Source organism: Phodopus roborovskii, unplaced genomic scaffold (genome assembly GCF_943737965.1).
Source record: "Phodopus roborovskii unplaced genomic scaffold, PHOROB, whole genome shotgun sequence".
Lineage (NCBI taxonomy): Eukaryota > Metazoa > Chordata > Mammalia > Rodentia > Cricetidae > Phodopus > Phodopus roborovskii.
The window spans coordinates 47,209,799-47,353,977 of record NW_026126407.1 but is presented as its reverse complement, the minus strand read 5'-3'; the positions used below and the strand labels follow the sequence as shown (position 1 = coordinate 47,353,977).

Below are 144,179 nucleotides of genomic sequence, written 5' to 3'. Positions count from 1 at the left end.
ATCCGATGCCAATGACAGATTCCATAAAACATGCTCAGCACCTACAACACACCCCTGGCCCCCATTTAGGACCATACCGAAGCACAAACGGCATCTTTGACCCACTCAGGTGCCTGGCCCCCCACGAAGGACCTCTAGAGGCACAACTGTCACCTGTGCCCTGGCTCCGTGAAGGACATGATCCCATGCTCAGGCGGAAACCACATGAGACTCTCCCAACCCCAACCTGTTCTCTTTCCTTCACTTTTGTATTTCCCTCATTTAATATTAAAGTCAATTTCCCTAGACCACATACTTATTAATTCTCTCTTCTCCCTTTTTAAGATTCTCAAGGAGCACAGGTGCCCTCCAGCTGGGGGCTCCCTGCCTCAGCTCCTGAGTGTTGTGATCATCGTAGGCTGTTTGATTGCATTTATCTCTTCAGGTTTCCATCCCACCTCTAGCTGGAGGTGGTTTAATTCCCTCTGTCTTTATTGCCCTCTCCTCTATTGTCTTTCCTCTTCTGATTTTTGTGTATGGCTATAATACTTGAAAGAAAAAAGATGTAAGACTTAAATGGCTGGAGGGAAATAAAAGAATGAAAACTCAGATCAGCCTAGCCAGACTTGAACTGGTCAGAAAGGTGGTACCCTGAGACCCTGCAGCACAGCATCCAAGGGTGCAGGAGGATGCAGGGCCTGCAGAGCCTGAGTGAGTGCATTCTTTGCAGGGCTAGGGATAGGGAGGGGGTGGCTTTGCCAGACCCATAAACTGTCGCTCTGGATAAATGTGTTTCTGTAACCTGTGGGTTTGGGGCTTGTGGATTTAGCTGTTTTCTGCAATTTCATGAGAGGCAGATTTCCTGGAACCTTGAGTTTGCTTCAGGATCCTGGTTTTGGGGAGGGGATGTTTTCCTTCCTTTCTATTCCTGCTGGAAATGATTAAACCTTAGTACTTGCCATACTTGCTCTTTTGTCCATCCCCAGTTAAGGAGTGTTGCATTTAATGACTGCCTTCGTGGTGACCTACCCCCTGGTTGCAAGTTTGAAGTGAATCTTCCATTCTAGGGACTGTGGTAGAGATCAAGGCTGCTGACCAGAGCATACATACTGAGGGTTTAGCTACAAGTCACACCCCATCCCAGTGGGGATAAACAACACTTCAACCCTGTTGCAACCAACTTCATACAAAAATTGCAGATCCTTCCACTGAAAGAACACAGGCAATTTAAAAGACCCAGTGGAGCCTGGACATTGTGCAAACCCAGGGAAGCCTACATATCCCAGAGCTTCAGTAAATGAAGCCTTGAGAATTAGTTTTGCAGAGCTGTTATCAAATTCCAAAAAAGGATGCCTTCAGGGAGAAAAGAGTTACCTTCCTTGGCTCATAGTTTTGGAGGGTCAATGGTTGCTTCACTCCATGCGCTCCAGCAGCATGTCTAGGTGGTCAAAGTACACATGAAGTAGAGAGTGCTGGAAAGAGGCTGAGGACAAGCCTCAGTCCCAAAGCCACGGCCCCAGGGAGCCAGTTCCTCTGCCTCCACACCACACCTTACTGAACAATGTCACTAGCTAGGGACCAAACGCCAGTCTGCACTATAGAGGAAGAGAGACACAGAGGGCACAAGGGCTTTTCTGTTCCCCAGGCTATGGCTACTACTCCATCTCATCCACATTGCACTGGCCAAGAAGGAGCTCATGTGTCTGCAAGGGCAGGAAGGAGGATGGCAATGATGGCAATGAACACTGGCAATGGCCACACCCAGGCCAAGGGCAACGGGTCAGTCAGAAGCCACAGATGGATGGGGTTTCAGCAGAGCAGCTAGGCTGTCATAGAGCATGCTCCAAGCACTTGTCTTTCTCTCCTCTGCCTCACCATCTTCCACCTCATGGTTAACCATCCTCCACCTCACTCCCTCTCCTCCCTCTGGCTTCCCTCACAGGGCCGGCTGTTTTGACTCCAAGCCTGTCAACCAGAAACCCAGGAGGGAAAGGCAGCTTCCCTTTATCTGCAGATGCCACACTTCTCATTCTGAAGCACCCCTTTCCCTGCTGGGAGTGTGGGGGAGGACACAAAGGCTAGAATTATCTCAAGAACTCAGGGATTAAAAAAAACAGGCTTAAGACTCCAAATGTTCTGCGTTGTTAGATTCTCAATTCAACAAGGCAGACACAGGAGGAAAAAAAGAGATAAATTCTTGCTTTGTGACAAAAGTTCAAAACAAGCGGATTCACAAAAGAGGTCTAGAAGATGGGAGATGGACAGACGAGAGACACACGTTCAGCTCTTGTCTGTCACTGTACAGTGTCCGGGGATGACTGAGCTGTTGAATACTGTCTCCCCAAGGGTGGTGTCCCCTTACACTCAGTTTCACTTCCATGGTTTCAATACCCATGGCTAACTTTGGTCCCAAAGTACTAGGATTTGCCTTGACTGTGGTCTAGAAAATGCAATCCAATAGCTTCTGCTACAGTGCATTGTTATAACTTAATCTCTTAACATATCTAATTTAGAAATTAAACTTTTTTTTTCTTCAAGACAGGGTTTCTCTGTAGCTTTGGAACCTGTCCTAAACTAGCTCTGTAGACCAGGCTGGTCTTAAACTCACAGACATCCACCTGTCTCTGCCTTCCAAGTGCTGGGATTAAAGGTGTGCACCACCACCGCCTGGTGAAATCAGACTTTATTATATATAGATGCGCACATTGGGAAACACAGTGACACGGGTTTGGTATTATGTGTGTTTCACACACATGCATCCCACTTGCCATAGACAAAATGGGACTATAAGGGGATGACACGTGCTCTACAGGATTTTAATCTTTTTAATTATTATTTTATGTGTGTGAGTGTTTTGCCTGCATATATGCCTGTGTACCACATGCATGCAGTGTCTGAGGAGGCCAGAGGGGGGCAGGATACCCTGGAACTGGAGGGTGTGGGTGGTTGTGAGCCTTCTATGGGAATTAGAAATCAAACCCAGCCAGTGTTCTTAACCACTGGGACATCTCTCCAGTCACATCCTACGGGGTTTTAAAGACGATCAGAGATCACAAGTGCGACTGCCTGGTACTTATTCTGCACTCTTTGGGGGCTGTTCCTGCCCTTTCATTCCTGCTCAGTCTGGTACCAGCCACATAAACTATGTGGCTGTGTGGTAGGGCCCCCCAAGAGCCACGCAGAAGAAAATAGAAAACAGCCACATGTCCTTGTGTATAGGGGCTGACCCACACAATACTCACGTCTTTCTTCCCTGTGCCTTCACATTCCAGCCATTGTTAGGATAGCCGTTGTTAGAACTATTGCCTAGTGGTTTAAAGTGCCAAATCAAACTGTATGTCTCCAGATGTGAGAGACAAAGAAGACAGAAAAGTGTGAAAGCCTCAGCCCTGCTGTATCTGTGGGCCCGACCTCTTGAAAAGATTCCATTTTTAACGTTGTCAGCACGAAGCCTCTGGGCCTGTTTCTTAATCCAGAGAGGCTATCACAGCTGTGTTTGTAAGGGACCAGTGGCTTGGGGGCTGGTACTTAAGACTTGGTGAAATAATGACTGAAGGATGACAGAGTTCTCTTTTGTCCTTGCATTTTTGTGTCACCTGGTCCCCTCAACTCACCCAAACAGCTGGGTTGAGTGTCCTGTGCCTATTGTCTCCAAGAAGCAATGCTAAGAGAGGGCTGGTTCTCAGCCTACAAAGAACACGTACAAAACCCCAGAGAATGTAATCTGTTTGGGAGAATACACACAGATGCAACAGGTCCTTACCACCAATGGCAGGTCTGGAGTTCCCTGGAGGAGTGGTTAGACGCTGTTGTGCCCCTTGGAAGGCTGCTGTCTTCTCTGTAGTCCAAGTCTGGGGTAGGGAAGAAGGTGGCATCTCCAAGTCTGGCAGCAGGGGATGCCACAGATGCTTTTCCAAGGCAAGCTGGGAGAGTAGAAGAAATCACAGGTTACACTCTTCAGAAGATTCCAGAAGCTTCTGGAGGAGTCAGGGAAGTAAGTCAAAGATGGATGAAACACCAATCAGGAACACTGGGTGGGTTCAAACTTCCTTATAGCTGCTCTGCAGTTTCTAAAAGTTAGGTCACTTCCTCCCAGAATCGCTAGTCTCTGGGAGCTTCCGTGGGACTCGTCCTACGGCTGAGACAGGGGTGCCGGAGCACACAGGAAGGCCATGGGGGTGGGGTTTGTCCTGTGGTGTGCAGAACTGGGCAGGGATCGTTGATAAAAGGAAATGTTGACCATCTCATACCGAAATCCGAGTTCCCAAAGCCAAAGTTTTGTGAGCACCAGCCGCATGGGTGCATAGGTGGGAAGCTCATCATGGAACCTTGGGCCATTCACAAAATTGCTTTAAAAAAACACTGAAAAGCTACCTTCAAGGGGCATTTGAAACATAAACTCACTTCCTGTTTACACTTGAGCCCCATGCCCAAGACACTTTATTCTACACATGCAAATATTCCAAAATCTGAAAAAGGAAACCCCAAACCCATGAGCTTCAGAAAGAGGACGTTCAGTCTGTTGTAGTGTCCGGTCCTGGGGTTCTCAGCTAGCAGGGCAGGGGCGGGGTTGAGGGCGGGGTAATGTTGGGGTGGGGTGCCTCGGCTGCATTGCTTTCTACAGTGTGTACCCCGAGGTGGTCGGCATCTCTCTCAGCTGTGTTGTTCCTGACTGAGAGACCCAAATGTTGCACTCAGCCTCCCTGAGGTTCTGTGCAACGTCAGACATTTAACTTTTTAACTTCAGCTGCTAGTCTGGATTTCATCATTTTCAAGGAAGCATGCAGGCAGCTCAACAACAGCAGTGACATGTGTGCTCAAGTGTGTGACACTGAGGGTCATCATCTGCTCCATCCACACTATCACAATTCACTCAGGACTTAGGAGCAATCACCCTCTAACACATCACAGAGGAGTCAAGGGGACAGTCGCTATTTAGATCACATCCAATAAAGCCATGCTTAGCCCTTGAGCTGGTGGCCTGAGGTTTATAGCCAGAAGAAATGTTTATAAAGGTCAACCAAGGCCAAAGATTTATAAATCTTCATCTTGTATTCTTAGAGGAGTGTCTACAAGAAAGAAGAAAATGTTAACAAGATGAGGAGAAACAGACCCCTTTGTGATAGTATTGAGAAATGTTGCAACCACCATAGAAAACAGCAGGCAGTTCCTAACGGATTAACAATGGAAAGCAGGGCATGATGAAGCCTGCCTGTAATTCTGGTACCTGGAGGCAGAGGCAGGGACCTACTGTAAGGATTCAGGCATTATGCTGGCCTGCCCCTGTGGCTTGGCAGAATCACTCAGGTCAGCTCGGGTTTCCATGGCTCAAAGGGACCCTTTAATAGAAAGACCCCCACCCACTTATGACCTCTTTCTTGCTGTTTCCCTGGGGCAGACAGGATTTTCCAGTCTCCTTCTTCTTCTGTCCTCTCTCTGTCTCTGTGTCTCTTTACATTATTATTATTATTATTAACCTCTCCCTCAATAAAACTTTCAATAGAAGTCACATCTACAGGTCTCTGTTTCCCCTTCCACCTGCCCGGGACTGCCATCCTCATGGCCCCAGCACTGGACCAGCACCCGGCACCTGAGGTCCCAACCCATTATTTATTCCTAACACTTACCAAAGAGAGGGGGAGAGGCTGGGGAGGGGGAGAAAGAGAGGAAGAGGAGGGATGGGGAAGGTGGGAAAAGCAAGGAAGAAACAGAAAACAAGAAAGGACGAAAGGAAGGAAGGAAGGAAGGAAGGAAGGAAGGAAGGAGAGCGGGACTCAGAAACCTGCAATTCCAGCATCCCAGCACAGGCAAGGGGGACACTTCCCAGGTGTAGGGCAGTGGTCAGTTAGCCTCATCCCAGAAAGCTCACGGGCTAGCTTGCTGGTTAACATGGCAGTGAGAAGATGCCCTCTCAAACAAAGCAGAGAGGCAAGGAACACCCAAAGACTGTCATGTCCGCGCGCATACATACCCATACTGGAGAGAGGAAGGGAAGGGGGAGAAACCAAAAGAATTAATTGTCGAATTGTCTAGTGATTCTAATTCTGAGAACATGTACCAAAGAATTGAAAGCAGGGACTCAAATGGATATTTAAATAGCCAAGTTATTTAACAGCTGCACTATTTGCAATACTAAAAGGTATCAATCAGGGTCTAAGTGTAGACATGAATTGTGTCCCATACATACTATAGAATATTATCCAACCCAAAAAGGGGGAATGGAATTCTGACACATGCTGCAACCCAGATAAACTGTTGGGACTTACATTAAGTGAGAGAAACAGATAAAGAACAAACACTGTATCATCTCACTTGTTTGCCGAACCTTGAGCAGTTGAGCTGAGACCAAGGTAGAAGGTCTGTGACTAGAGGCTGGGGTAGAGGAGGGACGTTATTCCTCAGTGGCGCTGGCTTTGGGAATATGAAACCTTTCAGCAATGTGTGAATGTGTGCTACTCCATCCGGTCAAACCCTCACTCAAGAGGCCACTCAAAATTGGCATTGAAGCCGGGTATTTGAAGGTTATAATATTTTATCATAACTACAATTTTCTCTTTCTTTGCTTCTACTCTTTGTTTCCCCCCCCCCCTTCCTTTTTCTCAGGCAGGCTCTTTCCATGTAGCTCTGGCTGACCTTAAACTTGCAAGCCCCCTGCCTCAGACTCCCAGGTGCTGGAATTAGAGGAGTGTCCTACCATGCTCAGATAGAAAACCAATTTCTTAGCCTTTCATGGAGATGTGCAAGCTAGAATCCCAGGATGTTCATATAGATTTGACATTTGACATCACCCTTGTTTCCGGAGGGGAGGAAGTGGCCTATCCCAGAGGCTTGGTCCGGGCTGTACTCCTGCTCTGTGTCCTCTGTAGTGTGACAAAGCACTCAGGCAGTAGACATATTGTCTCTTCCCTGTGTCAGGCTCCTTAATTCTCTTGCTGCTGGATAATTGGAAATGACCCACAGACTAAGCCAGAAATGGAGTCAGCTTGCTCTAGTCACCAATTCAATCTTTGTCTGATGGACAGGATGTGCTTGAACTTGGCCACTCTGCTGGACACTGGGGAAAAGGCAGCCATCAGAGCTCTGGTTTGGCTGTCTTTTGCCCTGACAGATGTTGGGTTCAAAGCTGACTGTCAATGTGGCAGTGTCAACAGGTGGCAGAGCTTTTGACAACTGGAGCCTGGTGTGAGGTCATTAGATGACTGACAGGCCAGTACCATGGGAGGAACTAATGTGAGTCTTGTGGAATGAGTTGTTTCTGATGAGAAATGTCTTTAAGTAGCAAGACTGCCCCTCTGTGGTTTCTGGCTTCAGTCTCATTCTGGGAGCTTGGTCCCCCTCAAGCATTCCCTCCATGATGCTAAAACCACCTTGGTGTAAAATAGCCAAGGGGGATCCTTACTGGATACTGAACAGGGGAGAATCATTATCTTAGATGTTCAGCCCCTAAATCCAAGCTAAATAAGATGCTTTTCTGTGCAAGTAGCCTGCTTCAGGTATTTGGTACCACAGCAGCAGCAGCACAGTGATGAGGGAAAATACATGACTACCCTCTACTGAGCTCTTAGTGTAGCTGTTCTTAACCTGTGGGTAGTGACCCCTTTAAAGGTCATATGACCCTTTCACAGGGATCACATATCAAATATCCTGCCTATCAGATATTTATATTATGATTCATAACAGTAGCAGAATTACGGTTATGAAGTAGCAATGAAGACAATTTTATGGTTGGGGTCACCACAACATGAACTGTATTAAATGGTCACAGCACAAGGATGATTGAGAACCATTGCTCTAGTCTGTGTTAAACTTCTATGTACACCGTGACCTCGGGTCCCCACAGATCTGTGAGATAGATGCTATCATTATGGCCACTTGGAATTATGGCGCGAGTCACCTGAAGTCCACTAGTTGGGTTTCTGTGAAATAATCCTTTTGTACACTAAAGATTTGCCACTTGAATTAGTTTAATAAAGAAGCTGACTGGCCAGTAGCTGAATGGGATAAAGTTAGGCAGGAGAGCCAAACTGAGAACAATGGGGTGAAGAAGGGTGGAGTTGGGAGTCACCAGCCAGATGGAGAACGAGTCAAACACACAAACAGGGATAGAAGTAAAAGTCACAAGCCTCAGAGCAGCAATAGAGTAATAGAAATGGGTGAGGTTCCGTTACTTAGTAACAAGCCTGAGCTATTGACTGAGTATTTATAATTTATATTATGTCTCTGTGTCAGTCACTTGGCAGAGGCTTGCAGGACAGAAACTTCTGCCTACAGTTGGTCCTGGGTAGGACCAGGACACTATGTTGGGGGGGGGGAGGGGTTGACTTTATGTCATGGTTCAAATGAGAGTGGCCTCCATAGGTTCATTTATTTGAACACTTGGCACCCAGTGGATGGAGTTATTTGGGAAGGATGAGGAGGCGTGGTCTGGTCTGGAGAGGCTTGTCACTTGGGGCAAGCTCTGAGGTTTCAAAAGGCTCAAACCATTCCCTCTGTCTGTCTGTCTGTCTGTCTGTCTGTCTGTCTGTCTCTGCCTTGTGTTTGTAGATCGAGATGTAAGCTCTCAGCTGTTTCTTCACTCTGCCATCGTGGACCCTCACCCTTTGGAACTGTAAAGCAAATTAAATGCTCTCTTTTATAATTAGTTGTGGTCATGATGGTTCCTACAGCAATAGAAGAGCTAAGACACCCAGCATCATGCCACTCTCAGAAGATGTTTGGAATCTGCTTGTTGAAGTGACCTCAACACTTTGGCCCTGAGGCACTTGAGAGAAGGATGGCCATTTCTTAACCTGCCCTTGTGTGATGGGATTCAGGGACAATTCCAGCAAGTGCAACGGCACAGGCAAATGATTGATTTGTTAAGATAGTCTGCGGTTTCTACCTCCCAAATGCTTCCTGGGGAAACTCTCTTTACAAAGAAGTAAAAGCATTAGGGAAGTTAACAGGCTCATTTGTCGGCATCGTCTGCAGAGAATGAACACATTTGTCTGTCTTTTTCAAAGCACACCACAAAATGCCAGAATTAAAGTATTGTTACCTATCATGGTACCAACACCTCTCCTCATTGAAAGGTCAGAAAAGAGAGGCCCAGGCAGGTTCAAGGGCCTACGATGAGTGACAGAAGTGGAGTGCCCATTCTGCTACATGACCTTGGCCTTGGGTGTATGAGACGCTGGGAAAATATCTCCTGGTGGCCAGAACCCAGGGCTTCTGGGTACACCAGGGAATCAGTGAGTGCCATTTCTATGTCTTGAAGAATCTGTAGGTGAACTGCAGGCATAGCCAGGTCTGTGGCAAATATGGTCATCACCCATTTTATGGATGAAGAAAAACCCGCCTTTGAGCTGAAGTCTTTTGTTCAGGACATTAGTCAGCCATTTCTGGGGGTGTATTGGTCAGCTCCTACTGCACTAACAAAGTTCCACTACCCGAGTGACTAAAATCGCTCACCCCATGATTCCAGAAAGCAGGGTTGCTGGCCTTGTAGATGATCCCCTCCCTCCTGGTGCCCCTCATGTGCCTTTCTCTTTATGCTCAGAGTCATGCATTTTAATACAGTTTTTGGATGAAAAGAACAAGAACATTATTTATGAGCCAATATATACAATCCATGGAGCAGAAAAAAAACAAATAAAACTGAGTACAAGCTAGTGTATTCTGTGTAAGAATCCAATATACATTTACATGTTTGTGAACAGCCTGGGAGGCTGGTCTTACAGATAAACTGGATGGGATGAGCAGGAAGCCAGTGGTAGGGGAGGGGAGGGAGTAGGAAACACAAGCTCTATCCTTTTACTGTAGGAATTGCCCATTTAAAATTTTACAATTACAAAGGCAATTTTTACCAGCAGGCTCTGGGCTTATTCTGCGGCTTATTCCTCCAGGCAAGACGAGCTTTTTAGCACGTTCACAAATAAATTCAGTTAATTCTTATTCTCATTAATGATCCCACATTAAATCCAGGCTAGCAAAGGAGGAAGGTGAAACCCACGGAGCAGCTGCAGAGCGCAAATGTCACTGCTGGCATTCCCTCCCTGGGCTCCTTGCCCACTCACCCACGGTTGGGGAGATGCGGGTAAGGGCTTATCTGCAGCTCCACCACTGTGAAGGATGGCTGAACCAAAGACAAAAGACAAAGAAGCAGAAAAAACTCTCTACTCAAAAGCAAGACATGTTTGTAAAGGTGCCTCTGTCCTGTCTACCAGCCATCTCTGGAGGCAAATGTGGGCCATCCTCAGTGTGGACAGTGGTGGAGGACCCACATAATAACTTCCATGAGGAGGAAGTACTCCCTGATTGGTCAACTTAAAGCCCTTGAGGGCATCTCCCACAGACTCTGCTGCACAGGCTTGCAATTCCAGGTGTTAATGACATGCATCAAGAGGGGAAGCTGAGCGGATCCCATGGCCAGTGAGAGGCAAATACACTACACAGGCAGAACTTATGTGGGAAGTTTACTGGGAGAAGGGAAGGGGGTGGAGAAAGGGAAGGAAGAGAAGGGAAACAGAAAGAGAGACAAAGAGAGAGAAGGAGAAAAAGAGAGGCAAAGACTTGCCTGCCTCTTCAGAGGAACAGTAGGAAAGAGGGCAGGAATAGGCAGAACCTGTCTCCAGTGCATGAATAGAGCCAGGATACTACTTGCCATGCAGGGTGATGCCAGGTTCCCAAGGGGTGGGGCTAAGGTGCGCCTGGGTGCTGACACCAGGGACTTGAGGAGGCTGAGGGAGGTTACAAAGTGAGACCCTGACTCAAACTGAGAAGAAAAATATAAAGAGGGTCAACCAATATAGTGCTCGCGCTGCACATGAAGACAGAGCACAGGCCTCTAACCTAGACAGACTCCTGTGGCATGCATTTGTGATCTCAGCACTGGGGGTGTGGGCACATGGGAAATCCCTGGGTTTGGCTATCTTAGCCTAACCAGGTGAGCTCCAGGCCAGGAGGAGACCCTGTCTCAAAAAACAATGTGGACAGTATCTGAGGAGGAACCAGACCTGAGACTGTTCTTTGGCTTATGCATGTATGTATACACATTGCATGTTAACCTTGGTGGCACCATTTTGAAGTCTCCTCATTTTGGTTAAACAATGGCAGTTTCTGGAAACCACAGACATCAGCATTGCTGACTTGGTTTCTTAGATTTCATGTCCTGCATTCTCTCTGATAATGGCTGGTCTGGAGAAATGCTTACCCATTCCCTGATGTTTGCTTACTCACCATCCTTTGGTTACTCCTACCAATGGGCTGTCTGGAACCAGGCAGCACAATTGCAACCTCCTTGCCCACCTCTCGCCTTCTGCCCTGTACTCAGACTGCAGGTCCTGTTTCTTACAGAGATGCTCTCTGTATTTTCTCTCAAATAAAAGCCTTCATTGTCTTAAGTCACCAGTTCCCCTGTCTGTCTTCCACTACAGATAAACATGCACAAAATAAACAAATAAACAAACAAACACATGAAGAGGAAAACCTCCAAGGCTCACCTGCACTTCTTCTCTGGAAGAGAAGTACCCCAACAGCTCCTAAAGCTCCCCCAATTGAGAAATTGCCTCAGTAAGATTGGACTATAGGCAAGCCCATAGGGCATTTTCTTAATTAGTGATCAATGCTCCAGGGTTCAGGTCTTGGTGGGTGGTGCCATCTCTGGGCTGGTGGTACTGGGTTCTATATAAAGCAGGCTGAGGAGATCATGAAGAGCATGCCAGTGAGCAGCACCTCTCTGTGCCGTTTATCTCAGCTCTTGACTCCAGGTTCCTGCCCTGCTTAAGTTCCAGCCCTCACTGCTTTTGATGATGACCTGTGATCTGGAACTGTGGGTGAAATAAACCCTTTCCTCCCCACATTGCTTTTGGTCATGGTGTTTCATCACAGCAATAGTAATCCTAACTAAGACATAATGTGACACCAAGGTTGGCATAATTGAGAGACCTTCTTCTAAAAATGTATTTAAATTCTCTCTCTCCTCCACTGTAGGTTTGATGCCAACTTTGTCTGATATAAGAATATCAACAGTGGCTCTTTTCTTATTCTATTTGCTTGGAATACCTTTTCCCACCCTTTACTATACACAGATGTCTGTCATTGATGATGAGACATTTTTTCTGGAAGGCAGCAGAAAAGATGGATTCTGTTTTCTAATCCAGTGTGCTAGTCTGTGTTCTTTTACTGCAGAATTGAGACCACTAATATTAAAATATGCATTTTAGTTTTTGTCATTTTGTTGTGTTTTCTTTGATTATTTATCTTGGTGTTTTTAAAAAATTTTTTCTCTGTGACCTCTTGGATATGTTTGCCCTTGCAGTATCCTCTATAGATCTAGGTTAGAAGCCATAAATTCCTTTGATCTGTTTTTATGAGAAGTTCTCATTTTTCCTTCAATTTTAATAGTTTTGTTGTTATAATATTCTGGGCTGAAGGTTGTGGTCTAACAGAACTTAGAGTATACTTTTCCAGGCTCTTTTGACTTTAACATTTCTGTTGAATAATCAGCAGTTATATTGATGGGTCTGCCGTCATAAGTGACTTGACTCCATTGCAGCTTTCTTTATTCTACATTTTTAATGTTTAACTATAACATGCTAAGTTTCTTTTTTGGTTCTGTCTATTTGGTGTTCTGTAAGCTCTTTAACCTGGATGGGGCATCTCTTTTTCTAGGGGTGAAACATTTTCTTCTGTGATTTTGTTGAAAATATTTTCTATGCCTTTGGTATGGCATGCTTCTTCTGTGCCTGCAAATAAAAAGCTATGTCTTTTCATGGTGCCCCACAACTCTGCCACGTACTAGTCACAGACTTTTACATTTTTTATTGACCTTTATTAAGTTATCCAATTCCTCTTACCTTGTCTTTCAGTCCAGAAACTATTTCCTACTCTTGGTGAGAGTTTTTTTTAATATTGGTTTTTATTGGCTCATTGAGTTTTTCATTTCCTTCTTCATTTCAGTTGGCTTTTCTTCAGTAATTCTATCTTTTTTGTTGGATTCTGTTTCATATCTTATATTAACATCCTTATTTCATTCAACTACTTGTTTTTTATTTTTTGAAGTATATTTATTATCTTCTTTGAGTTGTTTGAACATAGTTATAATAATTCTTTAAAATTCTCATTTTTTTTGATGTGTATGGGTGTTTTTCTTGCATATATATCTGGTGCTTGAGGAGGTAAAAAGGGCATCAGATCCCCTGAGTCTGGAGTTATAGATGCTTGTGAGCCACCATCCATCTAGGTCCTGGAAGTTGAACCTGGATCCTCTGGAAGAGCCAGTGCTCTTAGCTATGAGCTGTTTGCTTAGTCCTAATGATCCTTTGAACTCTTGGTATGGAAGTTCTTCCAGGTTGTTTTCATTAGAAGCTGTTGTTACAGGAAACATGCTGACTTGGACTTTCTGCACTGGGACCTGTGCACCTAGAGAAGTTAGGTGAGTCCCCCTCCCTCCTTCCCCTTCCCTCCCTACCTGGCTTCCTTCCTCCTTCCCTCCCTCCCTCCCTCTCCCTCCATCCCTCCTTTCTTCTTTTTTGTCTTTTTCTTTCAGTAGAAGCATTCACGATAATCAGGAGAGGACTTAGCAGGTTGAGACTTGGTTTTGCTCTGTGCCGCTGGTATGGAAATTTCCTTAGTGGCACAGGCAGCTCTAAACAGGGGTAGCCATGGGGCCCTACTGGGCCACTTTGAGGAGAGCCTAGCAGTCTAGGATTGCAGCCTGAGGTTTGGTGGAGGCATTGTGCTCTGAGCATTCATGGAGACAGGATTCCCCTTTTGGCCTGAGGTAGAGGTAAGAGCTACTGGCTGGCTGTTTGCTTTTCTGAACTTCAGCTTGAACCCTGCTATCTGTCTCTGGACTTTTATTATTCGTGTTACAGGGAGATAACTGAGCTATAGCTTCAATATTTACTCCAAATCTCCTGATGAAATTTAATTACCATTGTCACAGTATCAAGAGGTGAGGTCTTGGAACGGTGGTTGGCTGCTTCCGTGATGAAGGCTGTGATGAAGGCACTGGGTCACTTTTCTCTGGAATGGGCCCTGATAGGGAGACAGGGTTGCTCTCTTCTGCTCTCACTTTGTTGCCATTCCACATTCTGCCATGCGACCACACACCCTTAGCAGACACGGTCCCGCAGCCTGAACCGTAGTCCTCCCTGGCAGTCTGCTCATTATAAATGACCCTTCCTCAGGTGTTCTCTGGGAACAGCATGAGCACTCTCAGGCAGACGACAGAGCAGCCAGGGGAGCTGGGCAAACCCTCAGCTGTCAGGCAACAGGCTTCAGCTGGATTCTGCTGCTCTTGAACCATAGTATGAAGGCTCAGCCTCACCATCCAAATAGCCATGCAATTTGTCTTAATTTGTGAGTTCTGAGAGCTTCATTTGAATACCGGGAAGCAACAATATGAGATAATGACCAGGAGTGATCATGAAAGTCAAGTTCCTCAAGATGAAAGACACTAGGTGAAGGAGAAGGAAGGCGCCTCTATGCTAGGGTCACCCAGAGGGGACAAAAGATGTGTGCAGCGTGTGTGGTGGGTCTCAATGACTAGTCACAGTGGCATGATTCCTTTTCTATAGCAAGTGTCTCTTCTGGTATGATGTGACCTTGCCACATTCACAGTTAGGATAGATTCCTTAAGCGTAGGATGGATCATCAGAACATGAAATAAATATGCTTTGATCTTGACCTTCAAATTTCCAATGCCAGGACCCAACTACCAAAAAAAAAAAAAAAAAAAAAAAAAAAAAAAAAAGAGATGGCTTATCAGGGTTCATACTGCTGTCTGTGAGCATGCCGCAGAGGAGTAGGGAGACTAAGAGAGGTGACAAGTAATGACAGCAAAAGCAACAACAGGCTGAGACAGCAGACAGGAGGCAGAACTTAGAGCTCGATGGACTGGAAGACCACTGCCTGCATCCTCGGGAGAGCTGGCCTGGGACAGTCTCGATCCTGGGGCAATGCACCCGTTCACTAGCTGTGCTGAGGAGCTGACTTGCTTGCTGTTGTAGATGGCATCCAAGGGCACCTGTCACTGGCAGCACCCACAGCTGTCCTTATGGCCCCAGGTTTCCCAGTGCCTTAGCTGGGTGGACTGCCCCTCTTTAAGCCTTCAAGAGTGAAGCCATGCTGGATTGCAGGGAGGTTCTAAGGAGACCAGGAAGGCCCTACTTCTATGCATTGGTGGGATGAAACAGCCAGTCAAGCTTTTCCCTTTGAGCTTTGGTTTTATATTAAAAATGGAGCAAACAAACAAACAAACAAACAAAAACCAAAATGTGACTCTGAGGCCTGATTCAGAGCACAGAGGACAACTATGCATCTTTTAGCAGCTGTAGAATAACGCACACTACAGAAATAACAAGTTTTATTTAACGAGCTCCTCTGGATTTATAGTGCATCATTTCCAGGCCCATTATTATCAGATGCTGCTACAATGAATGCCCTGTGTGGGCACTGTGTATATATTTGAACCTTTGTAGTGTGAAATATTTATGCCAAGTTTTGATTATTTGCTTTATTTTAAAAAGTATCATTAAGGTGGGCAGTGGTGAGCACTCCTTTAATCCCAGCATTTAAGAGGCAGAGATGGATCTCTGAAAGTTTGAAGCCAGCCTGGTCTACAGAGAGTTACAGGACAGCTAGGACTGTTATCCAGAGAAACATTGTCTCAAAAAACAAAAACAAAACCCAAGCAAACAAAACAAACACAAAAACAAAACAAAAAACCCAACCAACCAACCAACCAAAAACAAAACAAAAAGTATTAGAGCCAGGCATGAGTCACACATCTTTAATCCCAGCACTGGGGAGGTAGAGGGAGGTAGATCTCTGTGAGTTTGAAACTATTTCCAGGCCAGCCAAGGCTACATAGTGAGACCCTGTCTCAAAAGAAAAAAAAAGTGTCATTAGCTGGGCATAGTGGTATATCTTTGTACCCTCAGCACCCAGGAGGTTGAGCCAGATGTGTAGAGTTCTAGGCTAGCCTGTGATCCATCTTTATGATAATCCCCATGCTGTAAGTGATTTTACCTGCACCTATAGGGAGAGGGGATTGTCCAAGGCTAGCTGATTTGTAAAGATTAGCTGAGACAGGATTTGAACCCAGGCCCTCCAGCTCCCAAAACTAATAAATGGGAGCACAGTGGTCTAGACTGGTAGCAGCTACTATTGCCATGGCAAAGAGGGCCTTCGAGGACTTTGGAGAAGTCAGACATGCAGTATGGGTGAGTTTATACCTTAAAGGCTTAGCCCTAGCCCAGTGTCACATCCTAGTGCCCACCACTGACTTGCTGAGAGCAACCTCTGCCCCAGGGGGCGGGAAATTTCTAGGGCAACAAGTCTGTCTCCAATGAGGGCTACCAAATAAAGCAGACGTGCAGCTGACAAACAGATGGCCGAGGCTGACTTTCTCCTTCAAGCCCCATTGCAGAGCTATCAGGGTGCAGCTGCAGAGCAGAAGCCACTCCACAGCTCTTGGCACACGATTCCTCAGTCAAGAACACAGTCCCCACCATGAACACTAATAGCTCAGCTTGCTCGGAAGCCCCCATTGAGAAGGAGAAAACCAAGGCTGATCTTGGGGATCTGTTCCATTTTTTCCCTCTGAGGTTGGGAAGTGGACTCTTTTCCTTGGGATAAGGGCAGTGTTTAAAGCAAGAGGGACAGAGATTGAGCATGAATCTGCATTAATTGGCCATCAGAGGGTGAATAATTATCTCCCTTCCACTGGGCAGGCCAGGCACACCGTCCTTCCCTGAACCGTTCATCCTCAGTGACTTCTGCCACAATTCCTCCTTCTTTACACGGGTGACAAGTGTTGCCCCTGAGTATTTCAGAAGGCCAGAAGCCATTATACATTCCTCCTAGGCCTTGGACCAGGTCAAAGGCTGAGTAGGTGTTCCTTCAATGGTTCAAGAATGGAGGCTGCAGTTGTTTACTGCTTTTGGGGATGTTTTGAAACAAGCTTCCATGTGATCCAGGCTGGCCACTAACTTGCCATGTCGTCAAGATGAAGTCTTGATTTTTCTGCCTCTAATTCAAAACAGGTATACACTACCATGCCTGGCTTCATTTATTGTTCTCATAATTATCCCATCACCACAATGCACTTCTAGACTCTAGATATTGTTTTGTTGAGACAGGGTTTTTCTGTGTAGTCCTGGCTGTACTGGAACGCACTGTGTAGACCAGGTTGGTCTCAGAGATCCTCCTGACTCTATCTTCCTAGTGCTAGGATTAAAGGTGTGTCCCACCACTGCCTGGCTTCTAGATAGGTCTTATTTGGTGGCTGCATCAGTCAGCTTTCTATAATTATAATAAACTATTTGAGATAAGCACCTTAAACTTGGGGTCACTGACCTTCACCCCTAACTGAGGATTTGGGACAGTTGATGGCTTCTGAGAGAGGGAGAACCAGTCTTCTTCAAGGGGTGTGACCCTTGCTAGGTCCATCATGCTCTGGTGGGCAGCCCCTCACCCAGGAGCACAAGGTCAGCACAAATTTGACTACATGGGTTATTAACAAAATAGAATACGTCAGGTGGTGGTGATGGCACACACCTTTAATCTCAGCACTTGGGAGGCAGAGACAGGTGGATCTCAATGAATTTGAGGCCAGCCTGGTCTACAGAGTGAGTTCAAGGGCAGCCAGGAATAATGGAGAAACCTTGTTTCAAAAACAAAATCAAATCAAATCAAAACAAAAAAGAAAGAAAGAAAGAAAGAAAAAGAAAAAAGAGGATATAAGTTGGGGGGGGGGGAGCCAGGTATTTGGAGATGAGTCTTTGAGGAATTAGAAGGAGGAATTAGGTTGACTGTGATTAAAATTCATTGTGTGAAATTTCTCAGGGCCAGGAGAGATGACTCAGGTTAAGAGCACTGGCTTCTTTCACAGAAGACATAGGTTCAGTTTCCAGTAACTTCATGGTGGCTCACAGCTGTCTGTAACTTCCAGGGGGTCCAGCACCCTCTTCTAGCCTCCAATAGCGCCTGCATACATATGGTGCACAAACATGCCCACACACACACACACACACACACACACACACACACACACACACATATATGTGTATATCATCCAGACCATTTTGGCCTCTGGTAAGCTTCTGGATGGCAGTAGACACATGGGGGAATATGCCTTCTTAGCTCATGGTCAGGAAGCAAAGAGAAAACATATGACAGGCAGGAGACCCACAATCCCCTTTGAGTGTGCATTCCAGTGACCTAAAGACCTCATACCAGGTCCTGTCTCTTAATGTCTACTGTATTAGGAAGCAAGACCTTTGGGAGGTGATGTGGCCATAAATATGACCTTCATAGACAGTCTTAGAGCCTTTCCACAGGAGGCCCAGGACTCCTTGTCTCCTTCACCACAAGTGGACACAGAGCAGATGGCCGCATGCAAGTCAGAATCAACTTCTTGTCAGGACCTCGTAGACACCCCAGGCTCTGGAACTTTGAGAAATAAATTGTGGTGACAGGGACCTGGTCTATGCCATTGTGTCATGGCAGTCTAACTGGGACAAGGCTGAAGGAGGTGTGTGATTGTCCCCCCTGGGAAGGCAAGAGCCAGGACTCTAAGTCCAGAGGTCCATTTAGATCATTCAGATCTGGGTTGACTCCCTAGTGGGGAACCTTGAGCTTGTCATGGCACCTCTCTGACATGCAGGTTTCTTGCCCTGGTGTGACAGGGAGGCCAGAAGCTCTAAGTGCAACATATGGCCTGGACACGTTGTGCATACCTGGCTTGGTCCTGCCTCATGTGAAGTCCTGGGGAACTGACAGCAGTTATTACACTCATTATACACCCTGGTGAATGTGGCCTTTCAGTTGGACACTGAAGGGTCCCTCAGGTCATGGGAGTTGTCTATCTGACTTACATCAGCTTCCAGCCATCATCTCCCTGATATCCAGCGTGATTCTCAGTCTGGTGAGGATGACAGACACATCCATTTCCAACCAATGTTTTTATGACTCTGAGCTACAAGAAGTCTTCCCTTGAATCTCTGTGCTTGAACAATGGGAGATGGTGGGGAGCTGAGTTGTTAGATGCAGAAAATTAGGGCTAGGGGCCCAGCAGGATGGTGAGCCCATGCACACAAAGGCGATGGAGGGAGGGAGAGAGAGACACAGAGAGACACACACAGAGAGATGAAGGCAGAGACCCAGAGAGAGTCAGAGAGACAAAGAGACAGAGACAGACAGAAACGACTCGATACTCAAATTATTCTTTATCAATAAAAAATCAGGAGTCAGATATTGGGGTCAGAGCCTGAAAAGACAGAGAAGCAGAGAGGCCACCAGTCCTCCACACCTGCTCCCTTCCTTCCTCCAATCAGAGAGCCGGATCCCTTTCTGCCCCACCTTACTGCTTCCTGTCCTCTCTGTCCTCAGTCTTCCAAAACCTCCTTAGTTAATCTTGGTCAGTCAGTGGCTAATTGCCCTCTGACTCCTAACAAGCTTAATTTGTCAGAACACAATCAAAATGTCCACACAACAGAGAGACAGAGACAGAACAGGGGTTAAATGTCCCCCTTCCTTCCTCCCATGACCCAGTTCTTCGTCATCTGGCAGGGGACACCTTCTCAGGGAAAACCCACTGGACTGGATTTTCCTTCTGGGCTGTTTCCTTTGGTTGGAGTTGATAGACCCGCTTAGATTCTTGGCCAGAATCGCAAGGCGGTCACCACTCATGGGCGTCCATGCTTGGCTTGCTCTTGAATCATTCTAACTGCCAAGTTATGAATCCCCTGCCTCCAGTTTTGCGCCTCCTGTGCTCTTTCAGCCCTCATTGAGCTCTGGCTTTAGGTCAGCTGGATTGTTACTAACCCAGTGTTTATGCAAGCCAGGTCCTTGGGCTGGAACAAGGACAGTTGAGCTGAGTTTCTGCTCTTGATAAGTGCAAGCCTGGTGCAGATTAGGCCTGGCCACTTTTGCTTTAGCTCCTATATGTATGACACTGCTTACACATGCATTATTGGCTCGCCAGACACAGCGGACCAGCCTCCTTGGCCTTGGAATACTACCATGAGTAAGGGCTGAACTTGTCTACAAATGTAATTAGTTAATATGTGGTCAACTTGGAGTGTGGGTTCTGAACCAATTGGATTGGTGACCTTATTGTAAGGAGGAATGAGAAATAGAAACACTCAGAGGGAGAGAATCACATGCATCCAGAAACACACAGATGAAGGCAGAAATCAGGCTAATACATCAATAGTTCAAGGATCTATGGAGGGGCAGGACCATCCTGTTCCTCCAAGACTCAGAAGGAGCCAACCCTGCCAACATCCTCATTGTGAGTCCTCAGAGCAGGAAGACAATGCATTTCTGTTGTCTTGGCCACTTAGTTCCCAGTGCTGTCTACTCAAGCAAACATACAAACCACATAACTGCTTTTGACCAAGACAATATGCCAGCTGCTGCTTGGGCGCAGGACACAACAGCCTGTCCCCTGTCCACTGACAGCGCTCCAGCTAACAGATTGCCAAGGGACAAGATTTCTCTTCTGGGAAAGTGAGCTGTATCAAAGAGGGTGTCGGTGGGCACATGCCTTGGTCCTCACTCTTCTGCCGCCTCTTCCTGGGAGTGCTGCGAACCTCTTCCTTCCTCTCAAAGGCATCGGAACAGACTCCTACTTCTGCCATATGGGCCCTGATTTTCTCTCTTCAAGCCCCCACCATACTGTCTGTCGCTAGTGCTGGGGTCTGAACTATCCTTAGCACCTTCACCGTGCTGTTGTCTATCTGTCTGTCCTCCCGACAATGCATCGTGTAGCCTCATTTGAGACCTTTCAATAAGTTTCAGGCAAGCAAACAGGTAAGTCTACTTTGCCAACCACCAGACGCCTAGAATGTTCTCCAGCGTGACCTGGATCTGCTCAGGACCCTAGATGTGGACACAGGCTACCAGGGGCTATGGAAGCCACCATTTCCTTCACTCCTGCTCCCCCATCACTCACTCAAAATTGGGTTCAGATGTGACTCAAAGGAGAACCCTTGGACAACAGCTCTGTTACCCACACACTGCCCAGCATCCCAGAAACCCCTTTGTTTCTCACTTAAGTCCCCCACCCCCACCCAGTTCCCTGCAAGTTCTTCTCCCTAAGCAGCAGGGGAATAAATCCACAGCCTTTAAGGGCTAGAATTCTCTTGATTCTTTCGGGCACCGGGTTTCCATGGCAACCCGAAGCTCTCCTTTGCCACCTTTGAGGATGTCATTAGGCTGCGAGGGAGAGGTGACAAAGCCATGTCGCATGCATGCAGGCTGCTGCAGGCACTTGGGGATGGCAGGACGCCGGGCAAAAGCCCTTTTGTGGCAGATTTTTTTTTTTTTTTTTTTTTTTAAATTTCCCCTGAAGGAGAACATACACAAACCATTGCCTTATGTCTGACCAAGGCTGTTCTCTCAGGGGAAAAAAACAAAACAAAACAAAACAAAGCAAAACAAAGCTAACAAGATGTACTGCCTGCCCAGGTGCCTGTGGGGGAGCCAAAGGATGCTGGAGGCCTTCTTGGCTGTTCTGTGTTGGCTTGCAGTGCTGATGTAAGGCTGGAGCAAGCCTAGGTGTCTTACCCCATTTCCCATTGCTATAACCAAATGACACAAACTAGGTATTTATTTATAAAGAATAGAGAGTCAATTGGCTCAAGCCCTGAAGCCGAGGAGCCCAAGAGCCCCATGGGTTCTGGTGTGGTCTCTGTGCCACATGCTGACAGAGTGACACAGAGCAAGCACTAGCCGGAGTCTTTTTCCTTTCTTACAAAGGCACTGGTGTTCGCAGGTGAACCCAGATGAATTCATCTTGTTGGATCCCTTGCACTGAGGAGACCCTTACTCGAATCACGGGAGAATCCCGGGATGTAAGGATCGGTCCACAAACCATGGAAATCGGCACTTGATGCAAAAACAGCAAGAGGCGTTTTATTCCAGCCGGCTGGGGCTCGACTCTACCACACAAAGGAGGAGAGAGTGAGCCCGGAGCCCAATTTTATAAGAGCTTATGAAGACAAAAACCACAAGCGGGGGTGGGGGGGGTCTGGGGTTAGGGGCTAGCAAGCTCCTGATTGGTTGGGCCCAGGTGGCCCATTGTTGGCTGGACTCATGCTCCTTATCTGGCACCTGCAACTGTTTTTCTAAGAAATGTTTTGCAAGCCCATCCCCAGGGATCCTTCCTGGTCAGGAGTGCATGTTCTCAGGCTATTCTGGGACCCAGGGCAACTGAGAAATTTCCATTTTAACAATCTCATCTGATAACTTCCCTGAAGCAGCATCTCAAAAACACCATCATTAGGCTGGTGTGGTGGTGCACACCTTTAATCCCAGAACTCGGGAGGCAGAGGCAGGTGATTTCTAAGTTTGAGGCCAGTCTGGCCGGTCAGGACTGCAGTTTGTAGGGCCTCAATTGGAACCAGCTGCTCAGCCCTGCTTTCTGTTCCTGAGTCAGGAAGTGTGGATGAGGGTGAAAGACCCCAAGAGTTCGGAGTCTGTCAGGGGGAGGCCCTTGCCCCCAGAAACGAGACCAGACCACTGGATGCAAGTGCAAGAGGCTGTTTAATGTTTACACACAGGTACCTGTGGATGATTCAGTCTTTCAGGAGACTGAGAGAGCGAGCATGTTTAAAGCATATGCAGTTTATATAGGGTTGGGGTGGCAAGAAGCAGGCTTATAGAAGCAGAAGCATGGTTACAGGGATTTCATTGTTTCATCTAAATGTAGCGATTGTAGTTAACCAAAGACAGTTGGTTATTCCGGTTGGGCACAAAGAATACAAAGAATTCAGTTATGACTATCTCAGCATCCCGGATACTGTCCTGCTGACCTTGCTTTAGTCCAAGCTGCAGACCACAGATATCTGGTTGACGTTGGATGAGAGCAGCACCTGGTTCCCTCCTGTACTTTTCCCATAACTTGACCTTGGCAAATTGGCAAGAGCAGTTCAAACAGGCAATATGCATAGTGGGGGTCTTTCAAGGGAAAGGCTAGCTAATAGAATTAAGAGACAGAAACCAGGATAGTAGACAGGAGAGCAGATTCAGTCCATGCTGAATGCCCTGTTTATGTCATACCTCCAAACTTAAGTAATCAACCAGAGGAGGGGTCAATGGTTAGAAGTCATCTGTATAAAGGGCAAATAGCAATTATTCCCCTAATCCTAAAGACGCTCCATAACTGAATATACACTCTGCCTGTCTGGCACTGAAATACCCGCACAGCGTGGACCTTCACGCTCCCACTCAGGAAAGGCGACACCCCAAATCACTAACGAGAAGCGGTCTTGATGTAAAAGCATGAGGTCTTTTATATTCCAAGTGCACTGGGGTCCACAGCCATGTGCCACATAGGGGTAGAAGACTGAGGACCCTGAGTACAGAATTGAGACAGTTTTTATAGGGTTACAACAAAGCCTGCACATCGTAAACCAATCATCTCATAGCATCCAGAGCCCACGCGGTGCAGACCAATTTAAACCATCCAAGCCCGAACTTTATAGACCAATCCGTTTTGTATAGCCCCGGAGGTCTGCATTTGCGAGGGCTCCTGGGTGGGGTGACAAAGCTCATGTACTCACAGGTCCTGTTGTAAACAGCAAAGAATGTGACCTTTTGCCTAGTTACTGCCAGGGGACTGGGTTTGGAATTTAAGGTATTTATGGCTTTTTTTTTTTTTTTTTTTTTTTTTTTTTAATTCTAGTTTTCTGTGGTCATGGGAGAGTTAGGCTGTATTTTTTCATCCTTTCAACATCAAGCCTATTGTTATTTAGACAGGAGCCATTCACCATCCGGGCATCCTGTAGCTGGTAAACTAAATGTGTTCAGGACAATGGAAAACACTTTGAGCTCTCGGAACTTCTGGCAAGATTCCATATATGGTCTGTATAAGGATTCAGACATTATACTGGCCTGTACCTGTCTCCTGGGAGAATGCACTCAGACAGTACTTTGGTCAGCCCAGGGTTCCATGAATACTAGTCAGCATGCAGGTGCAAAGGACCCTTTAAAAGACAGACCCTGCCCACTTAAGCTCTCTTTGCCCTTTGCTCTCTTGGCTCTCTTTCTGGCTCTTCTTTCTCTTTGCTTTCTCTCCCTCTTCTCTTCTGGTCCTCATGTCTCCATGTCTCTTCCCTTTCTAAATAAACTTCTCACTCAAGCTCTGTCTGCCTGGCATGTTATTCCCTCTGCCTGGGTCACCCTCTCCTGCTATGGACCCTGCTATGCTCTGCCATGTGGTCCCTTACTTTGGGACCCCACGTGGGACACCACACCATTCTCCAGCTTTATCCTATAACTGTAACAAAAGAACAACAGTCTACATAGCAAGTTCCAGGACAATGAGAGCTACATAGAGCAACCTTGTCCTAAAAACAAAACAAAACAAACAAGTTTGAGGATTAAGTTTCTGACAAGTGAACTTTTAAGGGCTACAGTCAAATTACAGTATGGACCCAGGTGTCTCTAGAATCGTTGTCACTCATTAACCTTCCTCTGCCTTGGTTCCTCATTCCCTAGGCTCCTTTCCCTGAGGCCAAGTCTTTCAAACAATTGGGCTTCAAGAGTTAGCATGTACTCAGGATTCAGGAAGGGATAGAAAAATCCAAACAGATAGATCAACACATATTGGCAGATTTAGGAAGGTCAGAATTCCTAATTAGAGAGGACTAGTCCTTAACAAAGAGTATGAAATCAGGAAGCGTATGGGATGATCATACAAAATTTCACAGGAAGATGCCTTCTGGACTACATATGTGTTAAACATAGAATAAGGTGAATTTACTTTGCTTTCAAATTAGAAAAATCTATTAATATAATTACTAGTTTAACAGAGTAGAGAAGAAAATGATGTGTGATTACTTCAATTCATGGCTAAAAGAAACCTTGAAAAAGGAATACTCATCTTGTCTTAAAATAAAACCAAAACCTAGTGGTTAATGATGCCCAACACCAGTTGTACTGAGAGATGTGGGAGCCTCACTCTCAGCGTCCTTTCTGCTCCGCTGCTACTCCTCCAAGACCCAGCAATGCAAGAAGGCAAAGAAACCAACCAATCAACCAACCAACCAACCAACCAACAACCAACCAACCAACCAACCAACCAACCAACCAAACAACCAAACAACCAACAACCAACCAACCAACCAACCAACCAACCAACCAAACAACCAAACAACCAACCAACCAACCAAACAAACAACCAAACAACCAAACAACCAACCAAACAAACAACCAAACAACCAACCAACCAACCAAACAACCAAACAACCAACCAACCAACCAACCAACCAACCAACCAACCAAACAACCAAACAACCAACCAACCAACCAACCAACCAAACAAACAACCAACCAACCAACCAAACAACCAACCAACCAAACAACCAACCAAACAACCAAACAACCAAACAACCAAACAACCAAAAACACAACCCCCAAAACCAAAACAAAAAAGAAACTAACGAAACAAAAGAAAAACTCCAAAACATGAGATTGAAGAAAGTACAATTTGAAACAAAGAAAACTGTCAGTATTTGTAGCCATATTATTATCCCCCTAGAAAACAAAATAACAAAACTAACTAGATAACAGAACTAAGAAGAGGTATCAGTAAATGGGAGCTGCATACATACACAGCATTGAAAATTTCTGCAGGTCTGAGTTTAGTGTGACCCTGTCCACAGTAGCCAAGGTATGGCGTCAGTTCAGGGGTCTGTCAGCAGATTAGTAGATAGGGCAACATGGTAGGGACACACACTGGTGTCTCATTCAGCCCCAGAAGAGAAGGAAATAACATCATTTGCAGGACAATGGGCAGAATTGGAGAATACTACAGTAGATGAAGTAAGCCAGATTCAGAAACACAAATGTCACTTACTTTCTCTGTGGACCCTAGATTTTACATACACACTTACATATGAGTATACATTTGACAAAAGGAGGGAGGCTTGGAGCAGGGAGGGGGCAGGAGAGGTAATGGGGAAGGAAAAGCTGGTCAAAGTTCCTGGTGTCTGCCAGTGAAAAGTAATTAAGGAAATTGTCAGTTTTTTTTTTTTTTTTTTAACTTTTAATGATGGAAACAAAAATATATCTAAAAGGGAAGCTTCTGGAAAAAACATTTCTTCTTCCCTGTGTTGTATTGTTCCTTAAATTTGACCTTGGCTTCCCACCTTGCCTTGTGTTTCAGGGTTGGGTCACTAAAGACAGCCTTGTTGACAACAGTTTTGTCCCAGAGGATGTCCACACCCACAGAGTACCTTGTGGGTGTGAGGTGATTGCAGTTATAAATTTTCACAAAGGGCAGCTGTCACTTTCTGGGGATAGCAGTCAATTCCAGCCACCAGGGCATGGGTGTAAGGTGATGACGTCTGTGCACCAGAGTAGTGTCCAGCCAGGACCAGCACCACTCTCTGGGTTTCATGAACTTGCCCATTTCAATAGCAAGCAGCTGGTCGCCAGCAGAAAATCAGAAACTGCTGATTTATTTTTATTTTTAAAGAGGAGAGCAGTGTCCACAGAGCAGAAAAGATTATGCAGGGAGAAGAAAAGCAGTTGCTTTTCTTAGGCGAGGCAGACTCCAGCCGAGCTCAATCTCCATGCCGGTAAAGTGAACATGGTCAGCCTTCCATAAGATTGCTGGAGTGTTACGCAATATCAGCATGGTCACAGACTTCAATAGTCATTCCTGTACCCTGTGGTGCTTTCCATATCATCTGGTAACTGACCCTTTACCAGGAGAACAGGCCTGGACCACAGTTATGATGACTTTTTTTTGGGGGGGGGGGAATATGTGTAAAGTTCCTCTAAAAGTCCAGTCTGAGCATAGCCCTTGTGTGCAGCATTGGGCCAAGGATGATAAGTAAGCCACTGTGAGCTTGAGGACTCACTTGCCAGGGTGTGCACTCAGTGAGACAGCTCTTTGATACAGCCCTGGGAGCCCACCACCGGTGTGTCATGTGAACAGTAACTGCCCGACAAAGTTCAATTCCATCTGTGGAACTGCATTTTCAATGTCACCTTCTGAGGATACTCTGACTTTAAGAACATAAAACATCGACATTGGTGAAACATTTAACATGCCTGCCTGTTGGAGAGTGGATGGATTTTTATAACCAAACAGACGAGATAATTAAATGCAACCTGCAGCTTCTGTATGGTGAACACGGCTCATGGATCAGAGCATGCCACATGGGGACTGCAGCTTGACTCTCAGCCACTTTCATAGTTGCCCTAAATTCCTCTCAGCCACAAGGCAGGGTGCAATCAAGTGCGTGTGCACACACGCTGGGAGCTACACACATTTAGATTCTAAACCTAGTTTCTGAAGTTGTCTGATCTTGTGCCCTAAGCTGGCAGCAGACTGCTGTGGTGTCAATACACTGCCTTCTAAGCTCATGGAGGCATTCAGTGACCAGAGCCTCATGCAAACTGATGTGTTAGTGAAGCAGGTTGGTGCATCTCCCTAACTACTGTTTTGGGGTGGAATCTTCGGAAGGTGACTAGGATTAGATGAATCAGTAGGGTAGGGTCCCCATGAATGGATCCTGGTGGCTCTGTAAGAAGAGAGACTGGTAACACACTACTTACTCTTACCTGCAATGTCTTGCACTGCCCCTGAACTCTGTCAGCAAGAAAGCTATTATTGGATGAGGCAGTGTTACGAGTAGTTTTCCCACCAGCCTGGCACCATAGCTGTGTTAGCCCCCAAATAACACACAGAGATGCTGAATTAGATATAAAGCTGTTGGCCAGTTACTAGTGTTTCTTATTGGCTAGCTCTGTCTTAAATATTAACCCATTTCTATTAATCTAAGTGTTTCCACATAGTCTTACTTACTGGAGAGAGGGTCCAGACCTCTTCCTCTCTCAAGTCTCTACATCTTGAATCTCCTTACCACATCTCCCAGAATCCTCCTTGACTCCTAGTCCCACCCATCTTGCTTTCCTACTTGCCAACAAGGCTTTATTCATTAGCCAATAAGAGAAACATATTTACAGAATGACATCTTCCATCAAGGCAGTTAGACTTTTTTTTAATCTCTAAAACTATGAGCCAAAGTAAATTTAATTTTCTCTTCTTTTCTTTCTTTTCTTTTCTCTCTCTCTTTTTCTCCCTCTCCTCTTCCCCCCTCTCTCCCTCCCTTCCTTCCTCCTTTCCTTCCTTCCTTTCTTAGAAAGTAGCCAGCCTTGGTATTTTGTTGTAGTATCAAGAAAGGAATTAACACACTGACCTCAACCCCTATATTTTCTTTGTCTGTCAGATGGCAATAACCATAGTTATTCTGTTACAGAGCTTTTGTGAGGATGGAACTGTTTAGAGTGCATGGCAAGAGAACACGGCCAGTTTAAACAGAAGTGAGCAAGGTAGAGTACTCATTTCTGATACCAGGAGCAAGTCATTCCTGTCTGTCTTTAAGGGTGGAGTTTCCTGGGGTGCTGGGGAGGATCAGGGAAGTGAATAATGGGGAGGAGGAAGCTGAGAGGTGAGTATCCATCACACATGTAGCACAAGGGACCCAAGATTGGGCATCAGCACCAGGCCAGGAAGAAAAGGAAGTAAAATGAGATCTTAGAATACCCTCAAGCCCTGGAAAGCTGGGCAGGTGGTCTTAAAGGTGTGACAATACAGGATATAGAAAATCTGGGCACAACCACAAGGCTGGACAGGAGAAGGACCCTCAGAGGGGTCCTAGTGTGAGAGCAAAGCTATTGCTCAGAGCAGTGGATCAACACACGGCAATTGCTTATAAAGGATGCTGGCCTGGCTCCTCCCTCCCTAGCCCTCAGTATCATGCCCTGCTTGTCACATTGCAAGGTTCTCTGGCAGTCAGTGAGACACACATGGACCACTAGGGAAAGACATAATGTTGGCACAGCTGCTGGCGCATCAGCTGACCTGAGGGGGCTCCAGGCAGAACCTCCAGATGGGAGGACAGAACAAGACAGGCCTGAGCCCCATCCACAGGCAAGGGGGGCAGAGAACCGCAGCAATCCAACAGGTTTACTCCACCATTTAAAGAGTCCATAAACTGTGCCGAGCAGCATAATTACGGTGCTGCCGGACATTCCTGCCATTTACTTCTGTGAAACGTTGATGGGTTTTTATCTTTTTATCCTCCCAGCAATCCCTTACGTTTGGCCTCATTGCCTTTTGGAAAGAGCAGGAACCCGAAGCTAAGGCTGCCAGGAAGAACAATTGGCTTCAGCAGGCTGTTGAGCTGAGCCTGGGCTTTCCCTTTTAATGTTCAAGAAGGAAGAAAGAGGAGCACGCCCCACAAGACCTTGGCAGAGAATGGGAGCAGGTTCCAGGGAGGTCCATGGCCAAGTTGTGGCAGTACCTCGAGACACTGTCGTCATCAAATACTTGTCTGTGGCACCTGGTGTATTTGGTGAGATCCAACCTAAAACAAAGCCTTGTCTAAGCCTTTTCATATTTCAGTTATGGGTCCTCAAAAGCAAAGACCCTTCCAGATGTAAAGGCACTGAACACATGCTCCATGTACTACAGCTTCCAGAGACAACGTTCACATCACAATCCCCCTGCTTTTGCTGACAGTTGGAAAGAACACATTTTCTCTACCTACAAAGCCTTCCCATCTCTGAGAGAACAGGGTGATTATAAGAACCTAATGATCAAATCTTCCGGGGTTGAGCTGCTTGGCCTGATGTGTGGTATTGGACTCAAGGCACCGAAACTGCGCAGTACTTTAACTCCATCATACTACCCCACTACAGTGGGGCTCACTTGCTGGAAGGAAACAGCGTTTTTGCAACGACAAGCAGAGAATCTGTGTCCTACAGGCTCACAATTGTAGGCGTCATTTCATCTTTTAGAGTCTCAAGAGCAGAGGTTCTCAGTCTGTGGGTCATGCCCCCCGAAAGGGGTGGAATACCAGATGTCCTAAAGATCAGATATTTACATTATGATTCATAAGAGTAGTACAATTATGGTTATGAAGTAGCAATGAAGTAATTTGATGGTTGAGGGTCAGTACAACATGAGGAACTATATTAAAGGGTCTCAGTATTAGGAAGGTTGAGAACCACTGCTCTATGGCTGTATGAGGCCAACACAATGACTCACCGGGGGCTGGAGAGGTGACTCAGAGCTAAGGGCATTTATTGTTCTTGCATGACAATTTGGGTGGCCTATGCTACCAGGCCCAAACTGCTGCTGAGGGCCATGTCTGGGTCTGTGGCTCTACTGAAGCCAAGGTCTTCGTCAATGTCCATGACTCCTGTTGTCATCCAAGGATGTATAGATGCCTGGGGTGTGGGCTTACACCTGAGGCAGTGTTGGTGTCTGAGGGTCAGGCTGCCTCCAAGACCACATAGATTGGGGTGGCCTGTACTACCACCCAGGATCATAGTGATGTCTGGGCAGGAGCTGAGGCTGGGGGAGGGGGAAGATGTCTGGGTCCATGGCCCTGTGGCAGCCAGGATTGGTGTTTTTTGCCTGTGACTCCTGTTACCATTGAAAACTGTGTGGTTGCCTGGGGTCTGGGCCACCACCAGGTGTCATGTTGGAGTCCAGGGACCATACTACTTCTGGGCCCATCCTGACATGAGAGGCCTTCACTGCCACCTGGGGCCATGGTGACAACTAGATCCAAGATGCTGCTCATGGCCATGTCTGGATCCATGGTTCAGACATAGCTAGGGTCTATGTTAATATCTGTTGCCCAGGCTACCACAGAGGTCCATGTGAACCATGTGTTGAATTATGAGGGCAGTGCTGAGCTGGCCCCACCCCTCACTGACTTGGGGAGAGCCAACTCTACCCCTTCACAGGAGAGCTGACTCTGTTTCTCCCCATCCACCCTTTGGTCTCACCCCTCATAGGAGAGCTGCTCCCTCCCTCTTGGGAGAGCTGGCTCCACCCCTCACCTGAGGGGTATGGTCTTAGCAACCAGAACTGACCAACTCACCTACCTACCACCCAGGCACACATCCAGGGCTTTGAGATGGCATTCCCCAACATTTACCTCATCTATGACCCGATGGAGGGCATGAAGAGACTGGTTCTTCGAAACCACAGCCACAGGATCTCAGTGACTCGGGGCAGCAGCAGGATATCAGAGAGGAGATTAGGTGAGGGTCCAGCGTTGATGATACAGTGGAAGCCAGAGTCCTTGAACCTGACCAACAACACACTACACAATGAACATTGGAAGTGAAGCTGTTTGGTCAGAAGAGTAAACTGCATGATCATGATACATAGCAGCTGCCAAAGCCACTAAGATGGATGGAGAAGAGATGGAGAGGCGGGAAAGGTGCAGGAGGGAAGTGGTTTTTTTCTTATTTGTCTTGTTTATTTATTTATTTATTTATTTGTTTGTTTTTAAATTAATAGTCTTATTTGTATTTTCATTATTTCTCTTAAGTTTTCCTGGGGTGGGTGGGGATTCCACAAAGGAGAAGGGCAGATACAGAGGGATTGGGGGATGGGTGGGATTGGGATGTTAGATGTGAAATCTCCAAAGAATCAATAAAAAACTTATGTAACTAAATTTAAAAAATTAAAAAAAAAAGACGGTGCCTCATGAGCCAGCCATCCTGAGTTTGCACGGTTAAGGAGCTCATTTCTGAGCATACTCAAGAAGGAAAGCTAGTAAATGAAATTTTGTTTATGCTTAGCAAAAGTCATAGAAGGCCTGTCTGAAAGGTCAAAAGGGCTGATGGGGACTTGTTACATGCAGTTTTTCTGCCTGCCTGGTCCCAGAGCCGTGCCAACCCCAAATAACACATAGAGACAATATATTAGATATAATGCTGTTGGCCTGTTACTAGTGTTTCTTATTGGCTAGTGCTGTCTTAAATATTAACTGATTTCTATTAATCTAAGTATTTCCACGTGGTCTTATCTTACCGGAGAGAGGGACCAGCATTCTTCTCTCTTGGTCCTAAAGTCTGGATCTCCTCCTACCTCTTCCCTGACTCCTCCTTGTCTCCTAGTCCCACCTATTTTGCTTTCCTATTGGGCCACAGTGCTTTATTCCTTAACCAATAAGAGAAACATATTTACAGAATGGCATCTCCCATCAGGGACTCCTCTGGGCATGCCCAGTTTTCTCTGAAAAGTTTTTTGACCTCTTTGAAGTCACTAAATGGATGAAGCTACAAGTTGTTCATATGTTTCCCACTTGCCAGGTGGTAGGCTAAACTACTGCCATAGTCCAGGCTTGGCTCAGGGAGAGTGTGGCTCTAAGGCTGGTGGTGGCTTGGAGGGGTGGGCCGTTTCTGTGCTATTGACTCCCAGGCCTCCTTCTCTCTCTTTCCAACTATCCTTTCTCCCCTTTCCTTTTCACCAGGGGCTCTCCCCCACAGGTACAGCCAGCCACACTGGGATGCAGTTACTAATCAAGGTGTCATATTTAAATGCTGGTTAGTTCAGGGGGAAAGCCCACCTGTGGAGGGATACCAAAACCAGCGAGACAAAATGTTCCTTAGGTCTAAAGCTTTCCCACAGCTGGGACTTGGCGTGTGCAGCACTCATCCTCAGAAAGTCTCCTCAGGCCTTGTTGAAGGTCAGGGATCAGTAACATTTTCTGGATATAACAAGGTAGTGCAAATTTGAGTCAGCAGCCACACGGCTTCTGTGTCACAACCCAAGGCTGATCTTGGGATTTAATGATATGTGAAGAATGAGGGTGGCCACACTTTATTTGGGATGTCAGGATGGCTATGGTCTAGTGACATTTTATCAATGTAAAAAAGATGTAGGCTGAAGTTTCCACCCAGCACAGAAGGAAGCTGCAATGGTGACCCATAGTTCTTTTATACTGGGTGCCTACTTTATGTCAAACATGTTACCTGAGCATCTCCACTCGTTTCCCTGACAGTCCTGGAGGCTGGTGTGGTTTATCAGAGTTTAAAGACTAACAGAAGCTGGGGTGTGTGTGGCAGAACTCACCTGCAGCGCGCAGGAGTGGCCGGGGGAGCTGGGACCTGAACAGGTGCAGTGTTCCAGAGCTTAGGCTCATAGGAGCTGCAGAGTAGAACTGTCCCCAGAAGTGATGTCACATAACGAGAGTGAAGCCTGAAAGTGAATGGACAAAATCACATGAAACAAATTGACACTCACAGGAAGGCAAACACCACATTTCCTTTAATTTGCAGTTCCTAGAGTTTAAATGGGTACGCACCATCAGGTACATATATGTGACATGAAAATAGACATGAAACTGTGTAGAAGGACAAAGGAGACGAAGGGACAGAGGAGAAAGGGAGCTCGTCTTAGTAGGTCTCCAATAATACCCCGTGGCCAGAAGCAGCCAGGAAGGAAAGGGTTATTCCATCTTACAGCTTAGATGTCCACCATGCTGGGAGGTCAGGGCAGGGGCTTAGGGCAGGAACTTGGAGCTGATGCAGAGGCCATGGAGGAGTGGTGCTTCCTGGGTTGATCTTCATGGCTTGTTCAGCCTGCTCTCTTATTCTGTCAAGGGCTGCCGGCCCAGGGTGACACTGCCCACAGCGAGCTGAGCCCACCCACTTCATCAACCAAGAAGATGTTCTTCAGGCCAATCTGGTGGAAGCATTCTCTCAGCTGAGGCTCTCTTTTCCCAAATGACTGTAGCTGTGTCAAGCTGACACAAACCAGCTAGTGCAGGGGTGGTAGGGTTATATGGGGGGTGAGGCAAAGCAGTCCATGCTCATTGCATACTTACAAAAATGTCCTTCTGTAACTCAGGCCCATGGTGAATACACACTGATATACACCAATGGGAAAAAAATAGCTGTCTCCAGGGAGTTTGGGGACTTGGGAGGATCTGAGAGCTTAACCAGAGAGTGAGGGTTAAGCTGCTACCCCAAATCCTTGCTGGAGTCCCCAGCATCAAGGAGACAGGAAAGCAGAGGCTGGGGAGAGCAGAGAAAGTCTGAGTGAGGACAGTCAGGGAAGCCCTTCCCTCAAGCCCTGGCCAAGACCAGCCCTGAGGGCAAACATCAGGCTTTGTCTCTTTGTCTTCCATGTGCCATGTGAGTGATAGGAGCCATCTGAGCTGTCAGCCGATTGCCTCACAGAAGGTATGGGATGAGACTGGGCATTGTCTCATTTGTGTTTGTTGTGACAAAATACCTAAGAAGAGCAATTTAAAGGAGGAAGGGTTTGAATTTGGGTGACAGTCTGAGGGCATAATCCATCATGGCCAGGAAGTCATGGTGGCATAAGTCCAGGCAGCTGCAAGGCTGCGTCTGCATTCAGGAAGCAGGGAGAGATGGACACTGGTGCTCCGTTTCTGATCTCTTTTTCCAGCCTAGGACACCAAGCCCATGGTGTCTTTGATTTCACTCCTTCCCAACTTCACACATTGATGGAGATAGACCAAAACGACCACCAAGTTTGTTTGTTTTTCCACCATTTCAAGTGAGTATAAATGGTCATCAAAGGTTGTGACCCATTAAAAATCAGTTTTACAAGTTACTTTAGCTGAGATCAAAAAGGCATGAATCAGGTAGAAGGAACTGGCTCTCGCTCTGGTTTTCTTTCTGCGTTCGTGCATCCTCGGGCATCCTGGGATCAAAATGCAGTGCCTGGCTCACATCTGAAGATTTCTGTTCCAGGGCTGCCCTGACTGTTTTCATAGACCTCGGCAATGAGCTGAGGGAGAGAGAGAGGAGGTGCCAAAGAGAACAAACAACTTTCTGTCATTGACAGAGAGCATGCTGCCAAGCCTTTTCTGCATAAATTCATGTGTGTGTGTCACAGAAATATGCAAAAGATCTTAGAGACAGGAAATGATGCCCCTTTGTTGACAGCATCTGAATTTCAGAAATAAGTTCTCGAACTTCATCTCCAGCAATGGGCCCAAACTGTGCCATTCTCCTTGAGAGATGCTTGCTGAAGGGCTGTGCATGGAAGTATGTATGTGGCAGGATTTGGCCTCCATTCGGAACCAGAAGCACCTGCTGCCTCAGTTCTCTGGTTGGGGAAGCAGGCTCTAGATTTCCAAGCCTCCAGGGCCTTGGGTTTGCTGCACTTTCTTTGTGCATTTGTTTCATCAAAGCCTGAGCTTGCCACATTGTTTCTATTTCACGACACTCACCTCTTTGTCTTGAGCACCCTGCTCATTATTTCTGCAAAAATAAGGAGCATCTTACCCTTTAGAACCCAGCTTAGGATTCTCCCCTAAATATGGGCAACATGCAAAACCAAACCAAACAAAAGGGAGGGGCATTGATGCTGCTAGATAACAATTAAAGCAGATGCGGAAGGAGAATCAAGGTGCAGAAGGGACCACATGCCAGGAGCCCCCTACTTCAGCAGCTTCAGACTGAGGATGAGCTGGGCTCTTAAAAGGGGAAACCAAAGAGAAAAGTCACTGTCTTCTTGAGGGACAGAACAGTGTCCAGAGAAGTCACAGAAGGAAAAGGGTGGGAGAGGAAGGAAAAAGGAGATCCAGGCCAGAGACCTGCACTCTGTGTGGAAACTTTGTTAGAGTACTTAGAAAATCCCTCAAACCATGCATACAGAGAGCAGAGTCAAACTAGCCGACAAGGGCTTAAACACTGAACTGAGCTATGCTGCACTATAGGCAAGCCAGGACTGATGGGAGATGTCATTCTGTAAATATGTTTCTCATACTGATTAATGAATAAAGCACTGTTGGCCAATAGGAAGGGAAGATAGGCGGGACTAGGAGACAAGGCGGATTCGAGGAAGTAGTAGGGAGGAGTCAACATGGAGAAACTGGGGAGAGCAGAACCATCTGCCCACTCTCCAGTAAGATGAGACCTTGTGGAAATACTTAGATTAATAGAAATGGGTTAATAATTAAGACAGAGATAGCCGATAAGAAATAAGTAACTGGCCAACAGAATTATATCAAATACAGAGTCTGTGTGTTTTTTGGGGTGGTGTGGCTGTGGCTGGTGGAAAACTACTCCTAACAATATGGTGCCACAACGTGGCTAATAAGAACTTCCACTTAAAACTAAGAAAAGCTAAAGAAATGGTTTTAGAAACAAAAGAACAAAGACAAGCAAGGCTTCTTGATAGCAGCATGTTTCTCAGTTGAACTCTGTTTTGCAGGGAGGTTTCCTGATTCAGCATAATCGGCAAAAAAAAAAAAAAAAAAAAAAAACCCAAAAAACAAAAAAACAAAACAAAACAAAAACAAAAAAAAAACCCAAAACAAAACAAACAGACAAACAAAAAAACGCAAAGCTTTTAAAGAGCTCTGCTAGCAACTGAATGTTGTGTACAAGAGCTGACAATGTCAGTGACCACATCTCCAAGCCGGCAACATGCTGCTGGATGGCAGCATAGATCAAGGCAGTGAGCACAGCTCTCAGTTCTGGTGGTAAAAGTACTCGCCACCATCTTAGACCACAGCTAACACAGCTAAGATTTTCATTTTAGCAATGTTGTTTACCAGATAAAGACTCGTGGCCAGAAAAAGATAAAGATTTACAGTAAAGACAGATTCACATTAAGAAAAAGCACTAAAGGTTTACAGTGTGTTCTAAAATATATGTAGGCTTGGGAGAGAAAAGGAATAAAATGGTTTTAAAAAGACAGGGAGGAGCTGGGTGTGGTGGCACACGTCTTTAATCCCAGCACTCCGGAGACAGAGGCAAGCAGATCTCAGTGATTTCAAAGTAAACCTGGTATGCAGAGTGAATTCCAGAACAGATAAGAGTTACACAGGGAAACCCTGTCTCAAAAAATGAACAAATAAAAAAGTAAAAGAAACAGAGTAATAAAAAAAGCCATTAAAGATGAAAAGCACAGAAAAACTGTGGATACTATGCGCTATTCTGTTGTCTTTAAATTGTTTGACTGCTGAGGAAATAACAACAACTGTTAAAGAAAATGCTGCTGGATCAATCCAATTTATATATTTTAAAAATGCTTTGACTTCAAAATTTAAGTCTAAGGTCAAGTTACTGGGGAAAAGGATTTCTATTTTTGTTTTCACAGAAAATGAAAAGCTGTGGATTCCTTCCAGACTAATGTGGTTTGATCAAGCCAGACCCCCTGAAACAGAGTCGCAGGTGATCCAACATTCAAAACAGTTGGGAGATAACAGCCTTGCAGACTACAGCCAGGATATCTGCATCTTTTTAGGATCCCCATGACAGCGCCCCCTACCAGCAGGAAGCAGTTTGGAAAGAACGACACCCAAATTCCCAAATATTGTTTATAAATGTTTGTTTTCATTTAAATGGGGTTGGTTATAAATGGTTAATGATCACAGCCAATTCTTTTTAAAGGTAAAAAGGGAATTATGGTATAGATATGAATACTTTGTTTTGGAATGGATTTTCATTTATTGATACAATTTAAGGTCAATTTTGTGATTAAGTATATTTCTCCTCTTGTTTAGGTATTGTGTTTATATAGCTCAGTTGTATAATTTAGTGCAGATTATAGATAGTTATCTATAATAGCCAAAACTTATAGTTAGGTGAGTTAGGACTTCTAGATATATAGAGATGTATTTGAGATGAATAGGCATTCTTCAAACCTTTCAAAGACCTACAGGATATGGCATTTAAGATGGTTTAGGATTTTTCTTAACAGTGCGGCACAACTGCTCCAGGCAATACCACCTGTGCCAGAAAGGAAGATGGACATCAAAGAAACACGTTATGAAGTTTGCTTTCAATATGGCAAGACATTGCTCTTGTCTGGACTGTTTGACTTTATGCTGTATAAACTGGACATGCAGTTTATACATGACTGCTGATTCAAGATGGACATTGCTACAGGGTTCCTGCTCCATGGATGAGTCTGCCAGACAGTCTGCAGGACACAGAAAAGTGACTCACAAACTGCCAATACAAGAAGACAGTTTAAAGTTTCCTGCTTTGCTGAGGAGTCTGCCAGACACACTATGGCCTATGGGCTGAAGATGGAACATTACAGAAGAACTTCAGGTGACTGACCAGGCAGTGAGTTGTCTCTGTCACTTCTAGAGTTTATATACTATCCTTCTGTGGTCTTTGAAGAAATTGAAGACAGATAGTTATGGTTATAGTTTTTCTTAGTTAGGATTAAAGAGAAGTTACATATAGGACTTTAGACTCACAAAGATAGGATAGATGATAGAATATTGTCTTTAAGTCTTACTAAATGTTAATGAACTAAATATTGTTAACTGTGACTCTTATTTGATAACTGTTTTGTTACATATTTTACTATGTTAAGGTTAAAACCCTTCTTTTTATTTTAGACAGAAAAGAGGAGATGATGGGAGATGTCATTCTGTAAATATGTTTCTCTTATTGGTTAATGAATAAAGTACTGCTGGCCAATAGGAAAGGAAGATAGAGGGGACGAGGAGACAAGGAGGATTCGAGGAAGTAGTAAGGAGGAGTCAAGATGGAAGACTGAGAGAGCAGAACGCCGGCTGCCTCTCTCTCGGGTAAGATAAGACCACATGGAAGTACTTAGATTAATAGAAATGGGTTAATATTTAAGACAGAGCTAGCTGATAAGAAACTAGTAACTAGTCAACAGAATTATACCTAATACAGCGTGTCTGTGTGTTATTTGGGGCAGGCATGGCCATGGGACTGGTGGTGGGGAAAAACTACTTGTAACATATGGCGCTGCACTGAGACCGGGCTGGCGGAAAACTTACTTGTAACACACGACCAGAACTTAAATGTGCTTAGGGTTGGGGTTAGTGTTATTAAATGTGCTTAGCTGTCCGCTAGGTCAGACAAAGCCCAGAACATGTATAAAAGCAATGCAACAGACGTTCAGTTTCTGAAGTGCCATAACGACAAATTTCAGAATAAAATGAAAGAAACACATGTATGAAGAACCAGGAAGAGTGCCCCATTTGCAAACTCAGTAGAGAAATAGTTAACTCCTGCCCCCACACCGTCGAGGGTGTGAAGAGGTTTTTGCAGATCTCAGTGCTGACAATGGACTTTATCCAGAATGCATTAATAACCCTCAGAGCTCAGTAATACAAACGCAATGTAGAAGAAATAGGCAAAAGATTGAATAGGATCAAAGAATGTGCAAGCCAGGTGTGGTGACGTGTGGTTGTAATTCCAGTTCTGGGAAGGCAGAGACAAATGGATCCCTGGGACTCACTGGTGAGCCAGCCAAGCCTTCATCTGAAGTTCCAGGCCCTGTTTCTGTCTCTTACACACAAAAGGTGGACAGCTGAGGAATGACACCCAAGGTTGGCTGGTAGCTTCCAAACACATGCATAGACAGATGTACACACATACACTCACACATATGCCCGAACACACACAAAGAAGATATACAACGTCCCTATCAAGGAAATACACTCAATGCCATCAATGCAAAGTAAAGAAAGGCACAGTGAGAAACTACCACTGAGCACTTACTAGAATAGATAACAGAGTGATTTTAAACTGGCAGCACAAACTGTTGGTGAAGTTAGGGGGCACCCAGGACATCCATGGACGATTGGCAGGAAAGTAAAATGGCATCATCCCTATGGAAAACGGGCTGGTGGTGTCTCATGGAGTTTATATTTGTCACACAACCCGGTAAATCATTCCCAGGTATCTGAGAAATGAAGTGAAATGCATAAGCAAGTGGTAATAGTTCTTTATCTGCAATAAACAGTCTAGAAATAGCTTGATGTTTTCTTCAGCAGGTAAATGGATGAATTAACTTTGGCATAGCCATAAAATGGGATACTGTGTAATATTAAAATGGAAATAAATGTTGCTATATTGCTAAGATGCAACAGGATGGGCAAGCCTCAAATTCATTGTGCTAAGGGAAAGAAATTGTAATTTCTTTCTACATGATACCCTAGAATACACTAAGCCGCCAGGACAGAGACTAGAGAATCATGCTGAGACCACTGAGAATGCTGATTGTAGCATCAGATTGACAGATGCGTTCGGTCTCAAGGGTCTTTAAATTCTATATTTTAAGTAGATGCCATTTTTACATAGATTTTTGTCTTGATGAAATGGAATTTTAAATCCTGTTTAAGTTTTGTCTCCTCCAAGATCTCTGGGGCATCATGCTTTCTTCCTCTAGACTCCACTGATGGATAGATGGATGGGTGGTTGACTTTCACCCTGTGGCATGTGGGTCTAAAATCCTTTGTTTTTCAAAGATTACTGTGTTTCATTATTCTTCAACACTAGACACAGAACCTGGAGGTCATTCGTCCAACAAATATGTACTGTGTGAACAGCTAGGCTTTCTTCAGAGTACAGTATAGTCAGAGGGAAAGCTACCACCTGGTAAATGAAAAAGAGAAACTCACCCAGCCCCAGTTCCCTCATCTATAAAACAGGCAGTAATAGTGTGAGTGGGGGAGGGAGGCCATGGGTTGATGTTAGGGAATGGATGGATGAGCAACAAATAGATGGCTGGAGATGGATGGATGGGTGGTGTGATGGGAGATGCCATTGGTGTGCTGGTTAGCTTTTGTCAGCTCTATACAAACTCAAGTCTCCTGGGAAGCGGGAATCTTAATTGAGAAAACACCCTTATTAGTCTGTGGGAAAGTCTGCAGTATGTTTTCTTGGTTAATGATTGATGTGGGAGGGTCCTGCCCAGTGTTCCTGGGCTGTCTAAGAAAGCCAGCTGAACAAGGGAGCAAGCCAGTAAGCAGTGTTCATTTATGGTCTCTACTTTAGTTCTTGCTTCCAGGTTCCTGTCTTGAGCTCTTGCCCTGGCTTCCCTTGATGGACTGTAACCTGTAAGCAGAATAAACCCCCTGTCCTCCAAGTTGCTTTTGGTCTTGGTGTTTATCACAGTAACAGGAACCAGCAGGACAGGCTGGATGGTAGAGAGTGGATGAGTAGAAAGAGCTTATGGATAGGAGGTAGATGGGTGGGTAGAGAGGGTGGTGTGAGAGGGAACAGGAGGATGGGTGGGGGATTTTATATGCTGTAAGCAATTGGTACTGAATGTTAAAGAAAGGAGTATTGTGTACATTTGTAAATCACTTATTATGTACACACTGCTAATGGTTTGTTTTGAGTTAATCTTTAACCTAGATGCTTCTTTAGAAGGAACACAGGGCCCAGAGGCCTTGGGAGAACACAAACAGTTCTCTGCAAACAGAGAGATGATAATGAGGGGAAGTGCAGAAGACAATGAACACCCACACCACAGATCTGAGATGGAGTGGGACACCTGACCAGAGGGACGAGACTAAACTTGGAGTGACTGACTGCCTTTGTTCTCATTCCCTATAAAATGTGAAAGTTGGAGACAAAGCAGATATTTAGGATGTCAGTTTGCATCTTCCCAGATTGCTGCCTCTCTGAAGAAGCACAACTTAAAGAGATTCATTTCCTGTCTCAGTTCATAGATACTTGTAGTGACAGACATTGTGAACACTGGTAATTCAGTTACAGATGGATGGAGGATGATGAGGGATGGATTAAAAAGTGGGTGATAGGTGCGTGGGTGAATGGATCGATGTGTGGATGGTGGATGGGTAGATGGGGGAATGAATGGTAAGGGGTGGATGGGTGGATATACATACATACAGATGGGTGACCACTCATGGAAAGCACACAGATGTGGACAGGAACCCTTTGTGCATGTTAGTAGTTGTGTAAACAGACGAGACAAATGGTGGACATGCACTGAGGTGTCATCATGGCGAAAGCTCTTTGTATAGGTTTGTTTTTTTGTTTTTCCAAGACAGGGTTTCTCTGTGGTTTTGGAGCCTGTCCTGGAACTAGCTTTTGTAGACCATGCTGGTCCTGAACTCACAGAGATCTGCCTGCCTCTGCCTCCCAAGTGCTGGGATTAAAGGCGTGAACTGCCACCATGCAGCTGTTTTTTTTTTTTTCCTATCATCTTTAATTAAGGCTCAGAAAGTTTAGACTATGCTTCACCACAAAGGCTTCTAATGGGTTGTAGATATCACCATATCTTGATAGCGAGATAGTTCAGAGTGGAAAGTTAGTTTGATCATTTTCTGCGTGTGCCTTGATGTGGGAAAAGGAGTGATGCATTAAGGCAGTTGACTTATTTGAAGTTCCCACTGCCCAGTAGGAGAACTGAGTGCTGAAAGGTCTATGGGAAAGTGTCCTTCTAGAAATATGGAGCAGCTTCCAGAACTTTCTGGGTCACTTGTTCAGCAGTCTCTTTGTAGACTTTGTAACTAGATCCTTATCCAGGCTACTGGTACAGTCCTACTGTGCTTGAATGCAAAACACAGGTGGGTGGGGGCATAGCCCAGTGAGAGAACATGTCCTGGTCTGTACAGGGTCCTGGGTTCCATCCCCCAGAACTGAAAAAAAAAACCCCACAAAGAATAAAAGAGAGAGGGAAGAGGCAGGGAAGTTAAAAAGAGGAGTAGGAAGAGAAGGCATTGCAGATGGCGTATGTTGTGTGATACCACATAGATATGGGAATTGCTACTGGCCTGTGTGGTTTACTTTGCTATACTTTGTACACTCATGTAAAGCAGCCTGTGGGCTGCATGTCGCCCAGGCTTGCTAGATGCTGCACACAAGAAAATTATAAACCTACTGAAAACATTGTATTTCTGTAATGTTTTTGGTAACTGGATTCCACAGACCTTTGGTTTAGAATTTGTAAATGACAATGTTGCAGTTTTACACAAAGTAAATCTATGTATATTGTCACTATTTGTACATATCAGTATCTTCAGTTCCACCACACAATGTATGACTTCCAGTGCTTTCTTCCAAAGGCAGAGTCAAGTGAAATGGCACCATCATATGTCCCATATTCTGGGGTAGCTTGCAAACAAAATACCATTGCCAAAAAGATGTCAGAAAACCACAGCAAATGAACCTAGGAAAGGTTCTTTTTTGATTGTCAAGAGTACGTCCACACACTTCATGCCCATGCTTTCTGACTAGCTTCTGCACCAACTCCCATCAGCAGCTGAGATGTGGAAAGACCCAACCTCACTTTCTGTTTTCCTGATGATTAATTATAAAAGTGTGCCTCCTTATCTATTATTGTTTTTAATTCCATTATGGCTTCTATAATGCCTCAAAAGAAAGAATTCTGGATAAAGGAGCATTACTCAGTGGAGAGTAAACAAATGACCACTTTTTTGGGGGGGGGTTGGGCAAGGCACACTGTTTAATTTGCAGGGAATTTTTGCAAGATTTCAAAGTCTGTGACATCAAAGTCATTATGTGTAAAATGTGCTGCCAAGTCTGGTGTGCATGACACAGTGTACACAGCACATGCTAAGGACAAGAGAGCAGCCCTGACAATGAGTCTGTCTTATCCAAAAAAGAAATGAATGAAGTGACACCTCAGGTGGACGATACTGTAAAAGAAAGCTGTTTATGTGGTAGTAAAAATATATAGAAACCATGTACTGAGTTTGTTGAGCAATCTATGCTGAGTCATGCTCTGAGAAATGGTGGAAGGTATTTTTTAATATCACCAGACTATGGCCAGGAGTGTGGAAGGAACTGTGGAATCTTTTGAAATATATTTGGTGTGTAGACCTGCTGATTTCAAATTCTGTGCTGTGATGGTGGAGGGTAATACTGATGTACAGGCAGAGGCATTGATAGGAACATGTCACTAAAGGACCATTAAAAGACACAACAAAATCAAGAGCTATATCTAAAACAGAAAAAAAAAAGGCTAAAAGTGATTTTCTTTTTCCATGTGAATATGTATTGTACAGTAAGTGATGGGATCTTGCCATGGTCAAAGAGAGACTTGTAAAATCAATAGAAGACAACGTAATTGTCACTCCAAACTCATGTTTAATGAAGTGTCATTGTGCAGCATGCCCAGAAACTCAGTGTACAAGGTCTTTAAAGAAGGTACCATCATGCACACTCCATCAAGACTGAACCTCACAGGGGCTAAGAGATTCATCTCCAACCCAGGCCTCCTTTGAAGGGTTTGCATTGATTACAGTGACATTTGCTTTCAGAGTTAGGATGGGTAAGTCAAGGCTCAATGTTGGAAAGATTTTAGGATTTATGACATGTTGGCAAGTCATTTATGGTATCAAAACCCAAATCTGTTCAGAAGTGGACAATGAAAACCAGCTTCCAGACTTGGCATTTACGAGTTTAACATTGGTCTTCAAGGTGAAAACCAACTTACCAACACGGTGTTCCAAATCATAGCAGATTCCCAAAGAAAATAAAATGATGGCAAGCTCAAATTAAATCAAAGGATTTTATGCATTTTGGCAAATTGTCTAAATCCTGAATAGCAAAAAATATGTAGCCCTGCCTCTTTATTTGATACAAGATTTTCAAAACATATTTGCAGATTTCTGGGTGAAGTATTCTTCCTGATATGTCTGCGACTACATAGTCTGTCAACTTAAGTGTCCACCTGACAGTTTTCAGATGACATTCATATAATCTGACGTTTGTCTTTTACTAGATTATCATAGGTCCTGGCACACTCCCCCAGACTTTATAGACATCCCATCTTCACATCATACTTTGTTCACGTCCACTTTGGGGCATATTTACATAAACTTAGAACCAGAATGTTTAAGTTTACTGAACGTTGCAACAACTTCCCTCAAACCAGACATTTATATACAGTATCTCCAGTATCACAGATCTCAAATACAATCTCACATATCCCACTAGGGTTTTTTTTTTTTTTGTGTGTGTGTATGTGTTTAATTTTAAACATTTTAATTTTTTTTTTGAGATGGGGGTCCTTTTATGTATCCCTGGTTGACAGGAACTTATTATGTAGACTGGATGGCCTCAAACTCATAGAGATCCTCCTGCCTCTCTGCCTTCTAAGTGCTAAGTGTGTGTCACCATGCCAGACTTTTTCACTGATCTTATATTATCTTTTCTTTAGCTTATATAAAATGACAAGAAATGATATTATGTTACTTAAGTCCATTTTAAATTTATTTTTATTTTATGTGTATGGGGTTTTTGCCTGTATGTATATCTAAGCACCACAAGTGTGTATTGTCTATGAAAGCCAGAAGAGGGTATTAGACCCCCTGGAACTGGAGTTACAGACGGTAGAGAGCTACCATGTGAGTGCTGGAAAGTAACCTTGGTCCTCTGCGAGAGCAGCCAGGCATCTTAACTGCTGAGCAGTCTCTCCAGCCTCAAGTTCATTTCCTTTGTTAGTGAGCATACACTTGGTGCTTAGTTCATGCTTCCAAATTCTCTGAATGAGGTGCGGCATTAAGATTACTAAGTGAGGATTTACTGGCTCATCTGTGCTGTTGGATATCACAAAAACTATACACAGACTTGACTATCAGTTTCCCTTAGTGTTTGTGTTTTAATGTGTGGTTCAAAACAGTTCTTCATTCAGTTTGTTTTTGGTATAGAGAGGCGGAAGTTTGGACACCACTGCTGTGGAGTTCCTGCTACAGTAGGAACAGGCCCACAGGAGACCAGAACCCTGTGGTGCCAACAGCAGCCGCACAGTCCTGGCCTCCCAGTGTTGTCTTCTCCTGTGCTTGGCGTACCCTCATGTTGTTTCATGCATCAAAGACCTGAGATCAATAGGCTTATGCCATGCATGTGTGTGTGCTGATACATGAGTGTGTATACATGCCACCTAGGTGTGTAGTAGGCGGTACCATCTATGATTGTGTAATCACACTTTATGATGTTTGTGCAGTGCTGAATTTGCCTAGTGAGGGGCCTCATTATTAAATGACACATGATTGCTGATGAACAAATGAGACCCTCTGGCATCTGGACAGTAAGTCTCTTGCAAACACTGCCTGAGATTCCGGAAGTCACAGACAGAGGAACTCACCCTTGCCTCGGGTGCTGTCATGTGCAGAGTTTCCTCTCACACTGCTGCCCACCTGCCTGCCTTCTGGGACACATTTCTCCAGGAGACACCTTGTGGGGAAAGCTCCTCTACCCAGGGAAGCTTTGCAGTCACAGGGGTCCCACCCAGCCCCTGGAGGCATGGGGCCACCAAGTTGGTGAGTTCCAGGGACAAAGGCAGAAGTGTCTGCAGAGCCACAAGGCTGGGCAGGGCCCTGCTTCCCCAGATCTCACCTGGCTGTTCTCCACATCCCTTGCTCCCCTGCCTGGCCTCCTTCTGCCTTTGCATTGATGATCAGTGTGGGTGTGCTCAAGTGCCACAGTTTTTATTTCTGTGCAGTTTCATTTCAAAGAGACCTGGAGCCTCATAGCAGAACTGAAGAGCCAGGAAACCTGGGCTTGCTTGTATCTCACAAGTTGGGCTGCCTTGGGTGAGCGGCTTCTTGTCTCTGGGCCTCAAGCGTCTCACCTACAAAATGGGGGACTCCCTTGTTCTAGTTCCCAGCATGCTGCCAGGCCCACAACAGAGGTAGGTCAAATATCAGCGAAGTGCTTCCTCAAAGTGTGGGATCAAAGCCCCCAGGAGCCTTTCATAAACTAAACACCCACTTCTCAGACATTCACTCTGGAAGCCACTACTGGGTTTTTCCTGTTTGCCAGGCCTGGGACAGTGACATATGCGGAACCAGTGTTGAATCTCAGCGTCTGGTACAGAGGAGTTAGTTGTGTGAATGGACAGGAAGAAACTCAAAGACTGGGAGATTTGCAGAGGGCTGCAGCAGTGGGGTGGGTGCTGGGGCTGCAGCCTGAAGGAGAGTGTGGGACTTCTAGACATAGAGGGAGGAGGTCTCACCTGGGTTGAGGCCAGCAGGAGCAGGACACTTAGAGAAAAGGAAGCAGATGCAGGATGAGGGAGAAGCAGTGTGAACAAGGAAAGTGTGCGCAGCCCTTTGCGGTCCTACAGCACTGAGTCCCACACCGGGCTGTCTAGTCCACCCACACATATGTCTGGGGTGGGCTGTGGCGGGAACATGTGGTCTGATTTATGTTTAATGTGTTGCAGTGGACAGTGAATGACACAGGGAGGAAATCAAAGGCCAGCTTCCCATCTTCTCTGAAATCAGATGCTTGTAGATTTATCCCTCAATGCCACCTGCAATCTAGGCACTCTTGCATAAGCCTCTTCGCTCTATAGCCTGGGTTTGTCATTGGTAAAATAGCAGTCATGCAGAGTGTCCATCTTGAGGCTGCTATAAAAATTGGAATGTGGGCCTCACCATCCCACCACACAAACCTATCCCCTTGCCCAACATATCCTGGTACAGATATCACCCCCTTCTCAGTTTTGCAGCCATTTCCAAGTCACTACTGTCAGCAGCTTCAGAGTGAGAAGGAAGTGAAGCCAAGGCCTCCTAGGATTAGTGCTATAGCTCAGTTGCCTAGCAACAACATCCACATCTGCATCACTGCAGAAGCAGGCTACATAGGCATTAGTCAAAACAAAGGCAGAAAGGAGTTACAGCCAGTCTTGGGGAGTGGGTTTCTCCTTCAGGCATGGATCAGATTTACCCAGCATCTATCTCTAGAGAGCCCCCTCCCCGCCCCCAGCTCCCCAGTGGGAATCATATTCCTCATAATTCCTTCAGGTTCAAGGAAGGTTGACTGACATGCATTAAGTACTCATAATTTAAAAAAATGGTGTTGATTTCCTATTTACAGCCAAGGCTGGTGAAGTTCAGAGAGATTAATATTCAGAGTTCAAATCTATCCACAGGTGACGAAGTAGACACTCAGAGGGCAAGAGCTGTGCCCAGGATGCCCTGGGATACACAGTGGAGACGACATAAACTAGCTCAACCTGATACAAAAGCCACTTCAAAGAGAGACTTCTGCAACAAACACCCACTCTTCCCTGCATCTCAGGCACATCTGTAAAGCAGGTGTTGGTTGTGGAGGGAAAAAGACATGTTCCCTGAAGGACAGGCACAGGCTTTTGGAGAAGATGAATTTCCTATCTGCATTTCAGAACCTTGGAGCCTTGGGGAAATTTCAAGAGGCCATGTTCTGCTCATGATGCTGACACCTACAGGGCAACCTCACTGATGCCAGCTCTATTGTCACTCCATAGCTCTGGAGTGATGGAAGACCCCTCAGTGTCACTTCCGAGTGACTCCAGGGCTTACCCTGGTGTGTCTCTAAGGTCCACGGTACAGGGAAGCAGACCTTCCTTAAATATAGCTGTTTCGCCAACACCAGCTTCACTCTCCACCCAGCAGCAGAGAGTGTCAGGTCAAGTGGTCACGTCAAGTGTGACCAGAGAAAGACTGGACATATGCTTGATGGTGTAAAGGCGGTATGTAGACAGAGGGCCTGCATAAGCTAGCTGGAAGGATCATTTTCCCATGACTTTATAAGGGCGAATCCAGAGCCTGAGTGGGGACTACAGAGCCTGCACCTGCTGCCTCCCAACCCATGTCCTCTCCTTGCTTCTCGAGTGGCATGTGCAACCTTTCTGGTGCATCTACTGACTGAGAGCTTGCCACCCCCGAGACAGCTTTTCCTGGTACCAGATTTTGGAATGGGAATCCAAATGTGCGGATGAACCCTGGCCAGCCCTTTCACTGCCATAGGTTCCAACTACCCTTTCCAGAGGCTGCTTCTGGTGTCACGAAACCACCATGGGGGTTCAAACGCAGCCTCACTGTCTACGGCTGTGCTTTTGATGGTGAGGGTTATTTTGTCATATCTGGTGTTGTTAGGGAGATGTCACACAATACTAATTGCTCAGGAGTTTTCCTTGATATAAAACCCACGTTCCCTCCTCACAAGTGCCTGCCTACACACTGCGTTGTCTCGCCACTCATGAGAGAATTGAGTTGGCTGTGGAAAGGATGCTAAGCATTCGTCAGCTTTGTTAAGACTTCAATCCAGTAAGAAAATGTCATCTGGAGATGGTGTGTCTCAAGGACAACACTCTTGAAGGCAGGGCAGGGCCTAACCTCTCTCCACTTGCTACCTCTTTCTGCTGAAGAAATTTTTACATGAGCCCAGACTTAGAGATATAAAAAAGTAGGCATAGGGCTGGAGAGATGGACCAGTGGTTAAGAGTATTGACTGCTCTTCCAGAGGACCTGGGTTCAATTCTAGCACCTGCATGGCAGCTCCCTACTGTCTGTAACTCTAGTTCCAGGGTCCCCAACACCCTCATACAGACATACACACAGGCAAAAACACCAAAGTACATAAAATAAATAAATAAATAAAAAAGAAGTTTAAAAAAGGTAGGTATAGAGCTGGAGTATTGGCTCAGTAGTTGATTGCTTTTACCAGAGGACAAAAGTTTGATTCCCAACATCCGTATTTGGCTCACAGTCATCTGTAACACCAGTCCTAGGGGATCCAACATCTCCTTCAGGGTACCAGACACGAATGTGCTGCACAAACATACAGGTAGGCAAAACAAACAAAAATAGAATTAATTAATGAAATAAAAATTCATTAATTTAAAATGTATAAAATAGTAATTTATACAACTATATAGATAAAATATAAATATATAATAGTAATTTATATTACATTTGCTGATGACATAGTATAGAAAAACTAGTTTTAAACACTTACTTGGCATACCTACAATCTTGCTCTTTGCTAAAATAAAAGCAAACTTGCCTATTAGTGAGATGGGTGTGTTTGCTTATTTTTACATGAAGAATTAAATCTGGGCCGAACATTTGACATTGCAGGACACATCACATCTTCAGCATCTTTCAGAGTTGACTGATTCTCTGCCCAACATGGTGTCCATGGCTACAATATAATATTGGATCCTTCAAAATCAAGAGAGTGCATCTCTTGTTAAGAATTCTGTCACAAAACAAGAAGAACAAATGAAAGCTGTTTTGCACAAAGAAATCACGAGAGGTGGGAGACATATTTGTTGCCTCGACAGATGGCCAAGTCCATATGCACCAATCCATGCACACTAATTACATGCAACCCCATGCAGATGACTGCAGCACAGGTACCTAGAACACCCCTTTCATCTGTAACAAGCTTTCTCTTTTGTTTTCAGGTGAGATGTCACAGGAAACTCCTGGTTCTCATATTAGTTACTGTTCATTCCTTTACTTCTCTGCACTCCGTACTCCCCCCGGGGTCCTGCCTACCTCAGGAGATGGACATGGGAGCCTAAAGCAGAGAAAGGGGAACCTGTGCCCAACTTTTCACTTCCAACTTCCGAAGTCCGGAATGTTTGGGAATCTGCTATAGCACAGTGGGAATGCTTAGGAGGGAACAGGAGCTATATGAACCATGATAGCACTATTCTGCAGCTTCAGACCCAGATCGGAGAGGTGGGGGACAGAGAGAGGTGGGGGAGCAGGGACAGAGAAAAAGAGGGGATCAAGATACTTCAGTCACATCTGATCTACACAGAAAGCATACAATATTAATAGCCCCCATGTTGTGGTTATTCACAGAAGACACAGGACCCCTGGGTCAGGCCAAGGGACATGGGCATTGTGCTTACCGTGGTTTCCTTTGTGCCATGTCCTGGTGAGTCATTTGGGAAGAGGGAACCTCAAAGGAAGACTTGCCTTGATTAGATTGACCTGTGAGTGCCTGTAGGTTATTTCCTTGATTGCCAATTGATGAGGGAGGGCTCAGCCCACTGTGGGCAGTACATCCCAAGGCCAGTGGCCCTGGGATGAGTAAGAAAGTCAGCTGAGCGCGAACCAGGGGACAAGTCAGTCAGCACCATTCCTCCATGGTTTCTGAGTACCTGCCTTGACTTCCTTAGCGGTGGGCCATGACCTGGAAATGCAAGCTAAATAAACCTCTCCCTCTAAGTTTCTTTTGGCCATAGTGTTTGTCACAGCATCAGAAAAGCAAACTCCCCAAGATGCTCCCCAAGCTCCACAGTGGCTATGCAAAGTGACCAAGAGACACCACACCATGGCTTAGCATGGCAGATGAGGAGGCTTTAGCTCTCTGCAATGTGGGGTAAATCTGGATGACTGTTGACTCAGAAAAGAGCATTGTCTTTACTATGTCAGACAGTGAGTGAATCTGTCCTCTGCTTCAGAAGTAGACACCATCTTCAACTGTCAGTGCCTCCTCTGACAAGACATGCAGAAATGATACAGCACCATGGAGCTCCCAGCCAAGCAGTGGCTCAAGGGCTCAGAATGTTTGCCTGTTATGTGTATTCATCACTCTTCTCCTGGTTCTTAGAACTTTCTCTATAGAACTAGAGGATGGGAAAGGGACTAAAACATCAGGCGGACAGTTCTTCATGGCCCTGCCCTACAGTGGTGTGCTCATATGCTCCTAGCTGAAATTCTATCACTAAGCCTTTTTGGTCATCAGGAGAATCGGAAAATGTGTTCTGTGTGCACAGTCACAACTGGATGCTTTGCCAAGCCACCAGCAAGACTCTGTGGAGATGCTTTAATTCTGCTCCAAGGATTTCTGGGAGTCTTCTGTGAGGTAGGAGTCAGTAGGAGGTGGAGATACTGAGGGGTGGGGATGAGAGAGGGAGGAGACCACACTTCTGAGTACATGGTAAAAATATTTACTTAACAAGAGAACAAAGTTTGAAAATTTACAGCCACTATTTTAAATTTCTGACTGTACTCTGCTGGGATGCCCATCATCTGCGACTGAAGCATTTCCTAGGATATGAAACGGTACTAGTTTTTCTGTTGCTATGAGGGCTGAGCAATACCAAGAAAGTAGGCTCTCTTGTGGCTCACAGTGTTAGGAGATTTAGAGGATGGTGCCTACACCTGCCAGTGTCATAAGAGTATTTGGCTAATGCTATCATGCAAGGAGTGCCCCCAAAAGGGACAGATCACATGATGAAAGGGAAGAGGAGGGTCAAGCTGTCTCCTTCACAACAACCTATTTATTCAGGAACTAACTAGGGTCCCTTGAAAACAGCATTAGTACCTTGCAAGGTTAACAATCCCATCACCTAGTCACCGTGCACAAGCCCCTGCTTAAGCTTCTATGCTCTCATCATCACCACCTGAGGACCAAACTACTAATGCTCAAACTCTTCATGGACACAGTCAACATATACACCACACCCAATTCAGTGTTGCTGCTGAATTGTCCCAGGCAGGCAGAGACAGCTGTTGTTTTAGTTACTCTTATAGAACTGTGACCAAATACTCAACAGAAGCAACCTCAGAGTGGAGAGGTTTGATTTGCTCACAGTTCAGGGATACACTCAACATGGCGAGGAAGGCAGGGGGACAGGTGCAGTCATCGTGGTGAGGAGGGCATGAGAACACGTGGCTCCCCTCTTGGTTGTGGAACATGTGGCTCAGATTGCTCACATCTTGGCACTCAGGAAGCAGAGAGCTCCATGGGAAGTGGGGTTGAGTGACAATCCTCTACAGTCACCTCTAAGCAGCCAACTTCCTCCCCTGAGGTCCCCAACCTGCCTTCCTTGGACTAAGAATTCAAATACAAAATGCACGGAGGGCATGCCACATTTAAACCATAACAGCTGGTCACACTGCTTCCAGGATACACAGCTTCAGTCTCGGGATATTACTTACAAAGTACGGCCTCACCACGCCCTCATTATTGGATAAACACCTGATGATGAACACGTCAAGATCATGTAAACATGGGAGGCACTCAATTTGTCTTATTTTATGAGAGTTTTAGAAGCAGAAAGGTGGGGTGGGGAACAGAGAGCGGTGGAGCTCAGCAGGGAAAGAGCTCAGAGAACTCACCCTTGAGCCAATATGTTTTATAACTCAAGAAACAGTTGTACACAGTGAGACTCTGGAAGGTTGATGCAGGTAGTGTATCCGAGGCCCTGCAAAGTCTGTGGCAGGACTAGTTTGGAAAATCAGTGGTGGCTTCGGCGCCCTTCCTCTATCTACCTCTTTCTTGGTTTTCTCACTCCTCGCTCCTAGTATCTCTATAACCTTTGTGGACTATAATGCATTATCTAAAGATGAGTGCCATTGACCTCTGAGTCTTCACGGACAAGTTGGTTCCCACCCAGCCCTCCATCTCTGGACTTGCCAGCTGCCACATGAATCAGAAGTTTGGGAAACAAGATTATTGTCACTGTCATGAATCATTTATTTGCATCCAAAAACTTTGGCATTGTATTATAAAGACCCTCCAGTCCTGCTAACTCATGCTGGAGTCAATGGGGAATAAAATATTGCCCTCAAATCCCACTTTATAATTTAGAGATTTAAAAGCAAATCTCAACATTTCTTTTTCAAATTCCAAATGGAAACCTCATATTTATTCTGGGCCTGCTGAAATCCTAACCTTCCCTGAGATATAAATATTATTTGCTTTCCTCTTAAGCCTGGAAATTAATTTTGTTGAATCATCTTAGCCATTTATTTATTTATTTACTTATTATATTCCAATTCTAGTTCCCCTTTCCTCCTTTCCTCCTGCTCCCCACACCTTTCCCTCATTCTACCTCCCTTCTGCTCTTCAGAGGGTAAGACCTCCCCTAGGAAGTCAACTTTGTCTGTACTATCACCTTGTTGAGGCAAGACCAAGGCCCTCCCCTGATCCTTTCCCCCATTGCCTAGGCTGAGCAAGGCATTTCTCCATAGAGAATGGGCTCCACAAAGTCAGTTTATGCATTGCAGTTAGATCTTGGTCCCACTTCCAGTGACCTCATATACTGCCCAACCCACACCATTGTCACCTATATTAAGGGAGTCTAGTTCAGTCTTATGTAGATTCCCCAGTTGTCAGTCCAGAGTCAGTGATCTCTCACTAGCTCAGGTCAGCTGATTCTGTGGGTTTCCCCATCATGGTCTTGACTCCTTTGTTCATATTATTTCTCCTCTCTCACTTTGATTGCACTTCAGGAGCTTGGTGCAAAGGTTAGTTGTGGATTTCTGCATCTGCTTTCATCTGTTTCTGGAAGAGTGTTCTAGCTTCTCTGGGGTTGTGGATTGTAGGCTTGTTATCCTTTGCTTTATGTCTGGTATCCACTTAAGAGTGAGTACATACTATACTTGTCTTTTGGGGTCTGGGTTACCTCATTCCAGATGTTTTTTTCTAGTTCTGTCCATTTGCCTGCAAATTTTAAGATGTCATTGTTTCTTCCTGCTGAGTAGTACTCCATTGTGTAAATGTGCCACATTTTCCTTTTCCATTCTTCAACTAAGGGGCATCTACACTCTTTCCAAGTTCTGGCTATTATGAATAATGTTATGAACATAGTTGAGCACATGTCCTTGTGGTATGTTTGTACCTCTTTTGTGTATATGCCCAAAAGTGGTATTGCAGGGTCTTAAGGTAAATTGATTTCCAGTTTTCTGAGAAAACTGCCATACTGACTTGTACAGCAGCTGTACAAGATGGCACTCCTACCAGAAATGGAGAAGTGTTCCCTTTACTCCACATTCTCTCCAGCGTAAGCTGTCATCAGTGTTTTTGATCTTGGCCATTCTGACAGGTATCTCAGAGTGGTTTTCATTTGCATTTTCCGGATGACTAAGGATGTTGAGCATTTCCTTAAGTGTCTTTCAGCCATTTGAATTGTTCCATTGAGAATTCTCTGTTTAGATCTTAGCCACAGTTTAAAGGCTGACACAGCAAAGCAGCATGTGTACTGTTACATAAGGAATGTGCCCCAGTTATTGTCTAGAGTTTATCTGCAATAAAGTCACTGCACACCTCATCATGGGCACACCAGGGATTAACTCCTGTTGTAACAAACAAAAGGGGGACACACCTTCATCCCAGCATTGCACTCCTCCAGGTTCAATGCAATGAACATGAAGTATTCTTGATGCTTCATACTCCTATTCAATCCATCACGTGTCCCAACATTTCTATTTTTCCCATGAATCCACTGACATCATTCCATCCTCATGGCTATTGACTGAGTCAACTCTTACCTTCAACCCAAGCTGTGCCAATAGCTCACCCCTCTCAGCATTGTGGTCAAACATTGTCTTACTGTTAGCCTGGCCACCATTTCCTTTCATTTACATTTCTTTTCGTCCTCTCTGGTCCTTTAATAACATTATCCCACTCCCTCCTTTGTACCCCCGGTACAGTGTCTCATGTATGGCCCCAGGAAGATATTCATCTTAACCAACTAAGTAGTGCATTTTTAATTAAAAAATGTACAGGACTATGCCATTAATTTCATTTGGCTACCCATTTCTCTCCCTCATTTTCATTACATGGAGATTTTTATACATGGCTATGTGTATTCATCCTCATTTAAGATTTCTGGCTCCTGCAGAGTGGTGCCCAGTGTTAGCACCATGTGGGCTATCCCCTTGTGATGGGCACCTGGGCCAATTTTGGTCTCCTCCTCCCTTGCACACAGGCCTGAGAGTGGCTGTCTGGTACCCATTCCTTTGCAGATGTTGAGTGCTAACTGGGTCACATTTGATGTGATTCATCTAATAACTTCTTTGAAGGAACTCTTCACTAAGAGAAAAACCTCCAGTTTAATGGCAAATGTTTGCTCTCTGGCTCCTCAAAACTTCTTGCATCTTACAAGTGACTTCTGATCTGAGCCTTGAGACAGAAAGTTACCTGTCTCCATGTCTGGGCAGGTAATCCTGGTCCCTGGAACATGAAATTGGAACTGAAGGCAAGGCAGTTAATTACTTCCCTCATGGCTGTAAAATTGGAAGCTGTTTCAAGCCACTTTCTGTTACAGTAAACTTGTCTGAGGGAGCTTCCAGAGAAGCAGAGATGGGGACAGGCTTTGTGGAGTCTTTGTTCTCTGCTTCCCAGGTCCTGGCTTCTTGGGATAGCTTGGCATCTTCCTGGCCTGTATTTCCCAACTGACTTTCTGAAAGGTGATGTTTTATCTTTGCCATACCATTCTATCACATCGATAATTTGCTTAATACTTTTCTTTAAATTGACCAAATATACTACTCAAAACTTTTATTTAAAGGTGAAATGTCATGGGGCTGGAGAGATGACTCAGTGGTTAAGAGCACCGTCTGCTCTTCCAGAGGACCTGGGTACAATTGCCAGGACCCACATGGCAACTCACAATTGTCTGTAACTCCAGTTCCTGGGGATTGGAGACCCTCATACAAACATACATGCAGGAAAAACATCAGTGCACATAAGATAAAAATAAATAAATCATTAAAGAAACATTAAGGAGGTGAAATGTCACATAAATTCATATCATTTAATCTGCCCCCAAAAATGATGAAAGTAAATATTGTTAAAACTGTCTAAACACAACTTAGGTAACATCACATGCTGAATGAAGCAAGGTATGCAGATATGCTTTGAGACAAGGTAGAGATAGATTTTTTTTTCCTTAATGTAACCAGAATGTATGGAAATTTAGGAAAAAGACTAATCTCTATGTGGTAGGATTCATGTTGTGAGAGAAGCAGTAAAGGATAATCAAGGAAAACTTCTTTGGCCAAGAGAAACATCTCTGGCCCGAGTGGAAACTTAACATTCTGTTTGGGCTGTGTCAATCATCTGGCCAAGGGACTAACTCTGGAAGGTGGGCTTACCTTAAGCCCTGCTAAAGAGATGGGCAGAATAATATTTCCTTTAATGAGATACTGTACTTTTCCTTCCCAGAATTACTGCCCGCCTGGTACAGGTTCTACCAGATCTACTCACCTTACTGAGTCTAAATCAGGCACAACTTCTCTTTTTTCTTCTGTTGTTTCTGTCTCTTTCTTTTGGAAGTTGGAACCTAAGTTTGTTTGTTTTCTCTTCCCCTTTTATCCTCTATTCTCCTCCTCCAGGCAGTTACTATGATTTACAACTTGTGTGCCCTGCAAATTTTTCTTTGAAATTCTAATAAAATTGTCTTCAAGCTTCCATTTGACTCAGTTCATAAATATTAATATGACTAATAACCCCTGAAGGGAACTCTGATTTCCCAATTATCATCTGGCAAAAATGAAGGACCCTCCTATTTCCTGATAAAAATGTTGTGTGTTGTTGTTTTTGTTTTCCTTTCCTTCCTCTTGGAAGCTCCTTCCTATCTCTCCAGCTGCTTAGGAATACCTCAAGAAGGTAATGTTTGAATACAAATCATGCCTTATGCCACCCAACAGACTTTATTTCCTATTTCTTAATCTGCTAGTGGATTTCTAATAATAACAAAACCGTAAACGTCATGATAAAGATAGACATCTAAAGTGACTTAGACCACATTTTCTAGTTTGTCCTTAAGACCCAGGCTGAATGAGGATCTGGAGAGATGGCACTGTGGTTAGGCATGTGTGCTGTTCTTTCAGAGGACACAAGCTTGATTCAGCAGCAGCTCCAGGGGACCCTGTGCCCTGGGGCCTGTAGGCATCTGCACTCACATACACAGGCACATAGACACATAATTAAAAATAAAAGTTAACTTTTTAAAAGAAAAGGCACATAATTAAGAACCAGGCCAATGGGAAAATACCATATTGTTGGGGAATTTAAATACTTGTCCCTTACAGCTCTCTTCCTCCCTACCCAGCTGTAGAACTCCCATGCTCTTAAGGTTGATCAAACAAGGTTGTTTTCATAACTTTCCGGTGTGCAGTGCCCATGCCTTGACCCAGGTGTGGTCATGATTTTCTCTTATGCTTAGCCCATCCTCTGGCTTGGGTATATAAGTTCATTACTCTCTGTAATAAACAGCAACAGCTTCCTCTTCACTTCTCGTGGTGGCCTGTTAAGTGTTTCAATCCCGACACCCTCTGCCAATATATACCCACCATATACTTCTTCCCATATTCTATTATTCAGAATTTAGGCATATGATCCTTCCTGTTATAGGTGCAAAGGAGGCTGGGAAATGTAGTCTAACATTCAAAACTTACTTCCTTGCAAAGACTCTATTCCATCAAAACATGGATATGACTACCATATAATATGTCTACTGTTAGCACAGCATGCCCACCCTGTCTAAAAGAGAAACAGAGCTCACACAAAGGTGATCCTACCAGTTGGGATCCATGCCTTTAATCCCAGCACTAGGGAGGTGGAGACAAGAGTGACGGCTTGGCAGGGAGGAATATAAGGCAGGAGGAGACAGGAGGATGACCCCTTTGGTCTGAGCATTGGTAGAGGTAAGAACTCTAGTGGCTGGCTGCTCTGCTTCTCTGATCCTTCAGCTTTCACTGATAACTGACTCTGAGTTTTTATTATTAAGACCAAAGAGAATTTGTGCTACACCTTCCTCTTCCTACACTATAACTAAATATAATAAAATTCAATAAAATAAAAGCCACATTGGATTAGGGCCTACCCTAATGACTGTTCATAAAGACCTAATTTCCTAAAGGAGTCACACATCCTAAGGACTTCAGCTAGTTGATTAATATACAATTCAACCCATAACAGTCATTGCTTTAAGGTCAAAATAATCATAGGAAAGGGACTGGAGAGATGGTTCAGTGATTAAGAGCACTGTGTGCTCTTCCAGAGGACCCAGGTTTGATTCTCAGCATCTACATCATTGTTCACAACTGTCTCCAATTCCAGTTCTTTTTGGGCATCAAACACTCACATGGTGCATAGACACATGGGCAGTCAAAAGACATACACATTTTAAAAATTAAAAACCATACATACCAAAAAATGGTAAAGGCACAGAAGTGGGGGCCATGCGAATGAGCAAAGTTCCCTGCACTGATGTCACCCAGCCTCTCTTGACTTCTCACCATCTGCAGCCAGAGAATGAGTTTCCGAGCTTGTTTCCCAGGATTTAAAATAGTTGTGAACTTCTACTAGGGTGAGCTTTGACCAGGGTGAAACAGTTAAAGTATATGTGCTGGAGGTGGGCTGCTGAGTTCAGATCTGAGCTTGCATCCAAATAGCTATGTGACTGTACACACATTATATGAGCTTTCCCTGAACCTCTGTCCGCTCATCTGTAACCAGGGGTGATTCATATCTCATGAGATTATTACCTCGACTCAATGAGCAACATGTCCGATAAGCAGCTTAAGCATGGAGGGTGTCAGTGAAGGAAAACTGCTTTTTAAGATAGTGCTGAGCATCTCTTAAGGTGGCCTTGCTTAAACAGTAGTCCACAGCACTAAGTACAGACAGCGCTGTATAGAGTGAGGAAGAAGGGCTGTTTAACGAATTGTGCAATGCACTGCCAGATGCCAGCCTCCTAGACAATTAACTCTCCTTTGCATCCCCTTTATCTCACATCTCTCCTGCCCTTCTCTTCCACCCACCCAACACTCCATCTTAATTTTTATGCATTTCTAAGTAATTTTCAAGTATTCACAGTTCTGTCTAAGCCTTGCCTTATGCACACAATTCACCACTGTCCACCATTTGTAGTGTTCAGAATTGTTCATAATTCTCTTTTATTTGAGATATTTTATACTGCATAAACATTTTAAAACTCATTGGTGGACTCCCCCCCTCAAATAGTTGCCCTGTGAAACATAAACACTCATCCTGCCCCTCTCTCTCAGTTAGCTTCACCCCCACCCACCCTCAGAGGCAGCCATTGCTGGCTTTCTGTTGTTTGCCTGTTGTAGAACTTTACAAAAGGAGAGTCAGACAGGCTGCACTCTTTGGAATCATGTTTCTTCATTGGTCATGTTTTTGGGATTCATCTGTGTCATTGCATATAGCTGCATGTGGTGGCTTGAATAAAAATGGCCTCCATAGGTCCACAGTGGCACAATTAGGAGGTGTAGCCTTGTTGGAAGAATGTGTCACTAGGGCCGAGCTTTGAGGTCTCAGATGATCAAACCACGCCCATGGGACAGTCTCTTCCTGCTGCCTGCAGAACGCTTAGAGAACTCTCAGCTCTTTCTCCAGAGCCATGTCTGCTTGCATGCCACCATGCTTCCCACCATGATGGTAATAGACTAAACCTCTGAAACTGTAAGTCAGCCCAATGAAATGTTTTCCTTTACAAGAGTTGCCTTGGTCGCGGTGTCTCTTCACAGCAATAGCAATGCTAACTAAGGCACCATGGCTTCATCTTTCTCTTGATCCATTATCTGTTTTACAGAAATATTCCCATTCATTTACTCATCTCCTACTGATGAACACTTGGGCTACTTCTGATGTTTTTGATTTTTGTGAAAAATGTCACTAGATAGTCTTGTGTGCAAATATGTATTTTCCTATTGCTTGAGAGTTCAATTGCTAGTCATAGAGCAGATAGATGCTTGGTTGTATTAGAAAGAGAGGGAGGAAGGGAAGATAGAGAGAGAGGGAGAGAGGGGGGAGGAAGAGGAAGAAAGAGAGAGAGAGGGAGAGAGAGAAGGGGAAGAGAGAGAGAACAGAGTTCTTTTCCCAAAGTACCTGTTATTCTAGACTCCCAGCAATAATTTCCCAAAATGAAAAACTATAACCCCTTTGTGAGGTAAACCAGAGCCCAGCCAGGAAGGTGCCATTTATGGAACTTTGGCAGTTGTCACGAGAGGAATGACGGTTTCACTGGCACCTCTGCAGTCACAGGGACCTTTCTCATCCTTTGAAGAGGTTTATAACACAGCTTGATTTTGCTCCCTGGGTGTGTTCCAAATAATCTGAAGCTGCGACCTGGACAAAGAAATGGTTTAGAGAGAAAAGACTATGTTTTTAACCTGGGCAATCATTTCACAGATAAAAATAGATCTGCAACTGTGGAATGTTTTAATAACGATTCTAATGTGTTCTTTTGTTAATTTGAACAGGTTTGACCTATTTAATACCAGTCTGAGCCCAGAGAGGAGGCATTTTTGTTCTCTCCCCGGGTTTTGCATCCTGATCCCAGTGGCAGCCACTGGGATCCTTAGCGTTTGGCCTTCTCTCAATTCCCCCTGCAGCGTGGTTCCGAGTGCTGTCCCAGAAAGCTAAGCCTTGTGTGGGAGGCTGTGAAACCCTTGGCATACTTCAGCTAATCACTTTTCCTTTTACACTGAGTGCCTTCAGTGTGGGGAAAGAGTCTTGGAGGGGAGACTGTGGTCTGAGTTTGTTTTAGGTGGTGGATGGCTGAAACTTCAGTTTTAGAAGCTCTGGATGGCTTCTGGGCCCTCTAAAAGCATCAGTAAGAGTCCCTTTCTCACCTCCCTGATATAAACACTGAAGGAAGGCTGGCCTCTCTCTCATCCAGCTTAGTGTTACTGGGATTGAATGTTTCTAGAAAGAACCAAACCACACCCCACACTGGCCCTTCTGCAAGGCTGAGGAACTCACTGGAACGTCACGGGGATGGACAGGTTGGAAAGTTGCAGAGTCTGTTGACAATTTCTCTTGGGCTGTAATTAGCCCCCTGGACAGTCATTTATTGCTGTCCTCTGAATGTTACCTGCTGTCTTAGTTCTGTTAGGTAAGTCCTTTGGAATGTACAAGGCACTAGTGTCCACCACCAAATGACCACCAGTGCAGCCAAAGAAGGTTCCAGCCTCCAGCTGAGGTGCTCCCCACTTTCTGGAGGCCGTCACCCCATGCTTCCATCAGTGTCCTTGAGAAAGTTCCCCGTTCATGACTTCCTTTGGTCTGCTCTGGCAGAAACTTCCTGAAACCATCACCATGCTGGAACCTGAACCTGAAGTGATCTGAGCCTGTGTTCCAGGGCCATGGTCACTCATGTTTAGATTCAGAACAAATCATCTCCTTGAGATGAGAACTATATTTGGGGGCTGACAAGACTGTTAGGAACTAGCAGCCAGCTGACCCCCGCCCCCAACGATGGGCGGGACGCTCATGGCCATGTCATCGTGGCTCAAGCTTTACCTGGCTGACAGAGGACTCAGTTAGGCATGCGCAAGCCCCCCTTTTAAAGCAAGCGCGCCAAGCGCGCCTCTCCCTTGCCCCCTCTTGCTCTCTCTCTCTGGCCTCCCTCTGCCCCCCCCTTGCTCTTTCTCTCTCTCTCCTGCTTTCGGTTGGCCACCAGCTACCCCCTCTTTCTCTCCCTTCTCTTAATAAACTCCACGTGGGCGCTGAGTCTCGTGTTTATGTTTTATAGGCATTAGTTGCATCAAAAGAACAACAAAGGCTGTCACATTTTGTTCCAGAGTACAAAGATCCCCTGGCCTGGTCAAGAGAAGACTGTCACAGTATGGAAGGAAAAGCACTTCTAAACTTTCCTGTAGGCTGCTCAGTCATACACAGCTCTGTCTGTCTGTCGTCTGTCTGTCTGTCAGACTTAGACCTAGAATCCAGAGAAGTGATATTTGTCTCAAGGTTCAGGTTTATCTGGACTAAGTAATGACATCAGATGTCTCAGACATACTGTTTTTTTTTTTTTTTAAAGAAACTTTTAATGTAGTAGAGTCCAGCCAGGCAACCATGGCCTACAACAATCTCTGGTATATTTAAAATAAGGAATATACAAAATTCCCAACTCATAAGTGGCCAGCATTTGAGAAGGCGGAAAGTCCTATCATTCCCTTCTGATGCTCACACATGGGTATGAGCATCATTATATGTATAAATACTATTGTTAGGTCTCAAATTGGGGACAAACGGCCAAAGTGTATATTTAACATATCAGGTTCTTGAAGCATCCCTCATCCCTACCTGTTATAGGGTATGACTGGCATACCCCACTGTTGTGCCCAGAGTCTGGACCCCCAAAACCACCAAGAGATCATATCTATGCAAAAGCAAAGAGCCGTTAATTATGAGTTAACTTGAGTCCTCTGTCCATCCAACACAGTGGGTGGAGTAGGAGGGACCCTAAGCCCAGGGCATTATTGGGGGTTGGGGATTCTCCCAGATGTCTCCATCTCTGGCTATGCTTTTCCTTTTATTCACAATAAACGTTTTCTTCCACAACAACTAGCAATAGTCATGTCCTTTCCTTTTTATTTTTATTTTCCATTCAATTGTGTCTCTATTATATCTGAAACAGCTAAGGGCAGCTCCCAGGCTTCAAAGCAAATATATTTAAAGCATAAACTTACATACATTAAATAATGTTATATCTTTTATAATTACTGAACTTGTGCCTTAAAAATGTGTATAATAGGGCTGGAGTGTTGACTTCATGGTTAAGAGAACCGGCTGCCATGTTTTGTTGATACTCATGGGAGACAGAAACAGAGGAGTGGATTGGGGGATGGGAACAGAGGGGGTGGGGAATTGGGAGGAGAGGCGGCAATGGAGACTGTAGATGGGATATAAAATTAAAAAAATAAAATAAAAAAAAAGCACTGGCCACTGTTTCAGAGAACTAGAGTTCAATTCCAAGCACCACATGGGCACTCACAGACCACATGGGTGTTCACAGATCATATGGATGCTCACAGACCACATGGATGCTCACAGACCACATGGGTGTTCACAGACCACATGGATGCTCACAGACCACATGGGTGTTCACAGACCACATGGATGCTCACAGACCACATGGGTGTTCACAGACCACATGGATGTTCACAGACCACATGGATGCTCACAGACCACATGGGTGTTCACAGACCACATGGATGCTCACAGACCACATGGGTGTTCACAGACCACATGGATGCTCACAGACCACATGGGTGTTCACAGACTTCTGTAACTCCTAGTTCTACATTATTTTCTGGTCTCCAAAGGGTACCAGATACATATTGTGGTGATCATACATACACACAGGAAAAGTACCTATCATATAAAATAAAATAATAATAATAAATTTTAAAAATGTATATGCTAGCTAAAACTATGTGACACAAACTTCATTTAAAAATAATCATTGTTTTAGGAAGACTTTGAGAGAAAATGTTTGACCTCCACTGGCACTCTTGAGGAGGGAAAATCCCAGGAAATGAATCCTTAGTTCCAGAAGAAACACTGCTAGTCCTTAAGTTTTGAGAAAGGAAATTCATCTGCAAGGACTCCAGCCCCAGCAGAGATGATGCCTGAATGAAAGGTCCACATTTCAGGGTGGAGGCCATGGATCTTCCAGGCCTCTAGAAGGTTTTCTTCCTGGACCTGCAGGTAACATCTATGCAGAAGGTGTTACCTCCCTCCTCCATACTTTAAAATGCAGACCTGAAGGGGACCTCACCCTATCAGGGAGGAGGCAGGCACCCAGCAGCTGGCTCTGCATCATGCTTAAAGTGGATTTGGGGCTGGCTTGAGCCCAGTGCGACCAGCTTTCATCTGTGCAGCTTTGAGAAGGGTCAAAGAACCGCTAATTAAAAACACCCCCTCCTGCTGCTACAGACATACAATAATGACTTTAAAAGGATTTTCCTCTTTAATTAAATGCCAACTACCTTTGCTGATTTCATGCCCAAAATTGCTAATGCTGTTTTATCTAACTCTCATGATTACAAAAGAAACTCCAAATGAAGTTTCATTCTTTCTTTGCTTTTCTCTGATAGCTAATAGTGGGTGTTAGGTTTGGGGCTAGGAGCTCATCAAGCCCTGCCCACTCATTGTAGCATCTTGATCAAAGAAATGGCAAGTGCCCCACAGAGAGACCTGGTCTGTGAATCTGAAACCCTCTAGCAGGCTTCCCAGGTACCCAGTGTCTTAGTCAGGGTTTCTATTGCCATGACCACGGCAACTCTTATAAAAGGAAAACATTTGACTGTGGTGGCAGTCTACAGTTTCAGAGTTTCAGTCCATTATCATTATGGTGGAGAGCATGGTGGTTGGGAATATGGTGACATGCAGGCAGATAGGTACTGGAGAATTCTATCTCCTGATCCAAAGGCAACAGGAAGTTAACTGAACACTGGGAGTGGCTTGAACATATTTGCAACCTCAAAGCCCTCCTCCACACACTTCCTCCATACCCACTGCAACAAAGACACACCTCCTAATAGTGCCACTCTGGAACTCTGGGGGGGGGCAATTACATTTAAACTACCACACCCAGACTCCAATAAATAAATGCTAGACCCCAGACCAGGACTTGCCCATCTATAGCCCTTTCTATCTCTACTCTCACAGTTGATTCTACATTTCCACTGCTCCAGAGAGAAGCACACCTTACTGATAACCTTGTAAGACTCCTCAGGCACCCCTTTGTGGAATATTGTTTAACTATGTAAAGGCGTATTTCATACCCCCCCATGCTGCTTTTGTTAACGATGCAAAGATGTGTTACATTCATTTGATTAAATAAAATTAACCTGGGGTTAGGAGGTTGAGTCAGCAAGTAGCTGACAGGAAGTGGTTCATTATCTTTCTTTGGTCCTCCTTGGGCTTTTTGTTGCCCTGTGTCCTATCTCATGAATTTCTACCTGAGAGCTTTACAAGGTCAGTAGTTAATGTGCCTAAAGTTTACCTCTTTTTGTAAACTCAAAAACTTCTTGTGAGCTCCAGGGAGTCAACTTGAATCCACCTTGAATAGGTCAGAAGCACTCCAGGTAAGTACTGTCAATCAACAGCCTAAGTTTCCCAACCTACTGCCTGCTCCTGAGAGTGGACTCTCCCCCACCTTTTCCTGGTCTTTGGACTCTGCTCCCTCTATTACCAGGACCTAAGGGGAAAAAAAAAAACCCAAACTTAACTTTATCTTCTGCTATGTCAGCATCCTGCCTCTCAAAATCTGCATCAAAGTGGCTAGCCTCAAGGGGTACAACCTCCCAGACTGCTTCAACTAGACCTGTACTATCCTAGAGTCAGATGGTCCCACAGAGCCTGGACAGCATCCCAGCTTTCTCAGGTCCCCCAAAGACGCTGATGCCCCCCAGAAAGCAAGAATCAGTCTAGAGAACAGACACCCCCCATTCCCACCTTACCAGCTACCCCTTCCTATTTCCTTACCATTTAATAAAAAAAAAAAAAAAAAAAAAAGGAGGGATGTTAGCAGCCAGGCTTTTATACTGACCTGCTCCCAGGGACCAGGACATGTCATCAGCAGCAGTCAAGATGTGACACCGCAGCTGCTGCGGCCACCAAGTAGAGCTCTCTCCCCAAGGGCAGGCAGCTATATTCCCTTATAAAAGGCAAGCCCTTCCTGCTCCCTTCTCTCTCCCTTCTGCTCTCACTCAGAGGCCACCTCTGCATGCCCCCCCCCCCAGAACCTCCCGTGTGAGCTCTTTTGTAAGTGGTGGTGACCCTTGGCTCCGATCCAACAAAGTTTCCTTTCCACCACCCTTAAACTACCAGTCAGGTCTAGGTTCATTCCATCAGCTAATCCAGGAGGCGCTGAACAACTCTTTGGATGTTAGGAGGTGGTATAAGGCCTAAAGTTAATCTTCATTCCTGGACTGTTGGGAGTTGTTATTGTGAAATAGCAAGTCATGCAGGGTGGTGGTGGCACACGCCTTTAATCCCAGAACTTGGGAGACAGAGGCAGGCAGATCTCTGTGAGTTCAAGTCCAGCCTGGTTACAGAGCTAGCTCCAGGACAGTGAGGGCTGTTACCCAGAGAAACCCTGTCTTAAAAAACAAAACAACAACAAAAAAGAAATAAATCATGTGTTTCACTTCAATAAGCAAGGTTGGCTGTCCCAACTGAACAGGCTGTGCTTGATCACATGTAGCAGGCTATATGGAGACAGGACGTACATCAGAATGTATGCTTGTCCCCATTTGATGAAGAGGGGAAGTGCCATAGCTTTGGGGGGTTGGTCTTTATAGACATCTGGCCCATGTGGCTCACAGCCATTCTTTGGGAATCCCAGGTATGGATCTAGCCAGTGTCTACCTTACTGGCCAGTATTAAATAAAGCTTGCTCTGATTGGATAATTGTGGAACTGGTCTTTCTCCTAGAGACTTTTAAGTTTAACATTGGGAAGATGAGAGTATCTCTCCACAGCTGTGTTTGACCTCATCAGTGTTCATCTTTAAACTTTTATTTTATTGTTTTTGTGACCTGTAGGCAAGGTCACCTAGGCAGGTGACCCTATGTCGTATAAGAAAGTAGGCTGAGCAAACCATGGAGCAGTAAGCTACATCCTGCCTCCAGGTTCCAGCCTCCAGGTTCCGGCCTCCAGGTTCTGCTTTCAGGTCTGCCCTGATTTCACTCACTGACAGACTGGAATCAAGATATGAAAGCCTCCTAAGTAGCTTTTGGTTATGGTTTAGCACAATTGAAATTGAACTAAGACAGATAACAGAGATATTGTCCCAATGTCTGCCTTCTCAAGGGATGTAGGGATTTATCCCTTGTCTTTGTCTCTGTCTGTAACTGTCCTTTTTTTTTTTTTTTTTTTTTTTTTTTTAATGAGGATACCTATGAGGTTGTAACATGCTTGGTTGGGATGAGACATTTGTGTCCCCAGTTTTAGCTATCAGACTCTTGAAACAATCAACTCAAGAAATTGGAATTTCTCTAGGAATCTCCTGCTGGGAGAAGGGAAAGCCAGAAGCCTGGGCCAATGAGTGGGGAGCTTTTCTCCTGAAAAGAGATTTGTAACTTAACAGACCATCTTGCAGGAGTGTGGAGCCAAAGGAAGCAACATGAACCACACCTTGACCAGAACTGCTTAGATATGCCAAACTCTGTCCCTCTGCTTAATGATGTACGTGAGAGGTCGATGGACCAAATAATGGATTTGAGAGGTTGATGGATATTTGTATCTTTTATTCCAATGTAACCACATTAAATGAATCACCTTTTTTCCCCTTCTTTTGCCATTAATTAGGCTTTTTAAATTGACTTGTCAAAGACAGGTGCCAAACCTAGCTTGTTGGGGCACAAGTTGTGATCCTAAGTCTGATAACAATGCTAGATCTGAGCCCACCCTAATACAGCCTCATTTTTAGTTTAACTATCTATGTAAAGAGCCTGTCTCCAAATGAAGCCCCACTCTGAGATTCTGGGGACTAGTGCTTCAGCATATTTGTTTTCAGGAGACAGAATTTAACCCACAGAGGAACAGGGAGCCCTGCACTGAGGCATGACTCGGAGTTTCTAGCAGTGTAAAAATCTCTGTGAGGGGTTATTCTTCCCTTATTTTCAGAGGGTCTTTAAATCCCCAAAGCATCCCTGCAACAGTTCTATGAAACACAGTAATGAGCTTACTGAGGTTCAGGTAGGGATGGGCCAGCCTGAGGGCTCACAGCCAGAGAGCTATGAGGCTGGGATTCCAAGCTGCGTCTGTCTGCCTCCACTTCCAGGATTCTCTGCATGCTACCAATTTGCTAACAGCTTCTTCCTTTTCTCTTTCAGGAGATCACTCATCTGAATTGTGGGTTTTTTTTCTTTTTTAATTAATTGGGCAATTTACATAGAAGGGAATAAATTACTGACATAGAAAGGCACATTCTCCTAATCAAATGTGTTTATTTAAAGCTGCAGGAGAAAAGCTAGTAGGGAGAGAAGTCAGTGATGGTTGTTGGTTCTGGTGGGGGGGGTGGGGGTAGGGGGTAGGGGGATGGGCTTGTGAGGGAGGGCTCGGATGCTCGAAAGGAAGATGGAGAAGGAACAGGTGGCCAGACATGAGCTCCCCAGCAGGGTGCAGGGCACATGCCCAGGTACTGGAATAGCAGAGCAGGTTACCTACATCTTTGAACATCTGTGAACATCTGTGATGCGACATAACAATGCCATCGGGATGGAAGAGCACTTGCCTAGGGTGTATAAGGCCCCAGGGTCAGTCCCTAGCACTTCAAAACAATAATAATTAGAAACAACAATAACAATATTAAAACTGGCAGCTTGTAAAACCCAGTGATTGGTAATGTCGTTACCCAACTTAAGTGACACAGAAATAAAGCATATTTTTTTGAGGGGGGGTAGCATGAAGGTTTGGGGAAATGTTTTGAGCTTCAGGTAACAGATGAGAACTCCTTTAGAATAACCAGCAGAAAGAAGTGTCTGTGGTTGGGACTCTCATGAGAAGGAGCTAGGCTGCAGATAGACATTTAGGAATTATTGGCAGAACTATTTTTTTTAACCCATAGGTTCAACCATCCATTTTAGGAACTAACAGGCAAGCAACCCTTTGTCTAAAAATAGACTGTTAGAATTCTGTGACAAAGGGTTCCACAAGACTCGGGAGGATTACAACAAAAGATCTTACCTAGTTTTAAGGGACTAGGAAGAATTTCAGAAAATGAGCTCAAAGATGATTGGCAGATCCCACAGTTTGGAAACAGAGGAGCCTCTGGGAGAAATCTAACACAAGGGAAAGTGGAGCTGGGCCTTGTGAGCCAAGCCATTGTTGAATCAGTTCTGGATCAGAGCTAATGATGGAAAATAGGTTTCCACTGTATGTTGTCAAGGTAATTCTGCTATGGCAAGCATCTTACTAAGACTGTAAAGGTTATTTTTTGCTCAAGGAAGAGCTTCATGTGGACAGGTGGCTCTCTTCAACATGGGCAGTCAGGAATCTCTGTTCCCTCCATCCTGTAACTATCATCCATGAATGCCAGAGAGCCCCCAGCTTCATTCATGAGGAAGAGCAGAAAAGCCCACCTACTTGGAAGAGTTAACCTGGAAACAATGCATTCCACATCCACTCACATGTAGGCAGTGATGGCTGGCATGTATAGAATTGTGGACACAAGAGGCAGACCTGGTGGCATTTCCCAATATGAGAAGGGATCATGAAAGGTTCCAGGGACCTGACAAGCTCTGCCAGTATTAGCATCAATGGAGTAGCAGAGGGAGCACTGAGTATTGTAGAAGGAAAAGGTTAGACTGCAGAAGGGCTTAGTGGGCCTGGGCAATATGACTGATTTGCTGAATGGGTTCTGGGTGCAGACAGGAGCAGCTGGGGTAGGAAAGCCAGCTACCTACAAGCCAAGTATGACAGCTGTCACATAGGTTTATTTGGAGTGTGGCTCCCGTGCATTCATAAATGGGCCCCATGTGGTGCAAGACAGAGGTATGGGGTACAGTGAATAAAATGAAAGCAGGCAGGAATTATCTGATTAAAACCTTGCAGGAAGTGAAGATGAGAGTATTCCTGCATCAGGGCCCTCATAAATCAAAGGAGGCAGAGAGCCTCTCCAGCTACTCCCTGGAGCGGCTGCTGGAAACTGCAGGGATGCCAGGGCACTCGTGGTGCCTCACCAGAGTCTGAGAGCACAGGGCTAGTCACAGAGGTCAGCAGAGCTTAAGCATCACACGTTCACTCTCTAGCACATGGAAGATTCTATCCAGAGCTTCTGGAGATACTTAGAGGAAGCTGGCAGATAAGATTCTTATAAAGCAGCCAGGATCCTGCATAAGCTGATAGGGTTAGGCATCTATGTGTAAGTATTATTTATTTATTTATTTATTTGAGACAGGGTTTCTCCGTGTAGCCCTGGATTCCTGGAACTCACTTTGTAGAACAGGCTACCCTCAAACTCAGAGATTCCCCCTGCCTCTGCCTCCCAAGTGCTGGGATTAAAGGGCTATACCCACCATGCTTGGCTAAAGTATTATTTTTAATAAGAATTCATTATTATTCTTAATGGTAAGGCCTCAGGACACGCAGCTTACATTAAGCATCATCCTTTATCACCCCCCCCAAATGTTAGCCTTCCAGAAATAGAAAGTGGCTTTATATACAAGTCTTTACACTCAAAACACCACATCAGATGGTTCAACAAGTGCCTCTAATGACATAACGTCTTAAGAAATTCCAGTATCTGAAATAACTTACATATAAACTAGAAGTGAATGAATAAGTGTATTGTAGGTAAGACAGCATCATTTCCAACTGTCAGAAAACAAGATAAGCAAGCAGAGGAGGAATACTAGGGTGATCTCTGGTGTTTTTCACCAAGAGAGGTCAACACAAACTTGCATGTACTTGAGGCAGATGATAATAGATGAGTTAGATAGATAACAGATAATGGAAACACACTTATACACACCACACACACACCACACATACATCACGTATCACACACATACCTCACACATACCATACACCACACACACCGCACACACTACACAATACACACACCCACCACACCCACACCACACCCCCCACACCCACCCACCCACCACACACACATCCACATATCATACCCCTATACACATATACACACCCCTCAACACCTCCCCCCCACTCTATAGGTTATGCCAACAGGGGCTAAAAGCATCACAGCTCTGTACTGGTGAGCATGCTTACACCTAAATCTTGGCTTCTTTTTCTTTCTTTCCTTTTTTAAGGTCTTCATTTTTTTTTATTCCTTATGTACAAAGACTAGTATGATTTGTTTCACTAGGTAGACAGTCTTGAATAACCCATTCAAGGTTGCTCAGTCCAACTCAATGAAGCCTATGTCCTCCGTGTACTGACTGAAACACTGACAGCACGTGTACAGCCCACATTTCCAGATCAGACCGTGGCGGTAAGAGCAAGAGCGCTGGCCAAACTTCCATGGGTGACTCCAGTAGAGTTGCTGGTGACCCATCTTGACTTCAGCCAGCCAAAGAGGAAAAAGGAGTGAGCCCTAAATCTTGGTTTCTAAGTAGTTGCAATAGAAGTAACTAAGGCTTCTTGGAGACAAAACAGGTTCCAGGACTTGAAAAGGGAAAATATAAGATAAGCCTGGAGTAGGAATGAACTGAGATGAGTCCTGAAGGTGCTTCTCAGTGATAGAACACTCACCTGGCATGTGCAAGGCTATGGGTCTGTGCAACACACAACATACACACACACACACACACACACACATACATGGATGCATGCATATATACATGTATACACACAGTATATGTACATATCAATAGGCACACAAATACATGCATGCACACACATACATAAGCACACACATACACATTTATATGTGTTCACACATACATGATGCATATACACAGGTACAAATATAGACAAATGTATATATACATGCATGCACAAAATGCATACATGTATGCATATATACACTTATGAACACACACATATGCATATACATGTATAAATACATGCAAATATACACATACACATACATACATTCACATATATAATCACACATTCAAATGTATGTACATACATATATACACATATTCATATGTACATACATAAATGCCATGTGGGATTGCAGGTCATATCCTGCATCTGAAAAAGGATTTTAGTGGGAAATTTGGTGATATTTGAATGAAGTCTATACATTCATCTAAAAAATAATCTATGTGGGGCTGGAGAGATGGCTCAGAGGTTAAGAGCACTGGCTGCTCTCCCAGAGGGCCCAGGTTTAATTCCTAGCACCCACAAGTCAGCTTACAACTGTCTGTAACTCCAGTTCTAGGAGACCTGACACCTTCACACCAATGCACATAAAATAAATTTAAACAAATTACTAAAAAAATAATAATCTATGTGAAGAGTTTGCTCAACATTGTTTCAGGATTCATGACTATGGAATACTTTAATTGTACCATTAAAAGTCATATTTCCACACAACTCAGGAATTAAAACTGTCCATAGAGATGGGAAATGGGGCCACCCCTGGTTCTGGCAGGCTGTAAGTGGGACTAGGTAAGGGGCCACGGCTGTGAGTTTCCTAAATGCAGATAGGAAGGAAGCAGGTTTCTGATATAGGGCCTTGGAGGCAGTTAACATATTTAACCCACGGCAGCCCTGCTGGAGACCGAGGGGCTTATAAATAATTCCAGCCCACAAAGCAGGGAAACCCAGGCAGAGTGGGAGGCCTAACAATGGGAGTGACCAGCTGTATCTACTGCAGGTAAATCATTAAGTGTCATGTCGTGGGATTCTCACAAGATGAGGCGAAAGCAGTTGTGATCCCCACTTGAAAGTGAGACTGTTGCAGCGGAGAGAAGGGGGTGGTAGATGCAGGCTGCTCCCTGCCTTTCCCTCAGGGACACTGCGTTCCGCTTACCTGCTTACCTGGTCTGCTCCATCTCGTACACAGCCCGAAACCCAGCACAGCTCTCACCGGAACCTCAAATGAAACACAAATCCAGGGCATCCACACATTCTAGGCCAATCCCTCTGACTGAAGGCTGAGAAAGACAAAGACTGAGCCAGAGGAGACCGAAGCAGCAGGTTTCCAGAAGGCAACCTAGCCAGTGGAGGGCGACTGTGACCCACTGAGCTGCTTGTCCGAGTTCCTGGGGAGGGCGAGACCCTCTGATGAAAGGGCAGGAGAGGGTGGGGGGTAAACACCATGCTGTACTAGACTGAGTCTGACATTGATGTTGCCATGGAAACCAGCCTCTTCCTTCAACTGTTCAAGCTTGCTAATTTTTGGGGCTTCTTGGAAACATGATGAGGAATTTATCTCCTCTTTTACACAAGTCCCCAGTCAAATTAGAGCTGACCATGGGGGTGGCACGGGATAAACTGATCCATGCAAGTTCCAAGACGTGGTCTCTCAATTTTCCCCCCAAATAACACATCTTCCTAAAATAACTCTGCCCTCATCACCTGCTGGGATCCCTCCAGCACCACCATCTCTTCTCCCGACAGGACAGGCAGCAATTACCTACTCTCTTGTCTGGCTCCCTCTCCTCCAGCATCCACTGTGAGCTGGACAGCTTCCTTCTAGGTTGAGTTTTTGCACACAGCACTAGGCTAGGGGAGAGATGCCAGGAGCACCCATCAGTGAGCAGGGCTTCCCCACCTCCTCCACATCTTGAAGACACTGTTGCAGTGGCTTCGGAGGGTGCCTCCATAGAGCCTCCTCCCCCCGCAGTCTTCCTTCAAGCTGGAACCTGCTCTTCACAACCAGCTTCTCAGGCTGACACCCACACTGGGACATCTCCTGCTCCTAGAGAACTCATGTGTCACTGTTCCTGCACAGCAGTGGTCCCTCTCAGAAGAGTTCGAGGTTTTGATAAATAGATTGAAAAGTATGCAGACAGAGGCCACAAAGGGTTTTTTTTTTTTTTTTTTTTTTTTTGGATCATTGCTGGCTCAGCAGGGCCAGAAAAAGGAGATTTTCTTGACTGAACCTTTGTTAAATTCTTCTCACTGCTCTGGCACTCCTGCTTATCCAGGGTATTATGTGCCCTTTATTCTGATGAGAAAATTATAACTCCGCCAGGAATAGCATCAGGGTCACTCCTAGCAGTTGCCCCTCCTCTGTCCTTTCCTGTCACCATTATACACTGCACATGACCTGTCAAGGTGACAAAAAGATAACTTTGGTGGTTTCTTTTTCTTCTTTTTTTTCTTTTGGCAATAGAGTGGCCAATCGATTTATGACAGGATGTTGGAATGTGTGCTTATTAAGTCTTTAGTTGACTCTGTGTAGCTGAATAATGCATCTGGTGTTTAGGTGTTGGCTATGTGGATCAACAGACTCTGTAAGAGGGACGCCAGCTCACAGCCCCTGCCTGAGCCTACCAGGCTCACTGTTTTAAAAGACAGGCTGGCTATCCAGAGGTATGAGTAGGGTTGTCTCTGCCCTGGGCTTGGCGGCTTGTACAGCCCCCGAGGGCAAGGGCTATGCTGTCTTCCTTCTCCTAGCCAAGCATGGCTGGTCCCAGCCCCCAGTTCAACAATTAGCATAGTGTGCCTGCTTCCAGCTCTGTCTCATCAGTCCTGCCCTCCTCTTCCAACGGCCTGCCACTGGAGGCAGGAAGATGTGTGGGTACGAACCACAACCTCAGAGCACAACGGAGAGATGCGTGGCTGTTGCTGATGGAGCAGTGGTTAAGACATGAGCACCAAGATGCGTGGGTTGGAATCACAGCTCTGCCACTTAACACATCACCTCGAACAAACTGCTTCATCGCCTCTGTTTGTGCACTTAAAATGGAAGAGATAGTGACTGCCGATGGCAGTGATGTTGAAGGTAGGGGTGGCCCCTTCCTGGAGCTAGTGAGCACTTAGCACTTGGCACAGCAAAGGGCATTTGCTATTCTTAGCCTTAAACACTTAAGACTGAATTCAAGCTAAGAATAAGTAGGTTCGCTTCTGTGAAAACTGCAGCTTAATGTTCTGAGAAACGAGCTATAATTGTGGCGGTGTTGCTTGGGGGTCTGACACACAACAGAAAGAGTTCAGGGGCCAAGGAATCATCCAAATCTCGATTTAAATCCCAGTTTGTCAACTCGGGCCCAGGGACAGCCATTCTTCATCTATCAATAACCAGCACCTAAAGTGGGCTAAGGTGGTAGTGTTCCCTGCTTCCTCCTTGAGCTGATGGCTAGCAACCAAGTGCAACAGCAAAGGCTTCGGCAGGCTCCCACTTCTGCCACTGTCCATTTCTGCATCTAATTTTGTCGCTAAACTTCAGGGTAGCAACTATATGCTATGGTTTGACTCTGTAACCCAAAAGTGTGTGTTGGAAACTTGATCTCCAAAATAACGTTGTTGGAGGTGGGGCCTAGTGAGAGATCTACAGGCCATGAGGAAGGACTCCAGCCTCATGAGCAGATTCATGCTATGAGATGAATTCTGCTTGAGATGAATTCCTTGCTTTCTTAGAGCGACTCTTTGCCTTCCTAGAAGGTGTTGCCCACCTTGATATTAAACTTCCAGCAACTGGCCCTGTAGGAAAGAAATTTCATTTCTATCCAAATTAGCCATGGCAGGCCCTCAGTATCATTCCAGGGTCTCAGTTTAATGGTAATAATATGTCATCACGCCCCACTCAGGGTCACATCAGTCTCTTAGTGTCATGTCAAGATTTCAACATGTTAAGAAGTCAGTATGGTGTCAGGGCCTCAGGCTCACTTCAGCCCTTCAGGATCATGTCAGGACTTAGAGTCATGTCAAACCCTCAGCATTGTGTTAGAACTTCAGGATCAGGGACTTTATGTCAGGCCCTCAGTATCATTTTAGGGTCATAACTCCCATTCCATAACATCAGGACCTCAGAATCTCTTCATGTCCTCAACATCAGGTGGGACCTCAGTGTCACCTTAGAACCTCAAAACCATGTCAGGACATCATTATCTTGAGAGGACTTTGGTCAGGCCTAACGACAAGGACAGGACCTCAGCATTATGTGGGACCTTAGCAACATGTCAGGTAATCTGAACCATGTCAGTGCCTCGAAATTATGTCAGGATCTCTGCATCATGTGAGGCCCTAAGCATCACAATATGTCCTCACTATTAAGTTGTGACCTTGGCAACCTATTGGGATGTGCGCATATTGTCAGGCTCTTAGTAACATGTCCTGGCATTGGCATTTCTGCTAGCATGTGAGTTCCTGAGTGTTATGTAACAAAATCAACATTACTCACCCCCCCCCCTGCATTATGTTATTTCTTTAGTATCATATCATAATCTAATATGTTAGCGTCAGATTCTTCTGTCAGAACCTCAAGCTGATGTCTGTCACTCAGGATTATATTATGTCCCCAGCCTCATGCCAGGCTCTTGGAAAAATAACATGAGCCCAATGTCGTGTCAGAAGCTATGTCTCATGTTAAGCCTTAAGCATTATGTCAGGATGTCAGCATCATAGTAAGTCTTTAGCATCTTGATAGGACGTGTTCAGACCTTGAAATCATGTCTTCACCTGTGTCATGAATAGATGGATCCCTCAAATAATGTTAGATCTTCTCTTTTATGTCTGGACCTGAGCATCATGTTAGACACTCAACATTACATCTGGACCTCAGGATTGTATCAAGACTTAATTTCATGGCAAGCCTTCATCATCATGCCAGACCACCAGTATCACATCAGTCTTAAGCATGATGTCAGACCACCTGTGCCATGCCAGCTCTCAGTATTATGTCAGACCTACAACACAAAGGGAGGACACAACACCATGCCTTTCATCAACATACAACCTCAGCATCATGCCATGGCTTCTGTATCATGTCATACCTTTGCTGTCATGACTGAATCTCACCTTACCAAGGCCTCAACATCATATCAATATCTCAAAATCAAGTCATTTTCAAAGGGTTATGTCATATCCTTGCATCATACCAGAAACCCAGCCTATCAGTCTTGGATACCATGTCCAGCTCTGAAAATGGTGTGATCACCAGTAGTACCATGATATGTGCTCAGAAACATGTCAGGAAATCACTGAGACGTCCACACCTCAATATTAGGTATAAGCCTCAGCATTACATCAGAGCCTTACTATGACACCAGGACTCCAACATCCTGTCAGGACTTCAGTATCGTATGAGGCTCTGAGCATCAGATGGAGACCTTTTCATGGAGGCATAGCCTCAGTATCTTGTCAAGTTTCCTGGTAATGCCAGGGGTGCAGCATCATATCAGCCCGTCGAAATCTGTCTGAACCTGAGTGTTACTGTAAGATATTAGCATAGGTCAGATCTTTCCACATGCAGTATATAAACCTCAGTACCACACCTTGCCCTCATGATCATGTGAGGGCTTCGTCATGATGTCAGGACCTCAGCATAATTATCAGTTCTTTGCTATTATGCCATGACTTCAGGGTCATCATGTCAGTCCTCAAGTGTCACATAGTGACGTCAGCATCATATTAGGTCCTCAGCATTGTATGAGGCCTTTGGTATGACACAGGTCATGATGTCAGACTCATGGCACCATGTCAGGCTCTCAGTACCATGTTACAGCCTCAGCATCATTTCAGGCCTGTATTATACTGTCAGGAACTCATCAGCATGTCAGACCTCAATATAATAATCAGGCTTCCATCTTCATATAAAGACCACAGTCAGCATTATGCTAGACCCCAACATCAATCATATCAGGGTCTCAGCATAACCCCAAGATCTCAGAATCATGTCAGGAACTCAGCATCATGCTGTGTACCTATACCATATAGACCCTGAGCATCATTTTTTGTCCTCGGTATATGACAGAAGAAAACATTGTATAGGGACCTCAGTGTGTTATCTGGACATGCTGTTGTGTCTGGAGCTCAGCACCATTCCGGGACCTTATTTCAGTAACACATCAGCCCTGTAACCTCAGCATCATCAGGATCTCAGTATCACACCAGTAACTCAAGCTTGAGTTAGGCCTGAAGCATCATAGCCAGGTCCTTGGTATCACCTAAGAACTTCAGTATGTGATCAGGTAGTAAATGCAGTGGCAGGCATCTTACTATGATGTCAGGACTATAACCTAAGGCCAGCACTGTGTAAGGACCTTAGCATCATGTAGACCCCCTGCATCTTCAGGATCTCTGCATCATGTAGTGCCCTCAGTATTATGTCAGGCCTTCTGAGTCAATCAGAATAGCAGCAGCACATTATGACCTTAGCATTACCAGCCTCTCAGTGTTACATGCTTCATATGTCATACCTCCAGCATCCTATTAGCTACTCAGCAGCAAAGTATCTGGACCTCTGTACCCTATGAGGATTTGGTGTCCTGTGACACCTCCAGTACCATATAAAGTGCTTCAGATCTTGTTATAGCTCCGGGATCTTGCCTAGGCACTCAGTATCCATGGCAGGATGTTGACAGTATGTCATGCCATAGTCACTTTAAGGTAGAGATCCCCCACCATGCCCCCACTTCCGTGCCCCCAGTGCCTCCTCCCACTAACAGAGCATTCTGCTCCTGCCTCCCAGTCTTCCTCTCCTGTATCCCCATCAGGCTCTCTGAGCAGAAGGTAAATCTGTATAAAGGACGCTCAAGACTCTCAGACACATCTATGTTTATTTATTTTTTTCCTGTCAGAAAATTTCAAGAATTACACCAAAAAATACTTCAGCCTCTGCTACCTACTGACAAAAATACACCACAAAATTATAAAGCGCTCTGTGGTTTTGCTAGGGATGATTTGTTGATCCGCTTCAGATGACAAATGAATTTAACAGGTGACTCAAGGTGATGGGAGGACTTGGGAGGGGGGAGGAAAAATCAGATGAGTGTGTTTGGCAGGATAGCTTGAGCTACTCTACTCCTATTACCCAGCTGCTGTGTAAAGTGATTTTGGCAATATAGCAAGCCACAGAAAATACCCTTAGATGGCCTGTTGGAGAGGCACTGGGAAACCGAAACACTTGTCAAATGAGCAATTCTCCTGGCCAGTTCTGGTCCTCTTGGGCCTAGAGCCAGCACCTGCCCAGAAAAGAGCCTTCCTGGAGTGCTCCTGAGAAGCAAGAGGCCCCTGCTACGTGCCCTGTGCCCTGAAAAGGGAAGCCCAAGGATGCTGTCCATGCCCCCTGCCTCCTGCTCCCAATTAGGTGCTTCTGGAACCCAGCTGGGGAGTTTGGATGCTTATGCTCTGTCAGCACTACAAAGTGAACCAAAGACAGCCACCTTCTCCAGCTTCCTTTAGAAATAACCCACTACCACTGCAGGTCCCATCTTCAAGTTTCCTCCTGGCTGTCTCTCGGATTTCTTGGCTAGGATCCAATTGTTGCTGCTGCTGTCTGTCATTAGCACTTTGGAAAAGAGCAAACAGATAAAACCCAGGTGCCTATGCTTCTAGCTAGGCCCACGACAGCCCACCTGACCTGTCTCCCTGTCACCTCTATTCCTTTCTTTCCCTTTCTACCCCTGCCATCTTGCAAACACAGGCAGCATCTAGGGATACACCTAGAAAAACAAAAGAAAGACAACATCTACCCACTTCCATGTCTGCTGATGTACAGCAGCCTCCCTGTGAGTGTTCGGAGCCTAAGTCCCATGGGCTGCAGGGCTGAGCAAGGATGCCTCTCCCCCCCTCCCCCCGCCCCCGCGTTTGTGCTCATTTTGCAAACTCACCACTGAGTGGTAATCTATGCATTCCTGGTTTAGAACCACCAACATCACCTTTCTCTCCAATTCAGCCTTCCCTGCCTTGCCATGTTCCTCTCCTGCAAACCACAGGTAAACGGAACAGCCAACCCTTTACAACACAGATACTCGGCTGCCCACACTGAAGCAGCACGGTGCCTTATCTAAGAACCCTGGAGAGGCTGAGCTTTTTACTGCCCTGCTGTGTCTTCCATGTGGAGCCCATTTCATGCTTTTTATTCAATTTCTCTGGCTCCCTTTCTGTCTCTAAATTATCCTAACAAAGAATAAGCGGTGGCTTTGAAAATATCTTACATGGGAACAATCAACGCGAAACATGCCTTTGTACACGAGCCTGACTTGGGGACGAAGCAACAATACGAAAGGACAAAAGGAAAAGATCGATTCAGACAACTCCAGTGCACAATATTTTTGGGGAGTTCTCCCCAGATCCCATCCTGCCCCGCCCCCACCCCGTACCCCAGCAGTACAGTGTTGTCTTATAGCTCCAGCTTTGCTTAGCCAGTTGGGGGGATTCCCCTCTCCACCCACCCCCCACCCCAGCTGGGGCAGGCCTCTTAATGGCCCTGGGTCTTGGGTGGCTTGGGCTCGTGGATGACGGCAGCTGCCGACAGCCACGGCCCGATGGCCCGTGCAGTGCTCTGCTTGGCCACACTGTAGTGGCTGATGACTGTGTAGAAGCGGCTCCTGGAGCTGGGGTCCTGGGACGAGTAGTAAGCATCCAGCGAGGCCGGGATACAGCGCTTGTGCTGGGAAAGAAAGAGATAAGCGTCAAGAGTAGCTGGGTGGGCTGCTGGCATCCATGGAGACACTGCTGTCCTGTGCAGGAGCTTCTGTTTCATCTGGCTGTCAGTCACACTATAGGACACAGTATTCCTGGGCCTGGCCTCAGCAATATTATACCATTGTCATCTTCAGAGCAGAGAAGATACACCTGCTGGTACTGAGGTTAGACCAGACTCATCTGCTTGATGACCGTGCGACAGCAGTAGCTCCTGGTAGCATGACATTAGGTCCTCTTACCTAGTCCCTGATGGCTGTCTGGGTCATTGTCCACAGATAATGACAGTTTCATGTTCTTTGTCTAATATATGGATTTCCTTTCTCATATCAAGGGTATTGGCTCCTAACATTAATATGAAATTGTATTATGCATTTGTGTCATTCCACTGTATATAGGGTAATCATAAAATACTACCAATATTAGCATTCATAGTGAATGGATGTTCAATATCTTAATATTCTTAGGCTATAGACATCCTCTGTTTATAAGGGGTTGACTTGGGCATTTTCAACTGTCTAATGGTACTAATGTATACCTATGTGACCCTGTTTCTCAATTTAGCACAGTATTCAATAATTGCATGAAATAGTTAGTATTACAAAGTAGTCTTTTTTGTTCCGGGTGGTTTTGGCCAACACCAATTGTAGGCCCATATAAAGTTCTGACCCCTGAAAGGCGAGGTATACTAAAAGGCACTTTGGACTTTGATAGTTTCAGCCTGTCTCCCCACAGTGAGCCAAGGAGCATCTGTACGTCCTACTAAGGTTCTGCATCTACAGGCTGCACTCTGTGGCTATCTGAAATACTAGTTTGCTGAGTCTCTCCCTTTGATTCAGAACTATGTTCTTTGTCTGGCTTGATTTTAATCTCCAGGGTTACCTTTTTCTTACTTATTTACCAAACAAGTCAACAATTTATGTATTTTAAGGAAAATAATACAATGAGCTAATTCCGACTCCTTTCTCCCCTCTGGGTATCCATGTTTGGTATTTGAAATTTTTATCTTTATAGGATTTCCTTCTGGGAAAAATAAAGCAAGCCCCTCTCACTTTTCTTCTCTCACACATACGTAGAGCTTTCTTCCTTTGTTTGCCAATATCATCTTGGAGGGAAATCTATGCAACAAAGCACACAGTCTTTTTTTGCTGTCATACTTCTAAAGAATCCCTTGTGTGGATAAAGCATGGTTTATTCAGCTGTCTCCTGTACTTGCTGTCACTGTCTCCATTCTTTCAGAACCTTAGCCTTTATCCATTAAGAGCATCACTCCATGCAGGCATATAGTGGCACCAAAAGACACACACTCTCAAGTTGGAGCAGTCTCCATTTGATCCCCCACTTGGAACATCTTCCTAGTTGTGATGCCTTGGGAAATCCTCTTAACTAAATACCCCAAATTTCTGTTACTTCTTATGGAAAATGGGGACAAAAATAATCCCATTTCAGGATGGCTTAGTAGAGATGATGTTTATGGAAATTTCTAGTAAATAGCCTGACAGAAAATAAATACTCAGTGAATGGTGGTTATAAAAATTAGCATTGCCAGGTGGTGGTAAATCTCAGCACTTGCAGGGCAGAGGCGGTTGGATCTCTGTGAGTTCGAGGCCAACCTGGTCTCGCTTTCCTTGTCTACTTTCTCCCTTCCAGCTGTGTTTCAGTTCACAAGAATAGCCCCATACCCAAATATGGCCACCAGGGAAGTGAAGGCATTGACGATCTCTCCAATTATTGACAATCACCCAGGACTATCCACCTGGCCCATGCCCCTTACCTTATAGACAAATCCTTCAGGACAGCTGTGGTCGTAGGTGAAGGCTTTGTAAACCACCAGGAACACAATGCAGGCAAGGAAAGCGAGGGCCAGGCTGACAAGAATGGTGACCTGAGAGGAGGCAGAACCGAGAGTCACACAGTGTCAGCTCATGTCTGGCTGTCAGGCCATCCATGCAGCCTCCAGCACCTGCAGCCAAGATGCAGTCTGGTATGTTGGGAAGGGGAGGGGCCAAGCACCCAGGGAATTAGCTGTACTTTGGCTTTGTCATTAATTAAAATTTAGTATGATCCTGAGAAAACTTGGACTCCATGAGCTTCGGTTTCTCCCTCCAATAGGAAAATCTATAAAGTTCTTTCTTGACTCTCCTGTGCTTTTCCCCAACTCTTCCTATTAACATGGGGCATGGGGGTGTGCCAAGCCATCACACTCAGGACGGTCTGCTTTCCTCCCATTGCTGCTATATTCTAATGCTAGGCATTAGTCGCTTGCTTTGCCTCTATTTGGATACCTGAAACTCACCTTGAATGTGTTCCCCACCCACTGTTCCCCTACTCCAACTTTATTCCAGCCCCTTTGTCCCCAGCACAGGAAACACCGGCTCCACATGGTCAGCACGGAACACAAAACTTCTGGCACTCTTACTTGCTTCCCCTCTATGCTGCACATCAGCTCGTCAGGAAAACCTGCCTTGACGTGAACCCACGAACTGATCACTTCAGTCATCTCCAGACTGTCTGAAGCCATGCCATTTTCACCAGCAATACTGACACAGCCCTTAAAACTTTAAAGGCTTTCAATAGCACACAACCATAAAAAGACTTGGACATTTTATGTTCAAGTGTCCTTTCTCTACCCCCAAAACATGTGGTCATCACCAAGCAATCAGCTCAGAGTAAAGAAGCGACTCCTGGCTGTTAGCTACAAGCAAGTTTTTGTTTGTTTAGCGCCGCCATGCCAAACTGAAGCAAGGAGTAGGTGGATGATTACAAGCTCACACTGTGTCCATGATACCACAAGTGTACAAAAGTAAAGGCAACCCCTTCCCCCAAACTAGGGCCTGACGAGTTCTTGTCAAAATTTGAGTGTGTGTATTATTTTTAAGCAGCTGCTAGTCCATTGAATCAGTTGTCCTAGAACTCAGGCACAGTTCCTTTCAGGAGGAGAAAGTTTCTTTTGATCTAGGAGAAAAGTAAAATCAATGTTTTGGGGGGGTCCTCAATCCCATTTTGTCACCCTAAGATATGTGGGTAACCGTAGGAGACAGGAGTCTGTGATGTTCCGAATGAGCGGCACTGCCTGAGGGCCCTTTAAATACTGGATGGGATAAAGTTTAAGAGGGAAATGAAATGGGGAGGCTGAACCCTTTGGGTGGACACAGTCCACAAGGGGTCCCTCCACTCATATGGATGTGAAATTCCATTTTAAGTTATTGTTGAAGGACCGTGCTGTCCTGGCCACTCTTCCATTACCCAAGCCCTCTACTGAACCTACTGCACACTCCCAGGTAGGGATAGGACCATCACACAGTAGGATGAGATGATGCTGAGTCCCACCTGGGTGACTGCAGGACATGGACCTGAATGCAGAAGCCATGGCAATGGAACCTGTAGAGATGCTATGTTCCCCCAAATTAATGATTACACAGGAAAGTGGGTCACCCAGGATCTCCACTCACTAATCCCAAGAACTCAAAAGCACTGGTCAGACAGTAAAGACACTAAAAATTTTCAGATTGTCCAGGACTCAAAAGACAGAAACAGTCCAAACATTTGCTCAGGATAACCAAATATTGTCTTATCATCCCCCCATATTTAAGGATCCTACATTAATGGATTCAATCAACTAGAGACAAAAAAAAAAATGGGAAAGTAAAATTTTCTGTATTGGTTCCCCGTATAATTATATAGCAATTATTAACATAAATTTATATTGTACAAGGTTTTATAAGAACTTTAGAGAAGAACTAACACACATAGGAAGATGTACAAAGGTCATATGCAAATGCACAGGAATTGCGCATCTGAGGAGGCTGGTGTTCACCAGGGGGTTACGTATCCAGTCACTCATTGATTTTGATAGATAGTCTGTATCATTCAGTCATAAGAAGGATGAAATATGTGTGACAGATGTAGAGACCTTGAAATCATTACACTTAATAAAAGAAGTCATATCTAAAAGGTCACCATGAAATATCTAGAATAGATTAAACTGTAGAGAAAGAAAACACATTGGCAATTGCCAGGGGCTTGGTGGGGGGGGCAATGGGGAATGACTGATAATGGGTCCCAGGGCAATGAAAATGTTTTGAAATTAGACAAGGATGATGGTCACATAGTGCTATAAATATTCTAAATGTCACTGAATATTTCGTTTTTAAGTGACTAATTTTACAGTGTGCAAATGTTTACCTCAGGTTTTAAATGCCAGAGCAGGAGGAACACTCTGCCTCCAGGGTGGGAGCCATTTTTGTATGTGACTCCATCAGAGATCTTTAAAATGCTGTTAGCCTTTCTCCAGGCCCAGCCAGGAGGCCTGTCCATGATATAAGGATGCAAACAGTCATTTGAGGCAGTATTTGTGGCAACGACATGGCTGTAGACCTCAAGCATGCAAAGGAGTGAGCAGAGATCCACAAGCCCGCCTTGTCATTGCCAGTAGTCCCAGGCAGCTCCAGGGGACTCTGGGAATTTCTCCCCATCCCAGTGACCATGTGTGATCTCAGCCTCTGACTGAGCAGAGCCCACCTTTTGATAAACCTAGCAGCAGGGCAAGATGCCTAAAGACAGGCACGGCCTGGAGAACATCCACTTAGGGTGGGTGCTCCCACCCCAGGGGCCACTAGCAGGTTAGAGAAGAGTGCCCAGGGCGCTCATCTAGGGGTAGCCTCCCCAGACACAGCAGGGCTCTCCCACTCCTAACCTTCTCTGAGAGGAGCAGGGCATGCTTTACCATGGTCATCAATGCCGACTGTGTGACAGAGTGGCTTTCAGAAAAGGTCACTGGGAAAAGAAGAGGGAGGAAGGAAGGATGTCAGAAGCATCTGAGGGACCTGAGGATGCTGACATCTAGGTTTCCCCCTCCTGTGGATCCTGACTTAATGGAAAAGGAGCAAATAGGCCCAGGATGTGGGCATAGTTTTTAACCTTCTAGTGGACTGCAAGGTACACTCCAAGGAAGACCAACTTCTCCTGTAAGCTATTTGGACTTGGATCTCAAACTGGCTGCATATGCTATCGTCATGTGGACAACATTTTAAACAATCTCCATCTCCTGGATCCACCTGGGTAATGACATCAATCTCTGGGGTAGAGTCCAGGCTGCAGGATGTCTGAAGTCCCTGGCTCCTTAGTGTGGGCAGGGAGGAGAAGAGCACTCTGTGTAGACCCTGGATGGGGTGGTCTCTATGAATGCTGAATGCTGAGTGGGGGCTGGGGAGTAGCTTGCTCTTGTGTGTGGCTCTGCCCATCAATCAGGCTTGCTCGTGTCGGGGTAAATGGAGGTCATGCTGTCTGAAAGCCTTCCCTCCTTCCTCTCCTAAATTTTAGTAGGGATTTCTCTGTGACCAAGGCTGTCAACACAGGGGGCTCCGGGACTAACCTGGGGTGGGGGATGTGACAGTATAGATAACTCCAGAGAATACCGTGTGGGAGAGGGGGAGGCTCTGAGTACCGGAACGTGCACCTGCTAGAAGGCAGCTGGATCTGGAGACGATCTGGGCTGTTCAGGAAGCTCAGGGGAGGCAAATGAGAGACAAGCCTGGAGTGGAGTGATGGGGAGTAGACATACTCAACATGGATCCTTAACTCTAGGGTGACAGGGAACTACTGAAGGTTTTACACAGACAAGTGGCTGGATCAAGATCAGGCTTTGCCAAGACTAGCATGGGCAGTAGAGTGGAATGAGTTGAGTTAAAGAGACTTGCTTAGTGGCTAGGGGTTTCTGATTTGGCTTGCAGGGAGATTTTTCAGGCAGATAGAGACCTGGCTGCCCTGGGCCAGCCTCTCACTTTCTGAACTATCTGTGGAACTCAGAGGCCTCCAGAACCCCATGGAAGGGTAAGCCTTGCCCTGTAGGGAACAACCTTCCCTTTCTCCACACTCCAGCATGCTCTGAATGCAGAAACTGGGCTCTAAGTCACGATTTATTGACTCACTCAGCGCCCGGTTCCTGGAAATGTGTAATGCCCTTGGCTTCACCCTAGAATCTAGCAATCTGGGACTGGTAGTGAATTACATGTTTTGCACGCTAGATGTGATGCCTCGTCACCACCTGCCAACACCTGTCCCTCTCTTCTGCTCGTTCCTTCACTTCCTCATCACAAACAGACGTTGAGGCCTGCTGCGAGCCAAATGCTATGAGGCAGGCAGACTATAGGACTGCACAGTGAACAGTTGGGTATCAGATCAACCCCTGACTGAATAACCGGGGATGGGGCAGAGTGAATGGGGGAAGGGTGGGCTGGAAGGAGCCAGGCACAGTGTGATCCTGGACAGAACATTCCAGACTACAAAGAACCTGGGGACCCAGAGGGCCTGGAAGGAGCTGCCTTGTGACAGGAGAGAGCTCCAGGAAACATTGATGAGGTGGCAGGGATCGGAAGCATGAAGCTTTGGAGGCTCATGCCACCCCGAACCAGGAGAAAGTGCCACCCTGACGTTTTCAGCAGACCCCCTCTCCCCACTCCCCCTGGCCAGAGCCAGCCCCGCCTGTCCTGGACACCCAGCCTCCTGGCTGTTGCTTTGTGTGTGCTCAGCACAGCAGACAAGGCCCTAACACAGCCCTGGCCTCCCTCTGTCTGGTCACCAGTTCCGACCTCCATAGTCACTAACTTCCCTATCCATTCCAGACACCCCAGACCAAGGAGAGCCCCTTCCCCCAATCTCCCCTCAAGTTCTCAGGCAATGCTTAGCCCCTCCCCATCCACTCCTGCTTTCTCAGATGCTTCTGTGTCAGAAAGAACCTTCTGTTGCCTCCCTTGGGAGGCAGTGTGGGTCAACTCTCACTTCTGGAGTGGGGTTCTGTTGGATTGATGGCCCATGAGGTAGATTCTACGGGATTGTCATTATTTAAATGAGACTCGGCACAGAGAGGTCACATGCTTTCCCCAAGGACACATGGTTCGGTTCACTAAGTGTACTCTCAGGAGCTGAACTATGTGATAAGCCCCCTGGGGGCTGGTCTGCTCTGCTCCTCAGAAAGCATGGACTGGGCATGTGCTCATCAGCTGCATGCTGGCGTGAAGCTCAGGTCAGATGCAATTCTCCACACGGGGCAGCAGTGCTAAGTGAGCAGGGGAGGGTCCTGCCCTGTGGGCTCCAGCTTTGATTCCCTTGGAAACCTTCCAAGTGGGGGGATCAGTAAGACGGTTCATGTGAATCCCTGGAGCAGAAGGGGACCCGGTCCTGAAATGCATGCCCACATCTTAATCTGCCATAAATGGTACCTTATTTGGAGAGATGGGCATGGCAGGTGTGATTAGGTCAAAGGTCTTGAGGGGAAATCATTGTGGATCACCCAGGGGGGTATTAAAGTCCAGGAGACATTGCTTTATTGGAGACTTATAAAGACAGACACACAGAGGAAGGAGAAGGAATGGAGGGAGCCACAGGCGCTGGGAGAGGCCAGGGAGAGACTTTGTAGACTGTGCTGGCTAGTTGCTTTTAACTTGAAACAGGTTGTAGTCACTGGGAGAAGGGAGCCTCACTTGAGAAAATGCCTTCCATAAGATTGGCTGCAGGAGGTTTACAGGGCATTTTCTTAACTAGGGATTGATGGGGGCGGGGCCCAGCTCATTGTGGGTGGTGCCATCCCTGGGCTGGTGGTCCAGGGTTCCATAATAAAGCAAGCTAAGCAAACCATGTGAGCAAGCCAATAAGCAGCACCCCTCCATGGCCTCTGCACCAGCTCCTGCCTCCAGGTTCCTGCCCTGTTTGAGTTCCTGTCCTGACTTCCTTCAGTGAAATGTGGAAGGGTAAGCCAAATAAATCTTTTTCTTATCAGGAAGCTTTGATCATGGTGTTTTATCATAGCATCAGTAACCATGACTAAAACAAGGCCTAACCACATCTTAGTTTTGAACTTCTGGCTTCCATAAATGTGAGAGAATGAAGTTCTGCTGCGTGAAGTCACAGGGTTTGTGGCTCATTTATCATGGCAGATCCAGGGAACTAATAGTGACCTCCAATAGTACCCAGCATGGGAGTCACAAAAGCTGTTTCTCCACATCACCCACCAAGCTCCTCATGTACTGCAGTCCCAGATCCCCAGGAGCACAGCTGTTTGTCACTACGTATGGTGTGCCCAATCACTCTCCACGCCCCCAACCCACAAACTCTTAAGCTTTGAGGCCCAACACGTCACACATCTCCTTCTCTTGCTGTGTGTGTGAAGTCATCCCTTCACACACCCAATTCCTCGTGTCACAATTCTGTACTGTGTGTGACAGAGACAGACAGGTACACGGAGAGACAGAGGGCAGAGAGACAGAGAGAGAGAGACGTCAGTCCCTCGCTGTTCTCTACAGCCCCAGCTTCCAGCTCGGGGGCTGGCTCAGGGGAAAGCGAGGACACACGGGCACATCCCCACCTCACAGTCTTGTCCTTGTTTTGGCAGCCCTGTCTGCAGTGACTTCTCACATCCCCTCTATCTGTCATCGGGTTGTCTGTCTGTTAACAGGGTCTCCCCATGTTAACAGACTGACCCCAGATTTGCATCATAGCCCAGACTGAACTCAAACTCATCCTCCTACCTCTGCCTCTGAGTGCCCAGATCCCAGGCATTTGCCTTTATGCTGACACCCGGCCCCCATTTTATTGTTCCCCGGCCTCCAGGGAGACAGGAAGGGAAGGAGGGCCCAGGGGTAAGTCCGTGCACACCCAAGACTGACAGGAAGAGTCCATGAGATGATGCCTCTGAACTCCTGACCACAGGCTTAGCTGTTAGCTCTCACTACTGTTCAGTGGAAACCGAGGCACGATGGGAGACAGTTCTTGGTAACTGAAATAGCAAAGCCTGACCAAAGTCCCAGAACATGTCTGTGGCCCTTCCCTGACTGTCACCCGGCATGCTCGGCTAACTCTCCCTGTCCGCAGCTTCACTTGCCTGTAGGAGGGCAACGAAGTGCCATGTTAGTGTGAGGCAAATTGCCCATCTCTTCTGGAGGAGAGCAAAAGCTGTCCACTGTCTGCTGCCAGGCTGCTGGCAGGAGGTTCATCGCCGGGGAAGCAAGGGCCTTGTTAGCATTCGGGGCCGGCTACCCCTTTGCCACAGTGTTCAACAAATCGCTCTTCCGTGTGAAGAAAATAAACCCCGGAGACCTTGTGGCAATATGAGCTCTCACACTGGGGAAATTTAATTCCATGGAGACACAAAACCAGAACTGTCCAATACATATATCACATAAATGGCGGCTGCCACCCAAGAGATGGAATCGCGGTACCTGGTACCTTATTCCTGGATTGGTCCTAGATTCTGACAACAGGCTTCAGTGGAACAGGATGGGGATCAGAGCCTCTGCAAAGCCCCCTGAAATGGCTCTGGCTTCCTTAGCACTTTCCTTGGTACTAGGCAGAACACAAGAGTCTTTGAGGTTGGACCATCTAGATGAAAGCCCCTGAGCTGTATGCACTTGGGTGGCTCTCTGCTAGGGTTGGTGTTGGTGACATTCTTGTAGTGACTGAGTGTGGCAATGCATAACAGCCTCTGGGTAGGCCTGGACCAGGGTAGATGTTTCATGGAAATGACCTCGGCACATGTGCCTGCTCTGTGCCCATTTTACAGATTTGTGTCAGAGGCAGACAGATTGACTTGTCAAATGCAAGTCTTCTTGTTTCACTTCAGTATCCTACCCAAAGAATAGATTCTAGTGGTATCTTTTCTCTCATCCCATTTGACATGCTGTGGTCCTTCAGTTTCTAGAGGGGAGGGTAGAGAGATCAATCCCATACGCTAATTCTAGGTTACTTCCCATGGAAAATGGTTCTAAGTTGTTACACTAATCTATGCCAAGTGTCCCGATATAATCAGCATGGGGCAGTGAGAGAGGAAGCCGCACAAGAGTGTGAAGGCAGCAACTCAGCTCCAGGAAACTATCCCTTCTGGGCCTGGGCCCCACCAGGCCTGAACCTGGCTCAGCTGCTTCTTTAACACCAGGGCCTGGGACATGGCACGTCACCAAGGGCAGGGTCAGCCTCTCTCTGAGCTTCCTTGAGGCACGGGTGTCCCGTGAGGACTCGGCTGGCGGTTCATGTCTGAGACTGCAAGGTGTCTCTGCCCTCTCTGACTCTTCTGCCTCCCCTGCCTAATCCATTCTCCCCTTTCCACTGGGGGCTTTTCCTAAACGACCCTTCTGAGCACCGCAGAGATGTGCAAACCCTCCTCTCACTCCTCACCTCCAGGGCCTGCAATCTTGTGGAAGTGAGGGTTCCCGGGTTCCCACCTCTGGGTTCTGATAGCCTCCATCCCACCCTACCCCAGAAATCAGTGTAGTCCATACAGATCCTGGCAGCCTGGAAGCAAGTTCCCCAGACCTGTCATTAGCTTGTGACAGCCAAATTCCATTTCCTGGCCTCAAGAGAAAAGAGGAGGGGGCTATCCTTCAGTGTCTGTGAGGAGGTGGTTCCAGAACTCTTGTGAATCTTGCCACCATGCCAGACTCAAGCCATACTATTTTGTGCTGCCAGCCATGGGGGGGGTAAGGGATTGAACCCCCCCCCAATATGTGGCTAGGCTTCTTCAATGCAGAAATATCAAGACCCATTCCTAACCCTGATGATGAGACAAAGAGAAAAGAAAGAGATGTCAATAAGGCTCAGGAAAGCATAAAGGGAAGATGGGGGCTGAGTCTGTGTGTTCTGTCTCTGAAGCACAGGGCCTTGGGGAAGCCTTGCTTACCCTCTTCAGGGCTCTGAAAAGTGAAACACCAGAACAGGGGAAGGAACGAGACCTGTGTTAGAGGTCCCAAGGCCATGGCCAGGAGGACTCAGAGGATTAGGTATGATGTGGGCCTGGCTGTGGCTTATCACCATCAAAGGCCAAAACTAAAGCCATCAAAAAAGAAAAGAGCCCATGGCCAAGTCCAGGCACCAGCTCCAAAAACTCTCCTAGTGGGGTCATGAAAGGTGTTTTGTTTTTTTTTTTTTTTAATCCCCATTTAAACTTTTGTTGTTGTTGTTGATTTTACTTTCTGTGCTTGGGTATTTTGCTTTCATGTAAGAAGAGGCCAGAAGAGTGCTGAGAACTAGAGCTACAGACAAATGTGAGCCACCATGTGGGTCTAGGAGTCAAATCTGCTTCTTTTACAAGAGCAGCAAGTGCTCTTAACCACAGACCCCTCTCTCCAGCACACATGTCAGCATTTTAGCATGTCACATGAAGCTCATTAGAGACTCAGTGAGTGGGGATTTGTGCTGGTTGCTGGTCTCAAAGTCACCCTCTGTTGAACACCTCCCTGTGTTCTAGAGTGCCAGATGGAAGGCCAGTGTGCAGCACACAGCATATTGTATGTAAACTGAGGCACAGAGAGCCCTCCATTAGTTTCCAGAGGCTAAGTTTGCAAGCAGCTCTTCCAGAGGGAGAGCGGGAAGGTGATCTGTCTTACTCTATGAGCTCTTTATAGATTCCCTCCCCACCATCACCCCCTCCGGTGTCCGTGTGTCTGTGTGTGTGTGTGTGTGTGTGTGTGTGTGTGTGTGTGTGTGTGTGTGTGTCTGTCTGTCTGTCTGCCTGTCTGTATATGGGGCATGTAGAAAAGGAGATATGAGGACCCAGATGATTCAGCAGGGAGTCCTTCCACCTCACAGACAAAGGCAGCAAGGCCAGTATGGAGCAGAAATGTGCCCCCTTCTTGCTAGTTTTGTGTCAACTTGACTCAAGCTGGAATCATCACAGAGAAGCGAGCATCAATGGAGAAAATGCCTCTGTAAGATCAAGCTGTAGGCAAGCCTGTAGGACATTTTCTTAATTAGTGATTGATGGGGGAGAACCCAGTCCATTGTGGGCTGGTGGTCCTGGATTCTATAAGAAGGCAGGCTGAGCAAGCCATGAGGAGCAAGCCAGTAAGCAGCACTCTTCCATAGCCTCTATATCAGCTTTGGCTTCTGGGTTCCTGCCTGGTTTAAGTTCCTGTTCTGACTTACTTTGATAATGAACTGTGATGTGGAAGTGTAAGCTAAATAAACCCTTTCCTCCCCAAATTCTTTGGTCATGGTGTTTTATCACAGTGATCATAACCCTAACTAGGACACTCCCCAGTGTCTGTGTCCACAGGGGCCCTGTTGCCAATGCTGACTGCCTCGTGGATAGTCATGGCTTCTCACCTTGGTGGGAATTAAAGGCACAGCCTTGCTGGCCTAACAACCCAAAATTGATTTGGAGATTCAGCTCTGTTCTGAACCTCCAAATCAATTTTGCTGACCTGATTTTTTTTAAATCAAATTTTCTGCCAAGAAAAGGATTGTAGAATGAAAGTGGCTAAAAAACAAGGTATTTGTGCTGTATCTGTGCATCCATGGAGATGAGGAGGTGGGCTGCACAGGGCCAGCAAGATGGCCAGATTCAGTAAGACAGCTGTGCACCAACTGTGGGGTCAGAGGTGGGATTCCTTTTGAAGTCTTTGGGGTGGAGGAGATGCCCTGCTCTGGCCCCTTATTGTAGAGACTGGCTAGAGCATACAGATACACAGTTGTCAGTCAAGTATGCTAAGCTCCAGGTCCTGACTAGACAGAAGTCATTGTTCTGGGGCGCCTGATGTTGGGAAACTCAAAGCCTAGTGCTGCTGGCCTCAGAGGGCAAAAAGGCATGATGCCTCAGCATCAGGTGTGACCATAGCCAGGACTCGTGGCATGGGAATCCAGAGAGACTCACCCCAGAGACAGGTCTAGGGAGGCTTCTTGTATGTGCATTGGGAGTGGGGATGCCCTCCATGGGGGGAAAAGGGAAAGCAGGCTCCTAACCAGTAGCAGGAATTTTAGTGAGTCCAAGGCTGGAAACTGGGAACAACTGCCCTCTCTCCTATATTACACCTCCAGTTTTTTTTTTTCTTTCCTGTTTTGATGAGTGTTCCTTGGGTTACTGCTATCATAGGGAAATGGTTCAGCTTGGCAACTTGCTCCCCAATGTGGTGACCCTGAGATTTGGGGGAATCTTTAAGAAATAGAGCCTCAGGACAAGATTAGTCTGGAGGTGCTGACTTTGGAAGAGGTTCAAAGACTTCCCAAGGGTCCTTGGCTACTTCTCAGCAATGGGCTATCATAAAAGAGCAAGACCCCCCCCCCACAAATGGAGTTCTTAAATGGTCTAAACAATAAAAGCCTGAATCCAGATATAGAGGAAAATGCTGAGAGATCAGAGGAAGGAGCAAGTCAAAGCCACTTTTACCTCATTAGCTTCCCAGCTATCCACCCCTACCCCCATTATATCCTCTTTCCACCCAGCCATCTTACTTCCTGTTTCTGCCCAACATCTCACTTCCTGTCTCTGCCCAGCCTCTATGATTAGCTAGTGGCGTGCCCCATCCTCTGATCTTCAGACAGGCTTTATTTGTACAAGAAAGTTATCACCACACTCTCCCTTTCCCACACATTCCCACTGTGGTGCCATGGATTGTGATGAGACATGTTGGTGGGATCTTTGTCATAGCAATGCCATGTGGTTCAGACTTTCAACCTCCTACACTATAGGCCAAAAAAAAAAAAAAAAAAAGTATCCAGCTTCAGGCAGGCATGCTGCTAGGGCAATCAAAAATGAATGAATGCAGTCTTTTTTCATCATGATAGGAGGCTCCTCCCTGGAGTGAAGTGGGGTAAAGGGCTGAGTTTTAGAGATTTGTGAGCTCTTCTGAGCCTCATGCTCACACAAGAAGCTGAACTTAGGGACAGCCATTGCTTGCCAGGTGAACAGACTCAATTCTCATCTCCCATTTGGAGTTTGTCCTTACATACAGGTCTTTTTTGGCAGGTAACCCCAGAGGGAAAGTAGCAGGATATGGTGCCAATACACTCTTTCCTTTTTCAAAGAAAGGTTTTTAGAAAATTTTAGTTTATGTGCATACATGTGTGTCTGTGTGAGTGCATGTCACATGTGGGGTATCCAAAGAAGCCAGAAGAGGACCTGGAGTTATGAACTATAGGGAGACACCTGATGTGGGTGCTGGGAACCAAGTTGGCATCCTCTGGAAGAGCAGTTAATGCTCTTAACCTCTGAGCATCTCCTCAAGCCGTCTCTGAATTCCCATCCACCGCTGATTCATATCCTCTTCTGCCAGGCAGTTGCTCACCATCTTCATCCTTAACTAACATAGAAACTGATCCTTAAAGCCCTTTGATGAATGTGCATGAGTGTGAGCATGTACATGCATGTATGCACGCGCGCGTGCGTGCGTGTGCGTGTGTGTGCGCGTGTGTGTTCCTGTGGCCTCAGGTGGAGTCTGTTCTGGGAGGGACAGGAAAGTGGGCTAGTTAGTAACTGGAATCGCGACAGTGAAGCCAGAACCTCTCATGCTTGCTTTCCAACCCCCTCACTCGCTTGTTCTTTTATCCCATTTCACCACCCCAAACTCTCATCTGGAAATGGAGATGCACAGATTCGGGGAGGAAACTGGTCTCCATGTGGGATGCTGAACATAGCACCTGACATAGTGCAGGAGCCAGAGATCCCCTAGAACTGAAGTGACAGATGGTTGTGAGCCGCCATTTCTTCCAAACCAAAGTAGTATATCACCAGGATGTTTGACCAGCTTCCCACAGAGGCCCCCTCAAACCCATTAAAGAAGATCTCTCTCCAGGGCCCCAGTGAAGTCTGATAAGTACATTGCCTTTTGAATGTAGAGGAAAATGAAACATCTGCGGCCCTCAAATTTTGTGCAGGCAATATTTGGAGAATCTCTTTCAGAACTCAAAGGGAAATTCCCCATGGGCAGAGGGTGGTATGAGAGTGTGGCCCTGAGGCACAGGACCAGGAATTCATGAATATTTGTGGCATTCTGGAAAGAGAAAAGGCACTATTTAAATTGGAACAGTCCAAAAGCAATCACTCATTTCCCAATTTAATGTGCTATTGGCATAATGATTGCAAAGCATGGGGGAGGGCAGCAGTGGGTGGGGGAACCAGGGCCCTGCGTAGCTAGGAGATTAATCTCTGGCTTTCTAAAGAAGCTTTCATTTTAAAAGTTAAAGCTGTAATTTACACTAGGTAAAGGGATATCAAGAGCTGTGATGGAGACCATCTTACAGGTGAGAGAAACTGAGAGGCCTTAATTCAAGAATGGTGTCTGTCTATGACGACAAAGGACAGCTAAATGTGAAATGATTCTAAGCATATTCCCTACGTCTAACTAGCCAGCTGCTCCTGGTCAACTCTCCTGAACAAGTGTGAGGCTGACAACAGGAATGCGTGCCGAGTGCCAAGAGGGAAGCAGAGGGCACACTGGGGACGTGGGGGTCCACCTCATCAGATGCTCTGTCCAGATAACTTATTGACAAGGACAGGAACACATTCGTAAAGAGGTGGTTCTCAGGATTTTTCATACATATGTCATATGTTTCTCTTAACTTCTAGACCTGGGAGGAGGGACCAAATAATGCATTCATTACCTTCTGGTTATTCATTTTAGCTTTTCAACAATCCTGTGAAGTATTGCTTTCTAATATCTATTTTATAAGTAAGGAGATCCCCAAAGTGTCTAGTCAGGGGTCAGAAAGCCAGAAGTCACCTCCAGTCTGTTTTGGATAAGGTCCAGGGTGAGGCAAGCAGTGTGTGATTGGTCTAGGGCTAAGTATAGAGCCAGCTCCCAGGTGGCACTACAGACACCTATGATCAATTATTGTGTGTGGCAAGGTAGAAAACTAAAGGTGTCTGGAGCACATATCCAAAAAGCATCTCCAGATAGATGCAGATCTGTGGTGTATCACAGTGAAGGGCTGTGAGGGAGGGGAGAAGGAGGGCATGTCCTGAGCATCTAATATAAGCCAAGCCCTGAACTCTAGGCACACTGCTTTAAGTCCACACAGACGACTGTCAAATGAGGCTGTCATTACCCTTGTCTTCTTTTTCAAAATTCATTCTCTCTCTCTCTCTCTCTCTCTCTCTCTCTCTCTCTCTCTCTCTCTCTCTGTGTGTGTGTATGTGTGTGTATCTGAGTATGTATATGTGTACCATGTGCATGCAGTGCCTGTGGAGGCCAGAAGAGGGCATCAGATCTCCTGGAACTCAATTTACAGACCAGTGTGAGGTACCATGTGGATGCTGAGAACCAAACTGGCATCCTCTGCATGAACAACTAGTGCCATCTCCCCAGCCCACACTGTCCTCTTCTTTAAAAAATGAATCCAGGGGCTCCCTGGAAGCCAGAACCCAGGAAGGTGTAGCTCCCCTGGCATTTGCTCCCCAGCCCCACCTTGACTGTTGAACTTGCATTTCCTTCACGTCATCACTTTGATTTCAGAAAACAGTCAAGGCGAGCAATTCCGAACACTCTGACTACATTCATCACAGATGGTGCCCAACGCAGCAGAGCCTGGCTGCTTCCATAGCTGATGATTATGGCCACTGATCTGCTCTACCACGCAGGCAGAAAGGCGGGGCCATGGGCTTTATTAACTCTGCCTGGGATGCAACTGTGTGAAAGGAAAGCTACAGAAAGGAGGAGGGAGAAGGACAGCATCAGGTCAACACAGTGTCAATGTCTGTTCCAGCAGAGAGCGGTGTGCGACCTTAAGTGACACCTCTTCTCTGAGCTCCTCTTTCCTTATCTGCAAAATTATGACATCTACCTGCCAGGTGCAGTGGAGCATAACACCCTGAGATCTTGGGTATTTTTACTGTCATCACCAGTGCAATATACCCGTTAAGTAGTCACCAACCGCCAACAACTTGACATCCTGCCACTACAGTCGCTGGCCAGCTGACTTTGTTTCATAGAGAAGACTGGGTGGGTGCGTCACAGCCCTGGTCAACGTTTTCATGGCTTCATTGGGCAGGTGTGAGACCCATGTGTTCACTGACTCTCTCTGTCTGTGAATAATGAATGAGGAAGTTATCTGGTAGATCCCAGGTTGCACACACAGCCAACTTGTGAGTTCACAGAGACAGTGGGACAAGGGTCCGGAACCCAGTGGAATGTCAGCTGAATCCAAGTTTCCACAGAGACTGTGGTTTCAGGACTCCGAAGACCTGTATGAGGTGGGCAGCATGGTGCAGAGGGCAGTGTCTGTGCTTGGGTCTTTGTACAAAGCTGTGTTTGAAAGGTCATGGATAAACTGAGGGGTTGGAAGTGAGGCTTGGGCCAGGGAATCTTTCTGGATACAGAAAATCCCAAAGGGATGCAGACTCAGCTACTCCAGGCGGAGGAAGCCTGATTGATGTTTGCCTGTGCCAAACCAGGCTTTGCTCAAACTGCTCTCTGAGAGCCAGAGCCTTGACTATTATCTCAGCAGTTTTTGCATTTGGCCAAGGCTGGCTGCTGTGGGTGCTTGGCAAGTTTGTGTCAAGTAAATAAACGCCATCTGACTGTTTCTAGCATCTCTAAAATTTATATGTGTGTATGGGTGTTTGCCTGTATGTGGTGCATAGAAGAGGGCATCAGGTCCCCTGGAACTGAAGTTACAGATGACTGTGAGCTGCCATGTAGGTGCTGGGAATCCTATTTGGGTCCTCTGGAAAAGCAGCCAGAGCTCTTAACTACTGAGTCATTTCTCCAGCCCCCTCTTACTTCATTACACCCAACTATGGGTTAGTAGCTTTTGACATTCACTGAGTGTATACGTTATACCACACTCTGCCCAAGCACTTTGCACAGTTCCTCCATTGTGCCTGAACAATTCCCACAGACTGAGCACCACTAATCCTAAAATCTAAAACCCACAACCTTCTGAGCACTGAGGTGATACCATAAGCACAGAATTCCATCCCTAACTCACAAGATAGGTTATGGGTAACATGCTAAGAAACCCAGTAAGAAATTCTATATAAAGTGATCTTCAGGCTCTGCATGATGCATGCATGAAACATGAGTGGGTTTCATATGTGACATGGTTCCCAGCCCTAAGACATCTGATTGTGAATATGTAAATATCCAAAGCCTGTAATCTCAAACACTCCTGGTCTCAAGTATGGCTGGACAAAGACTCCTCAACTGTATGTGTGGTTAATAATATTATCTCAGTGAATCAGTAGGAAGGAACAAAAATGGCAAATTGAATGCATGGAAGATAACAGTTCTCATATTTAGGATGAATGGGCAATCAGCTGGCTCAGTATTTTCTAGAAGTCTGACTAAAGAAGGAAATAGATTTGTGATAATGTTCATAACATCAGAAAAGAAAAACAAACTGATTGCTTACAAGATGTGCAGATGGCTTCTATTTGACCTGTCTGGCCTCAAACAAGTTAATCTTCTCTCTGGTTTGTTTTCTATCCAAAGAGAGTGAACCAGCAATGTCCTGTCACAAAGTAGTTATGAAAACCAACAGAGATGGCAAAGGTAGCCAGTACCGGAACCGGCACCTGGAAATGTTCCGTCACCATTCAGTCTACTCCTGGCCTTCTTTCTCTCCTCGGACTGAAGCAATCATTTTGGAGTGTGAATGTTTAACTGTCAAATCACTGGCATTGTCCAGAAAGAAAGAAGGGGCTACACGGGAAGGCTCACAGCTTTGCAAGCACCCCCCCTCCTGAGTTTCATGAATCACAGTGAGTGGCTGAGTAGCTTGATTTCCATGCTCTGTTGGAATGGACAACGGCAGTCAGAGGTAATAATACTTACTGCCACTAACTATCAGGAAAACGTAAATCAAAACCCCAGCTAGATACCTAGTTAGGTAGAACAACTGTTCCTAATAGTAGTAGTAGTAGTAGTAGTAGTAGTAGTAGTAGTAGTAGTAGATGCTGACGATAATGTACTAAATGAGTGCGGGAATATAAATTAGCATAGTCACTAAGGAAAACAATGTGGAGGCACCACTAAAAGTTGTGTCTCTCCCCCAAAGCAGTGAAATCAGCACGTAGAAGAGAAGCCATGCTTTCACGCTTACTGCAGCGCTCTTTCTACTAGTCAGGTCATGAAATCAATCTGGGTGTCCATTAACAGGTGAAGAGAGAAAATAAGGTATTTATGCACAATGGACTACAGCCCCGCTGTTAAAAAGCATGAAATCTTGTCATGTGCAATAACACTGGTGGATTTGAAGAGCAGTCTGATAAGTCAAATGTCAGGTAGAGATAGATAAATATCACTGGTGTGACTCCTTTATGGAGTCACAAATGGTTCATCATGCAGAAGTTGAGGATTGAATGATGGTTACCAAAGGCTAAAGTAATACAGAGGAAAGGAAGGGTGGTCAGTAGAGTCAGTGCTACAGAGGTAGGAGAAATAAGCTCTGGCAATCTATAACTCCAGGGCTAATGTAATCCCCTAATGTATTATATACTCCAAATAGCACCAAGAGAGTTTTCAATGGACTAGCCATAAGGAAATGATAAAAAGGAAAAGATAACAGATATGTTAATTATCCTGAAATGATCAGGAATCAGCTCCAGATTGAACTTCACAGCAACATTCAAACACTATGTGTCAATCAGGAGATCAGGAAACCGATTTAGAAGAGTTAAGACTATATGAGTAGATGATATTCAAAAGATTGAAACCTTTCTGGTGGAATAAAAGTAATTAAAGGAATCTTCAATTCCCAATTACATTGTCATGCCCTGGGGCCTTTTAGGAAATTCATATTTTCTCATCATCTTCTACAGCTGAAGAAATGCAATTGATTTTCCTAGCTCCTTTTCACTTGTTTTAAAGAACAATTTCCCCGGGATCCTTGGAGAACTGACATGGCAAAAAAATCTCACTCACACGTGATGATATAACTCAGAGCTGAGTGCACACTGGCTGGGTGCCTAATTCAGGACAAACTCACTGCTAGGCATATGGGATGCAGGGATGGAGATGGCCTTGACCATCAGAAAGCAGGATGAGAAGCAGTGAGCTGGAGACAGCACTCCTGAGCAGCCTGCAGGCAGGTGCAGGAGAGCGGAGGGCAGTCAGACAGCAGCCTGAAGGTCGGCACAGTGAAGAAAGTACCTTGGTTAATAGGCACAGGCAGAGAAAGCAACTTGAATCAGAAAGCATGAGAGAGCTAAAAAGTGGCCAGGCACCCAAGGTTCACTGACATGGCTCCACTGAGTCCTAAGAAGTATTTTGGCCATTTAGATGGAAATTGACGCCAAAAGGAGTAAATCTGGAAGATAGGGGCACCAGGTGCGGGCTTTAAACACAATCCAGGCATAACTGTGAGCTCCACAGCAGCCCCAGTCACAGTTCAAGCCTGGACCAGGTATTTGGATGGACACCAAATCAATAAGGAAACACCAAAAAACTGTTTTGTGGCCTCATGTGCATCTGCTTTGTCTCATCACCCCACAAAATAAGATCGGGGACCCCATCTACCAACCGGAGACCTAAAGATCAGAAGTCAAAAAGAACTGAGCTGCACTAGCAGGGCAGGTCTGTGCTCTCCCACCCCACAGCCTCATGTAGACCCGCAACACAGGCAGGAAGCACACACACCACACACACACACACACACACACACACCACACACACAGAGGAAGCAGTGTGTTGTAGGTGCGCCTGGAGTCAGATGTTTTGCTCCAGAGCCAAGGATGACTAATGGATCCCTAAAGAACTCATCTGTAAATACAGAGCCCCAAGGTTTCTAATATTCAAGGATGGATGGCATTGCTTTAGAATAGAATTCACCTAAACAGGAGCTTTCTCTGCATGGCAGCATCCCAGGAACGAGGGCTTGTGCTTCCATGAATTACCCACCCACACCACACACCCCAAGGCACTGGACAGGGCAGCCACTCTGTAAATATGCACCGACTGATTGGGGCCACTTGGGGACGAATTGCTCAAGGGAGTTACAGTGGGCATACAAGGAAAGACAATGGGCATACTTCAAAACACAGGCTTTCAGAGTGTTAGAGAGAGACAGCTAGATATAAACTGAAGTTGTTCATTTATTTCTTCACATAGTTACTGAAAATGTCATACCTCCCCCAACAATACTAATAGAGATGGTTTTTATGGGCTCTCTCTGTTTATAAAAAAAAATCCTAAAAGAAAGATAAATATTCTCTCTCTCTCTCTCTCTCTCTCTCTCTCTCTCTCTCTCTCTCTCTCTCAGTTTTCCCAGAGAATAAAGAAAAAAGCATGGACTCCTTCTGTCCCACAAAGACAGAATAGTGTTCTAGCAAAGCTGATCAATATAACACAGACAAAGAAAATATAATCTCTCAACATTCTTTAAAATAAAACAATAGCAATACAAGTTGGTAGTATACAAAATGAGGATGTGTATTACAAAATGTGTAAAAATTGGCTTTATATTTAAAAAATTAATATTTGTCAAAATTTTATCAGTGAATCAGAAAGGCAAACCATAGCGCTTGTAGTTATAGAAGGTGCTGTGAAGGTTGCTGGGCCAACTGCGGTCCCTCCCTGCTACAATACTGGCCTGCCGGGCAAGAAATTCCCGCTGGTGCCATAGCGGCATGTCTGTTTTGTGAGTAACCACCACTTTCTGATTGGATTTGAGGCCTGTTCGAGGGCAGCATGCTTGATACTATGAACTGGTCAAAGCCTATGGCTGAAGAGGTCACAGGCTCTAGTGAAGAACTTACTACTGATGTTTTGATAAATGGACACATTGTCAAACTGACATACATATTCATATTTATACCTATATTAGTGCTGCTGTCAGTCTTGGCCAGAGATGTTTGTTTTTTGCAGTGGGAGGCAGTTAATGCGAAGACTATTTAGAAGTGTTGAGCATAAGTGACTGTTGAGCACTCAGCCCTAGTTAGGCCATCTTTATAATCACCTTCAGGGCCCAGAGAACATCGAAGAGGGGAAGGAAAGACTGTAAGATGGGAGAGTACTGCAAAATGCTGACTTCCAGACATGGCTTGGCTGCAATCATGACCACATAGCGGCTGCAGTCATGTGCACAAAAAGATGTGAAATAGGAGGGGGACAGGTGGGAAGAACAAGGGGTTACCAGGAGTCGGAGAGGGACAAGAGAGGTAACCTGCTGATTCTGGTCACAATACATATGCATGAAATTGAAGAAAAAAAAGTTGTTTTTTTTTAAACTTTTATTTTTTAAAGAGAAGATAAAATATATGATCGTCTCCACAGGTTAGGGCATTTGGGGGAAAATCCATTAAAATTTAAGTGGTAAAATGCTAGAAACAGCAGATCTGAAATTGCTGACTAATGCAACAAGAAAAGAAAAAGACAACAGGAGTTTAACAATAGGAAAGACAACATAACACAAGAAAACAAATTATTGAAGACGTATCAGCTGTTGGCATTAGGGTCCTGAGCTAAACCTGCCAACAAATCACTAGGAACAATGAGAAACCAACTGCCCAGTGGCAAAGAAGTGTAAACACAGGGTCTGAACTACAAACAAGCAAACAAACAAACAGGGCTTGGGGGAATTACAGTTCGGTGCACATACTAGCACAATCAGCAACACGGGATTTCCAACCCACTCTTCAGTCAGAGGCAAATTCCAGATGGATCAAACCATGAAATAGCAAGTTCAAAAAGCATGGAGGAAAACACAAGGTCGGGGTGGGGGAAGGCCCCAGTTTAACAGAGTGAAATGTCTGTGCTTTCCTTTATACTTCTGGGTTGGTGACTAATTTGAGTTAAAGCAAAAGGAAAGTCCTATAGTATCCAAAGAGGAGGAGATGGAAGAGGCAGCAGAGGCAGCTAGGCCATAAGCAAAACGGAACAGAAATAACCGAGAAAAATAGCGAGACATACAGACGAGAGCTGTAGCTCGGGGGAGCAGGACTTGGATAGGTGGGAACCATAGCTAGCCTAACGGCCCAGGAAGCTTTCAGGAAAGACTCAGAGGTCAAATAGTCAATAAAACCAGACACAATACAAACAGAGTTGTTTGTATTGCTGGGAAAAAATAAAAATTAATGCAGTTATGAAGAACAGTGTAAAGGTGTTTGAAAAACTAAAAATAGATCTACTGGTGATTCAGCCATTTAGTATGTAGCCACAGGGAGTAAAACCAGCAGGGCAAGTCCTACATACCGTGTGTATGTCCATGTTTATGGTAGGGCTACTCACAGCAGTTATAATGTGGGGTGAGCCCAAGTGGCTGCCAGTGAGGAGCGGAGAAAGAAAATGCTCCATATATACATAAAGGAGTGTTAGCCAGCCTCGAAGCAGAGTGAAGTCACATCATCTGTGGAAAACGGGAGGAACTAGAAGACATGTTGACAGAAAGATAAGTACCACATGTTCTTTCTCTTATGCCGAAGCTAAAAAGAGAGCATGAGAGAGAGAGGGAAGGAGAGGGAGAGAGGGAGGGAGAGGGAAAGAGACAGAGGGAGAGAGGGAGGGAGGGAGGGAGGGAAGTTATCTGAATGGAAAATAATGGTCACAGCCACAGAGTTTGGGGAAAGTAGGGGATGGTAGATAAAGAGAGTTTGCATTTGATCAGGACATATATATACCTGTATGTAAATATCACACTGAACCTAATTAATTTATACAATTAATACATGTTAAGCAAAAATATAGAAAGATCAGTGTTACTGATAATGAAAGATAAGCAAAGTTAAAAATAAATAGTATTTTCACATTGTTGGTAAAATAAACTATTTTATATCTGTGGTGTTGTACCACTTTTGAAGTCACTCAACAGCTGGTGCTGGCAATGTGGAGGAAGCAGAGTTTGGAAAACGTCTATACAAATTGAATGACTGAGTATCTTCATATCCTATAAGTATACCTGCGAAGTGTGTGAAAGGTGTGCGTCCTTTGGCCAGGGAGCTTATAAACAATGGGGATTGATTTCTGCTGTTGTGAGGGCTGAGAAGTCCACTTTCAAAGCCCTGTCGATTCGGTCCAGTGAAGGCCAGTTTGGGCTCACACGGCACCCTCTCCATCTGTCCTCACGTGGCAGAAGGAGCAAGCAAGCTTCCTCGGGACCATTTTATTTATTTAGTCTGTTTTAATTTAAACCTTTTAATTTTTGAGAGTTTTTTTCATGAGTACAAAATTATTTCTATTCCTCCTCTCCCCTTCCAATTCTTTCTTTCTTAAATTCCCGACCTACACACAACACATACACACACACACACACACACACACACACACACACACACACACACACACAAAATATGCATATATATATATACATACATATACAGACATATGTATTGCATTTATGGCTAACCACTTGGGATTGTTCCTAGAGAAAACTGATTCTCCCTCTCTCAGTAGCCATTAATTACCTGTGACTCTCCATCTAGGGGTGGGGCTTTGAGATTTCCCCCAGCGTGTCAGTTGGTGTTGTCATCATACACATCTCGTTTAGGCAGCCATGTTATCGAGATGTCATAGGTACAGCTTCTCTGTCATGTATGAAGACACAATCTCTCAGCATGTCTTAGTTTTTCAGCTTTCACAGTTGCTCTGCCCCTCAGGACTATTTTATAAAGGTACTAACCCTGTTTGTGAGGGTCCCACTCTCATGATCTGAGGGCCTCCTCAGAGCCCCACTTCCTAATACCATCACCTGGGGGTTACGACTTCAACATATGAATCTGAAGAAACATTTAGACTGTAGGTGTGTGTGTGTGTGTGTGTGTGTGTGTGTGTGTGGTGTCTGTGCATGTGGTATGTGTATGTTGTGTATGTAGTGTGTGAGTATAGACATAATAAACATGAATTTTGTTGCAAAGTTTAGCACACAAGACTGAAAGGCAGAACAATAGCAACATAATTGGAAAAGATTATGAAACAGCCTCAGGCTGCAGTAGCAACTAGAACAAGGAAGAGCTCAATGAGCAGACGTGGAAAGGTCTCTGAGGTATATCGCCAAGAGAAAAAAAACAAGCGGCAAAAGACTGTGTAAAGTGGTCCCTTCTGAGACAAAGAAGGGATGCGTCAGATCAGATACATACATACATGCTTACGTGAGTCCAAATGTTGCCTGGCAGAGGGAGAGGATAGGAGAGGACTCCAGGGCTGCTGGCTGTGTGCGTGATTCTGCAAGGATGGGAAGGCTCTACAGGCCGGAGCTGCGCAGTGTGGTATGCTCTCCACTTGTGTGGCTACTGAACACTTCGAGTGGGGGTCAGGACTATGGAGTTAAAGTTTGAATAGTATTCATATGATGGTTAATCTTGAGTCACCTTGGAAACAAACCTCTGGGTGGTTAATAAGGAGACAGTAAGCTGAGTATCAGCAACTTTCCCCTGCCCACACTGTGGATTCCATGTGCCCAGCTGCCGCCAGCTCCTGCCATCAAGGCTTCATCACCACTGAGGGCTATATTTCCCCCACCTGTAAGATAAAATGAATCCTTCCCTACTTACATGCTTCTCCTCAGTTATTACCACAGCAGCAAGGGGGTGCCTAATATGCCATTGGTTAATCCAATTGTATTTAGCCACAGGTTTTTAGAGCCTTCCAATTTGACCAGCACAGACCTGCATAATGGGTATTTTGGGAGCAAAGAATTCTGAGAAAAAAAAAGAGAATTTGATATTTTAGCTTGTGTTTGTTTCTTCATGTGTGTGTGTGTGTGTGTGTGTGTGTGTGTGTGTTTGTCTGTCTGTCTGCTGTCTGTCTTTATAGTATTCCTTTTATTAAAAAGCAAAAATGAGCTTAAAACCAAAAATACCCATGTGCTAGTAAGATGACTCCACAGCTGAAACACCTGTCCATAGGCAAGAGGACCAGAATTTGGATCCTCCCGGAACCATGTGAATGTCAGATGGGTGTGCAGTTCCAACCTTGGAAGTCAGACACAAGCGATTCCCCAGAGCACCCTGACTGGCAAAACTAGCCTTATAAGTGAGCTCTGGGTTTAATTGAGAGACCCTGCCTCAAAAGATGGAAGGATGACCAAAGAAGACTCCTGACAACAACCTCGGGTCTCTACCTGTGTGCACGCACGTGTGTGCACACACATACACACACTCACATGCTTACACACACACCATCACACACACACACCACTGTTAGACACACTGTGATATACATACTCTCTTTCACACACACATGCTTACACTCATGTATGTATGCCTGAATGTGTACACACCACATACAATACACATGAAAAGAAGAAATTTTGTTTTGTTTTGTTTTAAAGTTACTGACTATCTAATTCATAGTCCCTAAACACGTGGCCTCATGGGTTATGAACATGAACTGGTCAGTTCTTTCTGGAGAAGCCAAACTGTCTTGGGATCATGGGAAACCTTTCTGCAACGAAATAACTGCATGAAGGAGGCAAAGGCAGCAAGGCCTATGATGGGTATGGTCCCAAGAAGAAAACCACCATCTAACCAGTGGGGATGAGGGCAGAGCTCTCAAGAATGTATGAATTTAGGAGGCGAAGTTTAGCCAGTACTACCAGATGAATAAATAAGTGTCCATCAGAAGTGAAGGAAAGAAAAACACTCGGTGTGGGGAGGGGAGCAGAGCCAGGGAGATGCTGAAGAGTGATTTAGCGGGCGGGGAGACTGAAGGAACGCAAGCCCTGCTATTTTGGGGCCTGATGAAGCATCTGGAGTGGTTTTCCTGGAGGATGACACAATCACATCTGTCTCTCACAGTCAGGTGGCAACCGGGAAAGGAGGGAGAGACAGGCCCTGCTACCGCTGCTGCACCTGGAAGTGCTTTTGACCACTGAGCCACCTCCCCAGCACCTTCACTGGTTTCCATGCCTTTGTTGTTTTGCAGTATTGGGGACTGAACCTGGAAGTCAGGGTCCTGCTAGGCAGACACATTTCTGTTTAACTGCACCTTCCCTTCCCTTCCCTTTCCCTTTCCCTTCCCTTTCATTTCCTTCCTCCCTCCCTCCCTCCCTCCATTCCTTCCTGCCTCCTTCCATCCCTCCCTCCCTGTCTCCCTTCTTCCATTTCAACATTTTAAATAGACCAGGCTGGCCTTGAACTCTGTTTCTCCTGTCCCAGTTACCACATAAGTGCTAAAATTAAAAGTTTGAGCTAGCATGTGTGTTTACTAACTCCACCCCCTGTTTGTGAACATTGTGAGCATCAGTATAAGAGAGAGAAATAGCAGGCAAATCTTAGTGGAAGGACTGTGTGTGTGACACCAGTCACAGAGCAAGGCTGCCCCACAGGTATCTTGTGATGAAGGTTCTTTTTCTTTTTTCTTTCTTTCTTTCTTTTCTTTTCTTTCTTTCTTTCTTTTTTTTTTTTTTTTTTTTTTTTTTTTTTTTTTTTTTGAGACAGGGTTTCTCTGTATTGTTTTGGAGCCTGTTCTGGAACTAGCTCTGTAGACCAGGCTGGCCTCAAACTCACAGAGCTGTGCCTGCTCAGCTAAAATCTCTCCAGGCATTTCCAAAGGGCTTCCAGGGGACAAAGCTGCCCCCAGTTAGATGCACCGTTCCAACACAAGGAGAGGTTGTCCACTACCTCTCAGGGACTACTTACTGTATGTAGGGGGCTATGCTAGTTATGCCACACACAATTATTACTATCACTCTCTAGTAGGTGTTGGTACCCCATTTCACAAAGAAGGAAAGCCAGGTTTCCAGCGGTACGATGATTTGCCCCTCGGCCTCACAGCCAATGAACCCTGGCCTGCCAGTAAATGGAGAATTAGGATGAATTAATGATGGCTACCCAAGTGAGAGATGAACCCTCCGTAGAGAAACTCCCTCCTAGCACAGCACTGCCAAACTGTCAGCATCTGAGGAAGAAAGGGAGGGCTGTACAGCAGTTGCCATGACAACCAGATTTCTTATAATTATGGAACTCAGTGGTGACAGGACATGCTGCACACACAGTCACTCTATTAAGGCCTGTCTTCTCCTGACTGCTCCAGGAGCTTAAGCATTGTAAATTTGATGGTGGGGGGAGAAAGTCATTTAATATAATCACTCATTATAGCAGCAGCAGCAGCAGCAGCACCGATCCTAAAAATCAGAGAGCAAAGCCTCCTGCCTTGTGGGATTGGGAAGCAGGTCGGGTGACAAGCTTTAAGGAAATGGCATTGCCGCCTGGAAATGTCTGCTTTTGTTTGCTTTGGCTTTTCTCTTTTGGACCAGGGGACTTCAGATTTGGCCAAATGCTGTACTGAACAGGGATATGCAGTAAAATTCAAATAATTTAGCTATCGTTTCAGTTCAGTTTAATGTGTGAAGGCTTTCCTAATCTGGGAGATAATAGTGACAAGAGTGTGTTGGTGTGCATTTGCATACACGTAAACACACCTAGACACAAACCTCTCAGGACCCAAAAAGGCTATCTCCATTCCTCATTGGCTGTGTGACTCTGGCTACCTTCATTCATCATTATGATCTCCACCTTTCTCATTGGAGCATAAAGAGAATGTTCCCCCTTCCTGAGTACAGTGAATAGAAAGTGGAAATAATTAGCAAAATACTGGTGTACCATAGAAGTTCAAGCAAATGGAATTTGTTACTGTGAATCATAAGTAGTGATATTTCAAATGCTTCCCTGCTTTCCTCTGATTAACCCAATGTTGGACATGTGGAAGCTGTCTGTGACCCCCAGGACCACCCCAGCCATCCAGCCAGGCAGCAGAGCTCCAGGGAAGCCAGGTGATATTGTCAGGGAAATAAGAAGTGTTGGTACAGAGTGAAGTGCTTCCACCTGCCATGGAAGGGTCCCCAGGTGAGAAGGGGACTTACAGAACCAGGCACAAGTTCTAGGCAGGAGGGGCCAGGAAAGATCCGAGCTATGTCACCATGGAGCAAACACAGGATGGTAAAGGAGAAGGGGAGAGCATGTGACTAAAGAGCAGGAGGTGTGAAAAGGCAGCTCTGTGGGCCATGAGAGAGAGCCCTGGGCAGTGAGTGTGCAGAGAGCCAGAGAGCCCTGGGCAGTGGGTGTGCAGAGAGCCAGAGAGCCCTGGGCAGTGGGTGTGCAGAGAGCCAGAGAGCCCTGGGCAGTGGGTGTGCAGAGAGCACTGGACAGTGAGTGTGCAGAGAGCCAGAGAGCCCTGGACAGTGAGTGTGCAGAGAGCCCTGGGCAGTGGGTGTGCAGAGAGCCAGAGAGCCCTGGGCAGTGGGTGTGCAGAGAGCCAGAGAGCCCTGGGCAGTGGGTGTGCAGAGAGCCCTGGACAGTGGGTGTGCAGAGAGCCCTGGGCAGTGAGTTTGCAGAGAGCCAGAGAGCCCTGGACAGTGAGTGTGCAGAGAGCCCTGGACAGTGGGTGTGCAGAGAGCCAGAGAGCCCTGGGCAGTGGGTGTGCCAGAGACCAAAGACAGAAACTGACAGCAAGGGCCTCTGGAAGAGCCTGGCACATGGAGCTGAGACCTTCACAAGGCTGACGATGGGAAGGAGGGAGTCATCAGCAAAGCTAAAGGCACTCTGGTGGTCTGCTCTGGTTTTGCTCATCCTAGGTATATGGGTGCAACAGACACAGAAAGTCCCAAGGTCAGCAAAGAAATATGTCTTAAGCCCAAGGGTCTAAGCTTCTGTAGATGCCCAACATGGCCCACTCACAGCATGAAGCTCCCTGGTATGGAGCCATACCACCAGCCTATGATGCAGGAACTGCTGTTCCACTTTACAACCAGGAGCACTCAAACACTGGTTTAGGTAAGAGCCTAAGTTTATACACTAACATCGACCACCCCCACCCCACCCCCGAATTTCCGGTGTTTCTCCCTTTTCCACACTATTCTCCACACAGCCATGTTGGAATGAAGCAGCTTGGGCATAGAAGGGAGATGGTCAGAGGCGCTGGTTTATCTGGTGTAGATGTTCCCACTGTGGTGGGCTGCTTTATGCTTCCAACAGCTTTCTCTTTGCCTTGCACTTGGGGACTGGGAGGGAAGTAGCTCCAGCTCCTGGCTGTAATGTCTCCTGTGGAGACTAGAACACTCACAAGAGTCTGAGTTGTCCTCTGCTAGAGTCATTAGCAAGTTACTTATCCTATCACTGCCTTTAGTTACCCAGGTTTGTTCCATTCTGGGTCACTGAGAAGCCAGCAACTAAAAACCACCCAGGAGTCTGGTTTCCTTGGGGAGTTGACTCCCCCATCGCTTCCTACAAACTATTCTGGCCTATTCCTCAGAATACCCTATAGTATAGGTTGTGTCTCTCTGGGAAATATTTTGTTTTAAAAAACCATATTTGATATTCAACTATTAAATAGTAGTAGCACATGTCATTCTTAAAATAGTTTAATTAAAAATTTTTACATGCACTATATTGTGATCACATTGTCTCTCCCTCAATTCCTTCCTGATCCTCCACAACTCCCCATCATTCTCTCTCTCTCTCACTCTCTCTCTCTCTCTCTCTACACACACACACACACACACACACACACACACACACACACACACCCATGCCCAGGAGTAGTTGGCTAACACAAAATATTTTATTTTTGTGTGTCTGTGTATATTTTTTTTTTGTCTTTTGTCTTACTGGTTTTCCATTTGCTTGTTTGTTTGAACAGCACATATTCTTGAAGATGACTCCAGCAAGATACTTATCCATCCAGAAACAGAGATGGCTTCTTTATTCTAATTTTCAATGATGATCTCAACAGGGAAACAGTGAGCTTTAAATACTATGGCAGCCTTTCTTTACCAAGCACTCATGTGCAAATTCTTTCCGAGCTGGATGATGACTCTGCCCTGAGCTCAGCAGGCAGTTTTTTAATAATGTGCCTAAAAAGATTCCTCAAAATAAAAAAAAGCAGCAATAAAAACTAAGACAACAGAAAGTCAAGTACCATTTTAAAAACTCCCCTTGCTACTGTCAGCAAGCGTTAGCAACCCACTCCTGAAAGGAAGTCCCTGTGGTTTGATGAAAAATTGGTAGAAGCTAACGGCTGTGCTACAAGTGAGACCCCATCTCCTGAGGAGCATAAGAGTGTATAAGACCCTGCCTTCAGTGAGGCACTCAGGGCGACAGAGAAGGCCCAGATTGAAACCAAGATGCTAACAATCCCATGACAGTGTCATGATACTGAGTATTGTGGAGTTTCTAGAAGAGCTACAGGCAGTCTGCTCCACCATCCCGGATGCCTGAGTGACTACTAGAGACAGAGACTTGCTTCCAACCTGCTACAGAAATAAAGCACAGCAAGAAATAAAATCTGGTGAGAGAGACAGGCCTTCTGCCATAGAAACCACCTACTACATCGGATTCCAAGTGCACGAGGAAGTCTAATCCTACCATGTGCGAAGGAGACATTGTGGGGTTTGGAAGCTACCACAGGGATTACCACAGGAGCATTTGCTACTAATTACACCCTTTCCCAGAGTGACATTCCTTTAACATCTTACTTTGACAATTATGCGCATGTGACCCATTGTACAATTTATAATAGTGCATTGCATTTAGGAAGTTCTTGGGGGGAATGTATCTTTGTGCACTTAGGTTGGTGGGGTTCTGGCAAGACTCTTGGGGTGCAAGGATAAAGAAGGTATGGTGGGGGCGGTGAAAATAGCCCGCAGGAGGCTGAAAAGGGAGAGAAAGGGGCCAGGGAGGGGACCAGGCAGGAAGGGGCTGCTGAAGAAGCTGAGGAGTGGGGTGCTCAAAGGACTCTGGGGACACTGTGACTGACACAGGGTGGCCAGTTCTTGTTTCTCCATGTCTCCTGCCATGCTGGTGCTGGAGGGAAGGCAGAACGGTTGAGGCCTGAGGCGGATAGTCAAGACCACATCACTTGGCTTTACAGTAAAGAAGAAAACAAATGGCAGGGAGGTGAGGTAGCCCCTATGTAGCAGGGCTTCTCTGCCACTTGGCAGGGGCTTGCCCAGAGCAGCCTTCTCCAGCACCGGGCTCCCTGGAGGCAGGAAGCACCAGTCTTAGGACGATGGGACATCCAGATTCACAACCTCTCACAGGGGCCCTGGTGAGTTGCCTTGCTTCTCTGAGCCTGCTTTGCTCCTCTGAAACTAGAGGGGCTGGTCTGTGTGGTATGCAGCCCTCTGCCCAGAGCAGCCCTTCTGTAGGGACAACATGCAGAAAGTGCCAGACACCACTGGAGTCAGGGAAGGAACCTAAAGACCTAGTGACTCAAACAGTAGAAAATCAACACTAAAGAATAGTTGGGTCTGAAATGTCTGCTGCAGAGGTTTCATTCCAGTTTTGATCTGTTTGCTGTGGTCCTTTGATTTTAATGAGAGCCTACCTACACTGGTTCTTTAGCAGCGACTGGGCCTGTCATGGCTGTGGTCGGCCAACTCTTCTTTAATGTTCTTGTCTGACAGGGCAGGTTGATGCTGGTCACCGCTCTGGCTTCTATTCACTGTGACTGGTCTACAGGTATCCCATGACTGTCCTCTGGGTGCCTGGGCACCCTCCCACTGAAGCCTGACTAGGCTGAGCTCAGCAAAGGCCATGAAGGCCACCTGAGAGGACTGGGTCCACTCTGCAACCCATCCAATCACTTCATGCCTGCCTATGGCCTGGGAACTGGAAACGCAGCAATAGGCCAGGCATTTCCTTAGATCAGACATGTGGATGGCAAGTATTGGGCATCCCTGTGGAAATGCAGACCCAACATGACCATGTAGAGCCCAGAGAAAGCCCTAGACCAGGCTAAGATGACAGGAGAGGCTCCCACCAGGGATGGCTAGTGTGTGTGTGTGTGTGTGTGTGGTATATGTGTGATGTGTGTGTGGTATATGTGTGATGTGTGTGTGTATTTGTGTGGTGTGTGTGTATTGTATACATGGTGTGTGTGTGTGTGTGTTTGGTGTGTGTGGTGTGTATGTATGGTATATGTGGTATGTGTGGTGTGTGTATGATATGTATGTGTGTGTAGTGTGGTATGTGTGTGTGGAATGTGTATGGTATGTGTGTGTGGTGTGTATGGTGTGTGTGTGGTATGGTGTGTGTATAGTGTGTATATGTGTGTGTAGTGTATGTGTGTAGTGTGTGTTTGTAGTGTGTGTGTGTGGTATAGTATATGTGTCTGTATGGTGTGTGTGTGGTATGGTGTGTGTGTAGTGTGTATATGTGTGTGTAGTGTATGTGTGTAGTGTGTGTTTGTAGTGTGTGTGTGTGGTATAGTATATGTGTCTGTATGGTGTGTGTGTATGTGTGTATGTGGAGTGTGTATATGTGTGTGCGGTGTGATGTGGTGTGTGTGTGTGATATGTACGTTTGTGGTGTGTGTGTGGTGTATATGTGTGGGGTGTCTGTGTGTGGTGTGTGTGTGTGTGTGTGTGTGTGTGTGTGTGTGTGGTGTATGTGTGTGTGGTGTGTGTATATCTACTCTACACTGTGATGGGAGCTCTGGAAGCACCTCACTCTCTAACCCCTTGAGTCTCCCAGGAACAGGCTTTGAGCCAGCCCACAGTGCATCATGAAGACAAAGAAGAGGGAAGAGAGGAGGTTGGGTAGAGCAGGGCCTGGTGAGATGGCATGGAGGTGTGGCAGGGATCTCGATATTAAGGTCTACCAGATGTGTTGAACAACTTTGGGATTGTTCCTCCATTTTTCTGAGCATTGTTTTTGATAGTAATAGTATTTAGGTCACAAGGTTGCTGGAAGGGAGAAGGACTAAAGAAACCCTTTTAAACATGTTAATCATTCATCTGCTCCCCAAAAACCCAAACAAAAACAAACAAAAAACTAAACCCTTGTTTTGTGGCCCACTGAGTTTAACAACAGCCATTTGTGTGACCGGGGTTCATGAGTTCATGGGGAAGGGGGTCACAAATGAAGAGAATGCCTGCTTTGCTCAGGATCCATCAATATCCCACAGTTCCCCAGGGAGGGCAGGGCCATGTGTCATGCGGATCCCTCCTCAATGTCGATAGACCTAGTATTATACAGTCAGTCCATTATAGCTGAAGGGCTCCAGCAGGCCCGAGCACAGCAAACATGGAACCCATAGGTTTTGCTCCTTTCCCCTTTTCCTCTCACTTGCCAAAAACATTAGATTACTGTCTTAAAGCTAGCCCCCAAGGTCCATTCCCCTATTTGGCCACTGACTCATTCCTGAGTCAAAACACCAAGGTCCAACATCAAAATTCATTATTTGGCTAGCATATCAAATCAGGATTTACCAACTCACTCTAGCACAGATTCCCCCTTTCTCCTTAAAAACTCACTCCTGTAGGCACACAAGCTGTTGCTGCTTCCTGTCTGCCTTTGTCCAATCCAGAGGCACCCTCACCCCTCTCCACCCCTGCTTGCTCCTCCAGGGTATTAAATCTCCTTTGTGCTGGAAATTTGATGTCTGGGTGTGTCCAGTACTGACTCTCCGACTCTGAGGGACCAGTCTTCCTTGGCTGCTGTGAGATCCCAGCTGTATTGTCCAGAGGATAGCAGGAGAGGGAGGTTAAGGGTTATAGTAAACAGAAGGTACTACATCTATGCATGAAGTTGTCAAAGAACAAATTTAATAAAAGATAATTAAAAATAGCTTTTAGAGGTCACTGTTACAAAGCAGGGGTCACCAGTGGACCCTCACATTGAACTGGCTGGTACAGCCTTCAATGGCTGCTCTATACTCCCCACGGGAAGGAAAAGAAAGTCTCAGAGGCCAACTAAGAGACAAATCCAGCTTCCTAGACAGGAGGCTATGAACCAAACGGGAAGAAAAGGGACGCAACCACAAAGTGACTACATGAGCATTTATTAAGCACCCATAGTATTCCAGGAACTTAAGCTCTTGGTTACCTCAAGAGTGTGCCTGTTCTTACACCCATGAAGAACTAGAACATCAGAAGGCTAAAGGAATTTCTCTAGGTCATAAACAGATTCTCAGGTGAGTCCTTAAAGCCAAGGATGAATGTCCCTCATCCCCACAACACAATGGCTTTCAAATACAACCATCAGTTCCCACTAATGGACTAGCCCTGGAACAAGCAGCCTTGGCACATGGGCCCTGCCATAGCACAGCACCTTCCATGTTCCTAGCACGTCTACAGCACTAGCCCTTCAAGGCACTGGCACCCTCCATACCTTGATGCCCTCCATAGAACAATAACCTTCTACGGCACTGTGACTGTCCATAGTACCAGCACTGTTCATGGCACCAGAGCCGCCCCCCCGCCCCCCGCCCCCCGCAGCCTTCCAGCCTTCCCTAGTAACAGCACCAGCCTTGGCACCAGCACTATTGACAGAGCCAGCATCCTTTTTGGCATCAACACAACCGCAGTACCTGTCTCCTTCTCAAGATCACTGCTTCCCTTAGCAACAAGACTTCCTATAGCAACAGAACCTTCCTAAGTGCTGCCACTTCCACAGCACCAGAATCTCCCACAGCAGCCTTTCTTCAACAGCTCCCGTATCTCCATAATACTATACTCTCTGTGACACCATACGCCTTGGGCCCACACTGCCTTCCGCACCACCATCTCATAGCCAGGGACTCTCTTCACCACCAGGACCTTCCTCTAGCTCTCCTTCCAAAGTGTCACCGCCTTCTGTGCCATCAGCACTTCCCCAGCACCAGAGCCACCATAGTGCCAGTTCAACTGGGCACCAGCACTTTCCACAGCAGCACCATGGCCACAACAACAGAACTTTCCAGAATGTCGTTATACTCTGCAGCAAAGGCAGTTTAGCGACATCCCCAGCTCCCAGGGCTCAGGAAGGCAGGATTTGTTCAAGTTAGTTTACAGACACTCTTCAAGCTTTTTGTGATAACTGCAAGAACCTCTTCAGATATAGAAAAGCAGGGTGTATAGGGTGGGGTAGGGGTGGGGTGGGAGTGGGCAGCGGCTGTTTGTCAGCACGGAGCTGTCTCTAAGGCTATCTGTAAATGCTGCACCCCCAGCTCTGCTTCTCCAGATGAAGTCTCCATCATAGCTCCAAGCACATCTAAGGATAGCAAGGCCACCTCCTCCACCCACTATGACTCTAGGCTCAGAACACCTTCCCAGCCTCTTGCCTGCTTGGAGGGTACCCCTCGGGTCCAGTCAGAGGAGCTCATTCCTCCGTCCCAGGCAAAAATGAATTTCATGATTCTGCTCCCACAGCAGCTTTGGTGGGTCCCTGAGCCCCACTGAGCTTACTCATGGAAGACCCTCAGACTCTTCTTAATTACCCCACAGCCTCCTCCCACACCACCCTCCAGTCAGCAAATGTATCCTCCACAAAGCCCAGAGGAAGCTCTCTGAAGAAAGCTGGAAACCAGGCTAATTAACACTTCAAGCTTTACATAAGCAAATGAGAATTTGCTTCACACACACACACACACACACACACACACACACACACACACCACCTCTTTTGTTCAAAAAGCAGGGTTTGTCTCCACCTACATCTGACAGTCAGTGCTCACAAAGGGATGCTGGGGAACCACACCCTCGTCCTCCAGTACTGACCCACCAAGGCAAACTGAGCCAAACTGTACGAGGGGCCTTCCACTGACCTGGACCACGACTGAGTCACCCTTGTTCATTCTCTTAGCTGACTCAGTTCTGCTCTATCTGGAGTAATCAACTGGCTGGACAGAAAGGCCAGACAGGCCCAGCTCCAAAGCTGGCCCAGACACTGGATAGCTGGGCCAGCAGATTGAATCATTTGTCTGAGCCTCAGTTCCCTTTTGATTAATGGGGGTTTATTCCAGTCTACCCCCTTTCTCTCTGAGTCTATTTCTGTCTCTGTTTCTCTCCTCTATCTTTTCTCTTCTGTCTCTCCTCTGTCTGTCTCTGTCTCCGTCTCTCTACCCCCCCTCTCTCCCCCTCTCTCCCTCTCTCTCCCTCTCTCTGTATGCCAAGGCAAGCATGTGCAGTCAGGTGACAACTCTATGGAGTTGGCTCTCTCTCCTTTATGTGGGTTCTAAGAGCTGACTTAGGTCTCCATGCTTGTCACCTGCGGAGAGAGCCATCTCTCCTGAAGAGAGCCTGAAAAAGTAAACCTTGAGAATTTGTAAAATAGTCTATTATAGAAACATGGTTTTATTTATGCAATCAAGGGGAAAGTAGAAGATCTAACCTTGTCTAACAATTTGAGATATATACATATACATATAAACACACACACGCGCGCGCGCACACACACACACACACACACACAGAGAGAGAAAGAGAGAGAGAGAGAGAGAGAGAGAGAGAGAGAGAGAGAGAGAGAGAGAGAGAGAGAAAGCATTCTTATGTGTGACTCTGGGCATTTTGCTGTGAACTCTGTTGCCAGGACAAGTCAATTCTGCACCAGGACCAGATATCATCATCACGATCCCTGCTTTCCCCTCAGACCTCTGTGCTCATTTCTGCAGATAGCTGCATATAGCAGGAGGCAGTCCCACATTCACTAGGCCCCCACTGCACAGCAGAAGCTAAGGTGACAGTAAATGAACAGTTCCATCTTCGCAAGGGAGTTAGCATACAGGCTCACACACACAGCCACTCAGTTGCAGATTTAATGCAAAGAGTGATTATCAAGGGCAAAAAGAAACCCACTCCAGTCCCCAGATGGCCAAGGGCAGTGTTCTCGTTTAGCTTCCGATCTTATTTCTGCACTATCCATTTACTAGTCTTGTCTGGACCACTCTAAATTTTTACTTGGACAATTATAGTAGCCTAACAGTCTCCCATTTAACTTCTTGCCCACCACACATCGTTATGTGAGAGATGATGCGATTTTTCTAATTTAGTCACATCTCTCCTCTATTTGCAGTCCTTCAGAGGCTTCCTATAGCTGTCCACAAACACCCTAAGGTCCATCCACATGGCCCATGAAACTTGAGACTATCTGCATCCTATCCACAGCCTCATCATCCTTGTTCCTGTTGATGCTAATATTCCTAAAGCCTCGGGGCCTTTGTACAAGCTATGCTCTCTCAGCCCCATCACTCTTGTTTCTACTGAATGCTGGCCTCTCCTTCCTATCAGTTCCCAGGCACTAACCTCAGCTTCTCCTACATCTGCTCATAGCATGCTTTACTGCTCTGTCCACTCCCAGCATGCTTTACTGCTCTGTCCACTCCTAGTGACCCTACCTACCCCACCCCAAAGAAACCCACCAGCTTGTATCTATCAGCTTCTCTTTCCCTCTGCTTTCCCTGTGTTGTGGCCAAAGCCTCTGACTAAAATTTGCCTTTCTTCACACATTCCGTCACATCTTCTGAATTGTGATGAAACGCAGGAAGAGGGCAAGAAGAAAGAGAGAGAGAGAGAGAGAGAGAGAGAGAGAGAGAGAGAGAGAGAGAGAAAGAGAGAGAGAGAGAGGCTGTAGACAGCCTTAACAGTCATTAAATCTGTCAAAACTGAAGAGCCCAAGATGAACTCTTATCCTGTGATGAACCTCAGTGATGGAGCCCATGTGACTTCCAGAATCCCTCCTGAAATAGGCTGTACCACTTTCCTCCTCTACAATGTCTCTGTACCACTAGCAACTGCCACCTTTCCCCCTTTCTTGTCACCCTGCCAAGGAACTGACCGTAAATTCAGCTATCTTCGGCACTCGGAACTTCCCTTTGCTCCTCTGCTCCGGCTGGTACTCTGTTCTTGTCTTCACGATCACCTGCAAAGTTGGACCAATGTTAGCAGAGACAAATGCTTCTCCCTCCCTCCCCACTGGCCACCAGGACTTGTGCTCCATCTCACCAAAATCTGGGATGATGAGCCCCCTTCCAAACAAGAAGAAAACATTCAAATGACCCCCATGACCCTCATCCAAGAAAGCATGGGATGATGTTGATTATACCTCTCCAGATGTTTGTGTGCATTATGGGTGTGGGCTGTTCATAGTAATACATACCCTGCTTTGACAAAGGGGAGTCAAATATTATGGGGTTACAGGCCACCTTTACCAGGCAATTCAATGTTCTTTTCTGTTTTTTCCACTCTCTAATGCAAACAAATGTGTGTGTGTGTCTGTGTGTGTGTCTCTGTGTGTATGTCTGTATGTGTGTCTGTGTGTGTCTGTCTGTGTGTATGTGTTGTATATGTGTGTGTCTGTGTGTGTGTCTGTGTGTGTCTGTATGTGTGTATGTATGTGTGTCTGTGTATGTGTGTGTCTGTGTGTGTGTCTGTATGTGTGTATGTGTGTGTCTGTGTGTGTATGTATGTGTATGTGTGTATGTGTGTGTCTGTGTGTGTGTGTCTCTGTGTGTGTGTCTGTATGTGTGTATGTGTGTCTGTATGTGTGTGTGTGTCTCTGTGTGTCTGTGTGTGTATGTGTGTGTGTGTCTATATGTGTGTATGTGTGTGTCTGTGTGTGTGTCTCTGTGTGTGTATGTATGTGTGTATGTGTATGTGTGTGTCTGTGTGTGTGTATGTCTCTGTGTGTGTGTCTGTATGTGTGTATGTGTGTCTGTATGTGTGTGTATGTGTGTGTCTCTGTGTGTCTGTGTGTGTATGTGTGTGTGTGTCTGTGTGTCTGTATGTGTGTGTGTATGTGTGTTTCTGTGTGTGTCTGTGTATGTGTGTTTCTGTGTGTGTATGTGTCTGTGTGTGTGTATGTGTGTGTGTCTGTGTGTATGTGTGTGTGTATGTGTGTGTGTCTGTGTGTGTGTATGTGTGTCTGTGTGTCTGTGTGTGTGTGTTGTGAGCGTGCGTGTGTGTGTTAGGGATATAACTCAGAGTCAAACATCTGCTCAGCAAGTGCTCTGCCATTGAATAATGCTCTCAACCTTTCACTTTGCCTTCTTTTGTGTCTTGTCTAAATGTGTTCTTTGACGGTTTCCATAAATGAATGTAGCACATTCTGCCTCGTCTTTCTCCCTCCCATTTACGTCGTCCTCCCACCCCTGCCGTGCCTCACTCTCCCCTACAGCTCTCTTCCTCGATTCACGTCTTTTTGTCTTGTCACCTCCTTATTTTAACCAGGACCATTTGTGTGGCTATGGGCTTGAAACTGCCACTGCAATCTGGAGGGTTGATCCACAACTGAAGATGAAGACTGTCCTGTTCCCAGGATCCACCAGTGGCCAGCAGTTCAGCTGGGAGCAGTGAGGCCACTGTGAGATCCTCCTCAATCCATGATTGGCTGTTGACAGGCCCGTTGCCACAGGTGCTATGGAATCACATTTGGAATGGCTTCGCCATGCTCTGAATATGGCATCTTCTTTTGATGTAGTGTGCTTCACTATATCTGTACACGGCAACTGATATTTAAATTTTTAAAATTATGTTTACTTGTGGAGGGCATGTATGTGCAGTGATATTTGTAGAGGTCAGAGGACAGCTAGCGGGAGTCAGCGCTCTTGTCCCAGCATGAAGTTCTGTGGTCTGAACTCTGGTTTTGGTGCACCTGCTGAGCCATCTCACTGGCTCTATAGATGACTTTTTTTAATTAAAAGGTTTTTTTTCAATTTTACACAGAGATACTGCACATTCATTATACCTTACCCTTTTAATAATGATACAAGATAGGAATTGCTTTGTTTTATAAATGAGGAAACTGTAGTTAGAACGTTACTAACTTGCCTAAGGCCACAAAGACACTGCCCACTAACAATGCTGGCATTTACACCAAGGTTCAGCTAACTTTAAAGTTTATCTGCAGCTAATCTTCAGTTAGTAAATGTTTAGTCCATTCCCATAGTCTGGGTTAGGAAACAAGTTATGATTAGTAACTTATTGGTTAATCCTTTGCACATATTCTTAACTGTAATATGATTTGGGGATTTGCACAAGGAAAAAATGAAGGCGTTTGTTCAGCCCATCACATCATCTGCTTTCACTGAAGTCTGATTATTTGGGCAGCATATTTTACCAAGATGTGCTGCCCACCTCACAAGACATTTATGGACTTCCACCCCACTTTGTGGGCTGAGTAGAAGAAAAAGAAACTTGATGAATAATTTGTAATTATTGCCAAGTGTTAAGGCACCGTGAAAACACAGAAACTGACTGAGCTGTGAGGTACCACATGAAGCTCCAGACCCCTGGTCAATCCCACAGCCCTTCATGCTTTCCCTGTCTCATACTAGACAGAGTACCTGTTACTACTCCAGGGGACAGTCGCCACTCCACAAAGTATTGAGCTCCTGCTATGTGACTCCTGACTGCAGCCTGAGCACAGTCCTTCCTAGGCCCAGTTCTGCTTGGAGTGGGGTGGGGTGGGTGGTATTTAGGTGTGGTGCTGGTACTCTTCTGTTTTTATGATCTTTTTACAGACTGCTTCTCACAGATCCTCCCATGATTGAACAAAGTCATGAAACTCTGGTGAAGGGGAAAAGATCATCAACTGGCCTTGACAAGAGACCCCAATATGCTGTGACAGGGCTATGCAGCTAGGAACTGACGGCAAGCCAGAACTGACAGCCGACATGAAAAAACAAACAAACAAACAAAACAAAAACAAAAAAAAAACCCCCACGAGAACTTCAGTACTGCAAACAAAAGGAATGGCATTCTCCCAACAGCTCAAGTAAGGTTGGATGAGGATGCAGGCCAACCACCTCCTGACTATCCTGAGACTGACTTACTATAACTCTTGGGTGATAAACTTGCATTGGCTCAAGGCAGCAGCGAGAAATTGTCACCTTCTCACATGCCCAGACCCACTCCTCACTTCTCGACTTAGCCACGTCTGTCCCCTCACCCATAGCTGTCTATCAGTCTGACTCTAGCTCCTTTCCCTCAGATGCTGGAGTGAAGGAGCATTTGCTGCCTCTGCTTTATAAACACCCTTCCCAGAGTCCCTGAAAAAGCTTAAAACCCTGCTTGCTATTTGGCGTAAATGAGAAAGGACCTATAGTCCAGCCATCATGTTGAACACTTTGATGTTGCTTCTCTAGTATCTGTTTCCTTCCTGAGTCAGAAGCTCCTTGGGTTCCTTCAAGGAGCTCACTCACCCCTGCCCCACTTGTGACTTGGTGGGACCCTGCCCCTTAATGACCACCATGATCTCTAGTTATATCCAGCCAACCAGGGAACACATTAGATATGAGGCGGCACAGACTGTTGCCTTGTGGGTAGAAGCCCCCTTGGTTTCCATGAGGTGGTGTTTTCCCTTGAATGATGCTGTAGGGACTTAAACTCCAGCACTGTGGTAGTAATTGTTGCTACTCCAAGAACAACCACGAGGAGAACAAGGGCAGCACATGAAGAAAGACACAGCCAGGAAGTGGAGACAGGCTTGAGAACATTCCATCCCCTGGGTCACACTGTCTAAAGCTGGATCCATGCTGAACTCTGCAATTATTGGGAAAATACATCCTTTTCTGGCTTTAGTTTTCTGATGTTTGAGACTTAAAGTTTTATGTCTGATACAAATGTGTTCCATGAAAACTCATGAAAACTTTTAAGAGTCCTCAGACTTCAGTGAGATGATCAAACACTAACTAGGTACACCTGAATCCAAGTTAGCTGAAAAAGCCTAGGAGCCAGTTAAAGCTAACTGAGAGGGTCCCGAGAAGACTCGTTCACAGTGGCCCCAAACTAGGAACATGCCAAATGTCCGACAGGGGGATGGATGTCCTGTGGCTGTTAAAACGGGAGCATTGCAGGGCAACATCACAAGTCCATGGTGAGTCCCACAGATGCCTGTTAAACACAAGAAATCAGATCCCAGCAGGCTTTTTAGATGCTGTGGGATTTCACTGAAGTCTTTAAGGAAGTATGGGCCTAACATGTAATTAACTTGACCACTATAGGAGCTATTTATTTTAAATACACACCTATCTCCCCTGGAGTGCTGAGCTGAGGCAGTGTTGGGGCCAGAGCCTGCAGTCTGCATCTTGTCCTGCTGAATGCTAATGAAATGCTCCAGGTGCCCTGGGAAATTCTTCTAATGAAACATTTTTATATTTTATTTTAATTTATTTCAGCCTCAGGGACCGTCCGTTGCCTCTGCCTGGCATGTGAGCACCCCTCAGTTAGAAAGTCCACATGTTCTCCAATGCTCCTTTGAGCCCCGGGTCCATCCCATGCGGCTAGCACCTTCTTCCTGGGGTAAGCAGCCAGTGTGCTGCCCTCACCCTGAGCTCACTGGGGATTCATCAGCTGTGCAGTCAATGGAAACTGAATTGGAAGTTTGCATTTTGCTCTTTCCCAGGCTAGATCTTTTGGCTGGCCGGGCCCTCACCCAAATAGGGAGAATGATGAGAGAACACCACAGAGCACCATGCTGCTAAGCTAGGCCATGCAGGATGCTACACGGGTTGCATGTGCTTCTGACTTAGAATATCTTCCTACCAGAGGTTCATTCTAGAGGCAGAATAAAGTGCCATGGGCCTGTGGCATGCCGCCCTTCTCCTGAAACTTCTGCTCCCTTGGTCTGTTCTGATCGCCCCTGCTCAGCTTTCGGTCTCCAGCTTCTTCCCTTCTATGTAGCCTCCTCATTCTAGGGGGACACTGGGACTTTACAGGGAAAGTCCTTCCCACTCTGAGTCTTTACAAATGCCCAGGCCTGTGTGTCCCCATTGACTGCCTCATGCTGAGCAAGCTCATCTTTCATTCTTAGGACTCTCAGTGTACAACTCTGCTCAGCTCACAGAGCCTCACTTTGCCTACTGGGTGCTTCCTCTCAGATCCACACACCCACGGCCACATTCAAGCTGCAGGGCTCTGCCTCGCCTTCCTCCTTTACCCCATGCTTTCATGCCTGTAGAATCCAGGCTTGAAAATAACATTATTCATACTGTGTTGGACAGTTTTATGTCAGTTCAACACAAGTAGAGTCATTCGGGAAGAGAGGACTCAATTGAGAAAATGCTCCCACCAGACTGGCCTGTGCATAAGCCTGTGGGGGCGTTTTCTTGATTAATGATTGATGTGGGAGGGTCCAGCTCACTGTGCAGGGTGCCACGCTGAAGCATGTGATCCTGGTGCTACAAGAAAAGAGGCTGAGCAAGCCATGAAGAACAGGCCAGAAATCAGCACTCCTCTATGGCCTCCACATCAGTTCCTATCTTGAGTTCCTGTCCTAAATTCCCTAGATAACGGACCATAAGCTACAAGATGCAGTAAACCCTCTCCTGCCCAAGTTGCTTTTGGTCCTGGTGTTTCATCAGAGCAGTGGTAACTAGAACCAAGACAATACCATTGTGTATTTCAGATCAATGTAGGACTGCTTCATGACCCATTCCTTCCCTCCTGTTTCCGAATCCATTCCATCGGTCCATCTGTTCCAGCTGCCATCTGTCCAAAACACCCTCAAATTAACCCTGATCTAGTTGTACTTCCTTGCACCCCTTTTACCTCTGTTTGGCTCTAGACGTGTTTCTTGCTTTCATTCCTGCCTCCCTACACAAAGAAACGATCTTTCTGGATGGAGGGAGGGCATACACCAGCAAAGACACTCAGGAGGCAGACACCTGGCAGAACCACAGATAGGCATCTTTGAATGGCCAGAGAACAGGGTCATAAGGGGAGTGACAGAGATGAAGTTGGAGGGGCAGGCAGAGGCTGAAAAGAGCACTCACTCTAAGCGCCATAGAGAGATGGCCCTAAGGGCACAAGGAGCTGAAGAAGGACAGTTAGCCACAAGGTAGCCTCCCAGGTGCTCAGTGCTGGAGGAGCATCCAGCCGTGCGCTGGGGGCAGAACCAGAAAGCCACCCCCTCTGCCTATGAAGTTGCAGGATTTGGGCTGCTATCAGCAGAAGCACGAAGAAGCTAGGTGCTTTGCTTCATTGGAGTGAAACCAGAAGCAGTTCCCTCTGTCTTGGGGTTGGGGGAGAGGAATGGAGGGAATGGAAGGAGGGAGAGAAAGAGATTTTGCAAAGGAAGGTATTATTGTGGATAATCGCCCCCCCTCCCCAGTTAAAACAGCAAGTCAGAGCCCTGAATGCCTTAACTTGATTTCTAAAAGAAATGGGGTAGAGGTGGGGGTGGGGAGGAATGAAAAAAAAAAAACCTTTCCTAGCCTTTTTTATTATTAAAATGTTTATAGACATTTAAAAAACGAGGCTCCAGGGTTTTAAATGTTGTGGCGTGGACAAAGTCACTGTGTTTTTCCTCCGATTTATACACTGGTGTCCCATTGTCCTTTCAAGCTGCTAATGTGAGGAATATAATTTAATATAACTGACACTGGGAAAATGGGATAAATTATTCATTCCCAAAGGATGCCCTATCCCCTCCCCCACTTCTCCCTCCCCTCCCCCACTCCCACTTCACCGGAAAGGCCAGACCACACATTGTGGTTCAGAATGGCTCAAAGTGAGATCATAAAACTTTAAAATACTACTTCCCCGAATTATCAATAATGAAGAGGCTCCCACATGGCAGGTCCCCAGGATTGGCAGGAACAATAAATGAAAGCTCAGAAGTGCTGACAAGGAGGGAGATTGTGTTTTTATGAGTCTGCCTTGCATAAGCTAAAAATAGACCTTCACTGTGGACACAGCTCATCCCCGCAGCAGGCGCTCTCCATGCTGAGGAGGACTGCTTCCTCCCTCCTTCCTTCTTCCTCCTCCCTCCTTCCTCCTTCCTCCCCCCTCCTTCCTCCTCCCTCCTCCCTCCTTCCTTCCTTCCTTCCTCCTTCCTCCTTCCTTCCTCCCTTCTTCCTTCGATCCTCCTTCCTCCCTCCTTCCTTCCTTTCTCCTTCCTTCCTCCTTCCTTCCTTTCTTCCTTCTCTCCCTCCCTCCCTCTCTCCCTCCCTCCATTCATTCCTTTCTTCCTTTCTTCCTTTGGTTTTTCAAGACAAGGTTTCTCTGTATAGCTGACTTTTCTGGAACTCACTTTGTAGACCTGGCTGACCTCAAACTCTCAAAGATCCTCCTGCCTCTGCCTACTGAGTGCTGGTGTCGGGGCTCACAGAAATGGCTCTGCTTCATCTTTAACTTAAGGTCAGAGAGTTCAAATCCACTATTGCTTGTTCAAGTTTAAACAGGATATTTGGCCTAAGAAGTAACTAATGGATGGATGTCTTACTTTAACAACAAGATGTTCAGCCTAAGGTGTGGCTAGTGTCTATCTTGCCTTGACAACAGGATACTTGATGTTTTGGGCATTGAAAAGTGAGTATGCTTGCTTGTTCTTTGCATCTTGGCAAGGAAGTCTTTTTGCTTCCCCTAATTTTGATTGGGGTGTGTAATAAACTTGGGGTTTTTTCCCCTCGGTATTCCCTGGAGTGCCTTCCCGATTTTATCCCGTGTTTCTGTCTTTTCTTTGGTACCTATAATTTTTTGACCTGCCATTTCTTAATCCACACTCTCCCTCTCAGGCACGAACACAGGCTGGGATTAAAGGCTTCTGCCACCACCGCCTGGCTGCTGCTTTAATTTTCTTCTTCTCTTCCAGTCCCTGAGTCTCCCTTAATCTTAAAGAAATCACCAGCCTTCCTATTTTCCAGTTGCAGAATTTTAGCTTCAGTGACCTTAGTCACTATGTTCAAATCCATGAGTGGGAACTGGTTGAGCCTTAGCAGACAGCAGCATCAAGCTCTTCCCGTCAATCATCACTTTTTGTTTGTTTGTTTTTTCAAGGCAGGGTTTCTCTGTAGCCCTGGCTGTCCTGGAACTCGCTCTGTAGACCAGGCTGGCCTTAAAAGCACAGAGATCCAGCTGCCTCTGCCTTGTGATGCTGGAGCTAAAAGTGTGTCCACCCCTGCCAGTGAACACCACTTTTTGAGGTAGTACTAGATGCTTGGCACTGCACCAAAAGCCTGCGGTCCTGAACTTCTGCTGTCACGTGAACTCTGGTGTGAGTGAGCACCCACTCTTGACAGAAGAAACTGAGTCCCGGTAAGGACTGAGACCACAGCCCTCACATAGTTGCTAGGAGGCAGTGCTGAATAAGTCAGGCACCACCTCCCATATTCTGGTCCTGAGGGCACTGCCTGCTGCAAGAAGCAAGGACAAAGGAACAGAGGCCAGAGGAGGACCAGATGGGGGCTGAGTCCTCACTCAGATCTTCCCCCGTCTGCCTTCTCTGCTCCTCACCTCACATGTTCTCCTTGGATTAGATTTTCCCCGGGATCCTGAAAGCTGAGGTAGGGTGGAGAGCACAAGCCAGACGACAGTGCCGAGAGCTAGCGGCAGTCTACAGGGCCCCATCAATGTCACACTGGGAGATTGGAGTTGAGAGAAGGGAGCCATTTGGCTCACATCACACAGAAAGACGAGTCAAAAACAGAATGCTAATAATATGAAGCTGCCACGCAGGTCTGGGTTCTTTCCAGGGCTCTTTTCTTTGCCAGGCCTTTGCTTTCTTAGAGACAAAATACAAGGCAAGTGTGGCCAATGCTGCCTCAAGCCTTGCCTCCGCTTCCAGTTCAGCAACTCTCTACAGGAATTCACCGGAGGGGAGAGCACATCACATCTGCTCTCCCACACTGCTTCGCCTTTGGTGAAATGGGGGTGACTTTTAAAACAAAAGTTGCAGGACTGAAAATCACAGACTTAAGTCCTTAAACAGCTCCCAACAACCCTATCTCATTTCTCAAGCATCTAGCAATCAAAGGGCGCACACACCACCTGTCCTCCAGGACCAGGGTTGTCAAGACAACAAGATTTTGATCTCTTGTGGACAAATAACATCCCATTGTGTATATTTTGTGGTATAGTGTATATATGTGTCAAAACATCACATTTCGGGGGCAGAAAGATGGCTCATTGTTTAAGAGCATCTGCTGCTCAGGCAGAGGGCCAGAGTTTGGTTCCCAGCACCCACATCAGATGACTCATGATGTCTGTGACTCCAGCTCCAGGGAGCCAGTGTCTTCTTCTGGCCTTGGAGAGCATGGCACTTAAGTGTGCTCCCCCCCACATATTTAAATATTATATATATCTATCTGCAGGAATATGTTCAGTTTCCAAGTGCCAGAAAAAACATTAAAAAAACTGGAATTTATGTTTTTTTTTTTTTTTTTTTTTTTGAGACAGGGTTTCTCTGTATTGCTTTGGAGATTGTCCTGGAACTCTCTCTGTAGACCAGGCTGGCCTTGAACTCACAGAGATCTGCCTGCCTCTGCCTCTCCAGTGCTGGGATTAAACGCACACATTGTTTTTATATGTGAGGCCACATTATAATATGCTCTGATGGAGCTAGCCACAATCGCCGCTTTCCCCCGAGTGTCTCTGCCTCATCTTTGTGTTAGCTGCTCAGTGTTTCCCAGCTTACATCAGCATCCATTTAATCAGCCCCTTTTCCTCAATAGTTCAAATCACTCCCATTTTTTAGTAGTATCTTTAGGGCATTGTAAAACTGGAAAAAAAATATGCTCATAGGACACATTCCTACCAATAAGAAGCACAAAAGTCAGGTGATATAGTCCGTTTAATTTTATAAACAATGTCAATGTCGTATGCCCACTGGAAGGTTGCACTAAGTCTGCAGCCAAGAGGAATGTGTTAAGAGCAGGAGGAAAGACTCTAACAGGAGAGGGGTGAAAGCTACAGAACATAAAGGGGGTTGGGACTGAGAGGTGGCTCAGCAGTTAAGAGCTGCTCATCTAGAGGATTGGGTTTACCCAGGTGGTGTGTTAATCCCAGCACTAGGAAGGCAGAGGTAGGCAGATCTCTGACTTGCAGGCCAGCCTGGTCTACAGAGTGAGTTCCAGGACAGCCAGAGCTGTTATCCAGAGGAACCCTGTCTTGAAAAACAAAACAAACAAACAGAGGACTGGGGTTTGACATCCTAGCACCCTCATGGTGGCTCCCAGCTGTCTGTAACTCCATTCCTAGGGGACTTGACACCCTCTTCTGGGCTCCATAGGCACCAGGCACTCCAAGGTGCACAGAAATACATGCAGGCAACACATGCATATACACAAAAGGAAAAAAAAGCAGAAGAGGAGATCATAGAGGGAGGAAAGGAGTTAGCACAGCAGAGGGCAGGCTTGGGGAGGACAGTAGGGAACGAATAAAAACAAAATATGAAGACATGTACGTTTGCAAGTGTCGCAGTGAGGCCCATCCCTCTATCTGCTAACTTAAAAAGTAAGAATGGAAAAAATTAAATTACTCAGTTTAGCATTCAAAAAAAACCATGTATTGAGATTGTTTTTCCAAAACTTACCAACATGAGCATCACTGATATATATATATATATATATATATATATATATATATATATATAGTTTGAAGTTGCTCTGTTTTTAAACTACAGAGGATCTTTATGTTTATGGAGTAAAACAAACATTTTTTTTTTGGCTCTGTGCAGGCACTACCTGAACCTCACCCAGTGTAGGGGACTCAGAAGCCTCTGCAGAGCCTCTCTGTAGAGCAGGGGGCTGAGGGGGCTGTCCTGAGGGGCAGGTGGAACAGCTCCCTGGGGAGAGGCTGACATTTCTGAAGGAGAAAAGGAAGGCAGGAAGGCTGGGGGGCAAAGTGTGCAGCCTCTGGACAGACAGCCCACCAGGGCTTTCCAGGTCTGCCTTGTGTGAGTGAGTCTCATGGCTCCCAGCCCTCATCCTTGAAACTCACCATTCTCTTTTACAGTCTCTCCACAACACATCACATTAAGTGACAGATCACGAGTGTCCAGGGAATGGAAGGAAACGCGGTCAATGAGCCCTCTCTGTGTCATGCCTGATCGAGGCTCCTAGGTACTGCTCACATTTTTTTCTCCGATAGTGAGCTGTTAGTTAGGTGGATATTGTGCCCACCTTATAGCTCCAACAACAATGAAGCCCTGAGTAGCTGAACAACCTACATGAAGCCTCACAGCGGGCAAAGAGCTTGGCAACCATCTGAGCCCACTCTCTAGGATTGTAAAGTACACGTGTCCTACGTCATTTTCATTCTTTTACAAGCTTCTTTTTACAAGTGTGGCATCTTTCCATTCCTCTCTTCCTCAATGCATGTGAGCTACCATCCCCGAGACTCAGGAAGGAAAGAGTATGGCTGGAGCCCGGCAGCTGGCTCAGCAAGCACATGACTGACCTGGGGCTTTGCTGAAGCGGGTGTGTCTGTCTGTGGCCTGTTTTCCATGGCCCTGCCATGCACCTGCTGGCATCTGCAGGATAACTAGTGTGCGGAGTTCAGCTGCAGCTTTCTTTGAGCGAGTTCTGAGACAGTAGGTCTATTCTCTGAACCCATTTCTGCATTTGCCATGTGGCAATCATGGGTAGAAACCTCACAGAGTTTACCTGGCACCTGCTTATGGTGAGAGGGCCCCAGAGGAAAACTGAGTGCCCCAATTGTCTGCTACCTTTCTATTGCTGTGAAGATACACCATGAGTGAGGAAACTTATAGAGGAGAGAGTTTATTGGGGTCTAGAGTTTCCGAGGGTGAGTCCATGACTATTATGTTGGGGAGCACGGCAGCACGTAGGCAGGCATGGTGCTCCAGCAGTGGCTGAGAGCTCACACCTCATGCACAAGTAGGGGGCAGAGAGAGAGAGAGAGGGAGGAACAGAGGTGGAGGAAGGGAGAGAGGGAGGGAGGGAGAGAGGGAGGGAAGGACAGGGAGGGAGAGAGAGAGGGAGGGAGGGAGGAAAGTAGAGAGGGAGGAAAGTAGAGAGGGAGGGAGAGGAAGAGAAGGAAGGAGAGAGGGAGAGGGAGAGAGGGAGGGAGGGAAGGAGAGAGAGAGGGAGAGAGGGAGGGAAGGAGAGAGAGAGGGAGAGAGAGAGGAAGAGGGAGGGAGGGAGGGGAGGAGAGAGGGAGGGAGAGGGAGGGAGGGAGGGAGAGTGGGAGGGAGGGAAGGGAGGAGAGAGCACCGAGAATGGCCTGGGGTTTTGAAACCTACAAGCTCTTGCCCTAGTGACACACCTCCTCCAACAAGGCCACACCTTCTAATTCTTCCACCAACTGGGGGCGAAGAATTAAAATATATGAGCCATGGGGGTCATGCTCATTCAAACCACCACCTTAGCTTATCAGCAGCCTCTTCCCATAGCCCGGAGGACGCTGCCTGCTTGGTTTTGAGTCTATTTCCCCACACATCTGGTGAAGAAATGAAAGATAGTTTTAAACACAGAAGAGGGAGCCTTATTAAGAAATTCCCTTCTCCCTGCTGTGTGGCAGGACTAAAGCTGTTCATGCAGAGCCAGGGACCTCAGGCTAAGTGACCAAATGCAAAGGAGCCAGAGTAAATTCTCTTCAAGCCACCTTGGCACGGGTCTCAGTGATAATCCACCCAGCTGCTATCCCCATGGCGCCAGTTCCAATGGTCCCATTGCTTCAGGCCACAGCTGTGACTTCTAGTCAGGCTCCTGCTTGTTCTTTTTCTCTCTTTCTCTGCCCCTTCGGGGATCCTGGCCACTTCTACTGGGGCCAACTCTTCCAATGTTCCCTTGAAGAACCAATGGAAGAGAAACTTTCTTAGGGACCATCAAGGGGCTAACTCTGTCCATTGTCCATAGGTGGCCCACAGCTCCAGCATAAACTTCATAGAACAGGACTCCAGATCCCACTGTCTTCCCAAATTAAACCTCCTTATTCTGGGGCCTACCTGATGCTCACCTCATTCTCATCTCCTGCCTCCCCATTTCTTAGTGTCTCCCACCAAACTGCTCCCTGTCTTTTTATGGCTGTGTAGACTTGGCTGAGAACGAGATTTTCTGGGTAGGTGAATGGAAGGAGGAATGAATGCCTTTTCGTATGAGTGTTAGAACCACAGCTAAATTTGATGGTGGTCAAGGATGGTGTCCCAGGGATCTTCTGTTGGAACTTGGCTTAGGAAGATGAACACTGTCAACAGCTAGGAAGGATATGTTGGGGGGGGAGTAGAGCCAGCATCTTGGAGAGCATGGAAAATTGCAGGAGAAAGTTGGGGTTCGGGGACCCTAGGCTTCCAGCCCTGCAATCTTCTCCTTGTCTGTGATATTTAGATATGCCACCGAGCCTTGGTTTCTGTGTGTACTTTGTTGGCATTTGGGGAAGGATAATTCTTTTGGAGGGCATCAAACCTGGCACTCCACTCCTTGTCTGTGATATTTAGATATGTCACTTTCCTAACTTAAACCTTGGTTTCTTCATTGGTGAAATGTGCACACTAAAGTCTACCCCACAGGACTTCTGGAAGATGAACTAAATAACAGAGAGGAATACCCCCTGTGGCCCAGGGTATGCCTTCAGACAGGGTTGGATATAGCCTGAGTGTCCCCCAAGGACCATGTGCTGGAACTGGGTCCTCAGGAGAGATATGTCCTATGGGCTGAAGATCGATGCCCCAATGTTACAGAGAAACTTCGGGTGACTGTCCAGGCAGTGAGATGTCTCTGTCAATTCTATAGTTTATATTTTATCCTTCTGGGGTCTTTGATGGAGTTGAAGACAGATATTTATGGTTATGATTTTCCTCAGTTGTGATAAAAGATAAGTTACGTATAAAACCTTAGACTCATAAAGATAGAATAGATGATAGAATATTTTCTTTAAATTTTGCCAAATGTTGTGAATTAAATATTGCTAACTTTAGCTCTTGCTTGATGGCTGTTTTATTGTATATAATTTTACTATGTTAAAGTTAAAACCTTCCTTTTTTATTTAGACAGAAAAGAGATGATGGGGGAAGGAAGTCCTTTTGTATGCTGTGAATACATGTTTCTTATTGGTTGATGAATAAAGCTGTTTTGGCCGATGGACAGGAAGGGTGTGGCCAGGCAATAACTATAGGCAGGGCTACCAGACTGAGAGAATTCTGGGAAGAGCAAGGAAGAGGGAGCGAGTCTCCAGAGAGATGCCATGTAGCTGCTGAGGGAACAAGAGACCGACCTGTCCATCACCAGTAAGCCAAGACACAGATTAATAGAAATGGGTTAGTAACTAAGAGAGACCTAGCCAATAAGAAGCCTGAGCCATCGGCCAAACAGTTTATTAACAGAAGCCTCTGTGTGTTTCTTTGGGACTGAGTGGCTACAGAACAGGGTGGAACAGAAACTTTTGTCTACAGATCTCTATGAGTTTGAGGTCAACCTAATCTACACAGTAAGTTCCAGAACAGCCAAGGCTATGTAGAGAAACTCTGTCTCAAAAAGCAAAATGAAAACAAAAATGAACAAAGAAAAGGAAGGAACCTCTCGGACTCTTAGCTAGGAGGATGCTAGTAAAAGGGGAAATAAAGATTTGCATCCATCTGAAAATGTTTCTTCCAGCCCGTGATGGTAGCCATCATTTAGAGAAACTGGCCTCTGGATTGGAATACTCCTTAACACATTTGTTCTTCTGTAGGGGGGGAAACTGCATTTGCTTTTGTAAAGACCATAAATCTGCACTGGAGATACAGCTCAATGACAGAGCACTTGCCTAGCATGTACGATGCACTAGGTCTAACCTCCTGCCCTGAAATAAACAGCACTAAGACAATTCCCCACTCAGAGAAGATGTAGTCCTAAGACACAGCTGATCCGAACTGTGGGCTTCTAACTGAGTTAGAAACAGAGACCAAATCTGTGGTCTCAGACAAAGTTCACTCCTTTTCCTAAAGTAGAAGGTTCTGGAACACCAGTGCCCAGGTTATACATCCAGATGCTTCACTGCTTTACTTCGAGAAGTTACATCGCCAGTCTATGTTTGAGTTCCTTTATACACTGGATCATGATAGCTATTCCCTGACCAGGTTCTATTTACTAATGAGAGACTGAAGTAAAAGTGTGTGTGTGTGCATGTGTGAGCAAGAGCATGCATGTGTCTGCTTGGGACAGTACTTGGCATTTTATAAACCACTCCAACATGCTAATTACTCTTCTTTTATTCTTGGCTTTGTGCCACTTGGCATCTGTGGCCATATCTGATTTTGTTCTGACATCCTGAGGTTAGGAGCTTCCTTGCTCCACAGAAGAGGAAACTAACACCCACTTAGTAGACAGTCAGTTAGGAGCACCAGAGGGAGTATACAGTATGCCTTTGCAGGGACTTGCTGCATCTTTCGGCACACCTTGGGATGACTTCCTGGAATGTTCAGGATGGTTGCTCAGTGTGAGAAAAGAACTCTCAGAGGGAGTTAGGGGAGTAAAGGGCGAGGGGGCACATTATTCTCTGGATGTCCTGTAACTGTGGGAGGTTAGGGGAGGTGGCCTCCCCACTACCCTTTTTCATTTCACAACTCTCAGACACTTGCATGTGGCTACTAAATTGCAGGACCTCAAGACACGTGTTTTCCCCTTCAAAACCTCCAGTGGTGCTTGGATTCAGGTCCAAATATTCCCACCTAGTCTTTCCATGCATTTGGATCGCCCCCAGTTTTGACTTGTAATTTGAGTTCCTAATCCCGGACTCCCAGGTATACTCCAGATCTGAACCAGAGTTGCTCAACTTTGGCTGCACATGAGGTTCATTGGGGAGACTGCATTTATGTTGATGGCTGGGTCTCATCCCAGAGGGGGTGACCTCAATAACAGGACTTTCTAAATTGTCTGGTGTTTCTTATAGGAAATAAAAAACTGAGTGTGCCTGATGTGCCTGAGGCGAGTTCTCGGTGCCATCTCTTCACACTTCCTTGGCAGCCACTGCCTGTTCAAAGCTCTCTTTAAAAGGCTTTGTTCGTTTCTCGGGATAGCTTTATTTCAACCACCCACCCTGGCACATTCTTCTATCAAAAAACCTCTGTGCTTTCAAAACAAATGACTCAGCCCCAGCCAATCAGCCAGCTCTTTATCTCGATTTAGTTCCTTTTCATTGATTGGATGGAGCCAAGTGGTTAAGACGCACACAATGCCCTCCTGGAGATGCCAATGGAAAAAAATCGAACAGATGGAATGATCCATTGTTCCATCTCCAGCCTGGTGGTAGGAACATTGATCTGCAAACCTCTTACCCCCATAACCCTCCACTCTCTTGGTTAGACCTTACACAGACCTTCCCACCTATGCCTGTGGGATGACACCCCTCTGCCACCTCCATTCTTCCATCAGGAGAGGTGCCTTCAGCCTCGGCTGCTTCCCAGCCTCATCTCCCCAGACATCCTCATGCAGCCAGTGTCCCCGGGAGCTTCCCACACTCTGCAGTTCACTTTCATCATTGCCTTAAATACCTTTTCCCTCCCCAACACTGCAAAGCTTTACTCACCTTCAAAACTCTGATTTGGATATTCTGCACTGCAGCTCATCTATCCTGCCCTCCCACTCCCTCCCCACCCCTCCCCACCCTTTGTGATTCTCAGGTCCAGTATTTACCACAATGCACCCTGAAGGGTTTTGCAAGTTCGGGGTTTTTTTTTTTTTTTAATAGCCAACTGCTAGAACAGTGGCGACCTTAGCAGGTGCAAACTGAAAGCTATGGGACTGAATCCAAGTACCTGCCTTCCTATCTTTTCCAATCAATTTTCGAAACACCTAGGAAAATTAAGACAGGGGTTTTTTTTTGTTGTTGTTATTTTTTTTCTTCATCACCATGTAGAGGCTTATGTGTATTCATCTGCCATGCTAAAATCTTAACAAGAAAGCATTAATTTGCTTGCCTGTATATGTAGATATGAACAAGCACCGTAAATCTGCAATAACACAGGAGCTATCTCATTCTCTGGATAGAATATTTTCCAAAGAAGGGAGCCTATTTGGTGACTGGGAGAACCAGAGGGTTTGAGGGGGTGAATCTTTTGCTGCTTGGGTTGGGGTAACCTGGGGGACAAGGGAAGGAAGATCACCTATTACCTTCTCCGGAGCAGACAGCTGCAAATGATTAACCTCCAAGGGCGTGATGAGAGGAACAGTCTGGAAGCCATCCTCCACTGAAGGCGGCTTGGCTCCCTTCTCTCCAGGGTTGCTGTTCAGCTTCACCATACTTCTGCTTTTTTCCCAGACCTAAGGCAAGCAGCAGAATTCTGGTTACAGCAGGAACTTGAGGGGCTGACGACTACAGCTCCCCTCAGCAGCGTCCAATCTGGTGCTGGCCATCAATCTCCCACTCCGTTTCCTGACATGGTTCCCATTGTCCAAGGAAACTTCATTAACCAGCAGAGTGTGCCCACCGAATTCACCGACCCTCAAATTAGGGAGCAGTGAAAAGAGGGGAGAAATCTCAGACCTTCACTAAAAATAAAATACAAGCTTAAACAATACGAAGACACCATGGCTAACACATCCTTAGAGCCTCACTGGCAAGCTTGTTTTCCGCACAAAAGGAAACTCCATTATTGTGGGTCCCCTGCAGAAGGGCACATGTCACCTCACCACCCACATTGCTATTTTACCTTTTCTTCAAGATCTCTAAAACACAATGAAATATATTCAATATCTCTCATCACACCACTTTTTAACATAATATGTAGATTATACATGAGATCTGAGTTTCTAAATCAGAAAGGGGCTGTGTTGAACCTCATCTCATTATTCAGCCATGAAATACCCCCATTTCCTCAATAGCCAAGGGCTTTTTTTTTTCATGGAAAGTTAACAGCCCCCATATTGCAAGATTGCCAACTAAATAAACAAATCACATTTATTTCTCTCCAGCTCCCTTTGCAGTCAAGCATTGCTTTCACCCCACCCTCAAAAGCCCAGCACGGCTGAATTTCTCCTGTCAATCCTGCAGGTGGGACATATTAGACAGAACGGGGTTGTTGTGGGGATGACAGGGTAGTAAGGGCTGGGAGGAGGCTGGGGAGTGGTTACAACAAAAACAAATGCCTACTTACTGCGCAGCACTGGTGGGGGTCAGAGCAGAGTCAAGCCAATATGTAGAGGAGGAGGACAAGCAGGAGCCCTCCCTCCACAGCCCGAGCTCGTGGCGCTGAGAAAGCAGTCCTTGCGTGCCTGGATCCGGAGCTTCTGAGAGCGAGGCGCCAGCACTCAGAGAAGATCTCGGCAGCTGCCAGCCTGCTTGCCTGCTCGCGCCTCCCACCGGGGACGGCTCCCACACCACCTGTCATCTGGCACCACCTGCTGTTTCTCATGCATGGCCACAACCCCTGCATAGGACAAACGGTTTCAAAAAAGTGGAAGGGATTTTGGTTATGCCAAAAACAATAATCTGGCTCTTAAAAATTATACAATTATGTAAAATGTGATTCTTGAATCTTTGCGGGGAGGGGGTTTGCTGGAGAAGCAGGCACTATTTTTTCTTTTTTCTTTTTTTTTTTTTTTTAGGGGAAGGGCTCACCTCTTACTAAAGCTTCCCTAACAACATTCAATATTATAAAACAGAATGGTTCAAAACACCTGCTTTGGAGTTAGAAGACAAAGTAAACTGGCAATTATTTCTCGTTTCCCTTTCCAGTCTCTTTCAGGCTTTTGCCCTCACTTGCAAACTGTGGTTTCTAACAGAGACTTGGAAATGGGGACTGCACACAGTGTGGACACACCAGCACAAACATACATAGTAAGGAGCATTGCACAGACTTGAGCTGTTTGGCTCACAATTGCCCCAGGCTTGTCCAGGTCAGCTAAGGCCACAGACTCAGAAAAGACCAGAACTACCTACCCTCTGTCCCCAAAGTCCCTATCTAGGACAAGATATTAGGTGACGCCCAGTCTGACATCCAGAGTGGGAAGTAGCCGTATCAGCACTACCAACACTGGCTCTGTGGGTCTTGCATACTGTGCAGCTGTGAGCTAAGCCCCCCTTCTTACTTCGGCTCTGGCTGTGGATAACACTTCCATTGCAGAATGGCAATGAATATGGGAAGAGACTATACCCACAGAAATACCTTTGACTTGTGAAAGGTGTCCTGAACGCCTAGTCCAACCACAGGGATGGTTCAAGTCCACTGCCAGTGACATCTCCCAGTTATGGTTCAAATCCCTGTTGGCTGTTCATCACCAGCTGCAGTGCCATTCCTGTGTTCCATGACCCAACCTTCCTGGTATCAAGCACCCTCCCTGCTTTGATTTTCAGATATCTTGTTCTGTGTCACCCTAGTTACTTAAAGGGCTCAGAAAAGTGTGTGTCATCTGTACTGTTTAGAGATAAAACATGTGTGTAAAGAGATTTATGAGGCCGAGAAGGCTGTCACACATCAGTGCTGCACACATTAAGAGATGATGTGGTATGTGAGAGGGAAGTATTCTAAAGAATATTGGTCCCCTCCTTTCCAAGGATCTCAATGACTGCCAGGTTCAAGCTTTGCACAAGGCCAGCACAATATAGTCAACAGCCACATGTTTAACTGAGAGCATTTTTATCCAATCATATTGCTGCTATTCCAAAATACAAAGAAAGAAATTCCCTATGATAGTTCATGACTGATTGACAAAGAAACACACACACACACACACACACACACACACACACACACACACACACACTTTTCAAGCTAGAAATACTTAGAGTTTAATAAGGTCCAGAAAAGGGCTTGTCTGGAGGCAAGGAGAAAACTAGGCTTGGGTACACGTGAGGCTAAAAGATAAGCTGCAAAGAGGAGCCACTGTGGTAGTTTGAAAGAAAATGGCCTCCAAAGGAGTGACACTATTAGAAGGTGTGACCTTGTTGGAGTAGGCATGGTCTTGTTGGAGGAAGTGTGTCACTGTGGAGGTAAGATTTGAGGTCTCTTATGCTCAAGATACCCCCTAGTGTCTCAGACCACTTCCTGTTGCCTACAAGATATAAGACTCTCAGCTCCTTCTCCAGCCCCTTATCTGCCTGCATACTGCCACATCCCACCATGATGATAATGGATTGAACCTCTGAACTGTAAGCAAGCCACCCCAATTAAATATTTTCCTTGTAAGAGTTGCTATGGTCAAAGTGACCCCTCACAGCAATAGAACCCCTAACTAAGATAAGAATCGTGGTTGGAGTGGCATGTAGGATTCTTACCTTGTTGTAGAATGAAGTTGAGGGGTTCCAAATAAAATAGAATCATTCTGGCATTAAAAAAATGTTGAGGGTTGAAAACAAATACTATCACACCTTTTGATCAGGTTTTCAGTGTATGTGACACATAATACAACTGTAGTACAGAGTGTGATGAAAGGAATCAAGATGATGTCAGTGGTTCTTTGGACCACTTAGTGTGGTAAAGCTTTGAGTCCAAGTCATCTGTGAAAAGTTCGGTATGTCTATTGCAATGTTGGGACAGCCAAGAAAGATACAAAGAATGTGTGTGTGTGTGTGTGTGTGTGTGTGTGTGTGTGTAAAATGATAAAAATGTAATAGACAAATTGAAGTTCAAATAACCAAAAAGAGGCAGAAAAATAGAAACAAAAGTTGAGATAACAAGAGTAAAGAAATGAAATTGTACACTTATATCTAAACATATCAATACTTAAATGTAAGAGGTATAAACCAATTAAAAATAGATTTTTCAGCACAGAAGGGAAATAGATATGTACTGTACCCTAGCGAAAAGAAACAGTTCAAACAACAGTGTAACTAGGTCAGTACCTATACAGTGTCAGTGAGCATCAGCCACCTCTTCCAGGTCATTTAGGCTTGACCGCAAGATCAAAGTCATGAGCCTAAGACAAAGGTAGCAAAGTCAGTGCTCCGTCTGTCTGACCTCTCATATCAACCTCCTGGGTCTTTCCAGATAACCAAAACAAAACCCAACTAGATTGTCCAGGCAATGCTAAGAAAACAATTCATTAGAAAGGACCATAGACTCCAGTAACCAATCAGAACACACAGACCCAGATTACAGAGTACATTCCCACCTCTGTCATCTATCCCCTTCAGGGAACTAACTAAAATAAAAGAAATAGAAAATAACAGCGTATGGCAAAGCACTTTTTGTGATGATCCCGAGGTTTCCTGACAGACACGGTTGGTCTCAGCCGCAGAAGAACCCTCTGCATTTCTGTAAGAGGCACTGGGGTTTCCTCTGCAGCCTGCAATAGTGATGCACAGTGCAGCTATGCATTCTAGAAGACAGCACAATGGCATCTCTGTATGCCCAGCTGTTTAAGAACTACAAAAGAAAACCGTTCAATAAAGGATCATTTGACAACAGAAAAGAGAAACGGAAATGAGGGGGGTGTTTAGAAAGACAGACACACTGTGACTGTGATGGTACCTTACGACTGCTTGCTTCCACCACCAACCTGGTTGGATTAAGAAGAAGCACCCAGGGCAGCATGAGGCACAACTCTGGGTGTGTCCTTGAGGGCTCCTCCAGAGAGGATTAATTGTGAGGAGGAGCCTCCCTGAATGCCAGGGGTGGGTGGCTTTCCCTTGAGCTGGGGTCTGAGAACAAGTAAAAGTGGAAAAGGAGAAAGCCAGCTGTGTGGGGCCAACCCCTCCCTCTGCTTTCTGCTTTGTGACAGCAGCTGATCCAGCAGACAGGCCTTCCTGCCTGCATGGACTGCAACTCCACATCCATGAGCCCTCCTCCCTGAAGTCGCTTCAGGCATTTAGCTGCAGCCATGAGGAAACGAACAAATGCATAAATCCAACAGTGCCAGACACAGCAGACCCCAGGGAGAGAAAATGACTGGAGATAACAGGAGACTTTTGGATCAACTGATACTGATTCATTAAGAAGGTGCCAAAATCTTAACATCTGTAAGACTGAAAAATAAAGCTTCTACATAGACGACCCCACACTGTCAGAGAAAGGGGTTCCACATGGGACTCGGTTACAATGGTAGATGTCAGTACATCTGTAAGGAATGGATGAATAAATGAATGTGGCAGACAGAACATCAGCAATGATGCATACAGAATTCACTTCAAGGCCACAAATACATTGGATGGATAGTTACTTTTGGGAGAAGGGGGCAGGCTGCCTTGTGTATTTGTTGACAGTATCCCTGTATTTACCTATTAGGTGCCAGTACTATCTTCGAAGTTCCAAGTTGTGTTGACAAAAAATAAAAAGCCTCTGAACATTGGCAAATAGCCCCTAGCAGAAGGCAGAAGAACTGCCAGTTAGAGGAAAACGGAAAGATCCCCCTGAACCAGTTAATCTAGCACAGGAGTATCTGTCAGTCCAGGCATGCCCTCATTTCCCAATGGCTGGGAAGGACATACGTACGCAGCTTCACCTTGACACAGACAACCACCTAGAAGGTGCCGTGTAAAAGAGCGAGTCACCACACCCAATCACACGTTATTTTTAACTTGCCTAACCAGGCCAGTGACACAATGATTTCAAACTAGATAAAGACAATATAAGAATGTCACTGGCCAATACATGCCAAAATGTAGGTGCCAAAATCTTCAACAAAATATTAGAAAATCCAGTTCAGCCACAGGAAAAACTAGTAATGTGTCATGAATAAGTAAGTGGGCTTTACACTAGAAATACAGTTAACTGAAAAAAGTAATTAGAGAAAAATTAGTATCAAGGGGATGGAGAGATAGATGGCTCAGCAGTTAAGAGTACTTAGTTCTCTTTCAGAGGACCCCGGGGTTCCGTTTCTAGCATTCACAAGAGGAGCCTCACTCCTTCACCATCACCTGTATGTCCATGGTGCACATCAACTCACATGGGTGCATACACACACACATAAAATTAATTTGAGTAATCCATTCACAATAAAAAAGAACTCTTAGAGAATCTGGTCTAGAAGAGAAGCAAGGAGACACAGGAATGTTCAAGAATCAATCATATTTTTATGTGCTTATAACAAACCAGAAACCAAAATGTTTTTTTAAATATTTACTATATCTCCCCAAAACGAGGAAGTCCTGGGATTAGCACACAGAATCTAGATGGCAAACTACAAAATGCTGTTGGAAGTGCTCAAAGAGTCAAATGCTTGAAGGCACAGCTAATCTGTGAATTGAACACTCGCCACTGTAGCAATAATGACAGTTCTCTAGGAATGGATTGATAGGTGAATTTTTTATTATAATCTTCACTATTATAATCACTCTAAAACATGTATGGAAAATCCAGGAACTAGAATGACTAACTCAATCCTTTAAAAGAATCATTCCACCCAGTTTAGGATGTGCTATCAAGATGGAGCATTTTAGTCAGCATTTTGGTGTCAAATGACATATCACTGAGGGCCGAAGAGATGGCTGAGGTTAAAAGCACTGTCCTTCCAGAGCTCCTGAGTTCAATTCCCAGCAATCACATGGTGGCTCATAGCCATCTATAATGAGATCTGGCGCCATCTTCTGGAGTGCAGGAATACGTGCAGGCAGAACAATGTGAGCATAAGTAAATACTCTTAAAAAACAAAAAAACAAAAAAAAATGTCACTAGCCAACTGACCACCCACTAAAGTCCAAGTGTAATTCAACAGGAAAAAAAGGTCTTTAAAAATTGACCTGTGCCTTATGTCTTCAACAAAGTAGGTCACAGGTTGGTAAAACACGTCAAACGATAACAAGGGAAAACACCAGAGGAATCCTAGTGCCCTCACAAATCTGATGTCAGAAGCACAGTCTTAACAGTTTGATAAACTGGAGCTCATTAATTTAAAAATTTTTTTTTTTTTTTTTGCTAACCGACACTATTAAAAAGGAAGAAAAGAGCCAGGCAATGGTGGCGAACATCTTTAATCCCAGCACTTGGGAGGCAGAGCCAGGAGGATTTCTGAGAGTTTGAGGCCAGTCTGGCCTGTAAAGTGAGTTCCAGGATAACCAGGCTGTGCATAGAAACCCTGTCTCAAAAAACAAAGAATAGGAAGAGGAAGAAAAAGAAGGAGAAAAAGATAGAGAGGAAGAGGAAGGAAGAGGAGGAGAAAGGGGGCTGGGGAGATGGCTCAGAGATTAAAAGCACAAGCTGCTGGGCTCAGTTCCCAGCACTCACATGGCAGTCAGTGGCTGCATGTAACCCCAGCTCCAGGGAATCTGATCTCCTCTTTTGGCTTCTGCTGGCACTAGATATGCACATGATACACAGAAATACATGTGGGCAAACACTTATACACATGAGATAAAAATAAAATAAAAAGAATAAAAAGTAATCTCTGGGCTTTGGAAGGTTAGCAAGGCATGTATTTGATCAAGGACTCACATCCAGCCTACCTACAGAAAAGGATTCCTAGAAACCAGTCATAGTAAAACAAACAACTCATTGAAAGTGAGGCAACAACAACAAGAAACCCAAACCAAAATGAAAAACACAAGCCGTTGTTTCCAGAGAGAGGACAAATAGAGAGCAGATAAGCATATTAAAGGCAATTCAAACCCATTGGTCATTATGGTGCCTAAAGAGGACATAATTATGCCCAGGAGCCTTTATTTGAATGAGTCAATTAGATGCCTACTGAAGAAGTCATTTTAAATTAATGGAATAGGACGAGATTAAAGAAACAAGCTTGAAGGCAATTTATAGGTGAATTTACTTAATTCACCTACTTCCTAGTTTTGCTCATGAAGGCAATAATGTAAAGAAGACAAAACGAATCAATTGGAACAGATGCAGTGCCTTGGACACTGACATACTGGAAGGTCTGCCAGCAAAGGTTTGGTCTTTGATGTGCTGTTTGGGGTGTGACAGAGCTTTGGGGGAGAGGGAGTTAATGAGAGAGCATTAGATCTTTGAGGACCCTCTCTTAGAGGGATCTCATGATTCCAGTTCCTACCTTTCTCTCGTAGTTTGGATGATGAGGTGCCAGGCACTCCCAACCCAAAGGCTGATCATGGTGTTTACTGATTATATGGCATGGGCCTCTAAAACTGACACTAACAAGTGCTCTGTGTGGAGATAGAAAGAAAACTAAAACAGTAGCAGGCTTTCTATTTTTTTTAAAACAGTTTTTTATTATTTTAACCAAAATTAGTTGTTTTCAGCAGAAGTGTTACCAAGATATAAGCTTCTTTTTTTTCTTGTCACCATTTCATTTTGATATACTAATAACCATAACTGTAAAGGGGTAGAGATTTGTGTGTGTGTGTGTGTGTGTGTGTGTGTGTGTGTGTGTGTGTGTGTGTATGTGTGTTCACATGTATGCAGGCACATATGCCTGTAAAGCTCCCAAGTCAACCTCGCAATCTTCCTCATTCAGTCACCACTTACTTTTTTAGATAAGTTCTCTCCCTGGACCTGGAGTCTGTGGGTTGAAGCCCCTGGGATCTTCCTGTTGTAACAGGCTCCGAGACCTTAGCACGACTGACACATGTTAGAGGCACCATTCTGACCTAAGACCCCAGCACATGGACCCCAACACCTGCCAAGAATAAGAACAAAAGACCTAATTCATCATCACCCAGAGTTCTGGGAAAGTCCCTAACTGTACCAACCTTATACTCTTGACTTCCACAGCTCTGCTTATTTTAACAGATCTTGCTAATTAACCTGTGTCCAAGTAGGATGTGGGGCTTGTGCATAAAAAGGCAGGCATGGCAAGGCTTGGGGCTGCATGATGTGAGCGAGTTCCCCACGAAACTGCTGGTCAGCGAGAGTAAAGACTTTCTACTTGGTGGTAAGTGTGTCCATGAATTATCTGGTGGAGTTACCTCAAAACATTCTTCAGGCCCCAGAAAATTCCCAGAGATGCCCTGGGCCAACAGCATGTGGAAGGACGGCTCCTAGGAGGTGAGCACTTTGAAATGTTGCTGGGTCCCAGAACTTCTCCAGCTTCTGCTCCTGGTGGCCTTGAGGCTTCCAACACCTCTACCCTCAACAGGAACTCCAGGAACTCTTGTCTGGAGCTGAGTTTGCTTATGGCGTCTCCTGCATAGGACACTTAGGAAAGTGTGTGCAGCCCAGGTGAATGGCATCTGTGAGAGATGTCACTAGAGTCTCTGGGTTAAGCCTTGTGGTGGCCACCCCTAGTTGTCTTTATTGTTGTCTATCTGTCTCTGTCAGTTCTGTGGGCTGGAGAAACAGATACAGGAAAGGGAGCGAGCAGTCCCAGAGACCACTAAAATGCATGGAGGGTTTTGAGGACGAGAACAGATATGGTGCTTGTTTTCCACTTGGAAAACTCCACACTTTCTGTGAAATTGATTGGCCATCTTCTTTATGAGTTGAGTGGCCCAATGAAGATTCCCTGGACT

General features: G+C 45.7%; 1 protein-coding gene across 1 annotated transcript; it reads right to left on the bottom strand.

Annotated features, from left to right (window-relative positions):
• Positions 1–79,586: 79,586 nt before the first annotated feature.
• Positions 79,587–136,170, bottom strand: Nsg2 (neuronal vesicle trafficking associated 2). Its single transcript, XM_051181021.1, has 5 exons — positions 135,979–136,170; positions 134,996–135,145; positions 118,006–118,089; positions 81,613–81,723; positions 79,587–79,806 (listed from the first exon to the last, which is right to left on the bottom strand). Exons 2-5 carry the CDS (start codon positions 135,122–135,124, stop codon positions 79,615–79,617), a joined length of 516 nt encoding a protein of 171 aa, XP_051036978.1. The 5' UTR covers positions 135,125–135,145; positions 135,979–136,170; the 3' UTR covers positions 79,587–79,614.
• Between the last annotated feature and the right edge of the window lie 8,009 nt (positions 136,171–144,179).

Coding starts and splice junctions, on each gene's coding strand:
- Nsg2 (XM_051181021.1), bottom strand. CDS start 135,124: ATGGTGAAGCTGAACAGCAACCCTGGAGAGAAGGGAGCCAAGCCGCCT. Junction 118,090..134,995: donor AGCTGTCTGCTCCGGAGAAG/GTAATAGGTGAT, acceptor CCAACTTTGCAG/GTGATCGTGAAGACAAGAAC. Junction 79,807..81,612: donor CTGAAGGATTTGTCTATAAG/GTAAGGGGCATG, acceptor TTTCTTTCCCAG/CACAAGCGCTGTATCCCGGC.